This window comes from Canis lupus, chromosome 5 (genome assembly GCF_011100685.1).
Source record: "Canis lupus familiaris isolate Mischka breed German Shepherd chromosome 5, alternate assembly UU_Cfam_GSD_1.0, whole genome shotgun sequence".
NCBI lineage: Eukaryota > Metazoa > Chordata > Mammalia > Carnivora > Canidae > Canis > Canis lupus.
In genome coordinates, this window is record NC_049226.1 from 68,725,805 (window position 1) to 68,863,833 (window position 138,029).

At 53.7% G+C, this 138,029-nt stretch overlaps 4 protein-coding genes and 4 long non-coding RNA genes across 22 annotated transcripts in view; 5 read left to right on the forward strand and 3 right to left on the reverse strand.

Moving 5' to 3' along the window:
• Nucleotides 1–549: 549 nt before the first annotated feature.
• On the forward strand, nt 550–53,439 carry MBTPS1 (membrane bound transcription factor peptidase, site 1). 4 transcript variants are annotated; one of them, XM_038538161.1, is made up of 24 exons: nt 619–704; nt 8,455–8,611; nt 13,833–14,323; nt 15,011–15,268; nt 18,062–18,265; nt 19,880–19,990; nt 20,422–20,531; nt 22,033–22,149; nt 22,608–22,675; nt 25,426–25,528; nt 26,792–26,943; nt 29,426–29,587; nt 33,921–34,065; nt 37,677–37,859; nt 38,368–38,540; nt 39,838–39,953; nt 40,520–40,676; nt 41,370–41,494; nt 42,144–42,221; nt 44,862–45,002; nt 46,810–46,941; nt 48,002–48,128; nt 51,145–51,275; nt 52,583–53,439. In XM_038538161.1, exons 3-24 carry the CDS (start codon nt 14,161–14,163, stop codon nt 52,777–52,779), a joined length of 3,153 nt encoding a protein of 1,050 aa, XP_038394089.1. In that variant the 5' UTR covers nt 619–704; nt 8,455–8,611; nt 13,833–14,160; the 3' UTR covers nt 52,780–53,439. The 4 variants fall into 4 exon arrangements, with proteins under 4 accessions (XP_038394088.1, XP_038394090.1, XP_038394089.1 ...); XM_038538160.1 differs by lacking the exon at nt 8,455–8,611 and having other exon boundaries at nt 550–704; XM_038538162.1 differs by lacking the exon at nt 8,455–8,611 and having other exon boundaries at nt 558–704; nt 13,892–14,323.
• Nucleotides 40,217–53,770, reverse strand: LOC111096015. Of its 2 annotated transcripts, none has more exons than XR_005359998.1 (5): nt 53,748–53,770; nt 53,423–53,517; nt 49,987–50,048; nt 42,473–42,551; nt 40,217–40,939 (listed from the first exon to the last, which is right to left on the reverse strand). It is a non-coding gene; the product is annotated as an uncharacterized LOC111096015 (long non-coding RNA). The 2 variants fall into 2 exon arrangements; XR_005359997.1 differs by lacking the exon at nt 53,748–53,770 and adding an exon at nt 53,690–53,743.
• A 5,668-nt stretch (nt 53,771–59,438) lies between these two features.
• Nucleotides 59,439–80,609, forward strand: SLC38A8 (solute carrier family 38 member 8). Its single transcript, XM_038538823.1, has 11 exons — nt 59,439–59,556; nt 62,675–62,865; nt 66,233–66,431; nt 69,675–69,816; nt 70,683–70,784; nt 72,877–72,934; nt 75,554–75,668; nt 77,122–77,269; nt 77,640–77,848; nt 79,036–79,087; nt 80,463–80,609. The coding sequence occupies exons 1-11, from the start codon at nt 59,439–59,441 to the stop codon at nt 80,554–80,556; spliced, it is 1,428 nt and encodes a 475-aa protein (XP_038394751.1). The 3' UTR covers nt 80,557–80,609.
• Nucleotides 80,610–85,757: 5,148 nt separating this feature from the next.
• On the forward strand, nt 85,758–88,007 carry LOC119871932. Its single transcript, XR_005359999.1, has 2 exons — nt 85,758–86,072; nt 87,631–88,007. It is a non-coding gene; the product is annotated as an uncharacterized LOC119871932 (long non-coding RNA).
• NECAB2 (N-terminal EF-hand calcium binding protein 2) lies at nt 86,201–115,589 on the reverse strand. Of its 4 annotated transcripts, XM_038538164.1 has the most exons (13): nt 115,374–115,589; nt 113,104–113,128; nt 107,905–108,013; nt 105,800–105,825; nt 105,579–105,676; nt 96,311–96,447; nt 93,758–93,876; nt 93,528–93,607; nt 90,658–90,711; nt 89,979–90,091; nt 87,679–87,756; nt 87,039–87,130; nt 86,201–86,705 (listed from the first exon to the last, which is right to left on the reverse strand). In XM_038538164.1, the coding sequence occupies exons 1-13, from the start codon at nt 115,587–115,589 to the stop codon at nt 86,677–86,679; spliced, it is 1,176 nt and encodes a 391-aa protein (XP_038394092.1). In that variant the 3' UTR covers nt 86,201–86,676. The 4 variants fall into 4 exon arrangements, with proteins under 4 accessions (XP_038394092.1, XP_038394093.1, XP_038394094.1 ...); XM_038538165.1 differs by lacking the exons at nt 113,104–113,128; nt 115,374–115,589 and adding an exon at nt 111,112–111,271; XM_038538166.1 differs by lacking the exons at nt 89,979–90,091; nt 90,658–90,711.
• LOC111096016 lies at nt 92,021–99,141 on the forward strand. 5 transcript variants are annotated; one of them, XR_005360003.1, is made up of 4 exons: nt 92,022–93,002; nt 93,883–95,872; nt 96,285–97,896; nt 98,289–99,141. It is a non-coding gene; the product is annotated as an uncharacterized LOC111096016 (long non-coding RNA). The 5 variants fall into 5 exon arrangements; XR_005360001.1 differs by having other exon boundaries at nt 92,024–93,002; nt 93,883–94,203; nt 95,309–97,896; XR_005360002.1 differs by having other exon boundaries at nt 92,027–93,002; nt 93,883–94,203.
• A 1,179-nt stretch (nt 115,590–116,768) lies between the features above and the next one.
• OSGIN1 (oxidative stress induced growth inhibitor 1) overlaps nt 116,769–138,029 on the reverse strand; it is a 33,920-nt gene continuing 12,659 nt past the window's right edge. The window contains exons 2-8 of one of the 4 annotated variants that reach the window (XM_038538171.1): nt 130,530–130,632; nt 123,888–123,992; nt 121,715–121,851; nt 120,683–120,874; nt 120,459–120,550; nt 118,315–118,433; nt 117,860–118,060 (exon numbers count right to left, since the gene is read on the reverse strand). In XM_038538171.1, the coding sequence (XP_038394099.1) occupies nt 117,999–118,060; nt 118,315–118,433; nt 120,459–120,550; nt 120,683–120,874; nt 121,715–121,851; nt 123,888–123,992; nt 130,530–130,632 (810 nt within the window). In that variant the 3' untranslated portion in view covers nt 117,860–117,998. Of the gene's footprint in view, nt 118,061–118,314; nt 118,434–120,458; nt 120,551–120,682; nt 120,875–121,714; nt 121,852–123,887; nt 123,993–127,992; nt 128,117–130,529; nt 130,633–138,029 lie in introns of those variants that run through there. The other 3 variants (XM_038538168.1, XM_038538169.1, XM_038538170.1) reach the window with 3 other exon arrangements.
• LOC119871933 lies at nt 117,704–119,944 on the forward strand. The gene is made up of 3 exons (XR_005360006.1): nt 117,704–118,545; nt 118,889–119,050; nt 119,161–119,944. It is a non-coding gene; the product is annotated as an uncharacterized LOC119871933 (long non-coding RNA).

A 138,029-nucleotide genomic window follows, 5' to 3' on the forward strand; every position in this document is an offset into this window, starting at 1 on the left:
AGGTACAAACAGGTCTCACTGCGCTGCACATCATTTTTCAAAAGTATCGCCAAAAACATGCTTTCTGCCCCGGCTAGGGACCCAGCGCCCGGTGTGGGCCCGTTCACCGGGGGGCAGAGCGCAGCCCGCCATCCTAGTGTCCACGCCCCGCGGGCGCTTTGCGGGAGGCCGGCGTCCCTGCGCTGAGGGCACCGGGCCGCCTCCGGGCCGCCTCCCGGCCGCCCCGCCGCGGGCGTTCACGGGGCCTGCTGGCCGTTCCGCCAGGATCGCCCTCCCTGGGCCGCGAGGCCCAGCGTCCCAGGTGCCGCCGCCCTAGCAGGTCCAGCGCCCCCGGGGGTAGCCCCGCCCCGCCAGGTTGGCCACGCCCCCGCCCGCCCCGCCCCGCCCCGCCCCGGGCCGCAAGTGTCGCGAGATCTCCGTCCGCCCTCCCGGCCCCGGCCCCGGCCCCGGCTCCCGGCCCCGGCCCCGGCCCCCGCCCGCAGGCCCCCGCCCGGCGTCCGGAGCGCACGCAGGTCCGCGCGGGGCACGCAGGGGACGCACAGCGCCGGGTGGGGGGGGCGCTCGCGGCCGTCGGTCTCCCCGCCCCGGTCGCGTAGTCTCGCGAGAGTTGGGAGTAAACAGTCCCGAATGGAGACGCGAGGCGTGTTGGCCGCGGAGGCGCCGTTATCCCCGGGCCGCCGGCCCCGAGCCTGAGGCGGTCGCGGGTAGGTAAGGCGGCGGCTCGCTGCCCCGCGCGCCGCCTCCCCCCGACCTGTGCGGCCGGCCCCGCCAGGCTCCGAGGGCGGGGTGTGCGGCGGCGGGGCCGGGCCCGGGGCCTCCGCGCGCCTGGAGCCCGGGAGCCCGCAGCCCCGCAGCCCCGCAGCCGGCAGCCTCGCCGCCCCCCGCCCCCCGCGCGCCAGGGGTCCGGGGCGGCCGCCGCGGGCCGGGGGTCCCCGCGCGGCCGGGCTCTGAGCGGCCGTGGGCAGCTGCGCCGTCCCGTCCTGTGCCCGGCCGGGTCTGGGCCTGCTGTGCCGGCGGCGGCCAGGGCCGTGCGTGCCGAGGTGCCCGGTCCGGCGGGAGCCCGGGAGGGCCGTGGGCGGCCGGGGGGGGGGGGGGGGCCGTGGGCGGCCGTGGGCGGCCGTGGGCGCGCGCTCCGTGCTCCGTGCTCGGTGCTCGAGGTCCCGAGGTCCCGAGCGGCGTGCGGAGCCGATGCCCCTGCAGGGTCTCCCTGCGTTTGTGCACGAGCGGGCACCTCGGAGCGCCGATTCTCGCCGACTTTTCTTTTTTTTTAATCTGCAGAACACATTGTTTATATAAATTTTTATGTCGGAGCTTTGTTGACCTAAAATTTACATAGCATAAAATTCAGTCACTTTAAGTGTACTTCCTCCGCGGTGTGTGTGTGTTTGGCCGCCATGTGCGTTAGCCAGGCAGAGTTGTGCAGTCATCACCACAACCCACTTGTAGGACATGTCTGACACCCCAAAAAGGTCCCTGCCCCTGCCCAGGCGCAGTCACTCCCCATTTTCCACCCCAGCCCCAGGCAACCACTAACCTGCTCTCTGACTCCCTAGACTTGTGTCTTTTGAATACTTCATTGAGGTGGGTTTGTACGCGGTGTCCGAGAGCAGCCTTATGGGACTCCAGCCCGTTAGGTCGCCCCGTTGCACTCCCTGTGTGTGTCTCATATTCAAGGGTTGGTCGCATCCGTGAAAAAAGAGAAATTGTAAGTTAGTGGTGGCAGAGCCGTTGAAGTACCTGGGGCCCCATGGGACCAAGTTGGAGCTCCTCTAGCTAAGAACTTTTTAGCCTTGCCTTCAAATTCTTGTTGTTTGATCCCATCTTCCATCATCCTGGTGGGTGGTTACCGCTCTGCCCTTCCCACCGCCTCTTTTGTGTGGCAGGTAAGTGTCACAAACAGTAACAAAACCTAGGAAGTGTGAACACAGGTAAACTGCCCCAGGTTTTCATCAGTGTCTTATGTGGGGCTTTCAGGGGGAGATTTACACCTGCCTTTTTTTTTTTTTAATTAATTTATTTATGATAGTCACACACAGAGAGAGGCAGAGACATAGGCAGAAGGAGAAGCAGGCTCCATGCACCGGGAGCCCGACATGGGACTTGATCCCGGGTCTCCAGGATTGCGCCCTGGGCCTACGGCAGGCGCTAAACCGCTGCGCCACCCAGGGGTCCACTGCACCTGCCTTTTTGCACCAGGAGAGAGTTGAGATGTTGTTTGTGTTTTATTGGAAACATTTGACACCTCCCACCCTTGATGACCTGAACTATTAATCAGGGATGGGAGGTAGGGGCACCTGGGTGGCTCAGAGATTGAGCATCTGCCTTTGGCTCGGGTGGTGATGCTGGTGTCCGGGGATGGAGTCCAAACTGAGGCTCCCCCACAGGGGTCTGCTTCTCCCTCTCCCTATGTCTGTGCCTCTCTCTGTGTCTCTCATGAACAAATAAAATCTCAAAAAACAAAACAGAAAAGGATGGGAGGTTAGACCTTCCGTTTGGTATTTGGGTGGGGACCTTGGTCTCCATCAGCCTCTTGCCTGTGTCTAGACAGGCCAAGGAGCTGGTACAAACAGCCGTGTCGATGTTCCCTTCCCTGTGGCCTCATCAGTTTTGATGTACTGCAGAGATCTCTTACCTAGATATATTAATCTGATGTCTTTGCCTAAGGAAATGAGTTTCAGTAAAATGAGGCAAGTGCGGAGTGTGAGGTGCCTACCTGGTGCGGCTAGCCAGTACTGGACGGCTGAAGGATCAGGAGAGTAAGGAGACGGGCAGAGCACCTGCGAAAGGACAGTGTAACCCAGTACCTCCTCACTCTGACACTGTTGACTCTTTGGGCTGAATTATTTGTTTTGTCCCCTTACAAAACCTACTAATGGACAGAATGTGCCAGAAGGAATGGTTCAGTCAGGCGGAAGAATACACCTTTATATTTCAAGATAGTGCAGTCTGGCATTGGTTAAATGTTAGCGGATTAGACAATGGTAGTACAGCCAAGTATGCGATTAGTTACAAAAGTGGTACTTTTACAGACAATGTTTAATTGAAGTGAATGCTACCCTTCCATGACCTAAACACAATTCAGTTTTCTCTGGAGCTATTTCAGTAAAGGTTCATTTAAAAAAGCTGGCGTGTCTGCATAATTAGGTGACTATTGGTGATACAAGTAATTTTCTCTCCCCTGAAAAGTGTTCTTATTTGTAGAGAAAGGATTTCGGATATATCTTAGCTATGCCCAGAATTCGAATCTAAGTGATATGCTTTTATAATGCAAAGTAGAAAAACCTCAGAGCTGCAAGGAATGTTAGTCGTCAGACCAGTTGTTTGCCCAGGTTACACATTTCCTCTACTTGCTCTCCTTTTTACACATAGCTCAAAAAAATCTTCTTCCTGGTGTATATTGTTTGAACTGTTTATTTTCCATTTTGGATTTGATGTCAAATATTTTTTGGTTTTATTATACCTGTGTTAGAGGCATACAGAAAATCCATAATTGTACAAATACCATCTTTTAAGATGTACCTTTGTATGGAAAGATCACCAGGTCTTCTACATAAAAAAAATTATAAAAATTAAGTCCAGTAAACAGTGGATCTAGTAACAGCCCTGACTGGGCCCTGTAAGTAGATGATATGGTGCATGATAAGCCTGTTCAGACTGAATGAGCAAAAAACTTGCCCTGGAGCTCTAAGGTAGACACAGATTTTTTAACACAATTCCTAGGAAATAGATCCCTTTTAAGCTCTACTATATGTACAGATAAAAGCAAATCTTTGGGGTCCCTTGCTGTCTCTGTTGGTGCAGTGTGTGATTTGATCTCAGGGTCATGAGTTCGAACCCCATTTTAGGCATCTTAGAGATTACTTAAAAATAAGATTGTTTTTTAAAAAACAAAATCTTTAATACTTTGAATCTTTGTGTCACTATCTTACCAGAAAATTTGTTTTTCTATAAGATTTATTTTTTTGAAGATTCTATTTATTCATGAGAGACACAGAGAGAGGCAGAGACATAGACTGACGGAGAAGCAGGCTTCTCACAGGGAAACCTATGTGGGACTCCATCCCTAGACCTGGGATCCCGCCCTGAGCCACAGGCAGATGCTCAATCTCTGAGCCACCCAGGCGTCCCTATAAGATTTATTTTAAGGATATTTTATCTAATTATATTTCATCTAATTATGAAAGTGTAACATAGGCTTTTTGTAAAAATGTAAATGGCTAGAACTAAGAAAATAACTCCTTGTACCGATAGCATTGAGAGGTAGGACCACTGTTACCTTGAGGCAGAGATCTTTTCCTGTTCTTTTTCCTCTGTGCAAATAGATGCATGATTTAAAAATCGAAACTTGGATCCATGAACTGTTTTACTTAATATTGCACTAATATTTCCCCATATTCTTTGGGAAATATGTTCAAGACCTATGGCTGCTCTAACAAATTTCTACAAACTTCGTGGTTTAAAACAGTACCAATTTATTACCTTTCAGTTCTAGAGGTCAGTAGTCCAAAATCAATCTCACTGGGCTGACGTCAAGGTGTCGGCAGGACTTCATTCCTTATGAAGGCTACAGGAGAGATTGTTTCCTTCTCTTTTTCGGTTTCTAGGGGCACCTGTGTACTTAGGCTCCTGGCCTCTTTCTCTGATTACCTCAGTTTCTGGCTTCCATCATCTCCTCTCCTGCTGCCAGTGGAGTAGCTCGGTGGGCCTGCCTCCCTCTTGTAAAGACTTGTAATTACATTGGTCCCATCGGAATAGTCCAGACTACCCTCCCCATCTCAAGATCCTTAGTTTAATCATACCTGCAAAATTTCTTTGGCCATATAAAGTAACATTTACAGGTTTTGGGGATAAGGATGTGGATATCTTTGGGGGACCATTATTCATGCTCCCAGAGGACATAATTTGAAATTGCTACACAGCATTCTTCCATAGTATGGGTTAATTAGTTAATTAGCCAGTCTCCTGTTGTACATTTAGATGGTCTCTAATTTTTCCCAGTTATAATTTTGGGTGCAAATCATTGTATGCTTTCAGATTCACACTTTTATGGAATGAATTTCAAGGGAAGATTTTTTTTTTTTTTAAAGATTTATTTTAAAGCATGCATGTACTTGTGAGCTGGGGGGAGGGGCAGCGGGAGATGGGGCGAGAGAGTCTCAAGCCGACTCCAGGCTGAGTGTGGAGCCTGACTGGGGGCTCAGTCCCATGACCCTGAGAATATGACCTGAGCCAAAACCGAGAGTCAGATGCTTAAAAGACTGATCCACCCAGGTTCCTCTCTAGGAGAGATTTTAGAAAAGCAGGGTAACTTACCTCTTAAGAGTGTGGTCTCCATGCCAGACTGCTCAAGTTCCCAGTCCAGCTTTCTCACTCACTGCCACATGGCCCCAGGCATGGTGATGGGTACCCCCCCCACCGACCCCCAATCCTGGGCGCCTTCGTGTTTTCATCTGAAAGTGGGGTTTAGTCACAGATTGTGAAGATTCAGTGAGTTAATACGTGCAAATTGCTTGGAATAGTGTCTGTCACAGGATAAATGCTCCGTGTGCTAGTTTTTGTTATTGCTGGATTTATTAGGAAAGGGTTTTACTTCCATTTTTAAGGCTTTTATAATGCATGTTGGTAAATGACCCTTCTAAAAGGTAACAGGAGGGCAGCCCGAGTGGCTCAGCGGTTTGGCGCCACTGTCAGCCCAGGGCCTGATCCTGGGGACCTGGGATCAAGTCCCATGTCGGGTTCCCTGCATGGAGCCTGCTTGTGTCTCTGCCTCTTTCTGTGTGTGTGTGTGTGTGTGTGTGTCTCATGAATAAATAAATAAAATCTTAAAAATAAAAGGTAACGTGAGTTTTGTTTTTTTTTTTTTTTTTTTTTTTTTACAATCTTTAGCAACATATGAGATTCCTCGGTTTATTGGATTGGATTCTTTTTTTTTTTTTAACTTTTTTTTTTAAATTTTTATTTATTTATGATAGTCACAGAGAGAGAAAGAGAGAGAGGCAGAGACACAGGCAGAGGGAGAAGCAGGCTCCACGCACCAGGAGCCCGATGTGGGATTCGATCCCGGGTCTTCAGGATTGCGCCCTGGGCCAAAGGCAGGCGCCAAACCGCTGCACCACCCAGGGATCCCGGATTGGATTCTTAAACATAATTTGTGTTTCATGTTGGTGTCTCCATGTATGTCTCTCACACTATTACTTGATTTTGACTAACAAATAGAAGCAGTTGGATATAAGAAACTACTGATTGCCAGCGTGGGGAGGGGTTGAGGAGCAGGAGAAATAGCTGAAGGGGATTAAGGGGTCCAGACATCCAGTTATACGGAAGTCAGGGGGAGTCAGGCTCAGCCTGCACTGTAATAATGTCATCGTATAGTGATAGCTGGTAACCAGACTAGGGGGACCATTCCCAACCCATGACCGTATCAAAGCAGTATGATGTATGCCTGAAGCTAATAGGGTATTCTGTGTCAATTATACTTCAGTTTTCAAGAAGTTCCTTGATTGTTCTTATGTAAATTGTGGAAACACTTCAGCTTTTTTTTTTTTTTTAACACTTCAATTTTAATAGAAATTTACTTTACCATGAATCTCCTCAGGGGTCCTGTCAATTCATTAGAATGAGTTTGAATTTCACTGTGAGCAGCTCAGTCCCGTCAGTTGGGCTGTTGGGATGTCATTCTGTGTAACCGTTGACGTGTGTGTGTGAGTCTGTCTGACATGCTATTTAGTCTGGTCGTGCACACAGGGGGCCGCTCAGACTGATTATCAGGAAAGAGGCTAAAATTGTCCTCCCCACCAATTTTCAAAATTTAATTCTCCCCTCCTTCTCATTCATTCCCAGCCGCTGAGACTAAATACAAAACTTTTTTATTTTGTGCATATTTTGGAAATGATTTCAACCCACCAGAAAGGTTCCAAGAACAGCACAAAGCCTTTTTTCGTCCTCTGAACTTTTTGAAAGTACCTTGAAGACCTGATACCCATTATCCCTCAATACTTCACTGGGCATTTCCTGCAAGCAAAGTCCTCCTTACATAATCAGAGCACAGCCTTCAGATCAGGAAATTAGTCTTGATACACCCTTGCTCTCTCCTCCCAGGCAGTCCCCATTCAGGTTTGCCAGTGTTCCAGCAATGTCTTCACAGCAAAGGGATCTAGTGGAGAACCTCGAGTTCAGTTACCGGTCACGTCTCCTGCGTCTCCTTCCGTCTGGAGCTGTGTCTCAGCCATTCCTTGGCTTTCGTTACCTTGGTAATTTTGAAAATTCCAGACCAGTTTATTTTGAAGAATGTCCCTTGATTGGGTTCTGATGTTTCCTCATGATGTGATTACAGTTGTACATCTTTGGCAGGAACCTCACAACTGACACTGGCTGCTTCTTCAAACTTTCAGTTTATTTGTAAATGTTATTGTGGATTCTTGTTTTATATTTTCTTTGGTGGGTTAACATGTTACTTTCGTTATTTATGTTGGTGCTCAGTTTGTTCCACGCTGGCCTCTGTGTTCCTCAGACACACTCCCATTATTCTTTGAGTGCTTTCTCACTTTCTGGCACAAGATGCTCCAGACTTACCTGCCCACTCACCTGGAGCTAGCCGTGTCTCCAAGGAGCCTGATTTCTTGCAGTGAAGAATGGCATTTAGAAAACTAGTTCTGAGGAGGTTCCTGGGTGGTGCAGTCAGTTAAAGCCTTGGACTCTTGGTTTCAGCTCAAGTCTGACCTTTGGCTTGTCAAGCCCCACATTGGGTTCTGCACTCAGCACGGTGTCTGCTTGAGTTTTTCTCTCCCGCTCATGTGAGCCTGTCTCTCTCTCTCTCTCTCTCTCTCTCAAATGAATAAGTAAATCTTTAAAAAAAAATTTTAAAATCTTTAAAATCTTTAAAAATCTTTAAAGTAAATCTTTAAAAAAAAAAAAAAAAAAAGATGGGCAGCCCTGGTGGCGCAGCGGTTTAGCACCGCCTGCAGCCCAGGGCCTGATCCTGGAGACCCTGGGATCGAGTCCCACGTCGGGCTTTCTGCATGGTGCCTGCTTCTCCCTCTGCCTGTGTCTCTGCCTCTCTCTGTGTGTGTCTCTATGAATAAATAAATAAAATCTTAAAAAAAAAAACAACAACAAAGTTCTGGAAACAAGATGGGCTCCCTCCTGTTGGGCTGTCACTACTCCTGTGTCCTTGCAGTAGGCAGAGCTAGGAAATGTACGTGTGTTTGTGTGTGTATGTATGTACACATGCTTCCATTTGTTCGTTTTTTTACCTGTCTGTCCCATATATTGAGAACCTGGAGTTCACACCAGTATTTCCAAGTTCAGTCTGATCCTGCATAGATCTTTAAGGTTTTTTTCCTTTTTCATACCTGTGACTTCCTTTTCTGGCAGTGAGAAAGCTGCAGCCTGTTATCTGGAAATATTTGATTGATCAAATCAATTTCCTGTTTTCACTGCCGTCACCCCACTTAGGCTCCAACACTGTCACCGGGTACCTCTGCTCTGCACACCTTCCTCACCCTCTCAGGATGCCATCACCCCACCCCAGGCCACTGTGGGTCTCCACCAGCACCCAACCTTCTTGCCCTCAGCAGCTGAATTGTTCAGAAAGGGAGGAAGAAAAGGAAAGGTAGAGCTCTTGTTAAAAAGTGTTTCTTTTCCTGTTGGTATATGTCTGTGTCTGTATTTACCTGCTCTGTACTCATTGCTGCCTCCATGCTTCTCACTAGATGGTGAAGCTGTTTTGGGGGGAAATGCTCAGCAGGTTTGCCTTGTGTAGTGGGAGATGGGGCCGGAAGAAGGATATCCATTGTTGACATAGGTGAGTGGATGTTTTAGGCAAGGGTAGTTCCGTCACTTTAAAGCCCCCGGGCAGGGGCAGGGGTGGGGGGGAAGGGGGGGCAGCCCGGGTGGCTCAGTGGTTTAGCGCCGCCTTCAGTCCAGGGTGGTTCTGGAGACCTGGGATCAAGTCCTGTGTGGGGCTCCCTGCATGGAGCCTGCTTCTCCCTCTACCTGTGTCTCTGCCTCTCTCTCTCTCTCTCTCTCTCTCTCTCTCTCTCAATAAATAAATAAATGAATAAATAAAATAAAATAAAGCCCCAGGGGGAGTAGTCAGTGGGGCCTGGCTGTCTTTAAAATAGGCCAGTGGTATAGTGGTTGATCTGATCCCAGTGCCCATGGCATCATTCACCAGCCTTTGCACCCCTGGTGGCATTTTTGTTTTCTCCAAAGCAAATTTGTATTTTGAAGCCCTCTTATTCTGGGATTGGGAGAGCATAGAAACTTCAGTATCTTGTCAGAATTTTTTAGCAGCCTTGGGTCTTTAGGAGCCTGTCTTCTTAGAACCTAGATTTTAGTTCACCTTCAAAGAATGTGAGTAGGTCACCTGTATCCAAATAAAACTGAGAGGTATCTCCTTGTCCCATTATTTCCAACCTGACAGTTATCCCCATAGGATAACTATGGGGATTTTTCTACTTGGAAGTGCCTTCCAGCCACTGGTGGATTTGAAGGCTGGGGCAGGCTGCTATTTGCTCTTTTGTCTGAACCGTTTAATTACTAAACCAGCAATCTCTTTCAACTGACCTGTTTATTATGGAAATTATTTCTCCCCAGATTTTGGGGTCTTTTGACCTTACTATTCCTTTCTGCCCTGAACCATGCATTCCCAGCACTAATGCTTGCTCTAGTTTTCACATGGTCAGAGCACGGTACCTGCTGGTGTTCCCCAAACCAGCTCTTCCTGCACCTTCTCCATCTCAGATGGGCAGATGCCATCTGTGTTGAGGTGAAAGGCCTTGATGTCCTTGGCTCCTCACATATGCACCTCCCAAATCTGGCTGTCAGCAGATTGTCTCGCCACCCCCATCATCCCTCCTGCCTCAGCCTGGCTTGAGCCCCCATCATCACAGGGGCCTTCCAGTCGGTCTCCTGCATTGGCTGTACCCACCCCCCCCTTCCACCCAGAAGCCGGAGCAAGCTAGTTACTGTGGCCTGACCCCCTGGTTTGGGTCACCCCTCTGCTCAGATCCTGCTTTTCCTCCCATTTGGAGTAAAAGCTGAGGGTCCTTCCTCTGACCTGCCAGGCCCTCCCTGGCCTGTCTCCCCATCTGTCACTTCTCCCATTTGGCTTCTGATTTCTGCATCCTTCACCCTGCTCCAGCCTCACAAGCTTCTCTCCTTCCCTTACACGAAGCAGGGGCTCAGCTGCCCCAGTGCCCGCAGTACTCTGCCTGGTGGGCCTGGCTGGGGTGGGTTTGGTTTGCTGCTGTGTTTGTGCTGCCTGTCCAGTACCTGGCTCTCCGGCCTTGCACTGTAAAGGAGTCGGGCCAGTGAGTAGAGCTGCTCAGCAGCTCCACCCGGCTGTTTTATCTGCATACCCCATTCCCATTGCTTCCTGCATGGTCCGTGCAGTTTGCACCTGCTTGAGGAGCCTGCTTCCCACCATCTCTCCACCTCCAGATTGGTGTCCCGTGGCCTCCCTCCTCATGAGGATGGCTGGCAGATCCTTTACATACATCCTGGTTTTTTCTGGTCTCTGATGTAGCTTTGTTTAGGCTGCTCCACTTCTTCCTTATTTCCCTACTTCCGGTCCTACCAGCTCAGGGTCTGCCAGAGCTGGCTGCCATCCCTGTCATCAGCAGAAGCCTCCTGTTTGACCCAGAACAGCTCTCAGTGTAATGTCCTGGCCCTGCATGTGTGCCCCGCCTTTGGTGTTTTCCTGCACTTTGGTTAGCTGTTTGTGTTTATTGTCAGCTTCTTTGCTGGATCACATCTTAGAGACTTGGTAAATGTAATATAAAATGGTGTGATTTAATACATAAATTAAGAGAGACTGTCTTAGTGCTATTGCAGTGTCCTGTTTTCAAAAACCTAAAAAATTACATTTTTCTGTTTGGGAGAGAACTCCCAAAATTTTATTATCTTGACTATCTTAGGCATCTTTAAAGTTTAAAAACCCCCTAACCTTTTCTTCCTATTTCTCTGTCTTACGAAGTCTGTCTCCTGGCCCAGTTGTAGGACAATGTCATCCATCTCTTCTGCACAGGCCACAGTATGAGGTCGCTGTCTGTACCTGTGTGCGAATTATTTTGGAGCAAGTTTAATAAAATTGATCTGACACAGTAAGGTCTAAGATTTGCTTACTAGTATCACTTGCTAATATTTGTTACATGTAATGCAAATATGTAGTAGATTATTTAGCTCCAGGCAGAAGAACTTAAGAGATTTCTTCCATTTATTATTATTATTTTTTAACTTGCCTTGAGGGCAGCCTGGGTGGCTCAGCGGTTTAGCGCCGACTTCAGCCCAGAGCGTGATCCTGGAGACCCGGGATCAAGTCCCACATCAGGCTCCCTGCATGGAGCCTGCTTATCACTCTGCCTGTGTCTCTGCGCCTCTCTCTCTCTCTCTCTCTCTCTCTCATGAATAAATAAATTAAAAAAAAAAAAAACAACTTGCCTTGACTGAGAGACCTGTTTAAATCTTTTTTAGAGGGATGCCTTGCTGGCTCAGCAGTTTAGTACCTGCCTTCTGCCCAGGGCATGATCCTGGAGTCCCGGGATCAAGTCCCACGTCGGGCTTCCTGCATGGAGCCTGCTTCTCCCTCTGCCTGTGTCTGCCTCTCTCTCTGTGTCTCTTATGAATAAATAAAATCTTTAAATATAAATAAATATTTTTTAGATTTAAGTTCATTTAATATAACAGATCTCATCAGTGATGAGCTTTATCTCCTATGACCACTCATACTATAATTAAGGAAGGTATGTGCTTCATGTGATTGTATTCTGGGATACCCCATTCCTGCAAGTATCAAATATAAACAGAAAAAATTGGGACTCCCAAGTGGGTTGCTGTGAAATATGTTGGAGTGTCTTTTTCAGTGTACCCTGTTGTTGCTGTTCTTTGATCTTTCTGTTCCAATTTTTGGTTTTAATTTGTTTTCATGGTTAGTATTTTCAGTGTTGTTCTTTACGTTGGCATGGAAATAACTTTTAAAATTTCATTTCCATCCGACAAGCTCCATTCATTCCAATCTTAGTCTCCAGTGCCAGAGAAGCCGTGCTTTTCAGAATTGTGTGTTATTACACATTTTTATAAAGATTTTATTTATTAAAAAAAAAAAAAGATTTTATTTATTTATTTATGAGAGACACACAGAGAGAGGCAGAGACACAGGCAGAGGGAGAAGCAGACTCCATGCAGGGAGCCTGATGTGGGACTTGATCCTGGGACTCCAGGATCATGCCCCTCAACCACCTAGCCATCCAGGCATCCCCGATTGTGTGTTGTTATAGCAGTGAAGTCCTAAAAACTAACCTTTCAAACCTTTTTAGGTACTCTAACTTTATGGGTGTTTTCCTGTGTATAGACACACATATCAATAGTTACAGAAACCACAAAGTTTTTGTTACTCTAAAGCACCAGCTTCTGCCAGAAGAAAGGGTTTTGATAATTTGTTACCTCACGGACTCCTGGTCCTAAGTGTTTTCTTTTTATTTTTTTTAAGTGTTTTCTTTTTAGAAACAAGTTAGCAGTGTAAGGCCATCTTGTTTCATTGATTTGTGTTTCCCTTGCTGGATTATTTATGTTTCTGGTGGGATCAGTGCAACAGATTTTTCTGGACACTCTACAGTCAGCGTCTTTTTTTTTTTTTTTTTTTTTTAACTGCTCCTTTTTTCATTCCTTTTTTCATTGTGAAGAATGATCAGTTTTCATGCCATTCAGGTGCTTGAAAGGTATCTGTGCCCATGTGTAATTTAACACTCAGATAACACTTTTCTTTGGCAGCAGTGTATCTCGCAAACTGTTCTCTTATATTGCTTCCAGTAAAGAAGTAATCTGGTTTTATAACCTATTTAGTGGGTGAGATTTCTTTAAGGTGAGGCTTCATGTAAAATAAATTTGATGACCCTTCTATGTTCTCTTCGCAGGAACTATTTCAAAATCTGAAAGGTGTAGTTTGAATAGTTTTAAAGTATAGTTTCTCTAAAAGAAAGTGGCAAGGATTTGACCTGTATGGAAATTAGTTTGTTCTTAGGTATTATTTTATGGTAGAAAGTGAGGATGTTTACCAAGCTTTTGCCTGAAGATTTGGTAAAATTTATGGCGAATTACACTGCTGTTGGAGGGATGCTTGGGTGGCTCAGTCGGTTAAGCTGTCCCGACTCTTGGTCTCAGCTCAGATCTTGATCTCAGGGTCATGGGTTAAAGATCTCAGGGCTGGAATGCTTGGGTGGCTCCGTGGTTGAGTGTCTGCCTTCAGCTCAGCACGTGATCCCAGTGTGGGGATCGAGTCCCGCATCAGGTTTCCTGCGAGGAGCCTGCTTCTCTCTCTGCCTGTGTCTCTGCCTCTCTTTCTGTGTGTCTCATGAATAAATACATAAAATCTAAAAAAAAGAAAAAGAAAAAGATCTCAGGGCTATGGGTTAAAGCCCCACGATGGGCTTCACGCTGGGTATGGTGCCTACTTAAAAAATAATTAAAGTGCTATTGGAGAAGAGCCCTGGAGACAACGGTTTACAAATGATGAGAATAGAGAATCTGAGGTAGAAGCAGAGGAGGGGAAGTGCAGGACCAGGATCCCTCCTTCTCTCTGGCTGCTCGGGGGCTCAGTATTCCTGGCATCGTTGGTTATGCTCAGCTTTTCTATTTATTGTATCCTTTCTTATTTTTGAAGCTGTCTTAAAATGCTTTCTCCCCGGAGAGAAGTGAGGAGTAACGAGATAGAGAAATAATAAGGTGTTTCATGCCTGAGCTGCAGCAGTCTGTCTCATCGTCTAAATGGGCATCTTTGTGGCCCTCTGGCCTATGGTAGCACTGACTCCTGCCTGGCTCGCTTTGTTTTGTAGACCACTCACAGCTCCCAGAGTGACTGCTCGCCCCGCTGCACTGTGTTTCTGTGCTGCAGATGGAGTGTAGGACTCAGTTGTCTGGGCCAGAGTGAGAGGAGCCCGAGGCCCAAGATGGAGAAGAAACGAAGAAAGAAATGAAAGCCTCTTTCCAGGCCAAACCACAAAAGGCCATGAAATTTAACTTTTATTTACGTTGGACAAGACTGTAAAATGGCTAATCAATGATGTTTCAGCTTTTTGCTGAAACAAAAATTAACTTATAATCAAGGAAGAAAAAAGTGTGATTTGAATTTATGCGATTTTATGACCATATTTACTTACGACCATGAAGCTTGTCAACATCTGGCTGCTCCTGCTAGTAGTTTTGCTCTGTGGGAAGAAACATCTGGGTGACAGATTGGAGAAGACATCTTTCGAAAAGGCCCCGTGCCCTGGCTGTTCCCACCTGACATTGAAGGTGGAATTCTCCTCAACGGTTGTGGAATATGGTAATGATATTATTTTAGTCCCCCTCCCCATTTTTTTTTTAAACTTTAGTAGCTTTTGCCAAAAAAGAGATTTCCCTCTTTTCTACATAAATTTCAAATGAGGCAAGCACACAGCGCTTGGATGTTTACTCTGCTGAAGTTTGCTCTCCTGGTATAGGTAGCTTCTGTGAGGCAAGGACATCGGCATTCTGAATTACTTCCTAAAACCTGATTCTATGGAACAGGTGCCATTGTAGTTGCTGAGAGTGAGGAGTGGGGAGGTGCTGAAGCTGAGGTGACCAGATGTGAATAAACCCATAGTCTTCTCTGATCCACTCTAAATTTTCTTACTATTTCAGTAAAATAAAACTAAGCCTTCTGAATCTCTCTTTTCTGTTTGAAAAAGTTACATGCATTTATTTGCCATATATTCAGCATTCTATTAATCTTTGCTTTTTGAAAAATAACACAGGTATCTGATTTTAAGTTGTGTCCTGTGATCAGGCATTCATACAGATCATTTTAACTCAGAGCTCCAGAAACTGCTGTGTAGGACATTTAAACCAGTCTTTTGGTGTACTGCTCCTTCTGCTATAGGCTTTAAGATCTGTAAGTTTTCTTTTACCAGGGAAATTTTAGAGTAGATAATTCTTAGGTTACAATACACGGACTTAAATTCTTATTTTTATTTGTGGTCATTGATTTCAGAATACATCGTGGCTTTCAATGGATACTTTACAGCCAAAGCTAGAAATTCTTTTATTTCAAGTGCGCTGAAGAGCAGTGAAATAGACAATTGGAGAATCATTCCTCGAAACAACCCATCCAGTGACTACCCTAGTGATTTTGAGGTGATTCAGATAAAAGAAAAACAGAAAGCGGGGCTGCTGACGCTTGAAGATCATCCCAACATCAAACGGGTGACACCCCAGCGGAAAGTCTTCCGTTCGCTCAAGTACGCGGAGTGTGAGTACTGTGACCTCGGGCTCATCTGTCAGTTTCTGCTTCTGTAGGGTTCAGGGAGAGAATGTGCCCCACCCCCTCCTTGTGAGAAACTTCAAACTGGCAGGCTGGCAGGGAAAGGCTTGGGTAAACCTGAGTCCCTTCATCTAGTTTCACGAATTGTGAACGCTTTCTTGCCAGGAATTTAAAAAACGAAAGACAAAAAATAAACTTCGTGCTCTTGTGGTGTGAACATATCTGCAGATTTGCAGTGGAGAGCAATGGATCTTTGTCTCTCCTGGACGTAGTTTTCACCTGGGCTCCTCTTGGAGCCTGGAGTCCCCAGCACCCCTCACATTCTAAAGAGAAAGGCAGGGTCTTTGTCTCCTGTTTGGTTGCCCTGTGCTTCTGTGAGCATGTGTTCTTATTTTTAAGGCAGCTTGTAAAACATCCTTTCTGTAGGTTTAATTTTGTTTTTCTGAGAGCCTCCCGACCATGCCCAAGCATGCCTTCGCTGGGCCTGACGTGGTCTCAGGCTGTACAGGTGTGAGGAACACCTCTCCTTCTCTGCAACTTGGGCTTGTTAGAGTAGTTAATCCTTAAATAATAAATTGCATATTTAGCACTTAACATTTTCTGAAGTATACTTATTACCAAAGAAAAGGTTTTCTTCTCTTTGTGATAAACTAGGGTAACAAAGTACTAGTTTTATTGTTATTCACTGTCATTTTTTTCACTGGAAGGAGAGAGAAATAAAAGCTTGCTTTTCTCCCTCTGTCCATCAGGAACTAGCCCTGACAGCCTGTAAGGGCATATGGGAAAGCCAGGCTAATTTGGATAGTGTGACAAGCCAGCTCTTGAGGCACCGCAAAGGTCAGGTGTCTGGCTTCCTCAGAGCTCTCTTTGTCAGTCCAGATGTTTTGTGATGCTATTTCTCTTTAAAGAGCAATAGCCTCCAAACAATCTAGGAAGATAAAAGCAAACCAAACCTTGTGCACTTAGCCAGATAAATGTCTTGCGCTTTTTTATTTTACTTTGTTTTGTTATCATAAAGAGCCCCAGAACATTTTAAGAAACATGGAAATGCCTAATTTTAGCACAGCAGTCCTGGAATCTCGAGGTTAGGTTCCTTTCTGTACACTCTTCACCATGGTTGTCAGACGTGGTGCTTGACACCCCCTAAGGATGTGGTGCACGGCTGACAGGCCCAGTCTGTCTTGTCGCCATCTGCTACCTCGTGTGGTGAGTGGCTTTCCTGTAAGCTTCCATTTTTCCCATCCAAAAATGGAGATAATGCTACCCTACCTCATAGGGTTCTCACAAAGATGAAATAAAATAGTGCAAGTGTAAGAGCTTAGCAGAGTTTTTTGGATGTAAGTAGATGTTAAATATTGCTTATTTCTCTGGCTCTCATGAGAAGGCTCTGCTTTATTTTGGCTGGAACCTGTCCCACTCTGGCTCCCATCCCTGGCTCTGTCCCTGAGCTGGAAGAGAGAGCCAACCTGTTTGCCACGAGACAGTGTGTAAAGATATTTCAAAGATATCCATGGTGTCCCCCTTGCTTGATGGATTCCTCTCCAGATCCTTGGACTGTCCCTCACATGGCCCGGGTTCAAGCCCTCTCACCATAGTTATAGTGCTTTCCTTCCAGGACTCTCTAGTTGTCCGAATTGCTCTTATGGATGAGATCCAGAGCCGAGCTCATTACTTAGGTGTAGTCTGGTCTGCTGCAGGCTGACGGAGCAGACCCGCACGTGCTGTCAACACCATTCTTTGTCAGCACCTCCGGTATTGTCCCACGCTATTGACTTAACAGAGTCAACATGGCAAGTTCAGTACAGAATAAAGCAGTTTGTCTGTGCAAATAATTACTTATGGGAGTTGACCCGACTATATGTTTTTCCAGTTCCCTGTGCTTTCATGGGGGAGCCTGGTTAGCCTGGAATAAAAGTGATAGTCGTTTATGTTAAAGACAGAATGTCAGTAGTAGGAGTATAGGTGTGTTCTTCTGAAAACCGATTTGAGATGCAGTTTTTCTTCATGATAGCATGGTCCTGAAAGGTAAGGACAACTCTTGCGGTGTTTTTTTGACTATTTTTCTTCCATTTTTCACAAAGCAAGGTGCGTGTAGAGAGCAAAATTCCTGGTTTCCAGGGCAGTTTGGCAGGTGCTGATGTGCATGCAGCCAGCCATCCACCCACAAAATCAAGAGAAGACACAGTTCAGCGCCCTCAGAAACTCCCTGACTGCTTCCTAGTCCTGCTCTTGGAAAGGGGACCCTCTAGTCGGTACATTGAGGGTAGCGAGCAGTGTACAGTTGGGAAGAGGTCCTGCTGATGCTTCACTGGGATGAGCGGGATGGCATAATGTACCTTTTTCTGTCCCAGAGACCCAGCGCTATGAAACTTGACCATCATCCCATGGCCACTCTCTTCCTTGTGGTTTGTTGTTGCTGCTTTTCGTTCAGTGAGGACAAGTTGCCATTGCCCATGAAAAATCAGATGTTTCTCATATCTTCAGTTTTAGTCACGAGTTTATTGAGTTTATTTTTTTAAAAGTGGTCATTTTATCAGTCCGCTGCTTTCCGTAGGTTGTAAAATGTTCAGTAGAGGTCACCTTGGGAGTAATAATGATGGCTGAGTGATACCCATAGATGTAAGTGCACAGAGAAAATCCTTTGGCAGAGGGAGAGAACCCCACCTTCTGTCACATAGAGTCTCGGAGTCATTGTAGCTCTTTTCGGGATGAGTGCTTTCCCTGGCCAGTATTGGGTTGGTGCCACTCCGCTTCTCATATCTCTTCTCTCCTCGGCTCTAGCTGACCCCGTGGTGCCCTGTAACGAAACCCGTTGGAGCCAGAAGTGGCAGTCTTCCCGCCCCCTGCGAAGGGCCAGTCTCTCCCTGGGCTCTGGATTCTGGCACGCCACAGGAAGACATTCAAGCAGACGGTTGCTGAGAGCCATCCCGCGCCAGGTCGCCCAGACCCTGCAGGCAGATGTGCTGTGGCAGATGGGCTATACAGGTGCGTGCCGTTTGCCTGGGAGCAGTGAGGGGCCAGGGGTCCAGCAGCAGCCACAGGCCTGAGGCACCTGCCTTCCCGCCGTGCATGAAGCTGGTCATGTCTGACTGCCTCTCATCTTTGACTTCTGTTGTGCTGGGCATTTGCTTCTGTGCCTTTTTTAAGTTGTTTAAAACCAACAAAGAACCAAAGAACCTTTGGTTCTTTTCTGCATTTCTGAGGTTAGCGGGTAGATTGTGGAGCATTTCTTTCCTGTCAACCTGTAGCTGAACAAAGAGCAGTTTCTCAGGTAATGAGATCAAGTGCAAAGATGGTTATTTGGATGTGATAATGTGAAAATGAGTTCATTCCTTGAGGGTGGAGCTCTCTCTGCAGAACGGCTAAGTTACAGACTATGCACCTGTTGATCATTAGTTTCAGCGCAGGAGACAGAGGTAATGACCATATCCTAGGAAATAAAACAACCAGTGTGGTATTTTTCCTAACTGATTCATCATGGCAGAAAATTGTTGCCATAACTACTGTGAAGGTTTGTACCCCAACTCAAATGGAAGCCAGTTTCTCTACTCCGCCACTCCAACCCCATCCATCTCAGCTGGTCTCAAGGGCCTTATCCGCATCCCCTAGCCTTGGAGATCATAACTTCTCCCTTAATTCCCCCGACCCTCACCCTGCAGAATGTCCAAGGCACTGAAGCTCTTCATGCCTGATTGACTGACCTTTCTTTAAAATAATAATTGTCACCTTGTGGTTTTATCTTTCCGGGGTGAGAACTCTTTACAAAGCAAATTCTCTAAACAGAAAAGCATTTTTTGTCCCCCGCATCCCCGGGCCAAGTGGTTTTTGAGATTGTGTCATTATTTAAATGTAAGCAATATGTTTTGGTAGTTACTTCAGTGTAATTGATTATTTAACATAGTATTGACACATAAACACGACTTTCACACCAGAAAGACACCTACCTTTGTGACACCTGTTAGCTATTAAATAATATGAGTGTCTTAGATATTTCACATGTTTTCTAGAATTTCTTGATCTGGTAACATCAGTCTTAACATTGGTACACGTAGCTTTTGGCCCGTATCTGAAATAGGCTCATTATCTAGCAAGGTGTACACTGGAGTGGTGTTCCTCATGGTGCCGTTATCCCCACAGATTGCCAGCAGCCCCTGGTTGTCAAGGTTACTCATGAGCAGAGGCTACTCATGAACAGCGGCTGAGCTCTGAGCAAAGGGGTGGGAATAGTCTCCCCTCCTGCAAGGGTGTGTTCTTTGTTCATGAGATGAGGGGAGGCAGACCCAGTGGAAGTCCCCAGAAGCGGGGAAGTCACAGTCACTCCTGTGTGGAGGACTGAGCTCTGGTGACAGTTGAAGGGTGTCCCAGGAGATTGCCCCTGTGGCCTCAAGTCTTATTAAATAGCAAGTGATGGCATCTCCCTCGGTCTCCACTTTTCCTCGTCATAGCTCAGCCAGGGCCCCTGAGGTTCCTGACCTAACTCGTATGCGTTGGGCAGGCTTTGGGCCTCCGTGACAGGTCCCAAGGAGGAAAGTATTTTGTAGACAAAATCCAAAAAGATGATTTCTCCAAACATGATTGTTGCTTATTTTTCGGAATAAGGTGCTAACGTAAGGGTTGCTGTTTTTGACACTGGGCTAAGTGAGAAACATCCCCACTTCAAAAACGTGAAGGAGAGAACCAACTGGACCAATGAGCGGACACTGGACGACGGTGAGTGATGATGCTGTGGTGTGATTCTGTCTTTGTACCTTGTTCCTGTCCCCAGTTTTATGGGTTAAGAGTACAATTCTCTGTATGCGAATGATTACATGATCGTGTACAGCTATTATTGAGACAAACCCATGTTGTTCATGTGCCTTTGGGAGGAAGCTTGTCTCACTGTCTTGGGATGTCAGGAAGTAGCATTTGAGGAGAGAGGGCTGCCTGGTGGAGGAGTGCTGACTTCCCTGTTTGAGAGGGGGTGGGGGTGCCAGGCCCAGAATTGGGGCTGCCATAGTGTGGGTTCTGAGTGGGACACCATGTGGGGGCAGTGCAGCTTCTTTGTCCAGGGAGCGAGTCTGTTGGAATCGGTGGTTTGAAATGTTGCATCTTGGTGCACGTTATCAGCTGTATCTTACAACTTTTCTCCTTGTGGTTGGCAGGGTTGGGCCATGGCACATTTGTGGCAGGTGTGATAGCTAGCATGCGGGAATGCCAAGGGTTTGCTCCAGATGCGGAACTTCATATTTTCAGGGTCTTTACCAATAACCAGGTAGGTGTTTTGAGGACCCCTGAAGCTTAAAGAGTGGACATCAAAATATAAAAAGTAAAACTTGGGAGAACACATACTCCTTGGGACACCTGGGAGGCTCAGAGGTTGAGCCTTCCACTCAGGTCATGATCCTGGGGTCCTGGGATCAAGTCCCACATCAGGCTTCCTGCAGGGAGCCTGTTTCTCTTTCTGCTTGTGTGTCTGCTTCTCTCTGTGTGTTTATCATGAATAAATAAATATAATCTTTGAAAAAAAACACATACTCTTTTAAAAGCAGCACACCTCCTTGATGCAGATGGAGCTGCATCTGGCATCTCACATGTGCCATGTTGTTCCTCTGCTGCCACTTCTTTGTGGCTCTGCCCCTTTGCCATCCATCCCTTTGTCAGCCTCCTTGGACCATGAAGACCTCACTCCTGGGGCACTGCAGCAGTGACTCATCCGCCTCTCATTCCATCCTGTCCTCTGAGCATGCCCTGGGCTTCTGTGTCCCCCGTGCCCCCATGTCACAGGCACATTTCTCATGCTTTCTGTGTGAGAGAAGAATCCAAGTGACTGTGTTTGCCACCCCTATTGACCAGCTCAAGGGCCATCTCTGTACCGTGGTGCCCAGTGGCACATTGGGCAGTGTGGGTTCCCAACCCTATTCCCTTGCTTTTTATAACAATTTATAGAAAGGAGGGGGGTTCCTATTTCTTTTTTTAATTTTTATACAAATAGTGCACAGTTCAAAAATCTCTACAGGCACACAGGGAAGATTCCCCCAATGCTGTCCCCGTCCAGCAGGGATAACCTTACTTCCTCGTGTCCCGTGTGAGGGTTTCTCAGTTTCTTGTACCCGCCCCCCTCCCCCCCGGTATTTTTTTTGCCTATACAAAAAAATGTAAATGGGTCTTATTTGTAAAAGCCTTTAAGAAACATAATTCTGAAATATTGCACTGATTCTACTTCTACTGTAAGTTTAATTGTACATGTATTTTATAAAAAACGTCTGAGTGGTGATACACAAGGCAATTCAGCTCTGTCAGGAGACTGGGGGAATTGAACATCAGAGAAATAATTCAGAAATAATTCAGAGAAATAACTTTTATCGATGCCATTTACCCTTCAATCTGTTTAGGAATGAAGGATATTAGACAAATATGTTAACTCTGTAGAACGCTCAACTGAAAGGGAAGTGTCTTGTGATAAATTCTTTCTGGGAGAGGCAGTGAGCGGTGTGGGGGTCCACCTCACCCTGGAAGGTGTACTTGAGGGTGAGGCCCTGGGGAGAGCAGCCACCCCCAGAGCACAGCTCTCCCTCAAGTCTAGCTTCAGGGACCTAGAATTTCCGAGTGTCTACATTTCGGAGCATTATTTGTTCATGGTTTTCATTTCTGAAATTTAAGTTAATATGTTGTGCTGCTTAAGAGATTATACTTTACCTTTAGAAACAGAAACTCTGTTGTAGCCCTTTTAGACTTTCACTGAAATCCCTAAAGTCATGTCTGGCATTAACTAGGTATCCTACACCTCCTGGTTCCTGGATGCCTTCAACTATGCCATCTTAAAGAAGATGGATGTGCTGAACCTCAGCATCGGTGGCCCTGACTTCATGGACCATCCCTTTGTTGACAAGGTTGGTCATGTCCCCGCACAAAAGATAGTGGTACTCCTGGTGACAACGTCTGTTCTGAGCATTCATCTCTGGTGCGCTGGTAGCCTGTCATGGACAAGGCCACTGCCTCGTGAGGACGATGGATGATGTCGCGAGCTTTGAGAACTAGCGTTGGGAGCAGGACAATCTGTTGTGTTGGTACCTTTTCCAAACAGCACATTTCTGAACCTGCCCAGAAAGCGGGCTTTGCTTTGTGCACTGCAAGACCCCATATTCCTGTTTTTATCAGTGCTACTGAACACACTGGTTGGCAAACATCCATCCCATAAGGGGCTACTGTTACATTTTGAAGGGCACCCTTTTTTTGTACTGTTTTTAGAAGTTGTAGTTATTTTTGGACAGTTGTACATTAATTGTTTGAGAGTGCCATAGTTGCAGAAGGCCATAGTTGCAGAAATAAATGTTTGTTAATCCTTTAGGTGTGGGAATTAACAGCTAACAACGTAATCATGGTTTCTGCTATTGGCAATGACGGACCTCTTTATGGGTAAGTATTCCCCATAGGGATGACTTAGAGGTGTTTTCTCACCTTGAAGTAACTGCAGATCTGTTGTCCATCTGTCTCTGTGTCTACCTGTGCCTGTTTGTATCTGTCAAAAACTTTGTGTCATGGGAATATTCTGCATATAACGAGCCAGACTGTGTAATGAGTCTCACTGGTCAGCTTAGGCTGGTCTTTTTTCTGCTTAATTTTTTATTTATAATTTTTAGTTTTCTGTAAATAGCAGTTTGGAGGCCTACAGCTTTTATTGTACTTTTTTTTTCCTTCCTGAAATCAATCAAGAAAGTAAACCTGTAGAAATAAATGGATTCCGCAGTATTTAGTGATACCCGCTGTGTGCGAGGCCGAGGTGTGAGGAGGTAAATGGGACGAGGTGCCTGTCTTAGGAAGGATGAGGCGCAGACGCAGCAGAGTTGGCAGAGAGGGACAGTACAGGCAGTGTAATAGACCTGGCGACCTCTGTCGGTTGATGAGCAGGGTCAGACGGAATGAAGAGAGGAATGGTGTCCCAGAAATGCTCTTCTGTGCTGGGTTGTCACGGTGGACTAAAGCAGCGTGAGATGTGAAACGCCATTCACTGTGATACAGGTCTTGAGCTCTCACCTGGTTAGAGATCCCGATCTCCTTTCACCTATGGCTCCAATTTGCATTCTGTAGGTGATGCGTATAAATAGTCTCTTGTGCTGAAATGCTTTTGCAGCAGGATGTGTGTCATCTTCCCATGTTGGCTACCAAGGACTTGAGCGGTTCGGTGCTGTAATGGGGAGGGTGTGAGTTAACCACAGAGGAGGAGGAGAAAACGCAGGAGAAACGAGCGTGTGCATAAGCTGCTGTGGTGTGCACAGTGGGCACGTGTGCCTAGGCCTTCAGAGTTGCTCATTGCATTGTGCTGTGACACCCCTAGGCATGCATGCCATGGTTTAAGGATTGATGGACTTAAACATGAGGGGCTCAGGGCACAAGATTAGATATACATTGGACAGGTGGTAGGCCCAGGAAGGCCTGTGGCCAGAGGTGGGTAACTGCAGCCCACCGGTGCTGGCTCAGCTGTGTTTCCCGCAGCCCCCCTGCACACTCCACAAACCCAGTCCTCTCCTGGTCCTCCCTGCAGTAAACCCTGTTTATCTCCATCCCATCACTTGTTCTTGCTACTGACCCCCATCGCTTGCCTTTCTGTCTCTTCACACCCCTCTCACCAGCTCTTCCATGTGCTTCTCTGACCGCTCTGCCACACACTGGTCCCTCCTCTGAAATCCTGTGACGTCTGTGGGCCATCACACTCCTCTTCTGTGTTAGAGGAGCACCCTGAGAGGGCCCCATGTCCATCTCTCACATCTGTTTGTGAAACTGCACAGAGCCCTGGCCTCTGCTGGCAACTCCTATCGTGCTGGGAACTGCCCTGTCTTTGAGTCCATCATGGGGTCCTATGTCCTTTGTGTACTTGAACTTCATTTTTAGCATAAGCCAATAAGAAAAAAAATCACTGTAGGTGCCTCTGAACAATTACCTGGTAACATGTTGGTGGCCAGTGAGCTAAGGAGGCAGTGCCAGGATTGACTCAACGCTGGTTTAAAATAGTTGGTTAAAAGCAGGTGCCCTAGAGTCTTTACTAAGGTCATTTAAGTCTCTGGGAATCAGTTGTGGTTATTGAATTGTCAGGGTTCTGAATTTGGTGGTAGAGCTATGGTAGGTAAAGTTCAGAGATGCAATTTCATGAATTGAAGTTGTTTGATATTTTCAGGCCATTTGGTTTTATCTTGACTTAGCTCTTTAGAGTTTAAAACTTTTGTTGTGATTTGTTTCACTGTGATTTCTTTACATATCAGGTACACTCAAAGTATTGAGAATTGTATGGTTTTCCTTTGCATCTGTCTGCCCTTTGAGGAGCTCACAGTGAGGGTGGAGGGATCACTCCTCGGTTCCCTGTGAAGCAGGGGAGCAACCTGCAGGTGATCAGTTGAGAACTTTGACTTCCTGACGGTGGCAGGTGCCAGTTTGTGGCTATCACTGCTTCCCAGAAAAGTGTGGGATCTGGTGGGGGACAGGATGCACTCCCTGGGAGTGGAGTGAGAATGATGTGAGAGCATGGGAGTGGGCAGCCATCATGAGCCCATGGATTCTTGGCCGCTCAGAGAGAGGACTCCCTCAGGTCCAGAAGTGCATCTTGGGAAAGTGCATCTTGCTGCACGTACAAGATAGTGGCCTCAGCCCAGTGTGTGAGTAGCAGAGAACGTGGCCTTTGTTCAGCCAGGGAAGCTACACGAGAACCTAAGACCATCTTGGATTTTTCTGGGAATATTAGCTGTTATCTGAATTACTCATTTTTTAATAAAGATTTTATTTATTTATGAGAGACTCAGAGAGAGAGAGAGAGAGAGAGAGAGAGAGGCAGAGACACAGGCAGAGTTCTGGAGAAACAGGCTCCGTGGAGGGAGCCTGATGTATGACTCGATCCCAGGACTCCAGTATTAAAACCCTGGGCCGAAGGCAGGCGCTAAACTGCTGAACAACCCAGGGGTCCCCTGAATTACTCATTTTTTAAAAAAATATTTTATTTATTTATGAGAGAGAGGGAGCAGGGTGAGGAGCAGAGGGAGAGGGACAAGCTGACTTTATGCTGACCTGAGCCGAAATCCAGTGTCGGATAGTTAAGCGACTGAACCACCCAGGTGCCCCCCCAAAAGTACTCATTTAAAATGACTTCTTTTCCTTTGTGTTTTTGTGCGTCAATCTAGCACCCTGAATAACCCTGCTGACCAGATGGACGTGATCGGAGTAGGTGGCATTGACTTTGAGGACAACATCGCCCGCTTTTCCTCAAGGGGAATGACTACTTGGGTAGGCTTTACTAGTGGGATGTACCACACAGAAGTGTGTGTGTACAACCTGTGGGTGTATTTATAGGTGCACATGTGGAAAAGCAGCTGGGGAGGTAGCCAGGGCTGTGGGTGCTCCCCTGGCCACAACAGTGAGTCATCTGGCCCCTTGGATGTCTGCTGTTTCATGGTGGTGCATTGGGTAGGGGCTGGTTCTGAGTGGTGCTTCCTGCTTCCCACTTTGTAACTGACTTCTGAGCAATGCACCTTTTAGGGTGGTTGGATTTATGCCCGCTTGTTCTGACTGGTTGGAAGGGGAGCAGTCCTTTCTCATTGCTAGGTCAGATGATTTTTCTAGCCTTAGGAAGCTGGAGAGGCCAGTGAGAACAACTTACTATCAGCTCTGCTGCCCTGGAAATAACTCTGTTTAGCTGGGCAAAATTGAAATAATTTTAGCAAGTTAATCAGTTCAGCTCCTTGGGGTTTAATTGTGCCTCTGGAGATCCTCCTTTACTCCCAGAGCAGAGTTGGATGTACAGGTGGCTGCTCCCATGGGCAGGGCTGGGTACTCCTACCTGCCTCTCCTGATGCTGTCACTGGTTGTGTCCTTGGCCTGCACCAAGGCCTTGTGTCATACCAGCATTTTGAGAAATGTTCCTGACTGGTCTGCAGAGCTGCCTCAGAAGGCACCTTCAGTCAGTGCCCCACGTGAATCTGGATCCAACGTCTAGTTATGTTTGAGTGCCAGAAAAGGTTTTGTTCACTTCATGTTGGTGGTTGCTGCACTTTTTTACAGCATATAAGATCTCGTGATTCTCATTTTGCCTCAATTTCCAGGAAATTTAAGAGAGTATTCAGTTAAAATTTTGTTACTCGTGCAGTTATTATCATTTGAGTGCTTTCTTTCCCTTCTAGTAGTTTCATGCTGTCATGTACTCCTTTCGTTTTAAACATGTTTATTTAATTTTTAATTGTAACTTTCTGTTATTTTTAACATATTTCTAATTTTTAGATTAATTTCTATTTCTAGTCTTGCAGAATTTAAAATATTCACTTTCAGTTGCTTTGTGGCATTACTATTATACTAGTAACTATAAAGCACATCTAAAACAATTTCACTTTCTCCATTGCCGATTAAGATTGTGTTGTATCACAGTGAATTTAAGATAAAACCAGTATGTTCCTAAGCTTATATTACATGGAACTAACCATATTCACTCCTAACTGCATGTAGCTGTGTGCCGGTGGTGTGCTGTGGTAGAAACCAAGCTACTTTCATTTGTAGGAACTACCAGGAGGTTATGGCCGTGTGAAACCCGATATCGTCACCTATGGTGCTGGAGTGAGAGGCTCTGGTGTGAAAGGGGGCTGCCGGGCCTTGTCGGGGACCAGTGTGGCTTCTCCTGTGGTTGCTGGCGCTGTCACCTTGTTGGTAAGGTGAGTGCTGCTCAGCAGAGTGGCTGTGGTCCAGCAGACCAGGAGCTGAGTCTGGCTTGTCACCAAGCAGGTTTGTGAGTTTAGGAGCATGCCATGAACATTGCTCCCTCTATCTCTCCGTCTCCATGCTGTTCTGTGTAGGGGATTCATGTGAGGTGATGGCTGCCTGAACACACTGTAAAGTTTGACTTGTAGGGACGCCTGGGTGGCTAAGCAGTTGAGCATCTGCCTTTGGCTCAGAGCGTGATCCTGGGGTCCGGGATCGAGTCCCACATCGAGCTCCTTGCAGGGAGCCTGCTTCTTCCTCTGCCTGTGTCTCTGTCTACGACTCTCTCATGAATAAGTAAATAAAAATTAAAAAAAAAAAAAAAAGTCTGACTGTAAAGCACTGTGTGAGGACACAGTCTGCCCTGTGTTTGTTTTTGTTCTGGTTTGTTTTTATTACTTTTTAAAAAATATATATCTATTTATTTGAGAGAGTTGGGGGAGAGGCAGAGGAAGAGGGAGATTCCTAAGCAGGCTTCACATTCAGGCAGAACCCGATGCAGGGCTCCATCTCACAACCCTGAGATCATGATCTGAGCCAAAATTAAGAGGTAGATGCCTAACCGACTGAGCCACCAAGGCACCTCTTAAAGACTTATCTTTAAGAATGGTTTTAGGTTCATAGTAATACTGAGGAAGGTACAGGGTTCCCCATGGACCCTGTGCCTCCATTTTCTTGTTTTTAACATACCAATTTTGTGCTATAGTTGCACTTGTGATGTCTAAACAAGTGTGTGTATCAAGCAGGGCACAAAAAGTCAGTTATTTCCCTGCCATAGTCTTCATTTCCTTGGAGAGTCACCTTTCAGTGTGCTCTGTTACCTGAGGAGCTATCCAGCTAGGCAGCAGGACTGGCAGTTTCTCTGTATGACTTATTTATTCTCTTTTGTCTCATTGAATCCCTCATAGAGTTGGAACGGAGCTTAGTGATTGGCCCTTAAGTTTATTTTGATTTTAGCTTTGAATGCCTGGGATATATTGTTTTTAATTAGCATTCTTTGATAAAGGTAAATATCTATCTCTGTCCTCCTTTTCCCATCCTCTTAGAGTTCAGAGCAGTTTCTTGAAAATGTTGACACTGGCTAGGGTGATCTCTGGAGACAAACCCTGTCTTTTTTTTCCTCACCGCATCTTCCATGCAGAGAGGAGAAGGGGAGGGAAGGCATGTGGATTTACCTGGCTGCATTCAGGCTTTTCACACTGGGTGGAGGAGCGCATTCCACTAGGGGCTCCTGCTGGCCACCTTGTTTATGGGAATAGAGACCCTGACTCATTCACCACCAGCCATGACTGTGGGCAGGGTTGAGGCCTCAGCTGCAATCCTGATCTGGGCATACCTCTCCGTGTCAGGTGAGTGGGGAGTTGAGGAGGATTTCCTTTCCAGCAGCTGTCCGGGAAACCTTTCACTTTCCTTATCTTCCTGCAGCTGATGAAATGTGCCTATGGCAAGTCATCTCCCTGTAGCCTGGCAGCACTCCTAAGGATGCAGGACCTGGCCTTTGATCTGGCCTGTCCATGCAGCGGTTGGGGCTTGTGGCTGCCACTGAACTTTTATTGGCTCCCACTTTACCCCCTCTTAACTCTCCTTACACCAGATTTCTCATCTAGACCTAGTAGAAATCCCACCCACACTTCCAAGACCAGCCACCATCATAGATATTTGGGAACTGTGGAGAGTCCATTTTTCTTTTTTGCTTTCTGGATTTTGTCCCCTGCATTTGAAGGGTTAAAATTTACTTGTATTTATGATAAGTAGACCTACAGAAATGTGCGTGCTAGGGCTGGTGTTCTCGAGCACTGATGGTGCCTGTGTCACTAAGTTCCTGGCCAGATCGAGCGAGCTGTGTGTTTGTCCAGGTGCGTTCTGATGATGCAGTGCTCAGGCTGGCCTCAGGTGCACTCTGTTCTGTCAGGCCATCCCCACCTGGGAGGTCGCACACCCTGGACTCCAGAACAGCAAAGGCAGGCAGAGGTGGGAGTCTTTACTTGGGTGCTGTGGTTCCTGCCGGCCCTCTGGGGAGGTCCTCTCCATGCTTTCTGCCACCAAGTGTTCTCACAGGTCCTCTGCTTCCTGTGGCCATCAGGCTTCCTTTCCCCTCAGGAGTCTGTCACTCTTAACCTGCTCTTGTCTCCTGCAACCTCGGAGGTCATTTTAGTTGTTTAATTGGAAAAATACATGTTTCTGATAAACCTAGTATAAACAGGCAAAAGCTTCCTGAATCACTTGACACAAGCCAGTGGAAGGTTAAATAGTAGTCCCAAGACAGGGGCAGAAATGCCACATTATTCTCATCCTGCACGGGCTTCACCTGAGAAGCTCCCATTAGTTGCAACACCAGATGGAAGGTCCCAGGTCTGCACGGCCACAGGTTAAGGATGGTCTGATTTTCCTCTTCCTACTGAGAGAGAATGAGCAAATACATGGTTTTCTCTCCAGCACAGTCCAGAAGCGAGAACTGGTGAACCCAGCCAGCATGAAGCAGGCCCTCATTGCATCCGCCCGGAGGCTTCCTGGGGTCAATATGTTTGAGCAAGGCCATGGCAAGCTGGACCTTCTCAGGGCCTATCAGATTCTCAACAGCTACAAACCGCAGGCAAGGTTGGTATGCTTCTTTTGAATTGGCCTTTCTCTGTCCCTGGGCTCTGAGGGTATTCAGCCCTCTGTGCAAAATACTGGCCTCGGGGCAGGAACTGATCACTGATCCACACCACAGCAGACCCTCAGGGAAGGCTTCGTGCTGCTGCTTCGGTGAGGGCAAGGGCACCACCTGGCAGCACTTGAACTGCTTTCTACTTCCTGATGTTCTGTTATTTGTAGTACAAGTAGCTTAAAATACTGATTTGGTTTCTTTGCACTTTTTTTTAAAGGGACGTTTTAATTTTTTCATTTTTGTCTTTATTTATTTTTTGAGGAAGAGAGCATGTGCAGTGCAAGCTGAGAGGGAGGTGCAGAATGGGAGGGAGAGGGACAAGCAGACTCCGTGCTGAGCAGAGAGCCAAGCCCTACATGGGGCTCTGTCCCAGGCCCCTGAGATCATGACCTGAGCTGAAATCTAGAGTCAGTCACTTAACCAGTTGAACCACCCAGGCGCCCCAGAACTTTTTAAATAATCTTAGGTTTGCAGAAGTGGTACTGTAGCAGTTGTCACATACCCTTTACCCAGCTTACCCTGATGCTGGCACCTTCGCTAACAACGCGTCAACTCTTAAAACCAACAAAGGAGCACTGACGCTGTACTGTGATGAATCCACAGACTTCGCTCACAGGCATCCAGTCCCTGGGATGCTGTGTCCATCCAGCCAGGATCAGGCCTGTGCTTGTTGCTCTCCCTTCCTGGTCCCTCCAGCATTTGGCGGCTCATCTGTCTTTTGCTGTCACTAATAACTCTGACTCCTTTGGGAGTACCGGTTATTAGTAAGTAGACTGTCCATGTGAGTTTATCTGCTGCTTTCTCATGATTAGTTTGAGATTATGTATTTTTGGTTAGAGCTTGTTTGCTTTCTAATCTGAAATTTTTATTGGAAATTACTAGATTTACAGCAAAGTCGTAAATATTATGTAAGGACTGCATCTTAGGTAACGTGGTGCAAGCCTCAAAGCCTGGAAATTAATTAGTTAATTAATTAATCCGTTACCATGGACTAATAATCTCTCAACTATACTCAGATTTCACCCACTGTGTGTCCCATCCTTTTCTGGGGCCAGGATGCAATCAGCATCCTGCGATACTTGGGGTAGGCCTTTCTGCATGGTTTCCTCCCATGGGGACACTCCTTGGTTCCTGTTCCTCTCACTGTTGGTGGTGTCCGTTGGTATTGTGTGATTGAGGTGGTGCGTCAGTCAGCGCTCTCTGGGTGGCAGACACCAAGGTGGGAAGGATGTCCAGGAGATCAGCTGTGAGGAGAGGACCCAGGAAGGAGGATGGGATGGAGATAGGAGGAGTCCAAGGGCTACCACAGCCTAGGTCTGAGAGAGTGTCTGCTCTCGGGGAGCTCTTGAACCAGAGTGGCCTGTTCGAGGAGCCTGTGCCTCCAGGGGTCAGCCTGCCCTGGCTCCCCCCTGCACTCAGTCCTTGGCTGGGAGCAGCAGCGGGAAGCCTACCCTGGCAGGAGCAGACACAGCAGAGGGTCCAGTCCATTGGCTGTGCTCCTGCGGCAAATCCGAGCAGCCGCACTCCTGCTTCCATAGGTGGTATTTGCTGTGTCCTCTGCTGTCCCTTGTGATTGCTGAGTGTTTCATGATCGTCTTGGAGATGATCCTGTTGCTCTTCTTTCTTTTCTTTTTCTTTTTTTAAGTAAAGGTTTTATTTGAGATAACGAGAGAGAGCAACAGGCGGCAGGGAGGAGCAGAGGGAGAGGGAGGAGCAGGGAGCCTGACACAGGGCTTCATCCCAGGGCCCCAGGATCACAGCCTGAGCCTAAAGCAGATGCTTAACTGACTGAGCCACTGAGGCACCCCAAGATGCCTCATAGGTGGGGTGAGGCACCCCAAGATGATCCTGTTTCTGACATCCTTTGCCTCATAGGTTCCAGCATCCATTGTTGGTTCTTACCTGAAACGATACTACTGTAGTGACTGCCTTGTGGTGATTGATTAGTTGGAATTCTGCTCCAAGGAAGAGCTATCCCTTTTTTCTCTCCTGTGTTTACTTATCCGTTTGTTTATATCAGTGTGGGCACATGGCTATTTATTTTACTCTGTAAATTGTAGCCCATTGATATCATTGTTGATTTTGTGGCTCAGATTGTCCCAGATTTGGCCCTCAGAGTCTCCTACTGGTTGGCTGCTATGTTATTTGCATCATGCCTCCCTTGTTTTTTTGAGCACTTCCTTGCTGTTTGTTTGGCAGCAGAGGATGATCACACATTTCCAGCCCCAGCCCTGGTCTTCATTCTTTCTCCATGCAGCCCCGGCTCTTCCATGTGTTTGGAACCCAGACTCACGGCGATGTGCTCCCTGCTGCTGTGCCCATGGCTTTGTAGACCCTTTCGGCAGTTGGCTGGGCAGTGTCTGTGTAGGCACGCCGTCTGCACCTGTGTGTGTCTGTTGCTGTGGATGGGAGCGCATGAGTCTATCCCTCTGCTACTCCTTCCCGAGCTGCTGTTCTCTGCCCTGTCTTCCTTCCCTTTACGTGGAATGCACTTCTCCACCATGACATGCACAGAACATTTACCTGTTTGCTCAGTCCACGTCCCCTCGGAAAAAACATGCTGATTGGAGTGTAGGATCTGTGTATAATTCGTATCTTTGGCTTTAGAGCACATGGCCCTGCTGTGCCCCAGCTTTCCTCAGCTTACTCCCTTTCTTCCTTCCTTCTGCCTCCATCTCTTTCATCTCTTTCACTGCTCATTTTTGGTACAGCCAAGTTAGTTTATATTTCTTTGTGGATCCCCCCCAACACATGGTGGTTGATTTCCACTGGCTATGTGTTTGGTATGTGACACATTACCCTGGCTTTGCAGTCAGAAGTGCACAGGGGAGGCCCCCCATCCCTTCTGGCCCTGCTCCCTCTCCCTCAGTTTCTCCACCCCTGGTGGGTATCACAGTTTATCCTTCTTGTATTTCTTTTTGCACAAATGAGCAGATATACATGTATGTTCTTACATCCTTTTTCTTACATTAAGAATAGCATCACTGAAAATATTTTATTGCATTTTGCTCTTTTCACTTAATAGCATCCTGGAAATCACTCCCTATCAGTTCATGCAAATCTCTCTTCCTTCTCTTCATAGCAGCAGAGGGTGGATATGCGTTGTCTGTTCAACTACTTATTTGTATGTAGGCATTTAAATTCCTTACAACATATTGTTAATTATAAACTATTGCAGTGCCAGTGTAATTTAGTTTCTTTGGAGGTGTGTCTTTAGGGGAGGTTCCTAGAGGTGATATTGCTGGGTCAAAATTACCAGCGTGGGAGGCTTTGTTAAGTCCCACCCTGCTCCCTTGCTCCCAGGCAGAAGGGTTGTGCCTGGCAGCGTACCTCAGCCCCACGCAAGTACGAGCCTGCTTCCCAGAGCCCCCGCCACAGGATGGCCTCCATACTTGTGACTGCACTGGCGGCCAGTCCGATGGGGGACACAGGGTATCTCACTGTTGCTTTTATTTGCATTTGTCTTGTTATGAGTAAAGTGGCGACACTTTGTGGTGAAGGGCTGTTTTTATACCTTTCTTGTGAAGCATCTGCTTACTACTTCTCATTTCTCTGTGGGGTTTTGTTCCTCAGTTTTTAAGAATTCTTTACAAATTAGGGTTACTGACCCTTTGTCAGCGACCCATTCTGCGGCTCTTTCTCTCCGTCTGTCAGTTGCCTTTTGGCTTTGTGTAATATGTTCGTTGTTGTTCAGTGTGTTTATTCAGTAGCCACTTTTGTTGGGCTCTTGTCATTGCCAGTCCTGGACTTTGAGTCACAGAAAGCTTTTCTCTGCTGGAAAGTACGGGAACTCACCTATTTCCTTCTAATATGTGCTTGCTTTCTTTTATATACATGAGCCTCTCTGATCCATATGGAGTTTATTTTGGCCTATAGGTGGAAACATGAAATAACTATCTTTGCCACCAGAATGTGAGCTCCCTTTATAAAATGTTCATCTTTGCCCCAGCAATTTGAGGTGCTGTCTTGTGAGATTCTGGGTCCAGGGTAATTAGTAGGGGGTGGTCATGTACTCATTCTCTACCAGTTGGGGCCTCCAGAGTTTGAGAATCATGGAAGCAAAGAGGCGTTTCATCGTGGCATGTACAAGCAGTCTAGGCAGGCCAGCCCGGTGCCCTCTGGGTGCAGGGAGCGTTGCAAAGCAAGTCCCCGGGTACCAGCCCAGGGTGGCCCTGCAAGCAGCCCTTCCCGGCTTAGGTCCCCTGCTGACGTGCTGCTGCAGCTATAGCACCTCATCCTCCTCTGATGTGCTGTGTTCTGACCCTGTGTTCTTTGTTTCAGTCTGAGTCCCAGCTACATAGATCTGACCGAGTGTCCCTACATGTGGCCATACTGCTCCCAGCCCATCTACTATGGAGGGATGCCGACAATTGTCAACGTCACGATCCTCAACGGCATGGGCGTCACGGGAAGAATTGTAGACAAGGTGACCCTGCTCTCTGGCTTGTGGTGAACATAGACATGGCCCACCCTTTGTGCCTTGTCTCTCTCTCCTGATGTTAGAGCAGAAGTTTTCTCCTCCTGTCTGAGGTGCCAGGGTATTGGAAGCAGTGATTTGTTTTCTGCTGCGTCCTTTATGGATAAGCTCAGGAGAAATTAATGGAACCAATTTGCTACTCTCTGACTTTGACATCTTGAGTTGGGCTCCTAAATGGACTAATTAATTTTGATTTTTCATTTTGTAATTTCTCACCCATAATTAAAGGCTTACATGTAATTATTGTATTCTTGAGTGAGTATGAATGGGCCTTCCAGTTGAAAAGGTATGTTTCTGTTTTGAGGTTTTTAAAAATAATTTTAATTATTATAATTTCATATTTTATTATTATTTTATATTTTTTAAATAATACTTACTGTATAAGCATTATCATGATAGTAAAGGACAGAAAAAGAAAGCAGAAAAATGTATACTAATGCATACTGATGTAGCCACTGTATGTCGAGCCCTTATCTCCAGCCCGTAGTTATCATTAATCCCTTTGTGCTGGGCCCAACATCAGGCTTTGTCTTTCTCGGTTCATGTCATGTTCACTGTTACTCTCTGCACAGTCCCAGTGTACTTGCTGACAACTATGGAATATCACATTGGATTGTTAAATCATAATATGCTTACCTTTTTCTTTTTTTTTTAACCCCAAACCACTTATTTTAGCCTTCAAGGAACAAAATGTTCTTTTCCAAGATAATTGTGATGAGCTTACAAAAACAGTACAGTTTTATATAACAAAACATTCACAAGTTAAAAGAGATTTCTAGTTTGTTGGCTTCATAAGGCAAAACAGAATCTAGTGCAAGTATAAGAAATCCATTCATAGTCAGGGCCCTATTCTCAGCAGTGTTAGAGTATTTCTGTTGAGCCAACTCTTATCTAATTGAGTGACTCTTCCTTCTGGTATGATTTGAAACAAAGTCATCGATCTCAGAAACTTGACAACAATTTCCTTATCACTCTTCTTCATAGTATGAATTCTGGATGTTCTATCTGTCTGCAGGCACAGAGGCAGCAGCTGTGACCGGTCAGTGTAGTGTGAGCTGCCAGGGCTACATGGGAAGTGGCCCACATCCCCAAGGTTTGACAGCAGGGGTTTCCAACTGTAAACATTTAACTGAGTATCTTTGCATATGTGGTTTCCTTTTCTTCTAAATTAGGTTTTTTTGTTTTTGTTTTTTTAGATTTTATTTATTCATGACAGGCACAAACACACACACACAGAGAGAGAGAGAGAGAGAGAGAGAGTCAGAGGGAGAAGCAGGCTCCATGCAGGGAGTCCCATGTGGTACTCGATCCTGGGACTCTGGGATCACGCCCTGGGCCAAAGGCGGCGCTAAACCACTGAGCCACCCGGGCTGCCCCTGAATTAGGTTTTTAACAAACTTCCTGGATTGGAATCCCGAGTCAGTGTGCGTGGACATTATTATGGCCTCAGGTACATGCTACTGAATTCTCTCCGAGAGGTAGTCCGCGCAGACTGTTGCTGTAGTTACTGCAAGCAGTATATGAGGGTGCTGGCTCCATTGCCTGCACAGGGTCGGACAGCCCTTTTTTTTTTTTTTTTTTTTAATTCTGTGAAGTTTTTAAAAATTGAAATAAACTTCACATACCATAAAATGCAGCCTTTTAAATCAAGTGATTCAGGGACTCCTGGGTGGCTCAGCAGTTGAGCGTCTGCCTTAAGCTCAGGAAGGGATCCTGGGATCCGAGATTGAGTCCCACATTGGGCTCCTTGCAGGGAGCCTGCTTCTCCCTCTGCCTGTGTCTCTGCCTCTCTCTCTCTGTGTCTCTCATGAATAAATAAAATCTTTAAAATATCAATCAAGTGATTCAGTAGTTCCTACTATATTTATAAGTAGTGATTGTAGCTGTCACTGTTCTATAATTCCAGAATATTCTCCTCACCCCAAAAGGAAATCTTGTTAGCTGCCACACTCCATTCTCCCTCTTCATAGCCCCGGGCAGCTCCTGTCTCTGCATTTGCTTGTTGTGGACAGTCCATATACTTGGAGTCATAGACAGTATGGCCCTTCGAGACTGGCCTGTCATGCAGTGTGTCTTTACAGTTCATCTGTGTCAGAGCGCATCAGTGCTTAAGTTCTCCTTCAGGCTGAGTAATATTGCATTGTGTGGATGGGCCATGTCTGTGTATTCGTCAGTTGGTGGACATTTTGTTTGTAGGTGGTTCATGTTTTAACCCAAACTTTAGAGGAGATGAAATGCGAGTCTTGCTTCATGAGCACTTCTCCAGTTATTTGGGAGGTGGCGCTCTCTGTCCCCTGATTATATCACCTCTTATGGTAGTAGCTCTTCATTCCTGTGACCCATTCTTCTGGAACTCAGGTTTTTCTCTGTCGACTTGAACATCTTTTTGTCCTAGAGAAGTTGACTGCTGTGTTTATGCAACAGTTTCTCCCAGATTAGTGTCTTTCTCTTTAATACTAGTGGTGGTGTAATTACCTGGTTATTTTTGGTTTTGTATAAGTTCCACACTATCCTCTGGTTGAGTTTTCATCTTTTGTAATTTCTATTTCAAAAACTAGAAACTTTCCTCTCCAGAGATAGGATAAAATCTGGACTTTATTTTCTAATGTTTCTTTTATGTTTGTAAGATACTTAATTTTCTCATCAGCGTTGAGTTCATTTGACACATGTCATAAGAGATAGATAAAAATTAGCTTTTTTGCTAACTGGTGGTCCCTGGAGCATTGATCACAAATCCCTTTCCTTCCTCACTGTTTATGATGCCATAGCCTACAAATGTTTGTCTTCTTTTTCAGAGTTTTTTTTTTAACATGCTGACTCACTTGGGGAGTAATTTGGTTTGAAATACTGATTCATTTTGTAGGAGCGAGTCTGTGTTTCTCCCAGATGCCTCCTCACATGCTCCCCTCTTCCTCTGGGTGTCTTCCGGAGACCTGCCTGCCTGGCCACTAGCTGCACAGTCTGAGTTTGAACAGTTAATCCGCACCATTTTAGTATTTTATTCCTTTGCATTACTGTGATTCTTGAAGCATACAAATAGATTTTGTTCTCAAATTGGAGAGTTTTCATTTCTTAATGCTATCAGATGAAAGCTCTTTGCTAAACCATGTGTCTTTTGTTTTTTGTTTTAAAAGGCTTCGGGAAAATTCTCTTTAAAATTGGAGGCTGTCTGGGAGATCCCTGGGTGGCTCAGCAGTTTAGCACCTGCCTTCGGCCTAAGGCGTGATCCTGGAGTTCTGGGATCTAGTCCCACACCGAGCTCCCTGCATGGAGCCTGCTTTTCCCTCTGCTTATGTCTCTGCCTCTCTCTTTCTCTGTCTCATAAATTAAATAAATAAAATCTTGAAAAAAAAAATGGAGGCTGTCCGAATTAGTGGTTTCTAGACTATTCTAGTGGATGATGTTCCAGACTTTACCTAGTCTGCTTTGGTTATAGGTTGCTTAGGATCTGAATATAAATTTCATTTTATGCTGTCTAATAGAGGAGTGGTCTAAAACCAAGGCAGGTAAGGTAGCAAGTGAGCCTCTCACCAGAGCCTTTGTTTGTTTTTCTCCTGCAGCCTGACTGGCAGCCCTACTTACCACAGAATGGAGACAACATCGAAGTTGCTTTCTCTTACTCCTCCGTATTATGGCCTTGGTCAGGCTACCTGGCCATCTCCATCTCTGTCACCAAAAAGGCGGCTTCGTGGGAAGGTGTCGCACAGGGACACGTCACTGTCACTGTAGCTTCCCCAGCAGAGGTGGGAGTCAGTGCACACCAAGAAGTGGGGGGGTGGGTGCAGGCTGAGTGCCTGGGGTCTAGGATTTGAAGCCAGTTGATGGGTGTGGTGAGGCTTGCAGGCCTTGGTCAGTGCTTCCCGGGCCTGTGGAGCAGCTGGAGTGTCAGAGCCCACTCATCCCCATTCTGTTGCTGAGCAACAGCAGTTAGACTGTTTTGTGCCAGAGTTCAAGTTCAAAATGATTGCAGCAATATGGATTCTTTACTAGGGACTGTGCAGTTAAACCTGTGTGGCCTAGTAGCTTTTAGGAATAAGATGCCTTAAATTTTACAGCTTGAACAATTAAAGGAAGAACTTTAACAGAATGAATTGTGACATGTGAATATTTCTTCTTACATTTGTTTTAGGAATGCTTGTATTCAAATTATTTGTGTTAAATTGATATAGAAGTGATTTTTTTTAAAACCCAAAAGTCTGAAAGTTTCTTCTGAGCAATAGGGGCAGTTTAGATGTCTTTTATTTATTTCAGTCAAAAAACGGTGCAGAACAGACTTCAACCGTGAAGCTCCCAATTAAGGTGAAGATAATTCCTGCTCCTCCACGGAGCAAGAGAGTTCTCTGGGACCAGTACCACAACCTCCGCTACCCACCTGGTTACTTCCCCAGGGATAACCTGAGAATGAAGAATGACCCTTTGGACTGGTAAGCAGCCACCAGCCACCACGCTTGTCCCGCTGGTCCTCCCACAGCAGAACTGAGTGTCCCTGTCCCCTCAGGGAGCCCTATTTCTGCCACCGCTGAGCTCATCCTTGATTGCTCTCTTTCCTTATTTTTGTTGAGCCAGCAGACTTTTATCAGTCCTACCTTTACAACATGTCCCGAGTCCTGCACCAGTTGGCTGTAGCTGCCCCTGCTCCCTCCCCCTCCCCACGCAGCCCACTGTCCATGCTTGCCTGGATGGTGTCGCAGCCTCCTAGCCAGTCTAGCTGTTTCCCTAGAGTCCATTGTCCATGCAGCAGCCCTGGTAATCTGAAAGGGCAGGAACTTGAGCACACTTGGCCTAAAGCTCTCCAGTGGCTGTCTCTCCAGACTTAGTGACACGCCAGACTCCCTGGTATGCCCTGCTCCACCCTCCAGACCCTGCCCTATGCCCTCCTGGCTTGCCCTCCAGGGCAGTTGGCTTGGCTTCCTCTTGGCCCGTATGCCTAGCTCATTGCCACCCTCTGTAAGTACTGGGAGTTTGGACTTAAAGTTCAAAGTGGGGGAGAAAGGAGCCTTGAAAGATGCAGGCAGGACACTTAAAGGTGTGATGAGCTTTTCATGAAGATGTCTTTTCATGAAGGCTCAGACCAGTGGCAGGGGGAGAGGAGTGAGAAGAGGGTAGGCTGAGGTAAGGGCCACATCCTGGAGAAATGCCCGGCCTCAGCCCTGTGGAGGAGCTAGCTCTGGAGGGCTGCAGGGAGGGGGTAGGCAGATAAAATGAGCCTTTTGGGCCCCTGGTGCTTCCATGGGGTGGTTGGGAAGGGGTTTATGTAGAGGTTACGTTGGGAAAATGAGTACATGCAGGGGGAAAAGGGATAGAAGGGTGATGCATGTCTGTGATGCATGGTTAATGTATTCACCAGCCAGTGTGGTGCTCCAGCACCTCTGTGTTCCCATGCTGAGTCCTGGTGGTTGTTCTGCTCTGGGTGTATGCCATCACTAACATGACACTTCAGTGCACTCTACAGAGCTGCTCTCTGTCCATCCTCATCGTCCTGTTTCCTTCGAGCCCGTGCCATATGCATCATTTGTGTTATCACCCATTTTACATGTGAGCCCAGAGAATCCTGGTCTGGAAGGGCTGACTTCTGCATGGTGGGCCAGACCCCCCAGGCCTCTTCTGTGGTGAGCCACGCTCCTTTGAGGAAACCGGTTCCAGAAATCAGCTGTGTGTGGCTAGCTAAGCCTTCAACATGAGTAGATTGGTCATCCTAGTGTAAAGCCTACTGTTTTTCAGGAATGGTGACCATATCCACACCAACTTCAGGGACATGTACCAACACTTGAGAAGCATGGGCTACTTTGTTGAAGTCCTCGGCTCCCCCTTCACGTGCTTCGATGCCAGTCAGTATGGTGAGTAGCCACAAGGTGCCTCCCTGCCCGCCCCCCCTGCCCCCTGGTTGTGTGTGTGTGTGTGTGTCTGTATCTGTGTATGGGGACAGTTTGAAAGATGAATCCCTATGTAAACAAGAGGCAGTGAGGGAGCAGGTGCAAGGCCTCCCAGTCCTTGCAGAGGCTGCAGTGAGGCTCTGAAGCAGAGTGACACATGTTCTTGTCTGGTGGTGATAGTAGTAACCTTCAGGTAAGATGGAACACTGGCAAACTAGGGACAAGGATATTTGTACATTTTTATTTATTTACTTTAAAGAAAAGAAACTAGTGCTGCATTTTGCTTTTTCTCCAGTGAGTGACATCTGTGTACCTGGGTGTCACTCACGAAAGAGGCTGGTGTCATTAGCAGGGGTCTGTGTTTTGGACCCTGGTCCTTTCTTTTTCACCCCCTTCCTGAAGGGTACGGGGGGCCACACAAAACACTAGAAGCTGGAGCTTGAGACATGGATACCAGCGAAATAGTGTTTTTCTGACCTGAGTCCTATGGTTCAGAGGCGCAGACTCACTGCCAGCATTCTGTCCCTCAGGAACTTTGCTCATGGTAGACAGCGAGGAAGAGTACTTCCCTGAGGAGGTCGCCAAGCTGCGGAGGGATGTGCACAATGGCCTTTCACTCATTGTCTTCAGTGATTGGTACAATACGTCTGTCATGAGAAAAGTCAAGTTTTACGATGAAAACACGAGGTACTGATGGGAGCTGGTATTTTATAAGAAATTTGGCTTTTTGGGAATTAAATTCTGTCTAGCAAGTACTTAAGAGGACTAGGGGTCCTTCAGTTGCCAGAAGCCAGTTCAGACGCTGGGCTGGTGCAGGCCCCTCTACCCCAGCAGTGATGTGGCTGAGTCGCTTGTAGAGTAAGCCAGGTGCTCCTTGATCCAGGTCCTGTCTTCCCTGTTGATCTTAGATACTTGAGTTTTAAATTTCTCCCATCTCTCTGTTGTTGAGTCTATACAGATTAAATGGATGAAAGGAACTGTTATTTAAAGGAACCTTCTGGTAGGTTGGTTATCAATCAAGAATTCCCAGTGTTTTATGAATATCATTATCATAATATATTTTGAGGTTTTTTTTCTTCAGACTCTGTGATTTCAACTTTAAAGACTTCTCATTTATTTTCACGTACCCTCTCGAGGTCTAAGCTGTGTGTTTATGTACACATGGTGTGTTGTGTGAAGTTAATGGAGCTTTGATTTATTCTGTACGCTGACTGAAGCATGTAGTTGTATTATCACTCAAACCCAAGTAGGTGTTTCAGCTGAAACCTTAGTGTGCACAGGCTGCATTCTGTCAGGAGACATTTAATTTCGTCATGAAGCCTGAGTGTGGGGGTGCTGTTTCAGCCCCTCACAACCCCGCACCCCTTGTTTCTCCCACAGGCAGTGGTGGATGCCGGACACCGGAGGGGCCAACGTCCCTGCCCTGAATGAGCTTCTGTCTGTCTGGAACATGGGGTTCAGCGATGGCCTGTATGAAGGGGATTTTACCTTAGCAAACCATGACAGTAAGGTTTTGTTTGTTCTTTATTAGGGCATGTTATATCAAGAGCAGAAGCTGTGTGTGTTTAAAGTCAGGATTTCAGAGAAATGGGGCCTGTACGCAGAAGCAGTCATGTCTTCAAAAAGCACACCTGTAGTAAAGCTGTTGTTTTATCCAGATTCTTAAAATGAGAATCTTTTCTGCAGGCATTCCTAATCTTCATGCCACCTGTCAGGTTCTTTATGTTCCTCCTCTGTGACCCTACAGAGCAAACCCCTTACGGATCCCTGATTTATAAAATTCTGTTTATGAAGTCACTTTGTGTGCCTCATTTAAGATGTTTCCTCACAGATGAGTTTTTGGTAACTCCTCTCTAGGATAATGTCTTGAGCATTATTGTTACCAACTGTGCTCATCCTCACTGGAAACTCTGACTTTGGAAGGCTGTTCAGAAACCTTACGTTAGTAGCACTTGTTAGCTTGAATTCTGAGGTGATTACTTGTTATTCAAGTGTGAACAGGAAGTAACAGCAACCTGTGTCTTAGAATTAAAAACAGTGTTGGAATTAAAAACTATCATGTATAAAAGACTGCATTTTAGGTGAATGAGTAGCTGTTGATAAAGTGCTGAGTGTCTCTGCGTTCTCGTAACTCTAAACAACTACTTTCTCTAGTGTATTATGCATCAGGGTGCAGCATTGCTAAATTTCCAGAAGATGGCATAGTGATAACACAGACTTTTAAAGACCAAGGTAAGGAATGCTATTTTGGTTTCTTTCCTTTTTTTATAAGCATTTCATTTGCATATAATTCACATCTATTTGAAAAAAAAATTGGGGGGGGGGACTCTTTGACTCTCTTAAGGTGTACAGTTCTATAATCCTTCATGTTCACTGAGTCTTGCAGGCATCACTGTTAACTGCGTTCAGAATATTTTCATCACCCCATGCCCTTTAGCAGCTTTGTTTTTCAAAAACTTACTGTAATATTATTTGTATGGTACCTGATTTAGGCAGAAGTTCTGGATGGTGGATCCGGGGACTGCAGAGATAGATAATTTGAGTATTTGTAGATATTGATCACTGCAAAATAGAATTCTTTCAGGAGAGCAGCTGTTGAATATTTCTAGATCTTTTTTTAAAGATTTTATTTACTTATTGAGAAAGAAAACGAGTAGTGGAAGGGACGGAGGGAGAGAGAGAAGCAGACTTCCTGCTGAGCAGGAATCCCTATTGTAGGACTTGATCCCAGGACCTGGGATCATGACCTGAGCCAAAGGCAGATGCTTAACTGACTGAGTTGCCCAGGTGCCCCCAATATTTGTATAGTTTTGTTTTGTTTTTTTACTACCTTCAACGTTGCTTGAAATTTGTTACTATTTATGAATTGTTCTGCTTCTGTGGTTGCCAGATCACTAAAATCTTAGAAAAATGTTGACCACGTTTTAAAGTTCCTAACTGTGTAAAGAATATTAATTATAGAGTCATCTCTTAAAATTCTCTTAAGAATATGAAGGAAAGTGGGGGTACTTGACTGGCTTAATTGGTAGAGCCATCTGACTCTTGATCTTGGGGTTGTGAGTTCGAGCTCCACATTGGGTGTAGAGATTACTTAAAATCCTTAAAAAAAAGAGAAAGCATTTGAAGGAAAGAAAGGTCCTCCCTTGCAGTTTTGCTTCTAATGAAGATTGCTGTTTTCTGTAATTGGAAGTTAGGGATAGTTTCTTTGGTTAAAAATAACAAAAAGACAGAATTTCTCTCACATCTGTTTGCATTTATAAAGTAGAATTTATTTTATTAAAATGAGTTTTTTCTCTTCATCAAGGCAAGGTCAGTCAATAAATAGATCTGTATTCATAAGGTTGTATTGTAACTTCAGGCACATCAGTGATTCAGTGTTCCAGTCACTAGGCACAGTTACCCATGGGCTAGTGATTCTTTCTGGAATCCGTTTGTACCAGGGCATCATGGTTTCTGATGCTTGTGTGCACAGTGGGTGAGAGTAGATGTCTCATCATCAGCTTGTCACTGCCTGGTTTTGAGGGGGAGAGGAATCACTGTAGATTTCAGGGATGCCTGTTTTGCTCTTCTGGTGAAAATAAAAAGTAGTTACCTTGAAATCCTTTCTAAGGGGCTTTTTATTTCCAAATAGCCTTTACGTTGAATAATCTTTTGGGTACAAAATAGGAATTTGAAAATCTGGGTTATGCTGGATCAGAAGGGACCCTATTTGTCAGACACAAATCTCTAACAAAGCATGAGGCCACGTGGCAGCACCGTGCGTGCTTGCCCCGTTTCATCTGTTATTGCTCTCTGTCTTTCCCTCCAACAAAGAGAATCTTGTTTTCTTTCTTTCTTTTCTTTTCTTTTCTTTCTTTTTTTTTTTTTTTTTTTTTGAGAATCTTGTTTTCTTTTCCACTTTGTTCCTAGTGGGATTATCCAGAGTGAGCAGGAAAGGCCATGTGTTTATAGCCACGGACATTTTAGATATTTTAGATGTTACCAATACAGTAAACACCATGCTGAAAATGTGCGTCATCTCCAGCATAGAGGATGGCTTTTGCTTCAGGGCTAGACTCTTAGATTATATGGTGATATTATTGGCAGTTGCTGTCCCTGGTATTTATGCATTTTTGACCTCTTGATTCATTTAACATTGTAAACTGTATCCTCCGGGCAGATAAGAACGCTCTGCCACTGGGACATTTGTAATTGTGAGACAAATGTAACAAGTGTTTTAAATCTAAACTTAAAGTATGTGGGCATATGTTTTAAAAATTAGTTATATTTTTCCTTTTATTAAATTTTTAAAAAAATATTTTATTTGAGAAAGAAAACAAGTGGTGGGGAGGACAGAGGTAGAGGGAGAAGCAGACTCCCTGCTGAGCAGCATGATCCCCAGAGTCATGACCTGAGCCAAAGGCAGATGCTTATTAACCAACTGGGCCACCTGGGAGTCCCTTGTCCTGGCTTTTAAAACCTAGTATATGTAACGAGCCCACAAAGATACCTGTGTGTACTGAGAGCTGCCTGGCTGGCTGCTCTTTGTGAATGCAGCCCCAAGACCAAAGCCTTTCAGCAGAATCAGAAAGAACATGCATGTGTGTTTTTAGGATTAAAAATACTTTGTGAAAATGTAAAGAGGATGGTATGGGAATGTGTATAGACAGGTGAGTTTTGCTAAAACCCAAATTAATGGCGTTTTCCTATTGTAAAAGTTTGCACTGTTGTGATTGAATATTAGATTTTGCTGTGATTCCCCCCCCCCCCCCCCCGCCCCGCCCCGGTCATGTGGACTAAATGTCAAGTAGCAATTGGAAAATCATTTCATTCCTCAACAAAAAAAGTAACTCATCCTTCGACATTTTTGTTTTTGTTGTGATGTTATTTCAGGATTGGAGGTTTTAAAGCAGGAAACTGCAGTTGTTGAAAACGTGCCCATTTTGGGACTGTATCAGATTCCAGTTGAGGGCGGAGGCCGGATTGTGCTATACGGAGACTCCAATTGTTTGGACGACAGTCACCGACAGAAGGGTGAGGATTGGTGGCGTGGCTGAAAAGCAGCTGGGCTTCCTGACTGCGATGTACAAATCCTTGATCCCCCTTGTCCCTGAAAAGGCACTGGTAAGGTGCTGGATGGTAAAGGCACATGCCAGTGAGCTCCAGGTGCTATCTGGCAAGTGTCAGCTGCTTTGGTCGCACGGCACGTTGACTAGGTATGTAAGTCTAGACACACTGAATAAGCCAAACAAAACTGGGCACATAGGCTGTGCTGCCTTCCCTCTGAGCCATCGTCCTCAGGCGGGCAGATGCCAGGACTGTTGCCTTTGGTGGACAGGCTCCCCGCCTGGCTCTGTCCACCTCCGCTTCCCCCTCTGGAGTCTATACATCCCAGGCGCTGCTGTGGTCAAGGGCCCGTCTTCTAGATTGGACCCACTCTTCCTGGAGGACCAGCACCTGGCTTTTCTCCCAGACTTGGGGATTTGGCTGTTGTGAGCCTTCATTAGTGGGGGCGTTTGATATTGTCGGGTGTGGGAGAACTAGCGAAGGTTTGGGGGATTGGTCCTTGGCATTCCTCCACTGTTTTAGTATCTCAGTGTCAGATTCAGGGTTTTGAGCCTGTTTATTTCTCTCATTTTGTGAAGGAGGAAATGGGATGTGGAAGTGTTGCATATTTAGGTCTAGTGAGGTGATGACACAGCCAAGTCTAAAGTTTTGTGGGCTCCCTGGAGGATGGGACTGGGGAGGGGGGCAGAAGCCTCACGTTAGCCACTGGAGTGTGAGCTGGGAGCTATGTGCCTCTCTCTGAGTGAAGTTGAGCTTGACTGAATTCCTAGTGTTTTGTGTAATATGATTGGTCTTTTTTAAAAGGTTAAAGTCACAGTTGAAAGAAGATTAATGTTTTATTTCCATAGAGATTTTCTTTTAAGACTGGAGATCTCCTGGTAAGAGTCTTTATTAAAATTTTAAATGCCTGAGAGGACTGTCCTGGTTCTGAATTTTCCAGTGGTAGTGATGCACATGCACTTAGCTTCATGCACATAGCTGGAGTGCCCTTGAGAGAGCGAAGTGCTTGCTGCTGTCTTATGTTGGGGGGGCCTGTCCAGTCCCACTGGTGACAGTGGGGCTGTGGTGGCAGACACAGGCAGATCCCTGCGCGGGTGGTGGGCCCGGATTTACAGACACAGCAGCGTCTCGGTCTCCTGACAAGAGAACCTCCTGTGTGGGTCTGCGATGAGGGCTGTCAGCCATAGCCCAGCGCTTAGGCTCCCTGCCATGTCCCTCAGAATGACTGACCGTTTCCTGTTGCCGTATGTTGTATGGGGGGCCCACTGGCCCAAATTACTAGACTCTGCACTTGTGTGGAACTCGAACTCCCCTCCCAGTGGCGTGCACACTGGGGTCCTGGCTCTGCCCTTGAAGTATAGATCCAGATCCTTCCCCTAGGACAGTCTCTGGGAATTAGCAGAAGCTTTGGTGCCCATTCTCTGAGCGATTCTTTGCTCAGTGGGTGTCATGTGGTCTGGCCACCCCTGAGTGGTCTCTGTTCTGGCCTCCTCGTGAGGGGCCCCAGAGCCAGATGGTGCTCAGGCAGCCCGTCCACCCCAGTGCTCGGTGGCACTGACCCACCTGAGCCCTGGGGCTGGGAGTGAAGCCCCAGTCAGGTCTTGTCGATCAAGCTGGTCTTTGTGGGCTGGGGTTGACCCCAGAGGATGTGTGCTTCTCAAGAATAGGTGATCTTTTCACCTCCCATTTCCCCTCATTGGGGGGCTTTTATTTTCCTATAAGGATTCCTTAAAATCACACTGATCCCTAAACAGCATACCCATTGAACCCACAGACTGCTTTTGGCTCTTGGATGCACTTCTTCAGTACACGTCATATGGAGTGACCCCTCCCAGCCTCAGTCACTCCGGGAACCGCCAGCGCCCTCCCAGCGGAGCTGGCTCGGCCACTCCAGAGAGGATGGAAGGTGAGTGAGCATGGCAGGTGGGCGGCTGGCTGCTTCAGGAGGCCGTCATGCTTGTTGGTCAAGCTCCAGACTGTTTGCTCACAGGCAGGCTGTCCTGGGGAATAGAGAGGAGGCATACTCTGAGGTCCTCACCCTGCCCTGGGTTAGCATGTATTGTCCTCTCTCACAGATGGAGCCCTGGCCCGTGTGGGTCTGGGAAGAAGGGCCAGTGTTTCTGAGCACTCACCAGGTGCCAAGCACATGGATCACCTCCTCAGGGCCTCTTAGAACTCGGGAACATAGATACTGTTCTTTCCAGTTCACAGGCGAAGAGACAGGAATTGAGAGGTGTAACTGGTCAAGGTCACCGGGTGGTGACCCCTGCGGCCTTGCCCTCAGTGTGTCAGACAGTGTTCAGGTCCTCACCACCAGGCCCACCAGAGGCCTAGTGTGAGCCGTACGTACAATTCTGAATACACAAACAATTCTAAGTTTTCCCGTGGCCACGTTAAAAAAATAAAGTGAAACAGGTAAAATTCATTTTTAGTAAAATTCTTGGGCCCAGTACACCAAATTATTGTTTAAAGATGAGACACTCAACCCATTTCAGTCGCTCAGTAGCCAGCCACAATGGCTACAGTACTAGACAGCACCGGTCTGAGAAATTAAAGGAATTTTGAAATTTGAAAATGTACATTTTGTTTTGTTTTGTTTTGTTTTGTTTTGTTTTGTTTTGTTTTGGCTGAGAGTAAATATACCAAAAGAGAAAGATTTTCTTTATGAAGCACATCTACAGCTTAGATTCCTTGAGCATAGCCTTGTGTGTGGAAATGTGGTCAGTAAAGGTCACCTGGCCCCTGCCATGTGTATGGCGTGACCACTTTAAAGGCAGTGGCCCTTCTGCTCTGTTCCCTCGCTGTGAGCAGTGAGCACGCATCACCTGGGGCACCAGGGAGCCAGGGTAACAGGGCGCCGGGCTGGCCTCTTGACAGGAAAGCAGACAGGCTAGGGCACCTGGGCTATCTCCTCGCATCTTCCTAACAACCGTGGTTTTGTGTCACCCATGCTGCTGCCGCCCCAGGAAACCACCTGCACCGGTACTCCAAGGTCCTGGAGGCGCGTTTGGGAGGCCCAGAGCCACGGGCTCTGCCGGCCTGTCCGCACCTGTCGTGGGCCAAGCCACAGCCTTTAAACGAGACGGCTCCCAGGTTAGTGCCTTACTGTGCTTTTCCACTCCTTCTGCAGGGCTTGTGATTCATTACTCTTTTTTTTATAAGAGAGAATGGAATTTTACTGACATCATTAGTAAATCCTCAGATCTTTCGGCTTGTCATTTTGTGATGTTATTTAAATTGGTGAGCCCCCATATCGACCTTTAGAATTACGCTCCCTGGCGGTGTCCTGCCTGAAGAAGTGCTTTGGGGAGTGAGCACTTTGTTAGGTTTGGTTGATTCTTGCTTCAGAAGCTGAGATCTCTGACTCCTCTGGTTTGGAGTTCAAGAGTCGAGTGTGCCCTGTTTGTGATGTGGATTTTGAAACGCTGACAGGTTCTTCTGTCAGCCCAGGGGGCTGGGACTGCTCAGAGCAGGTGTGTGTTCCCGCTCGTGGCCTGGCCACACTGGTTCCTGTGTTTCTTTTCCCCCTCATTCCTTCTCCCTGTTTCTGGCAGGAAGAATGGGGGTTGGTCCCGATTTGGGGTCCTGGCATAGTGAGGCAGGGGCCTGTGTCCCGGGCCAGTTTGGGGGCTGCTCCCCGCCTTTCCTTTGGGCGGTGGTGCAGGAAGCTGCGCCGCTCACTGGCAGCACACCTCACACCCTGGCCAGTGGGGCTCCCCACCAGGCTGCCCACTTAGCTTGGGTCCAGGTGTGTCCAGGCACAGGGGGTGGCAGGGGACAGAGGGCCACTGTCTGTGCTGTGAGCCACCGAGAGGAGGATGCCTACCTGTCATGGATAGAGCACTCCACACACCACTCCACTCAGACAGGTCTGTCCTCTTCAGAACATGCTTGGCAGAAGACAGTGGGATTGTAAAGTCCTCACGTTGTCTTCTCATCAACTGTTTATTCTTGCTACTTTAATTACAGAGTATTTTTCCATTCTAGTTAGCATCCCATCATTTAAAAATTTCTGTTAAGATGCCATTTTTACATCCCATTTATTCGTAACCTGCCATTATCATCACATTAGACCAGCCTCTAGTTCCAGCTGTGGTCAGCAGTTCCTGGTGGGTGGCAGTCAGTGTCGTCCTCTCCCCCCACCCCCCCACCCCCCAGTGCTGTTCGGGACTCAGAAGCAGAGAAGGCCGTCCTTGGTCTGTACTCGAGTCCACATTCATAATCCGACACTAGCCAGCTGTCAGGGACGGCGTGCAACGCCTGAGGTCTGGTGTCTGCCAGCACTCTGGGGGATTGCTTCTTTTTTTTTTTTTTAATTTTTTATTTATTTATGATAGGCACACAGTGAGAGAGAGAGAGGCAGAGACACAGGCAGAGGGAGAAGCAGGCTCCATGCACCGGGAGCCTGACGTGGGATTCGATCCCGGGTCTCCAGGATCGCGCCCTGGGCCAAAGGCAGGCGCCAAACCGCTGCGCCACCCAGGGATCCCTGGGGGATTGCTTCTTAACATGCCTGCCAGGCTCCCCCTTACCTCACACTGAAAATTACTTTCAGTACCCGGGACCTACACCTGGATCTCGATTCTGCGGCCCCAGACGGCCCCTGTAAGGCCCAGTGTCCCACCGTCCAGTGCTGAGCTCCATTTCTGTCCATCTCTGAAATGATCCTTCTCCATTTTGTTGTTGAGCATCAGGTGACCTTACTTATGACAGTGGCAGGAATGTCACACCCGAGAGGAACCTCAGGGGCAAGGTGACCCCTCTGTCCTTCCACTGGAGCATCATGAACTTCTCAGACTACTGCGCTATGTGCTGTTTGCACGATTGTTCAATTAGAAAGTGCCATCGCCAGATAATTAAATTCTGGAGTATGATCTCCCCGTCAGAGTGAGAGCACAGCCCGCCCCCCCCCCCCCCGCCCCTCTGCTGAGCTGCAGGGTCATAAGCTTACCTTGGCATTTAGCATCGATTCCATAACATACCCTTGTCAGTTTAATTTTCAGATGATGAAACCTGAAACGTAAAGTTAGACCCTGTGAGGCAGGACCAGTGGTCGTGCTCACCAGCATTTTCCATGTAGCTCCCAAGCTGCAAGAAGGGAGAGTAGTTTCTGTCCTGCATAGGAAGCCCTTTCCCAGACCCTGTGTCGCCCGGTGCCCTTTTCCCCAGGTGCCCAGAGAACAAAGTGTCTTTGCCTTCATTTGGCCGAAGTACAAGACAAGCCAGCTGCTTCCAGAAGAATAAGATGCAGAAAAATGGGGAGTTCATGATCAGCAGACACACTTTATTCCCTTGCCCTGCGTTGGCCATAGCAGTCTTCAGACTCCTCTTTGTGTTCTGCTCTAATCCAGGTGCCCCCCAGGCTGTCTGCTGCTCTGTGCAGTGTGTCAGCCTCTCTGTCCTTCAGGTGTGATCCTGAAAAGTTGTTCAGATCTCAGAATCAGGAACAAGAGCAGTGCTACTACCATAGGAGTCCAGCATGATTACCCAGCGAGCAGCCAGGTTTCCTTTCTTCTCTCTCTGGCCCGTGGTTTGCTTCTCTCCACAGCTCCACTATTATGTGTCTGCCTCTTGGCCTTTTGTGGTGGTGTCCTTGAGGACAGAGAGGGTGTCTGGTTCCTGGCACACGCAGAGCCTCCTGTGCCACACTGGCCGCCATTCATCAGAGAGCAAGCCCCACCAGCCGTGGTGCCTCATGGCGGAGACGTCCACACACCTTCCCATCAGCCCCAGGTTCCCTGAGCCCTGGCTTCGGCTACTGTCCTCAAGCTCTTTTCAGAGGTTCATGTGTGGTTTCCTCTCCCACAGCTTGGTGGTGTCCAGCTTAAGCAGAAGCAGGACACCTCTTTGGGGCCTGTTAGGAACCCAGCAGAATTGACCCCTACTCAGAATACTAAAATCTCCTGCAAATGGACTTGATTTAACATTTCTGTCTTGGGACCCAGAAGTTGTCACAAGCATTGCTAAGCAGTTGAGCTTAGGTGTGGGTGTCAGTGGGATATCATTTCACCTTTCTCTTTAAATCACATTTTATTTCTTAGGTATTGCCTAAGCATCACAGGCGGTATAATTACTTATTTTTATTTTGTTCTAATCCATTTTCATGAAGTAATCTTTGGAAACACCAGAAGCTGCTCTCCATCGACCTGGACAAAGTGGTATTACCCAATTTCCGATCGAACCGCCCTCAAGTGAGACCGTTGTCTCCCGGAGAGAGCAGTGCCTGGGACATTCCTGGAGGTCAGTTCTTAGGTGCTTCATGGTGCTAGATCCGGCTCTGGTTTGTTTGTACCTCCCCAACCCCCACAGCATGGGCCAGAGGCGCCTATGTCCACCTTCCTGGGAGCATCTGATCCAGGCTTTCTTTGTGGTACAGATCAACCAGGCCAGAAGTGGACCTAAAAGATTAACACACCATGCTCCCTTCAGAACATTCTACCTTGATTTTCAAATTTGAATTTCTGTCATGATAGCTAGGTGTTAAAATTCTTTGAGTAGAGTAATTTGTAACTTGCACACTTCTGTCCTAAGTTCTGCAAGCAAATGTGTATTCATCCTAGGGAACATCTGTCATCTGCGGTTTGGGTCCCAGTCAGTGGTTGAGCTGCCCGGGCCCCTAAACCTTCAGCCCAGAGGTCCCCACTGATTCCTTGTTCTGGCCCACCTGGGATGGGACTTCCCTAGGCTGGGATGTGGGTTTATGCTCCTCCACTGATCTGATTGTGTCCACTCCATGGGCAGTGGCTTTCGGCCTGACTAGACCATTAGCACAGGTTCTCCTGTACCTGGAGTGACTGGTATCCAGGTTAGGTGTTCAACAGGGCATGGGCAGTACTTTCTGGGGATCCTTGTGCTCTTCCAAGAGGTTATAGCCTCCTGGGATTGCTGGTTCCAGGAACTGGTGCCATGGCCCGTGTGCTCCAGCCCTGGGAACTTTTTAACTGTGGTGCCAAACTCCTAAGGGCCTTGCCTGCAGTCATGGGGCATACCGATGATGGTTATTTCTGGAACCCCAGCATGGCTCAATTGCAGAGTCATACTGACAAACCAGGGTCTTCCAGTCATCACTCTTGACTTCTGACCACATGTCCCATTTGCGGAAGGCTTTCCCAGAAGGGGCAGGGGCATGGCCAGCCGTCCTTACTCCCAGCCTGGCCTGCCTCCCTCATCCTCCCACTCAGCTCCTCTGACACCAGCACCTCTTCTCCTTCCCGGTGTCCAGGCTCATCCATGCACCCCCATTGTGGGTTGTCTGTGACAGAAGAAAGGCCAGTCACAGGCTCAGTCCGAGTTGGGTATAGGGAGTAGTAGAAGGAGCAAAAACCTCACCTCCAGACACCCTGCCCATCCCACCCCGGAAGCTGCTAATCTGAGAATCTCTCTTTTGCTAATGGCCTGGGTCACTTCACCTGAAGTTTTGAAATTGTTTGCCCTGTGAGCCCAGCTGAAATTACTTAACATTTTGTTTCTGACAAGTCTGCCTCCGAGGCAGAGGCTGTGGCCCAACAGCTCTGGTGCCACTGACCATTTATGCTGTGCTCTTGCAGGGATCATGCCTGGCCGCTACAACCAGGAGGTGGGCCAGACCATCCCTGTGTTTGCCTTCCTGGGAGCCATGGTGGTCCTGGCCTTCTTTGTGGTACAAATCAACAAGGCCAGAAGCAGGCCGAAGCGCAGGAAGCCCAGGGTGAAGCGCCCCCAGCTCATGCAGCAGATTCACCCACCAAAGACCCCTTCTGTGTGACACCAGACCAGCTGACCTTGAGAGCCAAAGAGAGCCTTCGAGGACCTAAACCAGCAGGCAGCACTTGCGGTTTCCAGGGGCAGCCCGTCAGAAAGCGATCATGGCTCCAGCTGCAGTGTCCTAGCGTCTGTCCGTGGGCGTCCTGGGTGCCACACACAAGGGCATCATCCGGCAGTGGGGGCCTGTGGGAGGGGCTCGCGGGGCAGCCTCCAGGGTCACCTCTGTAGCCACTGCACGCACCAACTAAGGTCTGTGGCAGGCTGGCTGGGGGCTCCCGACCCGAGGGGCGGGTGCTTTACACATGCTGAAGTTCTGACCAAGCTGAACTGTGCTTGTCAAAGGCTATTTTCTATATTTATTGTTGGGAAAAGTCACTTTAAAGACTTGTGCTATTTGGAAGCAAAGCTATTTTTTTTGTCAGTGGAATGCGGTTTTTTACTATGACATCATAAGGAACAACACAGATTCCGTGGTCTCCTTTTTGGTAAAAGGACAGACTGAGATTTGAAGGAAACTTGCACAGATCTGTGAAACATAGACCTTCGCTTTATTTTTATAAGTATCAACTGCCATCATGTTTTGTAATTTGGGGTCTTGATTTCACCATTGTCGGTGAAGAAAATTTTCAATAAATATGCATTACCTGTATGAAGCTGAAAAGAAGGATATAACAGGCTCTTCTTCCACCTGCCCCACTTCTCCCTGAGGACCGCCTGGAACGGGTTCCCAGTCAGCCTGCTGGGGTGAGGGTGCAGGGATAGTTTGAGCTATAATTCACATACTGTGAGATTCTCTGACGTGTCCAATTCACTGATTTTTAGTACATTCACAGGGTTGTGTAGCCATCACCCCTGTGAATCCAGGACATTTCATCACCCCCACAAGAAATTGTTCTCATTAAGAAATCAACCTCTATTTCTTCCGTCCCAGCCACGGCAACCCCTCCTGTGCTGTCTCTCCAGACGTACCTGTCCCGAGCATTCCATGCGTGTGTTATCACATGATACATGGTCCATTGTTTCCCCTTAGCACGTTTCCAAGACGTACTCATGTGCTAGCATGACCAGGATATTGTGCCTTCTCACAGCCCGGGCACCAGTGCAGCGTGCAACTGGGCCCACTAGTGTATCCATTCCTCAGTTGGTGGACATTGGGGATGTTCTATTTTTTGGCTTTTAGGAATGCTGATACTAAGAATATTTGTGTATGAGTTTAGTTTTTGTATGGGTATCCGTTTTCATCTCTGTTGGGTATAAATACCCAGGAGTAAGATCTTACAGTGTCACGTTTAAGTTTCCGAGGAATTGCCAAGCTTTCTTGTCCAAAGCAAGTATGCCATTTTATATTCCCAGCAGCGGTGCATGAGGATACTGGCTCTCCGCGTCCTCATCCAGGCCTGTGATCATCCTTCTGGCACAGCCTGGGTGTCAAGTGGCGTGTTCCTTGTGGTTGGGATTTGCATTTTCTTAAAGACAAATGATATTGAACATCTTGTGTGTTTGTAGGGCCATCTGTACATCTTCTTTGGATAAGTGTTCAGATTCAGTTTGTAATTTGGTTTTCTTTATCATGGAGTTGTAAGAGCTCTTTCTGTATTTTGGGTCCAGGTCCCTTATCAGGTATTGACTTGCAAATGTTTTCTCATTCTGTTGGTTGTCTTCACTTTCCTGAGTGTCTCTTCTGAAGCATGAAAGTGTCTAATTTTGACGAAGGCTATTTTATCTGCCAGGTGCCATTCATAGGAAACTGGCCTAATCCAGGGAGCCCATTGATTTTTAACCCTTGCCCGTCCAGTCTTTCCATATGCCAGCTGGCTGATCTCAGCCTCCTCGTCACAGGTGAGGAACGGACTGACCGGAGGGGTAGAGTCCATATGGGATCGGATGCTGCTGAGGACCTGAGAGGAAAAAGGCCCAGGCCAAGGGATGAGGGAGAAGTCGCCCAGGCCCACCTCTCCCTGTGACAGGCCATCCTTGGAGGTCACATTGGTGACCTTGCAGCTTGTACTGTACTCTGTGGCTGCTATTCCTTCAAGGCTTTGGAGGCATCTCTTGGGTCCCCACAGAGCTCTTTCCATCCCAAGCAGCTCTGAGGATGTAAGCATTTAGCATACAGTAGCCTTGTGGTCCTCAGATGAGCCGTGGATCCAAGGCTAGCTTCAGTGTGTCACATCTAGGGGCCTGTGCACTGTTATGGGGCCTTCTGCGCCTGCTGCCTGGCCTCTGCAGCTGTGAACAGCTCACCACCTGCTCCTTAACACTTAACAGGGGTCACAGCCTGTCCCCCATCCACAGGCCCAGGCAGGTCCTAGAAATAAGACCTCAGCAAAAGAGAGTAGGTCGTCGGAGCTGGGACTGGCTGGAGTACCCAGGCCTTGTCTCAGGGACACCACATCTTTAGATTTTTCCAGAGAAGCCTGAAATTTGTAGTTTGTTGGCAAGTGGTTGAAATAGAGACACTTTTTGTGACTTAGACTGTTTCTCCATAGCGCTATAGTCCACGTGGTTGTGAAGTCAAGTTCCAGACCCGAGTCTCTGTGCTGGCTGAGGACCTTGGGTGCACCTGTCTCTCTGGGGACTTGGCCATCTCCCCCCACCCCCAAAAGGTGGAACTTGGACCTGGGGGTGTCTTTTGTTCTGCCTGCTGGGAGGGTCCCTCGCTTGGCCTTCAAGGTCGGCATCTATGTGTGTCTCTTCCCTTTGGGACTGGCTATCCTGTTCAGACAGGGTGGACTGTGCCAGCCCGGATGGAGCACTCTGACGACAGTCTCAGGACACACACGTGGATGGTTTAGGTTTGGGCATAGGGTCATGTAGTTGTTAGTGTACCAGATTTTTAGGGACCCGTGGTTACTGCAGCTCCACAAAGGGAACCTGCATGGGGGATGATGTTGCAAGGTGAAGGTCAGTAGTGACTGTGTGAAGACTGAATACGGGGTGGCTTCATCGCCATCCTGGAGCCCTGGGCCTAGTTGGGGGTGTGCCTGTGAACTGGCAAGCCTATTCTGTGATATACTTGCCAAAAAGTGCTGTGTTAATAGACATAAAAAAGAAGGTGAATCCTTCCCTGTCTGCAGGCAAGAGGGTTAGTATCAGGAGCTCTGTGCCAGGCTCACCACACTAGGTAGATTATGTGCATTGATTACATCCCGGTACACGGCTGGGGACTTGGCATCGCAGGCCCTACCTCACAGAGGAAGTGGCAGCCCAGAGAGATGGGCTCAGGACCTTGCCCAGAACCACACCTCTGGTGCAGGCAGGATTGGAACTGCGCCTGAGTGCCTCATTCTGGGGACAGTGACACATGAGGAGGGTGACAGGATGCAGAGGTCTTGGACAGAACCATGAGAACATGGGAGGGGACGGAGTGAGTGAGGCTGAGCTGAGAAGGGTCTTCAATGGGGAGTGCTCACCCACAAAGGGGACCAGCTCTCTGGAAAAAACCAGTTCGTGGGGTCCGGGAAACAGATGCCCTCTCCTAGAAGAAAGCCCTTGTCGGATGCTTTCACCAAGTTGCCCAGGGTCTGCCTGAAAGGCATGCTCTGGAGAGAATGTCACCATCTGGGCACAGGTGTTGAACTGCAGCCATGGCTTGAGCCTCAGGCTGCCTGGAGTCCAGTTCCAGCCCAGCCGCGTCCTGCTCGTGGGCCCTCACAGAGCCGTGCTTGGTTATGTCAACTGTTGTCAATGATAGGTTGTTCCACGGTGACAGATGTGTGTGGTGGCCTGGGGCCAGGCTGAGCCAACTCTGCTTTTAGGGGATCCTTTGTTGCCCTGGCGTGAAATCTCATTGTCCCAGAGAAAGCCTACATCTTTAAAAAACAAAAAAGGGCAGTCAACCCAACACAACCACAGATACATCTGGGAGTCTGCAGGGCCCCTGAGGTCCCTGCAGGGGGTAGGGTGCACATGGAGGCTGGGTCCCAGGGCTCATCCCTAACGGGCGCTGTCTTTCTTGGAAGCCAGGCTGAGGTCCTGTCAGCAGGAGCAGGAACCTTGAAGGTGAGCTGTAGATGTGGACAGCTGGGCCCCCGGACACCACCCTCAACCCCACCTATGTTAGGTGTTTTTGTCCAAGTCCGTATCTGTCCTGTGTTCCCACAGGACGGGGCCCCGAGAGCACCTGTCCCCAGCAACATGCACACGAACGCTTTGGAGTGCTCACCACCCGCCTGGCCTTGGCCCATGTCTTACGTGCATGATGCCACCTGGGCATCGTAGCCACCTGTGATGCTCTCACTGCCATGTCACAGATGAGAAAACCATGGCGAGACCAGCATTCCAGCCCTGGACGCCAGGCTGCTTCCTATTTTCCCACGGCAGGAAAGATGCTCACTTACTGGTAACAATGGCAATGCTACCTAGATTTGGATTTGCTGGACACAAAATGGAGACCAGGATTTTATATATAGATTATATAGAAGTTTCCAGAGAAATAGTAAGAGTCTTGAAATTTTTTTTTTTTTTTTTTTTTGTAACAGTTGGTACTACCCACATAAGCAGATATTAACACACAGGATGTTGGTTTCAAGCTGGTGACCAGAGGGCACTGCAGATGAGTAGCTTAGAAATACACATTCCTGGGCCTTGCCCCAGACTTACTAAATTATAGGCTCCTTGGGAGGAGCTTAGAAATCTGTTTTAAAAGCTCCCCAAGGTAAACAACTACCATCCAACCCAGTGATCCCACGGCTGGGCGTAGACCCAAAAGAATTGAAAACAGGTGTTTGAGAAAATCTATACGTGACTATTCACAATAGCCAAAAGCTGAAAACAACCCAAATGTGTGCGTCAGCAGATGGTAGAAAGAGACCCGTCCGGACACCAGGTTGTTTTTTAGCCACTAAAGGGTAAAATACTGATCATGAACCTCGAGTTCATGATCACGTTGAATGGAAGAAGCCAGACACAAAAGGCCACAGATTGTGTCACGTGAAATGTCCAGGACAGGTGGCCGTAGGGACAGACAGTGGGCCAGTGTGCTAGTGGGTGGTGGGGGGAGTGTGATGCCCACTGATGGGTACAGGGCTTTCCTTGGGGGGATGCAGAGTTCTGGAACTAGGTGGCGGTGGGCACGGTTGCACAACACTGCGGATGTGCGGTATGTGGGCCTGGACTCTGCTTTTCATGGGTAAAATGGTAGATTTTATATGACTTAGCATCCAGACCTCTAAATCTCCCCTGGGGGGGTTCTTGCAGCAGGCAAGGTAGGAGCCCATGGCTTGGAGGCTGGGAGAGGCTGTGGGCCTAGTGGTCAGGACCTAGATGCCCACAACCCTGCGGTCCTCCTTTGGCTGCGAGGGTGCCTTCCCTTCTCCCACAGCTGGATTCTGGGTCATAACCTGGGGCACCAGCCCTTCCTTGGAGGGAGGGGACAGCAAGACCTGGCATGGCCCATGCCCATGGGGCCATGTGTCACCCAGAGGCCCAGCCTCTGCCCTGCAGAAGAGACCCCTGGTGGTGGGTGGGGGTCAGCAGACCTCCGGCCTCTCTGAGGGGCCCGACCATCAGAACTCAGGGTGCTGGGCAAGTCCCGTCTTCTGTTGCCACCGTAACACGTTTCTGTAAAGTTGTCTGGAGGTTGGAAAGCCAAAGTCAGCCTCGGGCTGAAGTCGGGTGTGGGCAGGGCTGGTTTCCTCTGGAGTCTCCCGGGGAGAATCCGCATCCTGGCCTTTCCATCTTTTAGAGGAGCCTGCCTCCCTGGGCTCCTGGCCCCCCTCCACCTTCAAAGCCCTCCACCCCGCCTTCTCCTTTCCTACCTTTGACCCATGCCAGACACTGGCACCATCTCGAGGTTCCTAACTTCCTGTCCTCTGTAGAGTCCCTTTTGCTGTGTCCATTCACGTACTCGCAGGTCCTGGGATCAGGATGAGGACATCTTCACGGGCCATCACTCAGCCGAGCATGCTGGGACTCCCTGTCCTGGAGCTGCAGTGCATTTGCGCCAGAGGACTCTGGGTCCGTGGTTAGCTGCTGCAGGTGGAGCTGCTCACAGCAGGCCCCGGGCTCCTGTCCTCTGAGGAGCCAAGACTTCACTCCTCCCAGGGGTAGGTTCACCCCAGCTGGATTCTGATGAGCTGCCCCCGGCCCGGGACACATGCTGTGGGATACCGGGGGACCACGGGCCCAGGAGCACAGGACACTGCCTGCCCAGAGCTGTGCTCCTCCATGGCGAGATCCTGATGCCAGCCTCACCCCAGAACGTCATCTGCAGCTCTGAGGGTGAGTCCAGTACCGCTTTCACCAGAAGAGTTTCTCCAGGATTCCTAGTGGCCAGGGTTCAGGATGCCATTCCAGAAGCTCAGAATCAGACTGAGGTGAAGACGCATAAATACCGATGATGGAATCTGACATGCACCCTTGGCAGATGACACCTGCTGCTCGCCCCTGTGCCGAAGGCTCGTTCTCATGAGTCTTCCCAGCAGCCTTGTAGGATAGGAACTATCGTGATTCCATTTCACAGACTCTGGCCCCTGGGACCTGTCCTCATCCATCTTCCAGAACTTTCTAACAGGTGAAAGCACAGAGGTCTGGAGAAACAAGAGAGGTGGTTTTCTCTCTGAAGTTCTGAACCTGCCACGTGACCCTTATTCTGTGGAGAAAGAAAGAAGCTCTGGACCCTGGAGAACAACCCTTGATGACCGGTGCTCCCCTGTTGGGATGACGCAGAAGGGAGATGCTCCTACACTGGACCGCGCGGCCACCTGCCTGGTCCGCCAAGGCGCCAGCACGCCCACACGGATGGGGCCCCCAGGGCGCCTCTGCACTGCCCGGAAAGGTCACATAGCCTTTGGGAGGCCTGCAGGGAGTGCATATCAAAGCCTCTCAGAACTAAGAGGTTTTCCTCACTGAGTGGAATTTCACAGCCCAGTGGCCAATTTCTAAGTCATGCACGTTAATGGGCAGCTAATGAGGTGTCCAGGCAGGGACCTGGAGGTGCCCCAGGCTCGCAGAGCCCAGATTAAGGAGTACAAAGCCAGCCGCCGAGGGTTCTTTATCTCCTCTCCCTGCCTCGGGTGGATGTGTGGGACAGGGTCAGAGCTGTGCAGATTTCAGAACATGGGCCTGGGCTTGGTCTGCGCCCTCTACCTTCCTGGGCTGCTGCCCGGCTCCACCTGATGCCCAGGTACCCAGAGCCCTCCTGGGGGGCCAGTGACCTCACTGTGTTCCTGGAAAACCTTCTGGAAGAGGGAGGCGGTTTCAACATGCAGTTGAGCAAGAAAGGCCTTTCCCAGGTGCCTGATCTGAGTCTCTGCCCTGGGGAACCCCCCCCCCCCATGTGTCCCCTCCTCCCTTCACCAAGGGTACACATTCTTACCTTCCTCCCTGAGCTCCTCCAGATGCCCCTGCTCCTGGAGTCTCACGGTCACTTTGGACCATAGCTACTTGTCTAGCCCCCATCTCCTCCCAGGTCACCCCTTCCTCCGGAGTGGGGAGCTCTTTCCCCTCTGACTTGCTTCCAGTCAGTGTTTGTTGAATGACTGTCCGACAGAATGACCGAGAACATACTCAGATTCCAGGTACGTGGGAACAGGGTACTGAATAGCATGCCCTGGAGCCCATAGAGTGACATTACACAGAGAAGGGGCCTTGGCAGGTGCAGTGAAGGTCAGGAGCTAGAGATGAGGTCATGCTGGGGGGTGGCATGTGAAGATGGAGCCTGGAGCATCCAGGAGCTGCATGAGGCAGGAGGGATGACCTGCCTGGAGCCTTGGAGGGAGGGTGGCCCTGCCGACACCTTGGTGCAGGCTTCCAACGCCCAGAACCATGAGAAAATAAACTTCTGTTTTAAGCCCCCCAAGTTTGTGGCCGTTGGTTACAGCAGCCTCGGGAGACTCCCATGTGGAGGAAGCCACGACCTTTCTCTCTTCTGGAGTCTGTGTCCATCCTGCTATCGTGCGTTCACTCATTTCTTCACTCAGTACCTCCTATCCTGGGCAGACTGCAGGGGGATGCAGGTTTGGGGATGACACACCCAGGCCAGACAGGTGCTCCCCTGTGGAGCACGATGGTGACACCCTCTTGGGATTCGATGTAAGGACTCAGATACACGCCTGGCCCCAGCTGCAGGGCCAGGCTCCCGGCACTGCTCACTTGGTGGGAACGTAAATGCCACCCAAGTCGTGGTCCAGCTGCGTGCTCCTGGGCCACAATCCCAGGTCCCTTTTCCTGTCTGTGCCAATAGGCTGGCCATCTAGCAGGCCTAGCGCTTACTGAGCACGCTCCATGCGAAGCCTGCAAAGGCATAAACAATCCTCTGGTGACACAGGGGATTGAGACCGTTGGAAACCACACGGAGAAAAGGCCCTCAGCGCTGATATGGTGTCTGCCAGATAAGGACTGATGGGGTGAGGCCCTGGCACTGCAGATGTTTAATTAGAGCCTCAGTCCTCAAGAGGAGGTCCCTGGACGAGCTCTGTCGGCATCACCAGGGACCTGGTCAGAAATGCAGATTCTCAGACCCAGGGAGTCAGAAATGCTGCGTTGTGACGCGCCTTCAAGGGGACTCGAAGCTGGGTGCCGGGCATAAGCAGGTTCCCATTTGAATACAAGGTGTGACGTTCACGGACGGGCCTGCATTTTCAGAATGCAGTTTCCTGTACTCCACCATCACAGCCCACAGATCAGGTCGGAGGAAAGTTTGGTCCCAACCAGCAACACCTGCCTCTCCGGAGCTCTAGCTTGTGAGTAACGTGCAATCTGGGCTAAGACTGTACACCCCAAGTACAATGAATTAGAATCTGCCTTTTAGGGACGCCTGGGTGGCTCAGCGGTTTAGCGCTGCCTTCAGCCCAGGGTGTGATCCCGGGGTCCCGGGATGGAGTCCCACATCAGGTTCCCTGCATGGAGCCTGCTTCTCCCTCTGCCTGTGTCTCTGTCTCTCATGAATAAATAGATAAAATCTTACAAAAAAAAAAAAAAAGAATCTGCCTTTTAACAAGACCCCAGGTGTTTCGTGTATACATTCGTTTCAGAGGCTTCTTGACGCAGCACCTGCCAACTGCCCAGGACTTTGCACAGAGTCTACAGTGGCCCCGCAGCCCACTGCGAGCTGCAGGGTGGGGGCATGGACCCCTTTGCAGATGCGGAACTAGGCTCAGAGAGATCACACACTGTGAGCAAGTGCAGACGCTGAGCTCTAAGCTCTCTTCCTCGACTGGGGGCCTGGAAGGGGACCCCCCGCGCCCAGGCCAGTGGGTGAGATGAGGTGCAGGCCTGCCCCTTGAGCTCTCCCAGCTGGGCTCCCTCTGACCCTCAGGCGGCCAGGCAAGCCCCGCCTCCTGGGAGGGGCCTTCACCAGGGCGGGGGAGGGGAGGGAGTCTTAAGACCCCTCCTCAGGCTGGGAGTCTCAGAAGCTCCAAGTTCTTGGGACGGATGGTTTCAGCCTTTTGTCCTTGTCCCCCTAGGTGTGGGGACGTGACCCCAGCCCATGCTTTCTAAGGCTCTCTTAATTCCTGATTCGTTTCCCACCCGCTGGCAGAGCTAGAATCTTCCTTCTTCCACTGGTGGGACCCAAGAAATGCAGCTGCACCACCTCGAGTGAGCCTGAGCCCTGTCCCTGATGGCTGAGGACAGTCTCACCCTGGAGTCTGGGTTTGGGGGTAAGGGTGATGTGCTGGGATGGGCAGGGGGAGTGGAGGCTGGGAGAGCAGTTGGGGGGGGCAGGGGCGGCCTCAGGCTTTCGTGGGAGGGCCCAAGTGAGGATGACTGGTGGGAGGTTGAGGGCAGAAGGGGTAAGACCCAAGGCGGGGAGGGGGGCCCAGCCCAGGAACAGGTAACCTAAGGGGGCAACGCGAGGTCGACCGTGGCGTAGGGACATTCGGGGAGCAAGACACGTCACAGCCTGGAAGGCAGGGCGAAGACTGCCCCTCTTGCCACCCCGCTGCTGCTTCTAGCCCCGGAGGGACCCGCGCGCGGCCGCCCAGGCCTCCGGGAGAAGCCAGTCCCTGCGGCCGCCAGCCCCACTCTGTCCTCACTGGGCGCCGTCTTCATCCTCCTGAAATCTGCACTGGGGGCTGGCCTCCTCAACTTCCCCTGGGCCTTCTACAAGGCGGGTGGGGTGGTCCCCGCCTTCCTGGTCGAGCTGGTAAGCCCCTGTGGAGTATCTGGGGGGGGGGTGTCTCTCGGGGTGGGATCTCTGGCATCGCTTCTGTGGAGCTGCCTGTTGTGGAAACTGACACCTTTGAGACTTGCTTTGGGGCCCCCTCGACTGCTCTGGGGAGAGGATCATCCCGCCGCGGCCCTGGGCAGAGAGCCCCCCCCCCAGCTGCTGAGGGCGGGGAGGTCGAGGCTGAGCGGAAGCCCTGTACTCACAGGCACCTGCATCAGGTGAATCTGCCCGTTGGCCGGGAAGGCGCCACCCCGGAGCTGCCCACCTGGCCAGTTGACTTCTTTCACCAGCTGGTTGCAGCCCCATGATGAAAGTCGAACCCTGTGTACAGTCAGATCAGGTGTAAGCCGCTGTGACACCCTCACACCCACACTCAGCAGGCTCAGCCCTCTGGCGCGGCCCCGACGTCCTGCCTGAAGTCCAGGCCTGAGCGCCCGTCAGGGAGGCGCAGCTGCATCTTACTTGAAATCCTTTCCCCCAAGCTGATGGCGACTGCTGAGTTTGGTGGTCAGCCCTTCCACAGCCGGCTGCTAAGGGCCATGGGGCCTTCCTGTCCTCCTGGAAACGGCTCCCTCCAACCCCGTGTAGTGTCCGGTGTAACCGTGCCACCCGCCCCCAGGGTTGGCCGAGCGCCTGTTCTGATGTTGGGTGGCTACGACCACGCAGCCTCTGTCCTCCAGGAAGCTTGTTCTAATGAGGAAATCAGATAAGATACAAGAAGTCAAATAAGATAGTCTCAGGGAGTGGCGGTGCTGAAAGGGTCATGTCATGGAGGGGTGGGATGTCTCGGCACACGGAGCGGTCAGAGAAGGCTTCCCTGCGGAGGTGGCCTTGAGCTGAGCCCCGGCAGAAATGAAGAACTTGTCCAGGTGCGTGTGAAGGGAAAGGTAGCTGTGTTGGCATGTGGGGAGCCAAAAGGCCCCCCCTTCAGAACAACAAGAAAGAAGCCTGATCTCCAGTCACAGTTAATGAGGAAGCAGGTGGTCAGGCACAGGTGTGGCCATTGCCAGGGCAGTGGGGAGGGCTGTGAGGCCGGGACGTGGGGTCCCACCCTTTATGCTACGTGCAGTCTCCTTGGGCACCTTGCTGAAATGTGGTTGTTGATTGAGCAGGTCTGGGTGGGCCTGAGGTCATGCATTTCTGAGGAGCTCCCAGGTGATGGGGCTGCTGCCTGCGTGGCTTGCAGGTTGGTCTAAAGGTTCCTGCCCTGAGCAGATGGAAGGCCAAACATGAATAAACTTACACTGCCAACAAGGAAAGGAATGAGGCTGGGGACCGACACCCCATTCCCTGCCCCCCAGACAACAACCTCCCCCACTTCTCTTGGCCAGTGAGCCCACCTAGCCCTTTATTAGCATTTAAACACCACACCGCTGGGAGGTCATGGTGTGAGGTTGTGAGTCTCTCTGATGATCCCACTAGTGCTGGCGCTTTCATGAAATTTCAATGCACTTTGACCCTCTCTGGAGCCTCAGATGCAGGCCTGGGTAGGCCTGGGCTCAGGGTAAGGGCTCTGCTGTCCTGCCGCTCGGGGTCATTCCTGTGGGCTGCCCTGTCCTACATGGATGGATCGTGGCGTTGGCAGACAGGTATTCATGGGCAGAGGCTTTGTCTGACCCCACCACCCCCTCCTTTCGTCCACAATTCCTCCTGAGTGCCTGCCATGTACTGGGCGTCTTCCTGGGGCTAAAAGATAATGCAGGACAGACACCATCCCAGCCCTCATGGAGCTTGGAGTCTGGGGGTAGAGAGGCCTGAGAACCTCATGATACGTAGACACTTGTAAGTACCTGTGTCCTCAGGCCACTGGACCACAGGACCACAAACAGAGCATTTAAAACCACTGAAGTCCCTTCTCAGGGTCCCAGAGACCAGAAGTCTTGACCTGGCATGGGCAGAGCCATGCTCTGTCTGGAGGCTCGAGGGGAGGATCCTTCCTGCCTCTTCCAGCTCCAGGTGGGCCCAGGTGTCCCTTGGCATGTGGTCACATCTCTCCAATCTCTGCCCCACTGTCCTACGACCTTCTCTTCGAAGAGACACTCGGCAGTGGATTTCAGGCCCACTTGGCCTATCCAGAAGGACCTTGTCTCAAGATGCTTAATTACACCTGCAAAGACTCCTTTTTTATTAAATTACATCCACATTATTTACATCTGCAGAGACTGTAGCCGCCAAGTCACAACTGGTTATGGACAGAAGTGTGCCCAAGAAAGGCATGGCTCTGTGGGAGCCCGAAGCGGAGGGCTTAGCTCATCTCGGGGGCCGTGCATCAGGAGACCTTGTGAAGCAGGTGTCCTCGGAGAGGAGGGGGAAGGGTGGGAGTGGCCCAGGTGAGGGGGGAGTTGCTGGAGGCAGAGAGGGGCCCAGGCACAGGGACGGCCTGGATGAAGATGTTCCTTCTGATTCTGGCACTTCAAGTTCCTCTTGGGGGTAATACTGCTCGTCCAGTGGCATAAACTGTGTCTGAAGACAGACATTCCAGCTTCCTCAGGCCTCTTGGCCGTGTCCCCCAACTCCTGCATGGCTCTGCTTCATGGGAATGTGGAGACCGATTCCAGCTTAGGGACAACATCGCCAGGGGAGGGTGTTGTGGTCCGACCGCTGTGAGAAGCGGCCGGGTGAACTCTTAGAGGTAGACCTGCACCTACTCTCTGATCCAGCAATTCTCCTCCTAGGTGTGTGTCCAGGAGGATGAAACATACATCTTCCGTGTGACTTGTTCTAGAAAGTTCACTTCCTTCCCAAGATGTGTGTCATCAGGGGACTGGATAAACCAAGTGTGGTTCTCTCCAGGTGATGGGCTAGCACTCCGCGAAAATAGGGATAAAATCCTGGTGCCCCCAGTATGGTTGGGCCTCACAAACGTTACTGTGGGTGGAAGCAGCCAGGTGTGAAGATCAGTCAATGGTTTCTTCTGGGGTCAGGACAGGAGCAGAATGATAGTGGGAAGGGGCAGAAAAAGGCTTCAGCATATGGCAGTGTGTGCTGTCTCGATGGGTGTGGGTTGTGCGCACGCATTTGTCGTACCCCTCCCGGTGATATGTATTCTTAACCCGAAACCCATGGGATTTCAGGAGAGGAATTTAGACTCTGGGTTTCTGATGCCTCATTTGCCGAGTGGGGCAGGGTGGTATGAATGAGCCCCAGATGCACAGCCATACAGCCCTAGAGGCCTGGATGGTTGCTTGCTCTGTAGCTCTGGTCTCAGGGCAGAGGAAGGCCTGGTGGCCCATTGGGGAGAGGCCCCTGGGCTGCAGGCAGAAGTGGTATCAAAGGTGTAAGGGGCAGCTGGCGCGGGTGCTGAGTGCGGGGTGTGCCCTGGCCCCACGGTCCCGCTCCCCAGGTCTCCTTGGTCTTCCTCATCAGCGGGCTGGTCATCCTAGGCTACGCCGCCTCCATCAGCGGCCAGGCCACCTACCAGGGTGTGGTTGGAGGGCTGTGCGGCCCCACCGTCGGGAAGCTGTGTGAGGCCTGCTTCATCGTCAACCTGCTGATGATCTCCGTGGCCTTCCTCAGGGTGATTGGCGACCAGCTGGAGAAGCGTACGTACTGGTGCTGGGGTGGGGCTAGGGGAAATAGGGGAAATCCCCAGGGGCTTCTGGTTAACCAGCGGGGTGTGGGTACTGGGCAGGGCCCTGGGGGGGAGCCACCCCAAGCTCCTCATGTTGTGGCAGAGGGAGATCCGGAGTAGTAATTATGGGCACCCCGAGGGTCACAAAGGGAGCAGGGCTGTGCTGGGCGTCTAGTGGCAACGACCCAGTGTACAGGCGGGGAAGCCAAGCCAGCTGCAAAGAAGCCTGATGGAGAGAGAGCCAGTAACAGCTTGAATCTGTGGGCCTCCAGGACTGAGCCCAGGCCCCCCTGGCTTCTTGGCCCACATCGAGCTCCGCGTTAGCTGCATGCCACCCTCCCTCCCGAATACTTTGATACACTCTGTTTTCCTTTTTTATTCCACTCAACATCTGTGCTAATTTTTGCTGCAATTCCTTCCTTGGCTCCTGTGATGTTTGGACTTGTGTGGTTCAGTTTCCAGATCCTTGGGAGTTTTCTGGATCCCCTTTGGTCTCTGCCTTTGTTGTGCCACAGTCAGAGAAGACCCTGCACGTGGTTTCAGACTTGGGCTGGGCCCCAATGTGGTCCGTCCTGGTGGGCGCGCCGTGCACTCTTACGGCACGTGCATTCTGCAGTTGGGTGGTATGTTCGAGAGCTCTGCTCCAGCTCCAGGTGGTCCTCCATAGCCTTGCTGGGGGTTTTTTTGTTGTTGTTGTTTTCAAATCAAGTTATTCAGGGCACGTGGGTGGCTCAGGTTGGATGAGCGTTATGATCCTGGAGTCATGGGATCAAGCCCCACATCCAGCTCCCTCCTCGGTAGGAAGCCTGCTCCTCCCTCTGCTCCTCCCACTTGCTCATGTTCTCTCTCTCTCTCTCTCTCTAATTGGAATAACTAGATCTGTCTCTATCAGTTCCTGAAAGAGGGGTGTTAAAATCAGCTGTGATTGTAGATTTGTCTATTTGCCCATTTAAAGATTTTATTTATTATTTAGAGGGAGTGTGAGCAGGGGGAGAGGCAGAGAGAGAACGAGAGAGAGAATCTCAAGCTCAGATGCGGGGCTCCATCTCATGATCCTGAGACTGTGACCCGAGCCAAAATCAAGACTCAGACGTTTAGCAGACGGAGCCTCCCAGATGACACCCCCTATTAGCCCTTTTAATTCTGTCCATTTTTGCCTCTTAGTGTTTGAAGCTCAGTTATCAGGCTCATGCTCATGAGTTGTCCCTATATCATCATGAAATATCCCTTTTTGTCTCTGGTAGTACTTTGCTGTCAAATCGACCTTCTCAGCTATGAATTCTAGCCACCCCAGCCTCCTTAAGATGAGTATTTTCTGGCTTTTTCTCTCTTCCGGGCTCTTTCGCTGTTCCTGCAAACAGCATGTGATTGGGTCTTGGGTTTGTTTGTTTTTTCTATCATCTTGATGGTTTCTGGTTTTCATTGGAGTGTTTAGATTTTTAATTGGAAAGCAGTTATGTATATGCTTGGATTTCGGTCTCTCCACTTGGCTGTTCTGGTCTGCCACTTGAACCAAAAATGAGAAGGCCCCGGTGCTGGGATGTTGAAACGCAAGGCTTCCATGTCTTGGGCAGTACTCTTCCCCCAGAAAGCACAGAGGTTGGTAAATCTGAACCTCTCAGTGCGTAAATGGGCACAAAAGCACCCTGCCTGCCAGTGGCAAGTAGAGTCACGTCAGATTTTACCTCTGGTCGTCTGGGGTGGTGCTGGGTTGAAAAGGATTCAGAGGCTGCACTCAGGCTCAGGAGTAGGGCAGCTGGACAGATTAGAGCAATGATGAGGATACAAGCCATCCTGGCCCTGCGTAGATGGACTGGGGTGGACAGAGCATTGCTTGTGTGTTGGTGGTTAGGTCTTTGGGACTGTGTCTCTCTGTAGGCAAGCCCAGGCTTCTTGGGAGGAGGGCTGAATAGAGTTTGGGGTTGTCGCTGCATGCACTGAGCACAAATGATGATAAGTGACAGGTGCTGAAAGACCTCGAGGAATGCTCTAGAAAATGAGGGCTCAAGAGGAGCTGCTGGAGCCCAGGTGTCAGAGCTGGGTTCCTGACTGAGGAGTTCCAGATGCATGAGCGGAGCTTACACCCCTTCCCAGGCCATGTGGCTTCTGGGTGCCTGCGTTGCCTGGGCATCTGTGGCCCAGAACACCTGCTTCGCTGTCCTGCCCGGAACTGGGTGCCTGTTGGAGGGACCTCAAGCTAGGACTCTCCCCTTGCAGTGGTTCAGTAGAAAAAAAGCTGTTCTGAGAAGCCATTCATTTCTTTGCATCTTTGCATGGCTGGCTTTATTGAGCATCTGGTGAAGCTCAAAGAAGGGTTAGAGTCCCCCTGAGCGAGCAGCCCCACGTGGCCTTGAACCACCCCTAGCTCCCAGCCCCAGCAGCAGGGCTATAGGGAGCTCGGTGCCCCACCCAGCGTCAGCCCATTTTGCCATCCACACCCTCCTCCCCCACTACTGCTCTTCCCACCCCGCCCCAAACGGCAGGATGAAGAAATGGTCTCAGGTTCGTGGGTATCGCCTCCACTGAGAGGTGGGTGGAAGCCGGGGGTGAGGTGGGGGGAGTCTGTGTCCCCTCTGCCTTGAATCAGGGGGGGCTCCAAGACCCCTCGGCCCAGTAGAGTCTGGCCCATGTGATGCGGTGCCAGGTTCAGGCCTCGCCTTTAAGAGGACACGCAGTTTGTACCGGGATTTTCAGGAGCTTCCCCTGCCACAGCCCAGCCTGCTGGGTGCAGAGTCCCCGAGATTGCAGGGAGGGCACAGTGGATCCCAGGCGGCCCCACCAGGCACCCAGTGTGGAGCCATCGAGGATCCTCCAGCCGAGGCATCTGGTCAGCCAAGTACCCCCAGGTGACCCCTAGCCGACACTTTGCGGAGCAGACCTGGGCAGCTCGTCCCTGCCCTCCTCCTCCAGTCCAGGGCATGTGAACACGTGGTTGCTCAGTGTCCCACCACCGGCACCGAAAGGCCTCTCCAGGCCCCCACCCCACACGCCCATCCGGCTCTGGAGCAAACCAGAGGCATCTCCTACGAAAACACCAGGGCCTCTTATTTGTCTTTCATTTGTTGCTGACTTGCCCCCTTGGCTGACTTGGTGCCCACGGCCAACCCGGCACGGGCCCAGAGCAGGGAACCCGGGGCTGAGCCCGAGCGCAGGCGGGGGCGTGCAGGGCCCTCAGCGGGTGCTGCCCTCCCGCCCTCCCGCCCTCCACCGCCAGTGAGTGACTTCCTGCTGCCCAGCGCCCCGCCGGCCCCGCCGCCCTGGTACGCCGACCAGCGCTTCACCCTGACCCTGCTCTCCGCGCTGGTCATCCTGCCCCTGTCGGCCCCGCGGGAGATCGGGGTCCAGAAATACACGAGGTACGTCGGGCTCTGCAGCTGCTCCGGGGCAGGGTGCTGGCTCCGGCCGGGTCCCCCTCGGCCGGTCTTCTCTCCGCCTGGGATCAGGGAAGCTGCCGGCATCGGTCCTCCCACTTGGACAAGAGAAAAAAAGTTGGAAAATGATACAAGTAACATGTAGACGTGATGGAAAACAGATAAACCCTCCCCGTATTGACGTGACCTGCTGCTGGCGCTTTGTTCTTTAATTATTACAGGCTTCTTACGCACACTCGGGCACAGACACCAAACACACATGCACTTTTTTTCATTTTACGATCTGAGGCTCCATGTGTACTTTTGAAAAGATAAAGTCTGGGACAAGTATCCGTCAGGGTTTGCCACCTGCCTTTCCTGTTGTGTGTGACCATAGACCTTTCACTTGGGAGCCAGAACAGAGGAGCAGCACGCAGGAGACCCGAGTCCCCTCGGCGTGTCCAGCCCTCGCCCGGCTCCCCTGTCCTATCAGCTGGGTGGGGGCGCTCCCCGCTGGGGCCTGGCCAAGCCCAAGGCATCCTGACTGCGATGCCAAATCTGAGCAGGCTTTTGTTGGCAAAACGGGGGTACCTGGAGCCATCACACCTCACAGGTGTTGGCCTGGTCAGGAATTTGGTTCATCTGACCTCTGGGCCAGAGGAGTGCCCTGCCTGAAGCTGTCTTCCCACTGTCCCCATTGCACAGACATGGAAATTGAGGCTCAGCAGTGAGAATGCTGCCCAACAGCTGGGCACAGCTGGTACTCAGACCCCACTCTGGGTGGCGCCCTGGGCTCTACCTGGCAGGGCTGGTGTCCCCTTGCATTTGTGGCCACACCACGGAGGCCCCTAACGCTGCACACCGTCTGTTAGCATCCTAGGCACCCTGGCCGCCTGCTACCTGGCTCTGGTCATCGTGGTGCAGTACTACCTCGGGCCCCAGGGCCTCGTTCACGAGACCCGACCTGCACTGAGGTGAGTTGGAGGGGGTGGCTTTTCACAGCTCCCAGGGGCGCTGCAGGGGGATCCTTGGAGGAGGGACACTCGCCTCCCCGTGGTTTGCACAGAGTCCGGGCACCTCCCTGTGAAATCCTTCATGTCTCTGATGCCACAGAGCCCCATGGAGTCCCCTGTCCTTCTTCAGGATGGACTCAGCTGTTACTAGTAAGGGCCAGGGACAGACGAGGGACACACAGGCACTAAATGTCACAGCAGTCTGGAGCTCCTAGGCTGTTGCAGACCTGTCCCCGCACAGCATGGAGGCAGCAGAGCCGGCCAGCAAGGCATAGGTGCCTGGGCAGAGGAAGCAGGAATGTGTGGAGGCTGGTGTGGCCTGATCAGCCCAAGCGAGGCCAAGACTGGGGGTGGGTGGGGGTATCCTCTAGGGACGCCACACATGGTGAGGACTTCGGTTTGGCTGGGAAGCTGCTGCAGGATTTTGAGCAAAGTAGGGCTTGAAATCACATCTGCTCATGGCAGGGCCAGTGCCACAGGCCTGTGACCAGTATGGTCACTGGGGCCTTGTCCCCAGAAGGACCCTGTACTTGGTATAACGTTCTGCTGCTGCTATCCTGAAGTTCTCCGTTGAATAAGTGAGGGGATTGGGGGTGAAGTATGTCCATTTTGTACCAGGCTCCACAAATTATGTGACCCCTCCTGGCTAACTGATCAGAAGTAGAACATCAGAAAGAGAAGAGACCAGGGTAACTGAGCTTTGGGCTTGAACACTGGGAAGGGTGGCCGTGCTCTTCTTGGGATGAAGACAGGAGCAGGTGGCTGGGGGAGGAAGTCACGTGGGGACGTGGTAGGCTGGAGGCAGCTCCGAGGCCTCTGGTGAAGACGTCAGGTGGCCAGTTGGACCTGTTGTCTGGAGGTCAGAGGGGGCTCCAGACTGGAGAGAGACATGTGGTTGGTGTCAGCCCAGAGGTGGCACCTCAGGCTGCCAGGCTGGGTAAGAACCGCCCCTGAGCCGGTGCCCAGCCCGGCCCCAGGAGGTCAGGGGCAGGGGGGCAGAGCCTGTGGAAGGAGAGCGTGAAGGTGAAGCAGGGGGCTGGGTGTGTCACAACAAATGACCCCAAACTGGGTGGCTGAGAAGAGCAGAAGTTGCTCCCCAGTTGAGTCTGGAAGCCCAGAGACAGGGTGTGGTGGGGCCATGCTCCCTCTAGCTCCTAGGGGAGGCTCCTTCCTGCCGCTTCCAGCTTCTGGTGACCCCACCATCTATGGCGCCCCTTGGCACATGGGCGCATCCCTCCAGTCTCTGCCTCTGTCCTTATAGAGACTTCTTCCCTTGTCGTTTCTTCTCTCTGTAGGGATACCAGTCGTTGGATTAGCACGCACCCCACTCCAGTGTGATCTCACCTTAACCAATTAAATCTACAAAGACTACTTCCAAATAAGCCTTTTTTTTTTTTAAAGGTTCTATTTATTTGAGAGAGAGAAAGAGAGCCCATGAGTAGTGGCGAGAGGGAGAGGCAGACTTCCCGATGAGCCAAGAGCCCAATGCGGGGTCGATCCCAGGACCCCAGGATCATGACCTAAGCTGAAAGCAGACACTTCACTGACTGAGCCACTCAGGAGCCCCCTCTAAAAGAAGTCTTTGTCCCAAGGTTCCCAGGGGATATAAGTTTGGGGGGATATTATTCAACCCAGGATAGAAGAGGATAGAAGGTAGGAATCAGAAGTCAGTGAACAAAATTTCAAGAAGGCTGGCTGCAGTGATTGCTGCCAAATGCTGCTGCTGGGGTCACGTGGGGCTGAGCCCCAGCCTTAGGTTTAGCTATGGAGGCTGCTGCTGATGTGACAACCTCATCAGGGCAGGACAAGGAGATGAGGGCCCAGGAGGATGGGGCCCAAGGCAGAGGGAGGGAGGAAGGGAAGAGAAGAATGGGCCAGAGCTGACCAGGGATCAAGGCACAGCATTTAACATGTGTCCTCCTTCTGGTAATGAAGAACCGGTCTCGTGGTCGGGCTGTTGCACTTTCCTGGTATTGCTGAAAACTCCTCTTTAAGTTGAGACTGTTTTGAGTTGCACTCGTTGTGATAAACATCCATTCTTGTCTTTTTGCAGACCCTCCTCCTGGACCTCTGTATTTAGTGTCTTCCCCACCATCTGCTTTGGGTTCCAGGTAATCTCAGCAGGGGCCTGTGGAGGAGGAGATGCGGCACGCTGTGGTGGTGATGCCCCGCTCCCTGGGGAGAGTGTGGCCCCCTGTCAGGGAGGAAGCTTAAAGACTTGCCGTAGGACGAAATGGGCCGTCTCCTGGGGACGGTGCATGTGGGTTGGCATCTGGGCTTGGTGAGGAGTGAGCTGCCATTGAACCCAGGAACCCAGCACCAACAGCACATTTGTTGGGTGTGGGGTACAGGGTGGGGATCCAGAGTTTGTTCTGTCCTCTGCAAAATTCTCAGAGGACTGTCGCATGACCAGAGACCTAGAACACCTTTATGCAGGTGGGTCCTGCCCCAGGCGCCTTGCGGGGGAGAGATACTGCCTCAGGAGGCCTGCAGGCCAGGAGGGCTGGCAGGCGTCCGGGTGGCTGTGTGGCGGGCCCCACGGGGCACAACATCCAGGGTCTCTGAGCGAGCGTCACGGAGTGAGGATGGGCTGTGTGTGTGGAGTCCAGCGGGGGGCCTTCTGAGGTAGCCCTGCAGGGGGCAGATTCAGAGGTGGCCTTTCCCCAAACACCGATGCCAAAGAAGAACTTTGAGGAGCCTGGGGGAGGTGGGCGGGTGAAGGGGGGGCAGGCAGCTGGCAGGGAGAGGGTCCCGGGCGGAGGGAGAGCGACATGGGGCAAGCCAGGCACCCACATGGTGCAGGAGGGGTGCGGTGGCGGGCTGGGGCCCTGCTCCCTGCCTCTGGTCCTGGTTGGGGTCTTCCAGTCTTTTCGCAGCTGGCAGCTGACTCCATTCATTGTTTATTTTAGGAAAGCTTTGCCTCCCTCCTAAAAACAGCCACCTCCCCAGCACACCACCACCACCAAAACCATCCCAAAGTAAAATCTAGTTTGCAGGGGCATGTGGTCCAGGCCCGACAGCAGGGCCTCCTGGCCTGACATTTCTCTTCCCTTCTGTGCCAACCAGCTCCTGTTTCTCTTCTTCATCTTGCATTTTCTTTGAGAATCGTGTTTGGAAAAAAAAAAAAAAAAACATCCTGGAACATTTCCATTTATCTTCCTTATAAATCACTTGATAGATCGCTTCTGGGGCTTAGCAAGCCGCTTACAGGAGTTTCTCACATTTTTTCTAGCACACCCAATATTTTGAAAGATCTGAAGCGATGATTTTGCTGTCAGCGGTTTGTCTGGATGTGGTTTGCCTCCCTCCCTCCCGTGCCCCGGCACCATATGGTGTGGCAGGCTCGCGCTGCGGGGGCGGCTTTCCAGATGCTTACGAGGGGTGCCCCCCTCACCTTTGCCTCGGCTTCCTCAACCGCCTCTCCTAGCAACCGGGGCCTGGGCTGTGGTTTCCAGGGACACGGGAGGCAGCGATGGGAGCTGGGAGAGGATGTGACTTGCAGGCTGGGGGTGCGGGTGGAGATGGGGCTGGGGCCCAGGCAGGGCTGCCAGGATCCGATGCCGGGAGCTTCTGGAACCTGGGGGTGGGGGGTAGGGCAGCTGTAGGTGAGGGTGGTTAGGAGGTAGGTGAGGGGGCGGCGAGGCAGAGGGGCAGGGGGACGGGGGGAGGTCACCTGTTGTCCTCAGGAGCTCTGGCCTGGTCAGATGGCTCCCCTCCCCCTACGCTTAGCAGGGCTCCGCGTCCAGCCTGTGCGGGGTCCCGAGGGCCGGGGAGGTGCAAGGTGGGCTGCGGGCCCTGCGCCCAGCCTCCTGGCCACACTCGAGACTCCCCTGCTGCTGTGATTTCTAAACAGCTTGGTTGAGCTGTAACTCACGTAGCAGTTCACTCCTCTGCAGAGTACGCCTCAGAGGTCCTCAGTACGGTCACAGTTGTGTGGCCCTCCCCACAGTCCGTTCTCGGACACTTCCATCGCCCCAGGAGGACCCCTTGCCTGCTCCAGTCCGTCCCCGGGCCCCGGCCACCACACCTGTCTCTCTCCAGATCTGTCTGTCCTGGACATTTCATGTTAATGGAACCCTATAGCGTGCGGTCCCTCGTGACCGGCTTCTGTCCCTTGGCGTGTTTTTGAGGTTCATCCGTGTCGTAGCCTGTAGCCTGCTGTGGCTGCGGAATGCTCCGCTGCATGGATAGAGCACAGCCTGTGTATCCGTTCCTCGGTGGGTGGCTGTGTGGCCACTTTCCACCCAACCCCATCCCAGATGCTGTCCCAGGGGGCAGCCCCGCCCTCGGTAGTGTTCCTGGCATCCAGTGGGTGGACGAGGCCCACTGAATCGTAGGACTCCGCTCGATATCCTACAATAGTACTGGGGCAGGACTGGGGCAGGACTGGGGCAGGACTGCCCCAGACGTCGGTGGTGCTGCCGACGAGATCCCTGGTCCTGGCGCGCTTCGCTTGTAACTTGAACTTCCCGTCCACGGAAGTACGTTTTCTCGTCTTGCCCAGCGTTACAGCTGTGAGGCTCTCCCGTGTGCAGGCATGTGGTCGGGTCCGTCCTTCTTCGGTGCTGTGTAATATTCCACGTGTGACCCTCTGCCGATCTCCTTACACCTTCTACGGTTGGCGGATGTTTGGGTGGTCTTCTGAGCTTTGGGGCGCTGGACGTTTTAGGTTGCTACAGGTATTTCTCGCGCCAGCCCCAGTCCCACTGAGCTCCACCCCTGCCTTCCAGTGTCACGAAGCTGCCGTGTCCATCTACCGCAGCATGCGCAACCAGAGCCTCTCGCACTGGGCCCTGGTCTCCGTGCTGTCCCTGCTGGCCTGCTGCCTCATCTACTCGCTGACAGGTAAGGCCCCGCCGGGGCGCTGCGGAGCTGGGTAGGGAGTGCAGGGGACCCCGACTAACGTGTGCTCATAGGGTGCTTCCCGTGTGCTCAGCGGTGTGGGAGCTCTCACCCACTGAATCCTTACCCTGTAGGGAAGGTCCCCGTTTCCTAGATGAGGTGACTAAGCTCAGAGGGCTTCCACGGCTTCTCCAGGGTCTCCTGACTAGATGTGCAGAGCTGAGACCCAAACCCTGGCCCGGCTGGCCCCGATGGCCCTGCTCTTACACGGTGCCCCCTGTCCCCTGCTGTCAGCAGGGTGATGGTGGTCATCACGGCGTCACATCTGGGTCACTTCACAAAACGGTCTTGTGGATTTGACAAGTTTGGGTGCTTGCAAACCTCTACCAGAGGCAGAAGGGTCTTCAAAGGTGACCGAGCGTGTCTCCGAGACGGCTGTGACGTGCTCAAGATCACACAGCATGCCCCGGTCTCAGGCTGACTCTGGCTGGCCGCTTCCCTCCAGCCCAGGGGCCCTTTCTTCCACCCAGCTTTGGGAGCTGTGACCTGGGAAGCCCTTGGGCTGCCGCCAACGTCTCAGGCTCCTTGGACTCTCGTGATCACCTGAGAAACTAGCTGGATAACCTTTCCCCGGCAGGGGAGGTCAGGTCCATCTGTGGCCTCTGGGCGGGAGGGCCATGACCTGGTGATTGAGAGTCCCCTCCGGGGCCAGCAGGTTCATGGAAAGGGCCTGAAGAGAAACTGAAATGAGGCGCGGCTCTCGGCCAGGGATGAACAGTACCGTGACAGGGCAGGTGCCCAGGGTGCCGAGGGGCTTGGGTTGTGGAGCCAGGGCCTGGTGCCCTGATCCTGCCGTCACTCGCTGTGTGATTCCAGCAACCGTTGACACCCTTGGTCAGGAAAGTGGGTGCCTTGCCAGGTGTGGGGTGGACGGGGCACGGAAGCAGTCGTGATAATTGCCAGAGCGCCGGGTGCTTCCGTGAGCGGGCCTCTCACACCAGCACTGGGAGCAGAAAAAGGGATGAGCCGTGGTTCGGCCAGCAGGCGTTCTGAGTCCAAAGCGCAGAGTATCCGCTGGCCGAGGATAGGAAAGCCTCCGCAACTCGGAGAATCGTTCTAGAACCCCTGTTGGCTCCCAGGAGGGCCTTCAGGGTGCTAGGAGCTGGGTGCGGTCAGTGTGCCGTACCGGAGCAGGTGGGGATGTGACATTAAAAAAAAGAAGTACTTTTTGCACGTGGTGGACACACAATGTTACGTTAGCCTCAGGCGTACGACACAGCGCTGGGGCCCCTGTGCGAGGCAGTGCCCACGGCAGGTGTGGCTGCCGTCCGTGTCCGTGCCGCGCTAGCAGTGTCGCTGACCATGTGACCTGTGCCGTGCTCTCCGTCTCGTCTCTGCCACCCGCCTGGCGTCTTCCTAATCCTCTCTCTGGGCTTCCACCCTCTCGGCCCCCCAGGGGTTTATGGCTTCCTGACCTTCGGGACAGAAGTTTCTGCCGACATCCTGATGTCTTACCCAGGCAACGACGTGGTCGTCATCGTGGCCCGGGCTCTCTTCGGGGTCTCCATCGTGACCGTCTACCCCATTGCGCTCTTCCTGGGGAGGTGAGGCCCGGCCCTCTGGGGCTCCGCTTGCTGCCGGGCACAAGGCTCCACTGAGGCTCAGGGCCCGCCAGGCACCTCACAGGCTCGTGTGTTGGGGGGATCCCCGTAGAGGAGAATGCAGAGGGGGGACTGAGACGGTTTGCCCAGAGCGGCCCAGAGAGTGAGGGTCGGGACCGGAGCCCGGCTCCCCAGCTCTCCCAGAACCGCACCCCGCGTGGCCCTCTCTGTGACGGCCTGCTGCACACCGAGCCGCAGGAGGGTTGGTGTGGTCCTTGGGGGACCGGAGCCCTGCTGGGCGTACAGGGCAATCGGAGGGGCTGCGGGGCACCCAAGGCGGGGCTGGAGCTGCCTGCGCTGGTGTGGCCCCCAGGTCGGTGATGCAGGATTTCTGGAGGAGGAGCTGCTGCCGGGCACGTGGGCCCAGGACCCTGGTGGAGCCCTCGGGGCCGTGGGTGCGGGGGCTGCTGACCGTGCTGTGGGTCGCGGTGACGCTGGCCATGGCCCTGTTCCTGCCCGACCTCAGCGAGATCATCGGCATCATCGGGGGCATCAGCTCCTTCTTCATCTTCATCTTCCCAGGTGAGGCACCTGCTCCGCTCTGTGGGGCCCCCCTGTCCTGGAGCTCGGGGGCCTGGAGGCCGTGGGAGCCCCACAGAGGTAGGATGGCTCCCGGTCCCGGCCACTGCGCCAGACCCGGGCTGGGGACCGCACACACCCGAGGTTAAACATCGCGCTGGCCGTCCGGGGCCGTCCGGGGCCGTCCGGGGCCGAGCCTGCTGGGAGTGCTGTCGTCATCCCCTCCTGCCCGGGAGACGCCGAGGCCCGAGGCCCCGCCGCACGGCACGGCCGAGTCGGCTCCACACGCCCACTCTCGCCTTGCTGCCGCTCACCGTGGGATTTCCTCTTATTTTTTAAAAAAAATGTTGCCAGTTACACGGAGTTCACATGGTTCGAAGGTGCCCCGTGAGCATCTTTTTCTTACCTTGTTCCCTGACCTGGGAGGCAAACGTGGTTTCCACGACGGGTGGTTTCTGACAAACCTTCCCGGTGTGAGTGCAAGTTGAGTCCAGGTGGCCTGAGGGTTATCGAGGCCTGGGAAGCCCGGGAAGGGCCTCCCGGGGAAGCAGACGTGCGTGGCACCTGCTGGTGCTCAGGGCACGACCGCGGCTCCCTCTGCCCCCGGGAAGCGCGTTCCGATGCGAGGGCCGTGGACACGTGGCCGCCTCCCTTGGCCTCCGGTCGCTCCGGGTCTGCTGGCTTCGGCCCTGCTTATTTGGAGTCCGAGACTCCAGTCGGTGGGCTTCGGTGCCCCTGGCCTGGATGCTACCTTGCAGCCCTAGCTGCTGTCCATGCTGGGAAGGGCCGGCCAGGAAGGGTTCAAGGAGGAAGGTGCCATGGAAGCTTTAGGCGGAACTGTTTGGCTTCAAATCCCAGGAGAATTATTAGCCAGAAAGAAAAAACATCCGCAGCTGCCTGCTGCCGAAGGCATCCCAGGTGTCCAGCCCCAAGTCTGGCCCTTGAGGTGTCATCCCAGAGACCCTGGCATCTGAAGACCGGCTCAGAGGGGCCAAGATATGAGGGGGTTGCCGAGCCAGGACCCCACAGCTGGCTTGCTGTGCCTGGGGGGCCGCTTTGGGCAAAGGCCTGGCTGGCCTCCCGGGTCCCTGGGGATGGCTGGGTGCTGACTGGGTGCTCATGGGGCTCTCTGGAGTGCGTGGTTGCTCTGGTTTTGACCATGAAGAGCTGCCGTGGTGTCTCCTCTGCAGGGCTGTGCCTCATCTGTGCCGTCGGCGTCGAGCCCATAGCACCACGAGTCAAGTGAGTGTCCCCAGGCAAGGGTGGCAGCATGGGTGGGCACTTAATGGGCTCAGGGCACACAGAATGAGCACGTGGCAGGGACCATGGAGACCCCGTTGTCCTGCCGATGAGAAAACTGCTGACCATGGGACACGGCCTCATCCACGCGGTGAGAGGGAGTCCAGCAGGAATGGAACCCCGGCCTGTGACCTGGGGCCTGCGTGCTGTCCGTCTAAGCACGGCTCTCCCTGCTGCTCAGAGGGGAATAGTCCATGCTGGGAGCTGTATGTGGGTTTAGGGTCTTCCTGGGCCCTGGAGGTCCTCGGCCACACATCTTTCCCCATCCTGCACTCAGACCCAGGCAGGATGGGGCGCAGGCTGGTCCTGTTAATGGAACCCTGCGTTCTGGAGGCCACGTGGCCAGTAGGGTCACGCATCCCCTTTGCAAGGCAGCAGGTCCTGGCCAGTCACCTCCTCAGTGGCAGCCTTCACTCCCCTCCCTGCCATACAGGATGGCCATCCTGCAGGTGAGGGGACAGGGAGTTACCCACGGATAGGCTTCATCACCCTCTGGGTGGAGAAGGGCCTTCTGGATGTCTCTGAACCGGACAAGGGCTTTTGCCCACAACAATCTTTGAGGTCCTGCCGCTTCTGTTTTGTGCCTTGATCCAAGCTCACAACAGTTCTTACTGGTGGGCTTTGAAGATATTTTTAATGCTGGTGCCGCTGCAGGGCCTTGTGATCCCTCAGCGCTGCTCCAGGAGCCTGCAGGCCCCAGGCACACGGACCACCCTCTCCCTGCTTCCGACACGGGGGCGTTCACAACTCTGCTTCACTAGACAGTCTGTCCGTGACAGCGGGTCCCGTGGCCTTTGTTAATGGGGCCAGAAATGTCTCTGGCAGCCCTGCCATTTGTGGGAATCTCGTCTCCCATCTGTGCAGTGTGGGCTGGTATGTCATGAGGCTCACAGATGCCCATGTCCTCAGTGGCCGCCAGGGCCGACCGCCTCTGCCTCCCTTACCCCGGAGCCCCAAACACTGTCCCGATCGTGGGTGACTTTGGGTTTTCTCCTCCTTCCTCATTTTCAGCGGGGCTTCATTCCCCTCCCCTTGCTCCCAGAGGGAAAGGAGTGGAAAGGTGTCTCTCCCTGCCATTTCTTTGGCTTTAATGAAATGCTAGGGAGGAACGAAGTCCTCAATTAACAGTTGCAGTGTGAGGTTTTAATTATCCCAGTTGCCTTCGGAACCCATCCCTACAGGTGAGGGAGAATAATATGGGTTTTTCTCCAAATTGGTGACTCTGCTGGCTTCATGGGATACGCCTTCTGCACGTGCTTGGCTTGGCTGCGCAGGAGTCCCGAGAAGAGCGTGTTGATGTGTATATGTTAACTGGCAGGTGCTGCCTGGAGGTGTGGGGAGTGGTTTCCGTGCTCGTGGGCACCTTCATCTTCGGGCAGAGCACGGTGGCCGCGGCCCTGGAACTCTTCTGAGTGGGAGGGGGTCGGCCCGGCCTCCACGCTGTCCTGGTACGGCTGCCTGCGTCCCCCGGTGAGACCTGTGTCCCTTCCATCATAAAGATGCTGCAGAAACAGATACCTTCTGCCTTCTGAGGCTGCTCATTGGGGCGTCTTCGGGTTCAGAGGGTTTCGGGTGCAGTGCTCAGGAGGCTATGTTGGCGTCCTGGGGCTACCCTAACAAAAGGCCACACGCCGGGGGGCGGGGGGTGGTGGTGGCTTCAATCAGCAGAAATTGATCCTCCCACGGTCAGGAGGCCTGGGTCCCAGATTGAGGTGTGGGCAGGGCCTCGCTCCCTCGCTCCCTCTCCCTCGGAAGGCTCTCGGGGAGGGCCCTCCTGCCTCTTCCAGCCACCACTGTTGCTGGTGTTCTTGGCATTTCCTGGCCCCTGGATGCATCCCTCCTGCTTCTGCTTCCCTCCCCACGTGCCTGTGTGCCCTGTGCATCCGTCCAGATTTCCCTCTTCTCCTGAAGACACCAGTCATTGGATTAGGGCCACCTTGGTCCAGTGTGTGACATCCTCTTACCTTAGGGACCACAGAGATCCTGTTTCCTAATGAGTCACAACCACAGATTCTAGGTATTGGGACTTCACCTTAATATTTTCAGGGGATACAATTCATAACAGAAGTAGTGGCTGAGGCCCAGGGAGCCCTGTTTTGGCCCCCACTCTGCTGAGAGTACCCCAAGGAGACACCCCTCCCCCGACTTCCCTTCTGGCTGGACCTGCAGGGCCTGGGAGCCCAGTGGACCGTTGGCTCTGTTGTTCCCTCCTGACTGCACCCTAATCCTGGGGTGAGGAGTCTCACCTGCAGCCCAGGGCGAGGGGACCAGGGATCTGCCCAGGGGCCAGGGTGTAGGGAAAAGGAGCCTGGTGGGAGGAGGTGGGGGAGAGGCGGCCAGGGACCCTGCTGCTCCTGCATCACTGTGCGCATTGGCCACTGACCCTGCACTGGGACATCTCGGATGGTGCTGGATTCGGGCCACTCTTCCTCCGCCGTGGGACGTCTGCGGAAGCCGGTGGTGCCACAGCCAGGAGGGGCCCACGTGGGCGGACATGGTAGGCGGGGGGCCGGGCCCTGTGTTGTTGTGTAATGTGTGCCTGACCACTTGAGGCTAGTGGTGTTACGACTGGGTTTTATTGTTTTTTCCAGCCTGTCCACTTGTACTAATTTTTCTTTTTTTTTTTTTTTAATTTTTTAATTTTTATTTATTTATGATAGTCACAGAGAGAGAGAGAGAGAGAGAGAGAGAGAGGCAGAGACACAGGCAGAGGGAGAAGCAGGCTCCATGCACCGGGAGCCTGACGTGGGATTCGATCCCGGGTCTCCAGGATCGCGCCCTGGGCCAAAGGCAGGCGCTAAACCACGGCGCCACCCAGGGATCCCTGTACTAATTTTTCTTGAGCTATAATTCACCTACCGTAAAGTTCACCCTTGCAAACTGTGCAGTTCGTGGGTGTTAGTGCACGCACAGAATCATTCCACCGTTGCCAACATCTGACTGCGGTGTGTGTTTGTCATCCCCAGAGAGGCCCACTCCCATTCACAGTCACTGCCCGGCCCCGGGGACCACGAGTCTGCTGCCTCTATGGATCTGTCCCTTCCAGACGCTCCATGCAAAGCGACTCCTGCAACACACAGCCTTCGGGTCTGGCTCCTTTGACTTAGCCTGTTTTCCACTTGGTCCATTTTACAGGTGAGGCATGGAGGCTTGGAGATATCTGGGCTGCCCTTCCTGTGAGGTCCAGCTGGGGTCGGGATCGAGTTGGGCTTAAATTCCATTGTCTGTTTGCTTTCCTTCACATGCTCTGAGTGGCCAAGGGGGTGGGACCCGGTCTGCTGGACCCCAGAGATGGAATGGCCCCTCTGCCCTCCTCCACCCTGGCTGCGGGTGTAGACAACCACCCAGTGAGAGGGACACAGGAGTCTTCAAGTGCCCTCTGGCCAGCTCCACACCCTATGTCCAGGGGTCACAGCATCCCCTGGACGAGGGCCTCAGCGTTGGGATGTGACTGGGGCAGAACTGCCCCCGGGGCAGCAGTGGGAATGGAGTCATTCATCATTGACCCTGTGCACCTCCCGAGAGTGCCACAGCGCTGGCTAGGAAGGTTGGGGCCGTGGTGGGCCCATCCATGGAGTCTTAGGTAAGAACAAAGTGTGGTGGGGTAAGGGTAGGGCCCTCAAAGGGGGCACTGTGTGAACCAACCAGCTTTGGGGTCAGACTACTGCCTTTGAACACTGGCTCTGCCTTTTGCAAGATCTGGGGAGTTTATGAAACCTGTTTCCCCACCAGCAAAATTGTATATGATGCTAGGCAGGGTCACCATGAGAATCAAAGGTGATCACGCATCTACTGCAGCAGTGGTGAGGCCCAAGCAATGGTAGTTTTACTTCCCAAAAACCTGGGTTGAGATTAGGTGAACACCGAGCTTCCTGGTAGCCAAGGGAAAGAGGGAAATTGGATGCTAGGGCCCATCCAAAAGCAGGAAAGCACATCGGGGAGAAAGTGGACCGGGCCTTAGTGATGAGAAGACGATGAGGCTCTTTAAAGGGTGATGCATTTCACCAATGGGGACGAGAATTTTCATCTTGATTTGTGTCAGGGACAGGCTGTGATCCTCCTAGGACTGCGTGTCAGCTCAGCCGTCACAATACAAGGACATACCGCACAGAAATGCAGGCCAAGACATGACCTTCCACTGTCTCACTTGTGAAGCTATGAGCTGACTCAGGCTTGTCCTCATCTGATACTAGGTGACCCCTCAGGCTTCTGGCGGCAGCTGGAAGGAAGGGCTGCCGCCGTGTCCTCCAGGTCAGGGTGGCCTCATGCCCGGGCTCTGGGTTGGCCAGATCTGAGCTGGCTCTGCCTGCCAGCTAGCAGCTGTGCAACCTTGGCTAGTCCTTGGCCTCAGCATGTTGCCTTTGTGCTCTTCTCAGCCTCAGCGTCCTCCTTGGGCTAGGGCAGCAGCTCCCCGCTTCCCTCTTCCTTGGTCACAGCCCTCTATAACCAAGCAGCCTCCTCGTTCACCTCTAGAACCAAGCTCAGGACAGCCCCTGTCCCCACGGCAGCTTAGCTGTGAGGGGGAGTGGAGACCCACCTGCACCACCAGCAGCAGCACACAGCCAGGCCCGTCACGGGTCCCAGGCCTTGGTGATAGCTGAGGGTAGAGACCCACGTCTCAAGCAATACTGCAGGTGTGGCCAAGTGATATTGTGTTACAAGTGATGAGTTCTCCTGCTCTGAGTGGCGTGGGCTGCAGGGTGCTCTGGGCGGCAGCAGGGGGGCCTTCCCACTGGCTCGGGTGCTGTCCCGCAGCTGCCGGTCCCCTGAGCAGCTGCCCCCCCTTCCACCCAGGACTGGCTCCGCGTGCCCCCCGAAGGAGGTTGGCCACTGAATGCAGGTGGTGAACGTTACTGGAGCAGGTGAGCAGATTTGGACTATTGGGGGGGGGGGCAGTTAACTGAGGGGAGATTTACGTGACACGAAGTTAACCATTTTAAAGTATACGGTTCAGTGTACCTCGGTGTTGTCACCACCACCTCTGCCTCCTTCCAAAACATTTTATCACCGCAGAAAGCAGCCCCATCCCCATTGGCGCTGCCTCCCTGTGGCCTCGTGCCCCAGCCTGACAACCACGACTCTGCTTTCCGTTTCCACAGCTGTAACTCTCCTAGGCGTTGCGTGTGAACGGGATCCCTCCGTGACGCTGCTTTCACGTGGCATCATGTTTTCAAGGGTTTTAGTTGTCATGCGGCACGGATCAGCGCTTGTTCCTTCGTGGCTGTGTACTACTCCCTGGTGTGGACAGACCCCGCTTTGTCCTTCAGCCGCTGATGGATGCTGGCGTGGTTTCCACCCTTTCACTGCTCTGGACGTTTGTAACTCGTACGTGCTTACATGCGTCTTTTGGGTTCTGCTGGGCGTGGTATGTACCTAGGAATGCAAGGGCCAGCTCCTAGAACCATCCTGTCGTTAACTGAGGAGGCTGATGGAGGTCTTACCTATACCAGCCTGGAGCTGTTCCCCCGCATGTCTATGCTGTGTGGCTCAGGGGTTAGGGCACAGGATCGGGGGGCAGGTGGCTCTGGGTTTGGATACAAGTGGTGCCATTTGTTTGCTGGTGACCTCTGGCACGTTTCTTGCCCTCTCTGTGCCTCCGTTCCCCCGGGGGACCTGCCAATCACAGGATGGTACAGGCAGCGCTGAGGGAGATGGTGTCTGTGTGCCTGGCAGTGAAGTGTGAATTAAGCGGGAGCTCTGATACCTTTTAGGGTTGAAATGTGTTCTTGGAGCCCGTTCCCACCCACTCAGAAGCCACGGAGGCTGCAGGAGCTGAAGCTGCCATCAGCAGAGCTGGGACACCACGGGGGGAGAGCTCGGACCAGCAGGTGTGATGTGCAGCAGAAGTGTTAAGATGCTCAGCTCGGGGGGGGGGGTTCCTCGTTGCACCCCACAGAGCCTCAGCCCGAGAACGTTCTTGAAACAGCGGAGCCCATCAGAGCAGCACCGGCTGTGGGGTGCTTGCTGATGCTGTGGGCGGGACCCAGTTACGTGACACTCCCAGGAGCCAGGCAGTTTCTGGTCTTGAAGGGTCTCCTCCTGGCTTTGCAGATGAGGAAATAGGGGTGTGGAGAGGCCGGCTGTGGGGACGTGGACAGCGGGGGCTCGAACCTGCTTTGCAGGCGTCCTGCAAGCCCATGTTGGAAGGCACTGGTGTGGCCTCGGGGGTGGTGGGACCCGAGGTGGGGGGAGAGGCGGCTTCACGGCTGCCAGCAGCCCGAGTTGGTGGGACAGCAGTGACAGCCGTCCTCACATCCCCCGTTCACAGGCTGGCCACTCCGGGCACGTCTGTGGCCCCGGGGCTCCCACCAGGCCTCACCGACCCACTGTTGCCCTGGCCTAGGACCTCTCGGTCTCCGCCTGCATTCTGCCTTAGGACGGGAGCCATGGCTCTTTCCTTGTCCCTTGAGATTTTTGTGTCTGCCTGGCTGCTCAGACAGGGAGGTTAGGGATCCCAGAACAGGACTTGAGCTGATGTTTAGGAATAGCTCACTGACAGGTGTGTGCAGTAAAGGATCAGCTGTGCCCAGAGTGGTCTGGCCTTGTTATCAGCCTGGGTCTCAGCCCTGACCTCCAGAGGGGCTGGAGGCTAAGTCAGCGCTCTGCAGGGCTGTCCCCGCCCCCTCCCCAGGGGAACCTGATCTCCCAGGCTCTGCAGAGCTTCCTGGCTGGTAGTGCTGTATGGGCGGTCTCTCACTTGCATCCCTACTGGGAGCAAGAAGTGAGGGGCCTGGACTCTCCGAGACCCCTGCATGTCTTCCCTTCACAGATTTTAATCTGTACCCTTTTGTTGCCATAACTCATAGCTGAGCGAAATGGCTCTGCTGCATCCTGGGAGTCCTTGTGACATGAGCCAGAGGAGAACTGCTGGAGACTCCCCGAACTTTGTGACGGGCCTGACCTCAGATTTATCAGCTCCGTGGTGCAGGTAAGGAAACAGGCATTGGGGTGATTTGGTCAGGGTTTCATGGCCAACATGGGGCCCCGTGCACAGTGACGGCTTTACTCCTCCAGTCGCCCTCAACTGGAAAGTCCAAAAGAACAACACCGCACGCGGGCGTTCCCAACCAGAGTGTATTGGTGCCTGCCAAGCATGGCACTGGCTACGTGGGCTCTATTGCCATGTGCAGCTGGGCACAGGCCGAGGTTGGGCACTACAGGGTCTTGGCTCCTACCAGGTAGAGGAAAGTTGACCAGGCCTGTGACGCAGGGGCCAGCAAAGGGGCCGGTCCCGGTGAGGCCAGGGCAGGCTGCAGAGGAGGGGTGGTAAGGGGTAGGGGGAGAGGGTCATGCGTGGCCACTGGGCTGGGGGGCCGGGGGGTGGGGTGCTGTCCTCCGGCTCCAGCCGCTCAGACTGCTCTGCCACTAGGGGTGGGGGTCCGGGGAAGGCTGGGGGAAGGGGCTGCTCCTTCATTTCAAACAGGGAAAATACATTCTTATCTGGAAGTAGATTGAAAAGACCACTTGTGTACCAAAGTTTCTAGAAAAGGGGGCGGGGTTGGCAGGTGGCTCCAAAGGCCTCAGGAAGGCGGTCAGTCACGGCCCACGGTACACCAAACAGCTGGAAAGGGGGGAGAGAAGGTGTTGGAAGGTTGGCCCCTTCTCCTGTCCCATAGTGAGGGGCAGGTCGCACACCTCCCCTCTCCTGCTCCCCTGGAGCTCACTCTCCATCCAGCCCCTGCCCCCTGGGGGGGGCCCTCATGCACATGTTAGGGGAAGGGGTGCCCCCAGAGCCCTGTTGGCTGAGGCTCTGCCATTGCCCTGCAAGCTGCTCTGTTGGTTCAAGGTTGGAGGGCTGCCTGAGGTCTCCAGCCCTCTCCCCTCTCCAGGGTATCAGCCCTTGGCCCTTGCCCCCCCATCTCTAGGACCCTCTGCACCCCCAACTTCCATCTACCTGGCACCAAGATCCTGGAGAGGGCCTCAGGCTGACTCAGCGTGTCCACCTTGACATGCCGGAAGGCCTTGCACACGGGGCTCTGCAGATGCCTGCAACCCAAAATATGGAGGGGTATTTCCGGGGATTGGGGGACAGTGGGGGAGCCTCCAGCACTTGGGCTCAGGTAGGGTCCAAATCCTGTAACCCTGGCCCTACTGAACCCCATGCCAGCCACGCTTGGTACTGAGAGCCAAGGAAGCCAGGCCTCAGGCTGACTGCGGGGGCCTTGTTGCTGCAAGGGCAGGTTGGGGTGGGAGGAACAGCCTGGTTCTTGCCTCTCACCGAGTGCTCTTAATCAGAGACCTTTCTGGAGTTTTATCTTCCCGAGGCCTCAGTTTTCAAATAGGAACAGCCTTAGCCTCTACCTCCTGGGCTGGCCTGGAGCCTGGGTTCAGAGCCCAGCAGGTGCGATGGGGGGCGGGGGTCCATCCCTCCACCTGGAGAAACCTGTCTCCAGCTGCATTTAGGGCCCTGAGACCAGCATTCTGTGGGTGGATGCCCCAGGGATGGGGGCTCACTACTCCCCTGCCCTCCCCGTTCTCCTCTCCAGGGAAGGGGCCTGAGGGACGAGGACACCCGCATCCCCAGCCCTGCTCACCTCCTCCACTCCTCCTCCGTCTCCCAGAACTCGTAGACCACGAAGGTGAAGCCATCCGCCAGCCTCAGGGCCGCGATACTGTAAGAGGAGAGGCTCCAGCTGCAGGGGGCCTGGCTGCCCCCTCACGGCGGGTGCCCCCCATGCTCCACCCCACCAGCCTGGCAGGATGTGGGAGGGCCCCAGCACCGGTGCAGGAGTAACCCAGCCGCCTCCCCCAGGGCCAGGCTCCTCAAATGCTCACTGAATTAAAATATCATTTCATTGTAATTCAAACGTTTTACATTCATTAAAAAACCCTACCTGTAAAAATAAAAGCCTTTTTCCTGCTAGGCTCTCCTCCAGAATTATTTTATTTAATCCTTAAGGCACTCTTGTGAGTTGGAGTTGGCCCAACAGCAGCAGGGGGAGGGCCGTGCCCGGGTCAGTGGGTGGGCAGGCCAGGACCCCCTGTCCCCATCACTCCTGCAGGACCTGGGGAAGCACCCGGCTGCCCACCTCCTTGTAACAGGGCTGATCCCACCTGGGCCAGGGGCTGCCTCCCCGAGTGTGGCGGACCTGGCAGGGAGGCGCTAAGCTGCCACCATCTCTAACCCTGTCCTGATCTGGCCCCTGGCTGCTTTCTCACCGCTCTGCAGAGCAGCACCCCCAGCATCCTTCGAGGAGGAGGAGGAGGATCGCTGTCATGGGTGGCATTCCCCGTATAATTACGGGCGATTCCCGCCCTAACCGCCCAGGGTGGAAGCACAGAACCAGGCTACCAATCGTAGCATTAGCTTATTAGGTTCCAGCCTCAAATGACACGTGGGGCTGTGGGGTCGTCACCGAGAGGACAGGGCACACGTGTCACCCTCCGATCAGATGTAACCCTGCACCAGACATGGATGGCAAGGCTTTAGGTCACCGGAGCAATTTGGTTTGTTGGTACTTGGTTACTGGGAGATGAAAGCCACCACGGGGGCTGCATTTGTGTGGCTGGCGACACACTGATTGCTTTTGTGGGGGGAATGCCTCTGGGCAGGCAGGGAGACACGCAAGCGTGGGTTGTAGGGAGGACGCAGTCCTTCTACAAACAGGCAGGGAGCCCCGCTCCACCCGCCTGCGCCCCTCTGCTCCTGACAGCCTTGCCCACGGGGAACACCTCTCCTCCCAGGACTGCTGCACCTGTACGTCAGCACCTTGGCTGCTAGCCTGACTTTAACGTGGCCCAGGAGGCCTGTACAATGCCCCCACCAGCACACCTGGCCTCCTCCTGACCTTCCAGCTCAGTGCACGCACCACCCTCTACAGGGTTTCTGGAGACAAACACTCTCCCGCTCAGCCTTGCCTCCTCCCTCCACTGCAGCCACTGGAGAGGCCGGTCAGCTCTGCTCCAGAACCCACGGCACAGGAAGGCCACCCTGCTCAGTGACTGCGGGGCCTCCCCTGGCCCTGATGCACCCCGGTCCCCACTCAGCCCTCATCACACAGAGGAGAGACCAGGCCACGTCTGCCTTCTGCTCCAGCATCTCCCACACAGTCCCGACCAGCCCCAGTCCGCACCCCTGGTGTCGCCGTCGGGCCACAGCAGGTGCCACACAGGGCACCCCGGCTGCCACTCCAGGTCTCGGCACCAGCTGACCTAGCGGGGACGGCCTTTCCTCCGAGTCAGCAGGTCCAGCCACCCCTCACCCCGGAGCAAACCATCCCTGCAGCCCCTCCAGGACCCTGCTTCATGGCCTCCACAGCACCCCGTTCTCCATCTGCCCCTCTCCCACCTAGAACAGGTGCTCGGCCAGAGCAGCGGCCTGCTTCCCTTCCCAGCCGCATCCCCGGAAGCACACGTGCTTGCGAGCTGGGAGAGAGCAAGCTGGAGCCACAGCCGCTCTCCTGGGGGCGAGACACGGGATGGGCCAGAGCCGGGAGGCCTGGGCCAGCAGCCTTGATGACGGCCACCCGGCAAGTGTGAGGGACTGCTCAGATGTGGCCGTCAGCTCAGCTTTGCCGAGGACCCGGCAGGTGGCAGGGAGCTAAGGGTGGGGCCCCGGGGCGGCCACCCTGAGGGCACGCACTGTCCTACCCCCTGGCCTGAGGCCTTCACGTCCCCTAGGCCACGCTCACCTCCCACAGCCCCAGTGAGGGGGGTCCGGGCAGTGGCCCCACTTTACAGACGAGGATGCTAAAGCCAGGGAGCTGGAGTCATGGCCCTGGTTGCGCAGGGGGCAAAGCCCGGTCCATTGTGGGGTCCCTGGGGTGCGGTTTGCTCTCTGGGGGAGCCCCCCGCCCCTGGCAGAGCTGCGGCCGCTGCCCCTCGGCTCACTCACTGGAAGCAGTTCCTGGCCCCGGCGGTGGCCCGCAGGTACCGGCGCAGGGAGTCCACGAACTCGCCCAGCTGCTCGGGGCACACGGCCATCTCCTGCCGGACCAGCTGCAGGTGCTGTGGGGCCACGGGGTGAGTGAGCTTGGGCGCCCCGGGCCTGGCACCCGCCTCCCCGCCCCCGGGCACAGCCCCACACCCGGCCTCCCCAGGCCTGCCCTCCGAGACCATGGGACAGCTTGGTCAAAACAAAACCAACAACCCCTCACGTGTGCGACACGCCCTTCATCCTGCCACATGCAAGCCGGCTATAAAGAACTAGGGCTTAAGAGCTAAAAGCAGACGGGAGCCCCACCAGGGCCGGCACCCAGCAAGGGTGTTTAAAGAGGCCCTACGGGCATCAGGAGCGGCCGGGCCGTCTGGGCTGACACACAACAAAACCAGTGCCCGGCAAAATCCACTTCTGGGTGGATTTGGTGTCACTGCGCTGGTCACTTTGCTCTGAGCCAAGCTGTTTGTGATCAGAGGACAGCCCTGGGAGGGGCAGGTGGCCAGGTGCCGGGGCTGCATCTCCCCTTGTGGGGTACCCAGGGGAGGGGTGCCAAGGACATCGAGCTGCCTGCATCACGTCCTGGCTCAGGCAGGGATGGGGCCGCAGGGAGCGGCAGAAAGGGAGCAGGCCTCACCATGTTCGTGCCTTCTTCGTCCGCAAGGCGCTGCTGGAGGTCAAACCAAATGGTCTGAAACACCAAGCACAAAGACGTGTTGGGGACAGAGGCCACCTCCCTCAGAGAGGCCTCCAGGACCACCACGACGAGCCTGAAGCCATTAAAGAGCTCCAGCCTCTCCACCCCAAGGTTCCAGGGGCTCTGGGGTCCCCTGGCAGCTAGACAGGGCTCGGTCCACCCTCCACGCACAGTGCTGGCTCCGAGGGGAGCTGGGAAGCCAGGCTGGCAGCCAGACCAGAGGAAGCAGCAGAGATCCAGACCCACTCAGCGGGTGGCCTTGGGACAGGCAGCAATGGGGGCTTGAGTCTTTTTGCCACACTTGTTGGCAAAGGTCCCGAGATTCCCCGACTTACCACCACTCACCCCAAGTCATAACCCCTGGGGCCTTGGAGATCTAATGGTCTGAACAGGGTGGTCTGTATCACTGGCCTCCCACAGGCCTTGCTCCGAACGCTTTACAAGTACATCTTGCTGAACTCTCTAGACTCTCCGAGGTAGGGGCCACCCCACTGTAAGCTCCAAGGAGGCAGGAACCCCGTGTCTAGAACAGAGTACGTGCTGGACACGCTCAAGGTCCCACAGCCGAGGACCTGGGCTCCAAGGGCCACAGCAGCGGGGCTAGAGCTGGAGCCTGTCTTCGAAGCCAGGGCCTCTCCTCCTGACCCACAAATTCATTATTCCTTTTCGACATGGGTACCCCAATAAAGGCCACCTTTGTGTCATCCCTGTCCATCCCTCCACGAGGACAGCCTGTGTCTCTGGCACACAGACCTGAGTCTGTCCTCTCTCGTGTGGAGGCGGCACCCCGGCTGGTTAAGGGAAACAATGGTAACTGCGCATGAGACCCTGTGCAGCTGCCACCACCTGGAAATATCTTCATGTCTGAACACGGGGCCCTGCATGCTCCTTCTGCAGGTACCCATGCGGGCCCTCACGATCTCCACAGCTGCTCCTGCATTAAGTACTGACTTCTCAGAGACTCGGGCTGCAAAGAGCTCTACAGGTGGCCAAGGTGTGCCTGGCAGGGGCAAGTTCCATCCTTTTACAACCTTGGAGGGGGGTTGCCCCCAGAGGCGGGGGCTGCACTGGTTCCGCTGGCTTCTCCCGGCCTGCAGGGCCAAGGGAGGGCGAGGATTTGGGGGCGTGTGGGGGCCCCGTGCAGAGGCACCCAGCCCTGCGCCCATCAGCCCCACCCACCCAGGCACAGCCCCCAGGTGCACGCAGGTGGCACGCGGAGGGCGGGGCCCCTGCCGGCCCCAGATTGGCTCCCGCGGGTGGCCTGGACCAATCAGAGTCTCCAGGACACCCAGGTGCTCTGGGTCTCCAGCCAGCGGTTGTTAAGGCGACGGGAGGCTAAAAATAAGCTTCAAAGAACCTCCCTCCCGAGGCGCTCCACGTTGTTATGACAACCGGGCCTCGGGTCCCAGGCTCCCACGCAGCGGCCGGCTTGCGGAGGGGGGATCCCACCCCGGGCCTACGCCTGCAGGTGACTCACCGCCTCCTGCCTCAGCCTCCCTCTGCACGGGGAGCCCCGCCCCCACGAATCCTCGGAACCCCCCAAGCCCAACCAAAGTACTTTTTGGCCCTTTTGCCAAAGATGTAAAAAACGCAGAGAAGTAGGAGAACCGTAGAGTGGCTGCAACGGCACAGCTCGGAGGTAGCGGCGACCTGGGTCGCGCAGGCTGACAAGTGTATCCGGGAAGCGTCGCTAACAATTGCTCAGGGCAGATGCTCACTGCGCGGCGGGCGCCGGCTGGGCCATGGACACTTGGCTTTCTGGAATCCTCGCAACAACGCCGGGAGGAGAGCTATCCTGAACGTTCCTCGCGGCTAGAGCAGGACTCCGAGGCTCAGAGAGGGGACGTGACTGGCCCAGGGGCACACAGCTAAGTGGCACGGACAGGACAGGATTCAAACAGGCGCGCAGATACCTGCGCCCCTTGGGAAACCTCGAGGCCACCTGTTATCCTGCCCACCAGCGGCCACTGTCACGGGCTGAACTGTTTCCTCTCCAAAGTCCTATGTCGAACCCTATTCCCCGGCACCTGAGAACGTGACTATGTTGGGAAACAGGGCCCCTGAAGAGGTAATTAAGGTGAGGTCACATGGGTGGGCCCTGGTCCAGCATGACCTTTGTCCTCAGGAGGAGAGGAGGACACGGAGGGAGGGCGCAGCAGCGGGAGAAGCCAGCCCCGGGGAAGCGGCCCCGCCCGCAGCCTCACGCAGACTTCCAGGCTCAGCCCCACAGAAGACTCGGCCCCACCTGCCCTACGGGTTCTGGCCCCCAGGGGAGACCAACCAAGGTACCCGGGACCTACTGAGCCCAAACCATCTCTGAAGGTGGGATTCCGTACCACGTTCTGACCCGTGGACGTGCCAAATCAGGAAAGCCACTGGTCACCGGGATGTCTCTACGCTCCCCCAGGACGTTGCCGTCCTTCACCCACCGCCTTTTGGCATCACCTGCCCAGGCCAGACCCACCTTAGAGCAAAGCTGCAGGAAGCCTGGTCCCCCAGTCCCCCTCCCCCTGCTGACTCCTTCCTGCTCCTAGAGATACCCCTCCCAGCTGCCCCCAGCCCAGTGACTGCTCCCCTGCTCCCCCACACCCCTCCCCGGGCAGGTATGAGCGAGGATCGTGTTCCCCCAGTCTTGTTCTGCTTTCCCACATGCCCCCTGGGTGATGTCCTTTCCAGGGCTCCCTGGCCCCTGCCTGGACTCCAGGCCTGACCCTGCACTACCCTGCACTCACCTGGGGCAGGGCGGAGGGGCGGAGGGGCGGAGGGGCGGAGGGGCGGAGGGGCGGAGGGGCGAGGGCCTGCAGGCTTACCTTACTCTCCAGCCGTCCTATCAGCTCTGCCAAGCGGCTGATCTGGGCCTCCAGGCCCTCCTCCTTAGGGTCCAGGATGACTGGGAAAAAGGAACAGAGATGCTGCTGATGGGCAGGGTGAGGCCGGGGCAGGGGAGGGGAGCCCTCAGCCCACCCAGTCCAACCATCAGAGTCCCTGGAAGACCACTGCCCACCACCAGTGCTCCCCACCCCAGGCCACATGCTCTCACCAGATGGAGGACTCTTCCCTGGTTCCACGGCTCCCAGCTTGGGGTTGGGGGGGTGTGGGGAGGCAGCGCTTCCATACCGGGTCTCCACTGTACTGGAGCTGGGTTTGCTGTGGTTCTGTCTGCAGTGTGATGGAGGAAACACACACACATGAGGGAGGCCGCAGGACCTGGCCTCTCTCAACTTTGGCAAACATGACACACTGGCCGTGAGCCGATCTGGCCTCAGTTTACCCGGTGGATCCCCATTCCTGGAAGTGGGCGCAACGGCCTTGGTTTCCTGGAGGAGTAAATGAAGCTCACAGGCAGGTGACCTCACCAAGACCACACAGCTCGCAGGACGGTCGGGATCCGAATTTACTGGCATCTAGGACCGCACAGCCCAGGCTCTGTTTCCCCAGGAGGCCCCATTCCAGGGCTGACACTGAGCCGGGCTCCCGTCCTACCGTGTAAGCGATGCTTCCCCTCCCTGCCTCCCTGGGAGCCATCCGTGTTGGCAGCCCTGTGGGTTGGGGGGAGCCTGGGTCTGTACCCCCTCAAAGGGAGCCCGAAAACACAGTCCAGAGAAGGCATGTAAGAGCACAGAACAATCTGCTCCTGACCGCAGGCAGGCTCTAGAGAGAGGGGCCTAGACTCAGTTCCTGTCCCCATGCACTTGACGCACACACAGGTGCACAGCCCGCACACTCCCGACAAGCACACACAGCTCTCCAAGCACTGTGCCTGGCACAGCAGTGGGGACTCCACCAGTGCTCAGTGAAGGGCCAAATGCCCATGTGCAAAGAGATGTTGGAAAACTCACCACAGACACACAAATACACCCACACACTTCTGTGCACACAGCCATTGCACCCCGTTCCTGGCTCCCCTTCTGCCCTGGTGCATTCTGGGCTTTGTCTCCTATGATCCTGAAAGCTCAGCAAGCCTCTCCTGGGTGCAGCAGGGCCACCCCAAGTCTTTGGGAGGGGGAGGCTGGCGGAGTCTTTGAGGGGTCAATCCTGACGCTCCACGAATTCAGCGTGGCCCTCAGACATGTGTGCAGCAGGAGTCCCACAGGGGCTGCAGGCTTTGGACCAGTGGCTTGTGCCCAGACAGAGTAGCCGGAGGAGGCTGGCAGCCCAGAGACACACGAGCTGAGATTTGGGGCGCTTTGAGGTAGGAGTGCATGTGGAGATGTGGCTCCTCCCCATCGAGGAAGCGCCACTCCCACTGCCAAAGTCCCAAAGGAAAGTCCCAACACGGGATGCGCAGGTGTACGTGCTGACACGGGGTGGAGCCGGCACAGGGCAGGAGACTCGCCACCATCAGGCAGCAGCCTATCTATTCTACAGCAGGAGGAACACATGAACTTTTTAATCAAGATAGTGACCAAAAAACGCAGGAAATCTCTGTGTCAGCCTCCAGAGCGGTGGCTGTTCACCTTGGGGACCCTCAGAATCACAAGGCTGAGCGCGAATGTGGAGTTCTGGGCTCGGCTCCCAGGGACTCCCAACCTGCAGGCATGGCCGAGGCCAGGGATCTGCATTTCCCATTTCCCACATGATTTGCCCACAGATGCTCCAAACAAATCTTGGGAACAGCATCACTGAACAGCCTTTGCAATCCTATCTGGTTGGGACCAGCCCTCAGCAGCCAAGAATCACCTGCTCAAACCCCGACACATCAACCACCCTCACCCTGGCCCCACCGAGCCCCCATCTGGGAATGGCACACCGGGCCCAGCAGTGTAGACGCCTGGCTCTTGTTCCTGTCTATCTCTACCTCTTTGTGTCCCCTCTGCACCAGATGCACTGGCTGTTCTGGAAAGAAGGGCAGAGAGGGGTTTGTCTCAACTTGGGACAGAGCAAAAGTGAGGGGGACCAGGGGCTGGCCTGGAGGGAGAACTGCTCCTCTCTGGACCCCAGGCTGGCCTTCCCAACACACATGCTTTTCCTTGGCTTTGACACACAAACAAGGCCCTCGGTCACTTAATTCACTTTGCTTCTCTTCAATCCTGCAGAGAGAGTCAGGATTTGGTGCTACTCTTTCTTCCAGGCCTCTCTTGGCTTCCCCAGTCTCTCCTCCTAACAGATGGAGGGAGGCCAGGCCCCGGGCTTCTGCGACTGTCTGCAACCACAGGTGCTTGGTTTTATAGCTACTTCATTTATGGCACATGGAAACCTCTCCACTTGTGGTAACCACGTAGCTTCCTAAACTGATTTCCAGCTTTCAAAAATAAGGCAAATAATAGAATAGTCTTAGGCAAACAATAACGTGAGTGGTACAATTGATGAGTCTAGGGAACAGTCTTAACTCGACGTGTGTACACGGTGCACGCAGGTTATGCACACACACCCGGCATCATTCTGCACATATGCCGTCTCATTCAACCCACAGTCACTGAAGAGGTAGGTGTATAATGGTCCCCACTTCAGAGCTGGGGACAAAGAGGCACAGAGAGGTGTAGCCCCTTGCCCAAGGTCCCCAGCCCCCAAGCACACAAATGGTCCCTGGAAGCAGGCTGCTGTGTGCATATGTGACATGTCCCCAGGTGACACTGTGGTCCCAGTGACGCACCGGATCTGGCTGGTCTGCTCTTCAATGGCCTCCACTGCACTCTCCACAGAGCTCAGCAGCGACTGGATCTGATTGGCCGTCTCCTTCAGAAGAAAGCGTGTCACAAACTGGTCCACGTGGCTCCCGCCCTCGTACACCTGTGGAGGGGAGGGAAGGGAAGGGCCCAGTTGGGAAAGGGGTCAGAGAAAGGATTTAGGTGTGGGGTCTGGCATAGAGCTGGGTGTGCACTTGGGGTCGGTGTCTCTGCCTCACAGGATGAAACAGGGACCCCGGCACCTCTTGCATCTTGGACACTGTAGGGCTCCTGCACCAGGGTGGGGGCTATGGATTAAGAGATGGAGGCTGGAGCCCTGGCTTCACCACATACTAGCTCCTGACCTCTGCGACCATGAGAGGAGTCACTCTAGTGTCTATCTTACAAGGTCACACAGATGACTGGATGACAAAACGTAGAGAAAATGCTCAATGTGGGGTACCTAGGGGGCTCAGTCAGTGAAGCATCTGCCTTTGGCTCAGGTCATGATCTGAGATCATGTGTCCTGAGATCAAGTCCCGCCTCGGGCTGTTTAGTGGGGAGTCTGCTTCTCCCTCTCCCCTTGCTCCTCCCTGTTGCTCATGCTGTGTCAAATAAATAAATAAATCTTAAAAAAATAAAATGCCCAACGTAGTACCTGTCATAGCAAATAATGAATTGTAACTGCTATGATAAAGATGACGACAATGATGATGATATGGATGATGTCACCATCCATGTTGATACTAGTGATGATGATGATGACGATTGATGGTGATGAGGAGGATGGTGGGGATGAACATGACAACAGCAGATGATGATAATGGTTGTGGTGGTTATGAAGGTGATGACAATGACTATGATGGTGACAATGAAGACAATGACACCGATAATTATGGTGATGGTGGTGATGGCAGTGGTGATGATGATAGTGGCAGTGATGGTGATGAAGTTGTGGTCGTGATGAAGATGATGGCAGTGACGATGATGGTGATGATAGTGGCAGTGATAGTAAGGATAGTGATGGTGATGAAGATGACAACAGTGATGATGGCAGTGATGAGGACAGTGATGTGGTGGTGAAGACGATGCTGGTGGGGGTGGTGGTGATAAGCAAGCTCATTGGTGGTGATGTTCCTGATGTTCTTGTTGACAGGGATGAAGTATGACACAACCCTGTTCCCCTCCTTCCTCCAAGAAGGATCCCTTGGGCTCCTGACCCTTCATGATGCAACTCAGAGAAATGAAAGACTCAAAAGCAACCAGAGAGGTTCAACTGGCTCCTCTCCAGAGAATGCCGGAGACTTGGTCTCAGAAGGAGGGAGTCAGTGGAGAACCTGGGATGGACTGAGAGAGGAGATTCAGAGGCCACGAGGAGAGAAACTGTGGGGGAAAGAAGGAGGAAGAGAGTTTCCACAGACCTCGCTCTGTGTTGTGAGAATCTCCCCTTCTGTCAAGAGTCTGCGACAAAGACATTTCTCAAGGCTTTAGGATCCAGCTGAGATTCCCTTGGCTTCGGAAGGCTTTCAGGGGCACTGAGAAGGTTCTGACTTGGCCAGGCCACACAAGGACGGTAAGGATCCAATGGCACTGTGTTGGGGATGCTGGACCCCAAAACCCTGTGCAGCTCTCCCACCTCCTCTGCCAAGACCCCACCCTCCCGAGCCAGCTGCCCAGGCTCTGGCAAGGCCAGGGAAAACCGGGCTTTCAAGGAAAGCAAATTAAGCCATCCATCACTCTGACTGGGAATTAATTAGCAATGAGTGTACAAAGGAACCACCACCAGAGACAGAGAGGGAAACAGAGGTAGGGGTGGGAGAAGCAGGCACACACACAGGGAGATGTGTGAGGGGGATGTCCCATGCCAACGCTGGAGACAGGCCCCAACACACAGTGAATCTGTGGCAGAAGGTAGATGAGGTTCTGGTCACCTAATGCATTTCAATTACTGATTATCCTCCCTAGCAAACGGCTGAAACCGTAGTCAATCCAGGGATCAATGGGCCCTGGACAAATGAATGGCCAACAAGAACAAGAAGCTATGGTCTGGTAAGAAATTTAAATGCAAAGAGAAAGCCTGCTAAAAGCCAGCGGGCAGAAAAATGAGTTGAAGTAAGTGTATTAGAAGCAGCCAGACCAGTGGCTGAGGTTGCAAAGATCCACGAGTGTAACTGCTTAGCTGAATTCCAAAAAGACAAGTTATTTTCAAAGGAATGAACACGCAGCTTTCACAGATTTCTCCTCCACCATGATCGATGCCTAAGCCAAGAGACAAACTCCACAGACTCCAGAGGGAAAGGATCCGATCTGGGAATTCTGTACCCAGCGGACACACGGCTCATCTGCATGAGGACAGGGACACACTCAGAAATCTGCAAACCTCGGGGCACCTGGGTGGCTCACTCAGTTAAGTGTCTGCCTTTGGCTTGGGTCATGATCCCAGGCTCCTGCTCAGTGGGGAGCCTGCTTCTCCCTCTCCAATAAATAAAATCTTAAAAAAGGAAAGAAATCTGCAATTCTTTGAAATGCTCCCAGATGAGCACCTTTTCAGCAAACAAAGCCGAGAATTCCCCTAAAAATCTAGGGTGGAGTCAAAGGACTCTTGGGACGCCCAGGTGGCTCAGCGGTTGAGTGTCTGCCTTTGGCTCAGGGCGTGATCCTGGAGTCCCGGGATCAGGTCCCAAATCAGGCTCTCTGCGTGGAGCCTGCTTTTCCCTCTGCCTGTGTCTCTCATAAGTAAATAGATTAAATCTTAAAAAAAGAAAAAAAAAACAATAAAACTCTTGATTAGGGAAGTTGTGAAAAGAAGTAGCAGTGATCACTCAAATTAAATTTCACATTATAGGGCAGCTCTGGTGGCTCAGTGGTTTAGCGCCGCCTTCAGCCCAGGGCGTGATCCTGGAGACCTGGGATCGAGTCCCACGTCGGGCTCCCTGCATGGAGCCTGCTTCTCCCTCTGCCTGTGTCTCTGCCTCTCTCTCTCTGTGTGTGTCTCTCTCATGAATAAATAAAATCTTTTAAAAAAATTTCACGTTATAGAGATTAGGAAATGAAAACATTAATCAATAATAGGTTAATTTTAATCACATTGGATTATGTTAATAAAGAGGGTAAAAGTATGGAAAAAACATCTGGAAATCTCTTATTTCCTTTAATTGCACAAAAGGAAGTGTTTTTTACTAGCTAGGTATAAAAGCAGGATTCAGAGCACTCCTGCCCGTCTTAGAAGTCGCCAGTGAAACGAAAGCTACAATATTTACCATAGAAATCACAATCAATACTATTAAGAAAGCTGACCTTCCAAAGGTAAAACATCAAGGGGACAAAGGAAGCACACAAGATGGGAAGCCTAGAGGATAACAGCTGTCCTGCCGGAGCAGACAGACAGATGACAACAATAAAGACAAGCAGACAGCAGCCTGAGTCCCTCCTGGAAACACACACTCCCAGATCTGACGCAACCAGATCCAAACGGAGGCGCCTCGAAACCAAAACAGCACCAGAAGATTCACAAAGAAAGGTTTGTGCAAAAATCCTGCCACCACATTTGGTCAAATGAATGGGACAAGCTGCAATATTGCTCAAAGACGGGATTTAGAGGCCACAATATCGCACAAGATAAGAAGGGTCAGAACAGGATGGGGAAATCTTGCAGAGCAAGGGCAGGATGTTACCGAACTCTCATGGGATGAGAGACAGCAAAGTGCTATAAACACGGCGATGGGGATTCGGATGGACACAGCCACTTCACACAGCACTTTCGCTTCAGATCAAGAGCCTTGCACGGCTCACATTCTCTGACCCAGTAATTCCACTTTTGATCATCTATCCTGAAGGAATCACGCACATGTGCATAAAGGCTTATGTCCCCAGGTTAGTGTAGTATTCCTAGCAGCCGAAACCTGGTAATAATCTATTATGCCCCAAACAGAAGAAGAGCAAATACATTTAAATATGAATATTTTAAAAGATGCTTCTGGACAGCTTTAATAACCCAGGGAAAGTGTTAAAATATTAGGTGGGAGAAAAGCAAAAAAATAAGTTTTTGTACAGGAATGATATTAAGCATATTAAACACACTTGGGAACAAAAGGCTCAGAGGCAATGAAAACATAAGGTAGCATGTTATCAGTGGTGAGGACCAGTGGAAGTTAGAAATGATTCAAAACTCTTCATACTTTTCTCTATTTCCTAAATTTTGCAAATTGACCATTTATATATTAAAAACACAGCAAAAGTCCATATGTATCAAACAACATGACCAAAAAAATTAGTAAAGGAAAACATTAAAAATAGAGAGATTAAATACTTTAGTGTGACAAAATAGCTCATTGCTGTGCCCTAATAAATTAATAATCAACAGGGATGGAAAGCACATTGTCAGGAAAGTGTGAAAGTGTTTAAAATGGCCAAGAAAGATTACTGGGTCTCCTGTCTGGTACACCCTCTGGGCTCACAGAATCTTCCTTGTTTTGGAGCTACTTTTAAAACTCTGCAAAATGTAGAATAATGATGATATTGCAAATAATTCTCATCCACAGAAGCACACATGAATTTTGACTGGCAGCACGCAAGTGACTGTCACTGTCACTGGGCACAGTGGCTAGTTCTGTATTTATTCACAAATTCATTCCAGAATTCCTGGTTGCTTCTAAAAGATGGTGTGTTCTTTGAATTTCCCTTTTGAGTTGGCTGTGACATCTTACCCGTTCTCACACTAATTCGGGAGTCCTTTAAAATATTCGTATTCCCTCTACAGAGAGTAGAAAGGTAAGACGAATAACAAAAATAACTCTTAACTTTATTTTGATTATTCAGTCATTGAAATAGGATCGTAAATTAGGTCATGAATACCTTTTTAAATTAGTAGAGACAATATAGTACATGATATAAAGATTTTGTGCGAAAAATTGTACACCCAACCCAAGTAGATATAAATGAGTGATGTGAACTCTGTATTTCTGGGATTAAAATTATTGGAGAAAATTCTTATCTTGGAGACAAAAAAAAAAAAAAAAAAAAAAAGCCTTGTGATTTCCTGAATTTGGAAACCAAAACTTAAGGAATGACTGGTGATGTTATTCACACGTGTAACATAAGCAAAAATGCTGGGGCTGACAAAAAAGAGAGAACACGTGCATTTGACATTTGTCTGAGAGACATGGTGTCCCTTCTTTACAATCATGTCTTTACAATGCATCTTTTAGTCATACACACGTCCTAATCCAGAAGGGATGACATTTTCAGATTTCATTCTGGAGAGTACAATGCACATTTCCAGCATCCATGAGGTCATAATCCAAACCGCTCAAGTCTCGCTTCGGGATTCCTGCAGGGAGCCTGCTTCTCCCTCTGCCTCTCTGTGTTTTAAATAAATAAATAAATAAATAAATAAATAAATAAATAAATAAATAAATAAATAAATAAATAAATAAATTCTCTTTTTAAAAAATAAATTCTTAAAAAAAAAAAGAATTATGGCTGCAGGGAGACCATCAAAGGTTTAAAACGTCAAACTTAGTTATCAAAAGAATGGAAGCATTGCATGTCACATGCAGAAAAGAAGAGCAGGGGGCGCCTGGGTGGCTGAGTGGTTGAGCGCTTGCCCTCAGCTCAGGGTGTGATCCTGGCGTCCTGGGATCGAGTCCCACATCGGGCTCCCTGCATGGAGCCTACTTCTCCCTTTGCCTGTGTCTCTGCCTCTCTCTCTGTGTCTCTCATGAATAAATAAAATCTTAAGAAAAAAAAAAAGAAGGTGCAGCAACCACCAGCGTGAGGATGTAGGAAGAAGGCAAAAAGGCTGAAAACTAGACACAGTAGAAAATATGGGGAAATTTAAAGAAACGTGTCAAGGAGCTGATTACTAGAAACTAAAAGAGGCAAAACCAAGGCGCCTGGAGGGCTCTGCTGGTGAAGCATCTGACTCTTGATTTCGGCTCAGCTCATGATCTCAGGGTCCTGGACCGAGTCCCTTGTTGTACTTGGCACTCAGTGAGAAGTCTCCTGGAGATTTTCTCCCTGTCCCCCTCTGCCCCTCCTCCCACTCTCTTTCTAAAATAAATAATACAATTTTTTATTTTTTAAAAGATATTGAGAGTAAGTACAAGTGGGGGGCAGAGGAAAGAGCAGGCTGAGCAGAGAACCCAGAACCCTGAGATCATGACCTGAGCTGAAGGCAGACGCTCCACCGTCTGAGCCACCCAGATGCTTCAGTAATAAAATCTTTAAAAAAAAAAAAGGAAAAACTGTCTAATATAAGATTTTTAAATGTAGCAAAACAGGACAAAAATTAAAACGAGGCTTGAGCTATAAACGCAGATGTTTCGTTGAACTTAATCTTCATGAAGTACCTGTTCTGCCTCAAATAAGGTTTTAGAATTAAAAAAATTCAACAACATACTATGCATGACTGATCACGAAGCTGAACGCGTCCACGCCAGTCTTGTTTAACACTACACTGAAATGGACACAAAAAAGTAAAATGCTTCACTGAAACTAGGATTGACCTTGAAACATCTCTGAAAATATTCCCCTCCCCTGCTTAGGACCTTGACCCTGGCCTCAGGGATACCTTCTCTCTCTTTTTGAACAGATAAAGGATTCTGTGATAGAGAAGCTGATTCCCTCCCAGCAGATACTCAAAACCACCTACAATTCACTCCCAAATGAAGGTCCAGCCTCAATTTCCAAGAGCAAGCGCTCGGCTGGCGGGAGGGCTCGGGCGCCAGTTGGGGTTCATCACAGGAAGGGCAGGATCCTTCAACAGGAGAGACTCTAAGAATAGAATCCACCCCATCAATCGCTGAGGAAAAATCACGTCATCAGAGACGCAATTTAAAAAATTCACTACCACCTCCTAAGACGAAATTCAACGAAGGGAAGGCAAAAATACATATATTTTTTAACAGGCTGAAGAGGATTCTAAAAATAAGATGTGGTATTAATATTGTCATTAGTGGAGAAATACAGGAGAGAAGCACTTGAAAATCACGAGCCAAACAAGGATGCGTGACGCAGGAGCAGCAGCACGGGGCTTCGGAATGTGGGGGGGCACGGCGGGGCAGGAGAGAGAGGGGAGAGGACCACAGGCCAGGAGCCCACCTCAGGCCAGCACTGCCTACTGACAAAGCCAACGAGGGCGCCTATGGGGCTCTGGCGGTGAAGTGTCTGCCTTCGGCTCCGATCATGATCCTGAGGTCCTGGGATCGAGTCCCGCATCGCGCTCCCCGCTGCTCAGCGGAGAGTCTGCTGCTTTCTCCACCCCTTCCCACCTGTGACCTCTCTCATTATCTCTCAAATTAATAAATCTTAAAAAAAAAAAAGTGCAAACGTGTCAACACAGATCGATGGTATCAGTGAAGCATTGGAAATAATCAAGTTGCATTTCTACAACCAAAACTCTGCAAACAAAAGGAATGCCCACCGCTGCTGCAGAAACCATCACGGCCAGAAACACCCCAAGGCTGCACTGAACACGGCGTGCACACTCTTTCCGAGATTGGAAACTCCCAAACTGGCCCGAGTGGGGTTGGTAGGTGCCAAAATCCTCTCCCCGATGGAGAATTAGGTGGCCCCTCTGAAGAGTTGTGACCACAGACCAAGAAGTAACTGTGCACAGCAATAACGCCTCGAGATGACATCGCAGGGAAGTGCCTCTGCCTCGAGGAGCCCCAGGGGACACAGGCCATCGGGAGCGGAGCTGGGCTCATACTCTGGTCCCCGCAGGGATTCCAGAGTCTGGGGTCTCTCCACGCTCCCTTGCCACCCACCGCCCACCTGATACGTTCAGAACGTCCAACAGAAAGTCCAGGCAGATGAACAATGACAGGCAACTGGTCTTACACAGTCTTTAAAATATGTTCTGAAAATCCAAGACTTGTGCTAGCAGGATGCAAGGACAGGAATGGGAACGTGGGTTCGGGGAGGCTTGGGATCAGGCCTCGCTTTCCTGAGACCTATAGGAGGAAGGGGATTCTCTGATCCGTGCAGAGCAGTAACTGCTACCATTTGACAAAAAACGTCGTCTTGCTTCTGTCTGGGCTAATGATGAAAGAGTCACCTCTGCTCCGTGCCAAGTGCTGTGCTAAGCAGCTCAGAGACCTTAATGAATTCATTCCCCACTGAGGACCCTAAGGTAAACACTGGCTGGATTCTGCAGATGGAGAAACTGAGGTTCGCAGCGGGAAGGGGCTGGCTCAGGGTCCTTCAGCCAGGTCTGCATCCTGCTCCCCACTCTCTCCCTGCATGCCTCGCTCAGTTGCTGTCCCCCTCCCAGCTGAACGGCCCTCCTGTTGCCCCTGGGCAGGTGCAGAGTCCACAGCCGTGCCCCAGACCACCCGCCAGGTCCCTGCCTCAGCATCTCCTCTCATTTCAGCCAGCAATGGTTCGTTCAGCCAACGGCCATCCAGCTACAACTCTGCAGGGTCCCTCTTCCGAGCCTGTTTCCATAGCTATGAAATGGGGCTGGTGACAGTGGCAGTGACGGAGTGGCAGTGACTACCCCCAGGGCCAGCCATTGTGGGTCTCAGCAAGCTCTGTGTGCACCTCTTCCCCAGATGCCTGCCTTTTCAGCAGCCGCCGGCCCAGTGGGGTGCAGACCGAGGCTCGGAACAGGGAACGGGCTGCCTCTGCCAGTGAACTTCAACAGAGACGGCACAACACCCAGCCCCCACCTCGGGCCTGGCTCCCTGCCTTCCGTCCTCCTCCAGGGCCCACGTGCCCACAGCGGTGACGGGACAGTGGGCAGAGCCGCTGGGCCACCTCCAAGACCTCTCTCCGGAACACACGGGGGACCCTGCCCTGGGCCTGCTCCCCACATTCCTAATGGCCCTGCTGCCTGGACACAGTTCTCACGCCAGAGGCTGAGTCAGATGCAGATGCAGGACCCTATCCTGTAACTCTGCTACAGAAGGTGCCAGACTGCCGGGTCCCCCACCCACCCCAGGATGCCGGAGGGCTCAGCGAGGCCGCCGCCCCCTCTCTAGGACTGCGCACCTAGACTCTGCCCAGTTCCACGCAAGGGCCTCTTGCTCCCAACCAGACACCACAGGACTAGGCCATTCACCAAGCCATTCCATCCACTTCACAGTGTCTATCAGCCCCCTCTGGGTGCCCCGAGCAAAGCCTACCCCAGAGCCAGACCCACGCAAACCCTCGGCATCACACATCCAGGGCCCCTTTGGGTGAGGACATCCTGGAAGAAACCAAACCAGCACTGAGGCCTTGGAGCCCCAGGGGCCACCCACACCCTCTCACCTTCTTGGTGTAACCCATGGCCTTCAGGACGGAGTGATTCAAGGTCTCCAGGGAGGCCAAGACGTCCTCATAATCCCCCATGTGCTCCACAAAGTAATCTGACGGAAGGCAAAGCAAAGGTCAGGGGCAGAGGATGAGGAGGATCCCACCTGTGCCCCCGTCACTCCCCCAAGTCCCATCCCACCACCCGGGTCCTGGTCCCTATAGAGGTGGGCACCTACCACACAGCTCCTTGGTGTCCACGTGGCTGCAGAGAGAAGAAGGGAGACTTGGGTCAGGCCTGTCCCGTCCCACCCGCCCTCCCCCTCCGCAGCATGCACGGCCGGGCTGGTGAAGTGCCTGCTGCTCAAGTGTGTGCATGTGTGCACAATCTCTCTCTCTCTCTTTCTCTCTCTCTTGTCCACCCCACGTGCTGGGCTGGCCCTGTGAACCCTGCTCTGCAGGTGAGGCTGCAGCAGGTCAAGGATGACGCCCCTCCCAAGGACAGAGCAGGGACCCACACCTGTGTATTCTCTGGCCCCACCACCTTCCTCTCTGTGCCCCTCCCCACCCCCTGTGTCACGAGCTGTTCGGGGACCCGAAACATGGCTAGGCCGGGGCTGGGAAACGAGAGGGAACGGGACAGAAGGTGGGGGGCCCAAGACCAGTGTAGGCTGCCCCGGGGCCTCCCTACCTTTGGGTCCTGGGACAGCCCTCCTCATCCCCATTCCTACAACGCAAGAGGATAATGTCCTTCCTCGGAGGAGACTGGGCACCAGAATGCCACCCATGCTGGAGAAGCTGCGTGTAGCAGCCTCAGAACAGAGACATAGTAGTGCAGGGTGCTAGCATCAGATGCCGGGGACCTGAGTGTCTGTGCAGGTTCTGATAACCTGGCCCTTTCTGGGCCACAGTTCCCTGAGAGAGGAGGGGCTGCCCTGGGTTAGAGAGCTCCTGGAACCCCGAGTTCAGTAAGATGCTTCTACATTCAGAGGCTTTGGAAGCTCTGTCTTGGAGCTTCCTCCAATTCACATCACATATTAGATATTCTGATAAGTCCTGCAGAAAGGAAGCTTGTTTAATTGTGCTTAAACTAGGATTTTACTAGTACTTTCTGATCCATATGAACTGTTCTGGGCAAAAAGCCTGTTCAGCATCCCAAAGAATGAATGGGGATGCTGGAGAGGATAATACTAAAGTCTTTAGAATTCTGACCTTCTGTGAGGTCACACACTCATTGGTTAAACTCTCCAACCAAAGCCTCCTTTCCCACCTGCCCAGCTGGCTCAACACAAAAGGCACCATGAAAATGAGTAAACCAAGAGGCTTGTGCTTAGCCCTTTCAGAGCTCCCTGGGGGCGCTGCAGGAACCACTCAGAAACCTCCATCTGTTTGCAGAAGCAAAGCCCTTCACTGGGTCTACGGCAGGAAGGGCAGGAAGCAGTTTCAAGTGGCCTTCCCCGGACAGGGACACCTGCCCACCCTGGTCCCCAGCCTGTGCCTCCCAGGACACTCTCGGTCCCAACCTCTGGTCCAGGCCATCACTGATTGTGCTGTGTCCCTTGCAAGCAGGTCTGGAGGCAGCATCTTGTCCAGACCACCTCCAGCCTGTCTCAGGGGACCCCAACTCATCAAATCTGCTCCAAGCAGCACCCTCGGAACTCTGGTTCCCAGTGGGCCTGTGTGGGCCCGAGGAAGGTGACCCACTGAGGGGCAGAGAAGGGGGCTGGGCCTCATCCTGCTTTGGGAATCCTGTGGGGGTGGGGGGCAGGGGGTGAGGTCGTGGGGTCGCATACCTGTGAGTAGAACAATAGAATGAGCACTTTGCGTGACTTAGGGATGGCTTAGGCCAGAGTTTTTAGCTCTGAGATGCAAGTTCCAGGGGTTACAGTGGGGTTTAGCTAGATACAGAGGAGTGAGGTTAAAGTCAGAGCTAGGATTGTATCTGGTCAGTCTGGTTTAAGACAGGAGCCGTGAGGTCAAGGTCACGGAGTTCAGGTCGGACTGCGGAGGAGCACCAGGTGCCGGGGTCAGAGCTAGGCTGAGTCGGCAGAAGGTGGAGGCCAACTTTCCCTGTGTTCGTGCTGCAGGATCGAGGGTCTGTCCCTTCTTAGCCACGTGTGCTCAGGAAGGACAAACTGCCAAAGCAATGCCAACTGCCCACTTCCCAGGTCACCCCGGCCAGTGGGGGCCAAACAGATCCGACTTTCGGATCAGTGAGTGTGGGGATGTTCTGGATCTCCTGTTCCTCCAGGGAAGTGGGAAGGAGAGACTGATGCCCTAGCTGAGGGGAAAGACGGTCCTCCCCAGACCCCCTGGACGCCCCAGCGACCAGGGCTTCGCTCACTTGGTGTTGTCAGAGTCGATGGTGTGAAAGAGATCCTCCAGTTCCTTCTCATTGAGGACGCCATCTGCGAAAAAGAGCTGGAATTCCTCCAAGGACAACTTCCCATCGTCTGCAAAGTAGGGAGGAAGAAGGTAGAGCAGCTGGTGTCTAAGAGATAAGACGTCCCCCAAATCCAGACAATTTCCAAATCAACAGATAAACTCCGGCCAGATCATCTCCGTCCGCCCAGCGAATGCCCAACTAAATGAGGAAACTCTAGTTCACAGAATATCGCCGACTTATCTGGCTAATTCCCAGACCCACACCTCAACACCCACTTACAGATAATCCCCAAACCGGCAACCACCACAAGCAGCAGCGAGTTTGCTGGGGCGCTCGTCCCTGATGCGCTCAACTACGGGAGAGCACCTGTTCCGGCAGGTGCGCCTCTCTCCTCACCTGCCGACCACCTGCAGCTGGGTGCGGTTTAAGGCAGCACTGCACGGAGGCCACGGGGTGTGATGGCCATTCTCCCTTGCTTCCAAGTGCCCACCCACCCCCATACTTGCATGCTCTCCAACTCCAGCACCCAGGTCCTGACTTGGGGGAGGGACACCCCCTTCCCCTCTGCCCCTTCCTCAGGACAAACTTTCGAGCCCAGACCTTCATGCGGCAGCAACAGCTGCCGACACTTGGCAGGGAGTTCCCACCCCGCCAGAGACCCAACCGTGAAGACGCCAAACTGCAAGGGAGGGAGGCATCCAGGCTGCCCAGGGCCCAGCACGGTCCCATCCTCTGTTGCACCTCTTCTCCGTCCACACGCAGGACCCCTGGGCACCAGCATTTGTGTGTGTGGGGCAGTCTCCTGGGCTGGGGGCGGGTGGTCACTGAGGGAGGGGCTCACAGCGGAAGGGCAGTGACTCTGGGAGAGGCAGACCCCACACTTCCACCCTCAGCCTCAGCAACTTCCTTCCACCTGGGCACACCTGCCGAGCTCCTGCAAGGACCTCCACCACCCCCTCCTCAACCATCTCAGCCCAGCTCCCGCTGCTCCTTAAAGGAGCCACACCTGTGGGGTGGGGGCCGTGGGAGTCAGAGGGAAGGAAGCCCCCAGCCCCTCAGCACAGACCCCCTTCTATTCCAGCCACTCTGCAATCAAAGTCCCTACAAGCCCACGTGGCACCCCTGTGTGGATTAGAAAGAGATGCCCCTTCCTGGTCAGGAGGGAGGAGGGATTGGGCAGAGGGAGAGAATCTCCAGCAGACTCCTTATTGCACGAACCTTGATCCCAGGACCCCGAGATCACGACCTGAGCTGAAATCAAGAGTCGACGCTCAACCAACGGAGCCAGCCAGGCGCCCCCATTCTTGTATTTTAAAGGCTCGGGATGATCTAGCTCTGCTCCCACAAGCTCTGCAGGGGCTCCCAGTAGAGCGGAAGTAGAAGCTCAGCGGAGGGACAGCCTTGCACCTTGCCTCGGTTTCCCGCCCCGTCTCCCCTCTGGCCCAGCAGGCACACGGTGTCAGGGGCGGGGAGGGGGAGATATGAATGTGCAAACTCCCCGCTGCCTCACATCCGGGCTCCACTTTCAGAGTCACAGAGGGAAATGGGTTTGTAAGTCTCAAATACAAGAGTCCCCTGTCCCCAGACACAGCCGCCCCGCCCCGCCCCTGCACACCCAGAAAAGACCACGTGGAAAGGACTTCCCGGTACCAGCTGCGTAGTACGCAAGTTCTCCGCTGGCTCTTTCTAGTCTGTGAAAAAGAGGACGCTTCCCTGGTTTCCTCTGACAAGACTGCTGAGAAAAACAAGGAAGCACCACGGAGAATCACGGACGACACGTGGGCCTCTTTCTACGCAATTTTCACAAGACTCCCATTTCACGGAGCGGTAAACCGAGGCACAGAACCGCTAAAGGTATCACAACTGGTGTTAGAACCTCAGCCAACGGGCCCCCAAGCCCATGCTCTCACGCCAACCCGGGGCAGAGTCTTCTGGCCAGAAGACCCCCACCGCGCCCCCTAACCCCCCCCCCCCCCCCCCCCCCCCCCCCCCGCCCAGGGCTGTGTGCAAGAGCTGAGGCCATGCCTGCACTCAGTGGAAGCGGCGGTGATTGATTGGTCACGGCGGCCACGGGCACAGCGCGGGGGGGGGGGGGGGGGGGGGCAGGGGATCTCTCTGCTTCCAGCTCCTCCGGCCTCCAGGTTCCTCCATCCCCTCTGCCCTCCGGAGAGCAGGCGTTGGGACGCCCACCCGGCCTCCCGAGCACAGTCCTCTCGGCTGACATTTACCTTGAATGTCCTACCACAGCCCTAATGAACCCAGATCCGCTAATGAGGGAAGTAACATCTCCTACCCAGGCCTCTGTAGCATCAGAGGAGCAGGCCTGGCGCCCCTCCCTCCCAGCAAGGACCTGAGGAGCGTTTGCAGGTGTCTTCGCTAATTAGCATGAGCTCAGCCTCTGTCACGGTGACCTTTCAAATGCCAGGAGTCTGCATGTCCATGTCCCTGGAGAGACATGCACTCTGGCGCTCAGCCTTCCGCTGGACGCCACATGCCACCGTCTGGGCTTCATGCCCCAGGCGTGGGCAGACCCTGACCCCCAGCCTCCCATAGGAGTGACGACGGGGCTATCTCAATGAAGAAACCCGAGCCCTGGGAGCTGCCAGCACAGGCCAGACCCGAGTGCCTGGCCCTGGGATCCCAGAAGCTTGTCCAGGAGGCCACACCCCACCTTGCACCCCCGGGTCGCTCCTGTGGGTGCCTGGGGCAGGGCGGGCACCCATCTGTGTTAAACTGCTCAGTGTGTGCGCGCTGTGTGCAGCTTTGGCTGCACCTGCGTCCACACCTACTTCCTAACCCCCAACCCACACGCGTTCTCAAATGGGGCCGGGCGGCATCAGAACTGCCTGTGTGGCTCCCCAGCCAAGGATCTGCAGTCCTGCACCTGCGAGCTCTGGGCCTGGCTTTTGTCATCTCTAGAAAGAGGGTGATGCTTCTGATCCCAGCAGTAGCACCGTAAAGCCCCAATGAGGTCGATGAGTGGGTGCTCGGTGGCCGCTGGCAGCCCCCCCAGACACAGCAACTCCCCAGGGAGCACAGGTGGGAACCCAAAACCTGTTGGCAAACCATGGTGTCCGAGCCCACAGGTGGCACGAGTGCCTGGACTCCGTGCTAGCTCCACCAGGGCCCTCTGAGAGAGGTCCCGGCGTCATCATGCCCACTTACAGATGGGGAGACTGAGGCCTGAGGTCACAGAGCTGGCAAGTGTCAGTGCCAGGACTCGAACGCGGCAGTCCCTGTGACAGAGAAGGGATTCCACCTGCTTACAGGCCCCGGAAGCTCCCCTGGAACCCACATCACATGCCCACATCAACCCTGGTGACAGCCTCCCAGGGGTCCTCGCGGTGGCTGGGAAGGCCTGAAGTCCAGGAGGACGGGCCCAGCCTCTGTGGGGGCTGCAGAGCCACGTCGAGGGACCTCCACAGCTGTGCTCAGGGGGTAGAAACACGGCCTCTGACAGGGCAACAGGTGACGAGGAGGAGTCCCCATCTGTGCCTGAAGGGAGGCCAGTGCGCCACCCACACCTCCCACAACAAGCAGGTGCATGAGGCACCCAGGTCCACACGTGCCGTATGTCCAGCAGTACCACAGAGACACGGCCGTGTGGACAGCCACCGTGGGGGGGCCCCCGGCCAGACTCACGCTGCACCCCGTGGCCGTGCACAGCCGCGCTCAGCGAGGAACAGACCTGGTACCTGGAAGCCTACAGACGCTGGCTGAGGACCCACTGGGTGCCGGGCATCAGGCCCATGACAGTGACAAGCTCCGATTCCTACTGGCCAGGGGCTCACGATCTGCCCAGGGGGCCTGGCCAGCAGGTGAAGGTGACCACACAGCCCCTGGTGGCTGCGCTCTGAAGATGCCACAGAGACGCCCGTGTCAGGGATGAAGCCCCTCGGCCCCCTGCTTGAAGCTCAGAGGCTGTTTGGGCCTAGAGGCCACAACTGCTTCTCGAGGTCACTGAAGGCCCCCCACATCCCTCTCCCTCCTTCCTGCTCCAAATGGAACTGCTGCTGAGAGTCCCGTGTCCCAAGAGACCTGGGAGGCAAGGGGGCAAGGGATAGAGACCCTGAGGCCCTGATTCCAGGCCAGGCTTATGTACCCCCAGCCCCCAAGGCCTCATGTTCTAGCTCTCAACACCGGGGTGGGGGAAGGGTCAGCAGTAACCCCCAGGGTCAGAGGGACAGGGTGCTGGGGACCCAGGTTAGCGCTGCCACCATCACCTCCAGCCATGCAGGAGAGGTGCTGGGCCCCAGGGCCATCTGCTCCCCACCTGCTCACATCTCCTCCCTACATTTTCCCAAGAGCCAAGAAAACAGGCAGGTTAAGCGTTAGCACCCCACTTAGAGATGAGAAGCCTGAGGCCTGCAGAGGGACTGTCTTGGCTAAAGCCCACGGAGAGCTGCTCTGGCCCCAGGAATAAGGACCACGGTGTTTACATGAATTTGTGCTGCTCCTTGTTGCAACTGTCAGGCTTGGGGGGCGTTGGGAAACGTGGTCATTCTCAGGTCTCCACCTTCCTTGTACGGGGGAGATTGTTGAAGTCAGGAGAGGTGCCGTGTCATGAACTTAGTGGCCATGACCATGTGCCGCTCACATGATTGGGGAGGATGCCTGACGTGGGGAAAGGTCCAGGCGTCTGCAGCACAAGCTCCACAGCCTTCAGGCAGTTGGGTGACCCTGAGCAAGTCACTGACACCCTCTGGGCCACTACGGAATCATCAGGACAGGAGCAACAGCACCGAGTATATTAGGTGGTGGTGAGGAAGACCTGTGCCAGGGACTGGGCAGGGCCTGGAGTGAGGCTGAGGGCTTCCTTCAAGGGTGCTCCCTAGGCACCCCCTACCCGGGCTGCTCCAGCCCAGCGGCATGAGGGCTGAAGTACACCAAGCACCTACTATGTGCAAGACATCCTGGCATCACAGACACCAACTCCTTGAATCCCTGTGGCATCCCTACCAAGCAGGAACTATGTGTAATTCCACTGTGAGACAGGGAAACTGAGGCACAGGGCAGAGCCAGGATTCGGCTTTCTTGACTTCAGAAACCATCACGTACAAGGCGGTCCATGTCCCAAGCCCGGGTCCCTGCCCCCGAAGCGTGAGGATAGAAAGAGCCAGGACCTTGTTCAGGGGACAGCCTGGGAGGGAAACTCACCATTTTTGTCCGCCCGGCGGAAAATCTGCAGAGAAGAGAAGTGGAGTCAGCCTGGGCCCCAGAGGGGCAGGCGCCCTCCAGTGACTCCCAACTCATCTTGAGATCCCACGCCTGGGGGTGGTGCAGGGGGACCTGGGAAGCTGAGCAGCCCCTCCCCCAGGAGGCCCCCGCTGGGATCCAGGGCAGGAGGGATGCTTCAGGCACAGCCTTCCCAGGCGCCTGCGAGGAAGCAGCACCCACTCTTCTTCTGTGCCGACATGCGCACACACACGTGGACACACACGCTCACACCGATCCACATGCTTGCGGGTGTGCTTGCAGAGCCAGCAGTCCACGCGGCCTCACCCACTGTGCTACGCTCAGTCACACAATGGGAATCTGTGTCCCACGGACACAACCACACGCCTCATACCGCTGCACCCCTCTCGGAAGCCCGTGGGAGCCCCGATTTCCCCCCACGGAGGTTGGTTTAGTGTCAACAGAGAGGTCTGCTAAGGGAACCTCCAGGCCTGGCAACTGGGCCAGCCAGGGGCAGCACTGGATTATTTTTCAGGTGGGGGAGTGGGTGGAAGCAGGCCGTGAAGAGCTCAGAAAGCCAGCTGCAGGTGCCAGGTTCTGGCTGCATGGGGAGGGGGTGGGGGAGGGATGGGGGAGTGACAGCCACCCCCCCCAAACCTGAGCTGAGACCAGATAAGTCCTCCTGGTATTTTTAGAAGAAGGTGAGCCACAGGTGAACAGAAGGAGCAGGGGGAGGCACTAACCCCTCTGACCATCTGACCTTTGGTGCTTGCCCTGGGGCCAAGGACAGATGTCCCCCCCATCCCTTCAAGTACTCGAGACTGTGACAAACTGAAGCAGCAGCTCAGAAAGGGCTTCCTACACATCACCCCCCTCTTCCCTCAGCTGAAACCCTAGCTGGGGGTGCTCGAGCAGGAGCTGCCGTGGCTGGGGCAGAAGGGAGACTAGCAGAGCACCCATTGCCCGCCTGGGCACTCCACACCCCAGCTCCCCACTGCAAAGTTCTCTGGGGCTGGGGTCCCCCCCGCAGGTGCCCACACTGGCCACGCCAAGCAAGTGAATGGTGCAGACCACCTAAGGTGGCTCCAGGAGTCCGCTCCCCACCCCCACTCATCGCTCCATCTCCTAGATAGAGGAGTCTCGGAGCGCACCCGCACCCGCACCAGGAGGACCCCGAGCCTCCTGCCCGCACTGCTGGGAACGGGAAGGGTCTGGACAGGGCTTCCCTGCAAGGGTGGCCCCGGTTTTCCCCGCACGAACTCTGTGGGGGACCTGAGAGAGGATCTGGCTGTGCAAGAGTGTGTGTGCGTGTGCGCGTGCCTGCATGTCTCTGGGGGCAGCCTCCAGCACCCCACCGCCCAGCTCCCCCTTCCCTGCCCAGCCCTCTCTGCCCAGGGCCAACTGTGGGTTCCAGGAGAGAGGAAGGAAGGGGGAGAGGAGATCCACGCTCCCCCTAACAATCAGACCTGCAGACACAACTGTCCCAGAAGCCCCAGGAGCCCAGGACCCTCCCCGGGACAAGCACGTCCTGTGGCCGCGGCCAGGCTGTCGGGAGGTGGGGTGGTGCCCGGGGCAGGGCCCCCACCGCCTCGCCCTCCCCGACGCCCCCTCCCCCAGCGGTCCGCCCTGCAGAAGCTTCCTCCCACTCCTGGGGAGAGGGCGGGGGAGCGGGGGGAGGTGGGCTTCCCAGAGGGGGGTGGCTCGGCTCCCGGGCGGATGGGTGGGGGTTGAGCCACCCCGGGCGTGAAGGGCTGAAGGGCTGACGCGGCTCAGGCTGGAGGGTCCAGGCTCCGCAGACGGGGGTGGCCCCGATCCGCTGAGAGGGGGGACAGGAGGGGGCTTCGCTTTCCAAGAGCTGCTGGCTGCGGGGAGGGGGCTTTGGGGCGGGAACACGCGGGCTCCGGGTCCGCGGCCAGGATGGGTCGGGGCACCGGAGCCTGGGGCCGGGCGGGAGGGGGTCTCGGAGAAGTAGTGACTGGGGCGGGGTGGAGAGGAGGGGGCGGGAGGCGGCAGGGGCGGGAGGGGGAGGGTGGGGCGAGGGCGCAGCCGGGACCGAGGGAGGGGGGCGGTGGCCGGGTCGAAGGGTCGCGGCTCGGAGCAGGCAGGTGGGGATCCCGAGCCGGGGCGGGAGGGGCGTGGGGGCAGGGGAGGGGCGTGCGGGCGCGGGGTCGCGGGTCGGGGGCGCGGGGCGGGGGCGCGGGGCGGGGGCGCGGGGCGGGCGCGGGGTCCGGGGGCCGCCGGCGCGTACTCACGTCCAGGATGACCGCGGTGCCCCCGCGCGGGGAGCCGGGGCCGGGGGCGGCGGGGCCGGGGGCGGCGGGGGCGGCGGGGGCGAGCGGCGCCCGGGGCTCGCCCATCCTGGCGCCCACCCAGCGCAGCAGCCCGCCCAGCGCCCGGCCCTGCGGCGGCGGCTCCCGGAGCAGCCTGTGCGCGCCGGCCCTGCACAGGCGCGCCGCCCGCTCGCACATCGCGCCCGCCCGCCCGCCCGCCCGCGCCGCCCGGAAGCCCGCCGACCCCCGCCCGGCCCGCGGCCCGCCCCCGCGCGCCCCCTCCCCGCCCCGCCGCCCCGCCCCGCCTCCCTCGGCCCCGCGGCCGCGGCCACCGCGGGGGGGGCGCTCGCCCGGACCCCGGCCACGTGCCCGCGTCCCCCGCCCCGCCCCGCCCCGCCCCGCCCCGGCGCCGCGGCAGGGGCCAACCGCGGGGGGCGCTGCGGGCCCGGACCCAGCCCGCGCACGGAAGGGGCGCCCGGGAGGCCTGGGGTCGGGGCGTCGGGCTGCGCGGGCGGGCCTCGCCCGGGGCCGCCCCCTCCCGGAGCCCCCGAGGCCCCCCCGCGGCGCCGACGCAGGGGCCGGAGCGCAGGTGTCCGGCGAGCCCGGGGCGCCCCCTGCTGGCGGCAGCTCCAGGAACCGGCGCCCCCGCGCTCGGCCTCCCCCGCCCGCCCGCCCGCCCGCCCGGGGCCTGCGAGCCCCCCAACCCTGCCGCAGCCGAGCGCCCGGCCGGCGCCCCAGCACCCTCTTCCCCTCACGCCCCACCCACCACCATCCACCTGTCCAAAGGATGAGTGAGGGCCCGTGCCAGGTGCTGGGTTCCACTAATGGGACTGCGGGGGGGCGGGGGTGGCTGTCCTCGGCCTCCTGGAACCTACGTCCAAGTGGGCAGAGTCGGCTGCGGGAGCGATTCCGTAGACAAACGAACTATTACTTCTGAACGCCCGGGAACCTTGGGCCACCAACGGGACTGCCCTGGTGACGGAGGAGGCTGCCTGGAGGAAGTGGCCCTTAGGTGACCGCAATGGAAGAGGAGTTAGAGAGAAGAGTAAAGTGTCCTGGGTGGGAGACCCGCCCCTGCAAAGGCCCTGTGGCCGGCGCGAGCTGAGGGAGCATGAAGGACTGAAGAGACAGTGAGACCAGGAGGGAGCGTGGGAGACAGTCAGGGGCCAGGCTGGAGGGGTGGGCAGGGCTGTGAAGGCCCCCCCAGCATACCCTTCCCCCCACACACCCTCCCCTCACGTCCCTAACACAGCTGTACCCAGACTTGGACACCATCCCTTATCACAAAACTCCCCATCCCAAGGACCTCCCACATGGCCCTGTGCTTCCCGGGGCACCCAGCCCCCTCCCCACACACAGAATCCTCAGACACGGGAGTGGAGGCAGGTACTGGGTTTAATTGGAACCTGATTCTGGAAGCAGTAGAGCCTGGAGTCCTCTTGGCTCAGCTGGCCCTGGTGACCCCAGCTCTTACCAGCAGCTTTCACCCTAAATCACTGCCCCCCCTGGCCTGCAGCATCTGTTCCCACCCTGGTACTAGTCTGAGTCCCGGCAGCCTGGGCTCCCCACTCCTCTTCATCCAAGAGGCCCGTCGCCTGGGCTCACGGCCCCTCCTGTCTCCTGCCAGGAGAGGCCCCCTTCCCTCACTGGGGCGTCCAGCAGGGCCGTGGTCATCTCCCTTCCTCTTTAGGGCCTGGGTACGAGGATGCCAGGCCAGGTGCTAGGGCGGCTTCCTGGCCTCCTTCCTCAGCAGGGAGCTGGCCACTGCCAGGGCCCCACCCTGCACAAACCGCACAAAGTTGTCCCCAGCCAGGGGCCCCACGGCGTACAGGCCCTCCTGCTGGGTGCTCTGGTAAGTAAAAGGGTCCACGTCGATGGGGTTCCTTTTGGCGCTCAGTGGTAGGTCGGGGTCCACGGCCAGGTTGGCGCCGGCCCCGGGGAGGAAGGACAGGTCCGGGTGGGAGCCGATGAGCACCAGCACCAGGGCAACGCCAAAGACCTTCTGGAGGCCCTGGGCGTCCCGGAACACGGCCTGGCGGTCCTCCTTGAGGAGCAGCAGCTGGTGCTCGGGGAGGCTGCGGTAGCCCTCGTAGGGGCTGGGCGACAGGATGGACTGCTCCCGCATCATCTGATGCACCTTGTGGTACTCGGGGTACAGCATCTTGGGCAGCTGGTTGAAGACCAGGCCGGGGTCATCCACGGAGCGGCGGAAGGCGTGGATCACGGGGATGTTGTAGTGGCGGGCGTAGAGGACCGCGTCGGCGGCCGACAGCCCAGCGCCGACGATGAGGACAGGGTCCGAGGCCGGGGTCACCGTTCCGGCCCTTGTGGCCGCCTCCAGGGCCGAAAGCTCGTAGTGGACGAAGGGCAGGGCCTCCCCGGGGATGCCCAGGCGCGCCGGGCTGTCGGACGTGCCCGTGGCCAGGACCACGTTGCGGGCACATAGGGAGAAGGGCTGCTGGCTCTGGTCCTCCGTGGTCAGGACGCCGCTCACCTGGAAGAGGGGGCTGGGGGCCGGAGCCCCGGAGCCACCAGACACAGGTGTCCCCCACTCCACGGCCGTGACCACGGCACCGGACACAAAGTTGTGACCCAGGCCCTTCTTGGTCACGTAGTCCCTGTAGTAGTGAGCGATGTCCCCAGCCGTGGCTCGGCTGTTACGAAGACCTCTGAAGGGAAGGATTCAGGGGGGCGGGTGTCAGAGAGCAGACCTGGGGTGGAGGGCCACAGTTGGGGGTGACCAGGCCGGCGGCTGGACTGTGGCTCTGCCTCCCCCGCTGTGGGACTTAGTTTACCCCCTCGGAGCCTGCAGCTCGTCATGTGTGAAACAGAACTAATGCAGGTTCCTCAGTAGGGTGGGGTTGAGACTGTGGTCTCTAAAGCCAGGTGGCCTGGGTTCAAATCCTGCTGGTGAGCTACGTGCCTGAAACACTCCATGCCTCAGTTTCCTCATTTGCACACGGGGATGATGGTGGTGACAGAGCGATTTCACGCGGCTGTTGAGGGTCGGCTGTGATGTGCACAGAAATCTTAGGATAGAAGCTGCCAGGTGGTGGGTGGCAGGGAAGAGTCAGCCACTGGTCCTACCTCCAAAGACTAATTACGCATCTACACGAAGGTGCTAGGCTTCCATCTCCCCCAAGCTCGGAAACAGGTAAGGCTGCTCTACGGAGTTGGCGGTAGAGAGTGGCTCCCCCGGGGTGGGAGGAAGGGGGCCGTGATGGGGACGGTAAGAGCAGGGCTGCGGGGGGCAGGGGGCCTAGTTCTTGCTTCTGGGCAGCTGCGGTGCAGGTGTGTGCACTTTGAGGCACTGCAACCACCTGTGTGCGCTGGAGTCATGCACTTTCCTCTAGGAAAGACTGTATTTCAACCAACAGGTTCACTTCAAAACAACCCGTGCAAAGCACTGGGCATAGTCCCCTGCACGCACAGCCGCAGCAGACTGTTATTATCGGGCTTGCTACTCTTGTTTTCACTTTTACTGCTGCTCCTCCCAGGGCAATGACCGCAGGGCCAGCGTCTCCAGGTGCCTGAGCTACGGGCTTCGGCATGATCTCAGCTCCTCCGTCTACCTGGGTGACCTGGGACGCGTTACCTACTCTAACCACGGACGTGTTGTTAAGGGCGATCCTACGTGGGGCGCCTGGGTGGCGCAGTCGGTGAGTGCCTGACTCTTGGGTTTCGAACCCTGCACTGGACTCTGCACTCAGTGTGGGGTCTGCTTGTCTCTCTCTCTCTCTCTCTCTCTCTCTCAATTTAAAAAACACAGAGAATCCTACATGACACCCAACAGGACCAACAGTAGCACCAACTCACATCGCATCCCCCAAGGCCACGCCACGCAGCCCAGCCCGCCGGTCTGCTCCTGAAACTGGAACTCTGCTTTCTGTGGGTTTGTCACTTTCCCCTCTCTGAGTAAAAACTGTTCCAGAGAACGGTCCTAAGGTGCGACATCTAGGGTTCTTTCTAAGAAGCAAAGCCGCAGGACTGGGGGTAGGGGGGCTTTGGAGTCCTGGCGGCACCAGGAGGGCAGGGAGTGTGGCTGCCGTGGGTGTGGCCCGGCGCACAGGAGCAGGAGCAGATGTGCTTGATGGGGAATATTATGTGGCCCCGTAAAAGACAGTTGCAAACGCTGTCTTCACCATGTGAAACCCTTATGCCTGAACGTTAAATTTGAAAGTGAAATATAAAAGTATGTCTACGATTAAAATTTCAGTTCCTGTCGCTCTGTTGACACATCCCCACACTAGCCTGGGTATCTTCCTGCCAAGTCTGCAGGGACACAAAGTCTTTGTGAAACTGAGTTGCTGGGTGGGGACGACCAGCCTGTGTCATGGCACCTGGGGTCGGAGGGAACAGGGTCACACAAGGTCAGCCACCACCCAAGTGGCAACCCTGCACCCACCCCCCCTGGAGCACCGGGGAACTTGCTGCTTTGCTCCCCAGGATGAGCAGGGGCTGGAATTCATTTGTTCAGTGATTGGGCTTTTTCCTCCAGGAAGGTCAGACGTGTGCAGTGTGGTCATGATGGAACAGGAAACAAGGTGGAGGAGGATGGGGGGAAGGACCCCCAAACGGGACAGTGATGGGTACAGGCATGGGGTTGGGGTGAGTTGTCTTCCTTTTCTATGTGTGGTTATGTTTTTATTGCAAAAGCATTTTTTTTTTTTTAAAGGAAGTGCAACCTCTTAGCTGATCTAGAAGTGGAAAGATTATTCCAGGCCAGGCTTGAGCAGGAGGAAGGGCAGCAGGGAGGCCAGAGGGCCAGGGAGCCTGGCCAGGGGCACAGAGCAGGGCCAGCCATTATGCCCTCCTTAGAGGCCGGGACGCTCCCAGGGACCACGCTGGGGAGTTACGCATCAGACTGGCAGGGTCCTGGGGTGAGTCCAGCCCCCCGTGGGCCCAGACAAGTCCTTTCCCCAGCGGAGCCTCCGTATCCCACCCTGGAGTAAGAAGAAGGGCAGGCTAGGGGAGCCTCACAGCCCCTATAGCTCTGGCTCCTGAGCTGCATGTGGGTGTGGGCCCCGCTCATCCCTGTCCACCCCGGGCTTTCCAGAGCCTCCTCACCTTCGCTTCCTGCACATCCACTCCTTGACCTGCAGGTCTGGGAGCCCCATCCACTGGCCTTGGCTAAGAGTCACCATGGAGCCTTCGATGGACTGAGAGCAAAAGAAGACCTTTGGTCCAGGCCTCTCCTAGCCCCAGCCCAACAAGGAGGCAGGGAGGCAGGGCATGGGAGGCCTTGACTTCAGGCCCAAAGGCCCCCTCATACTCCCCCAGCCCCCACTCACATGCCAGGCTCCCCCAGGCAGGTTCCGGCCTAGGACCATGTGGGGGATGGCTCGCTCCTTCTGGTGCTTCCAGGTGAGAACGGACTCCATGTTTCCCCCAAAGTCTGTGTCCGGGCGCAGGAGGGCATCAAAGAGCAGGGCCACAGGGCTTTGGGACCGGCCTTCAAGGCCTTCGGACAGGTAATCCAGGTCCTGGAGGTGGTGCATAGGTCAGAGGCGCTAATGGCACAAGGTTGCCCAGTCTCACACCCTCAGCCTAACATCAGGGAGGTCAGGCAAGCTTGGAAAATGCTGCCTCCCAGAAGGAGATAATGCCCATCAATGCGGTAAAGGCTCTGACAAGTCCTGCAGCTGACTTTATACATTGAGTTTTGCCAACACTTACTGGGGTAGGAGCATTTTGTCTGTGGAACTAAAGTCCCGTAGGAGGCATTTCGAAAATTGCTGATCTGGACCAGCTTACTTCCTCATCAGCCAATTTAAAGGTGGGAGGGGCTAGGAGGATGAATGATGTTGGAAGTAGAGGGAGTGGACGATGAGTGGCCTTCTGGAAGGCAAGGGGCATGGATGGAGGATTGGTGGGCCCTCTTGGGCAGGGGTGTAGCAAACCAAAGTATTTGGGCAAGATTTCTCAACTTAGGTACTACTGACGTTTGGGTAGACTCGTGCTTTGTGGTGGGCACGCTCCTGTGTACCATAGGGCGTTAAATGGTATCCCTGGGCCGGGACCCTGTGAGCCAGTGGGGCCACCACTCCAGTTGTGACAACCGACGTTGTCTCCCGATGTTGCCAAGTGTGCCCAGGAGAGCAGGTTAAGACCCACCCACCGGTCTAGGGGATGTGAGAGAAGCAGGTATGGAATTTGTTGGTCTCAAGAGATAGCCCTGGTTCCTCTTGCACAATTTCCCTGCCTGACTTTGCGGTCGTGCGTGTTCCCCATTTGGTCCTGTGTCTAACAAACGTGTGTCTTTATTTTTGCCCTGCCTGCCCCGGGTGGGCGTGTCCCGTCCCACCCCCAGAGCTCCGGCCCACCTGGTCTAGGATGGAGACCCCCGGAGCCTCCGCGAGCTTCCTCTGCAGCAGTGGGTGTGGGTGGACAGCATCCAGTCTCACATAGGGGGTGTAGCCAGACAGCAGGTAGGACAGGCAGATGCCCGAGGGGCCATTGCCTGCGGAGAGAGGTGGGGTCAGAGGGCAGTGCTTTCAGGTGCCAGAGACCACCAGCACTGAGGGCTTTGGTCTTGACCTGACTGGTTCATTGGTTTGCCCCTTATTCATAAAAATCAAACTAAAACAATAAGCCAGGGCAGCCTGGATGGCTCAGTGGTTTAGAGCCGCCTTCAGCCCAGGGTGTGATCCCGGGATTCCGGGATCAAGTCCCACGTTGGGCTCCCTGCATGGAGCCTGCTTCTCCCTCTGCCTGTGTCTCTGCCTCTCTTTCTGTTTCTCATGAATAAGTAAAATCTTAAAAAAACAAAAAACAACAACAACAAAAAACAATAAGCCAGTTGCATGTCCCTGCACTGTGCATAAGACAGTAACAAAGTAACCAACGACTGTTGAGTGCCTCCTGGGTAGTACTTTAGCAACAGTGAAGTAACAGATGCTAACCACTGATGTTTCTTCCCTTTTTTTTTTTTTTTTAAAGATTTTTATTTATTTATTCATGAGAGACACACAGAGAGAGAGGCAGAGACACAGGCAGAGGGAGAAGCAGGCTCCATGCAGGGAGCCCGATGTGGGACTCGATCCCGGGACTCCAGGGTCACACCCCGGGCTGAAGGCGGCGCTAAACCGCTGGGCCACCGGGGCTGCCCGCACTGATGTTTCTTGACGGCCTACTATGTGCCCAGAGATTTTATTATTTTTTAAAGATTTTATTTATTTATTCATGAGAGACACAGACAGAGACGTAGAGACACAGGCGGAGGGAGAAGCAGGCTCCTTGCAGGGAGTCCGATGAGGGACTCGATCCCGGGACCTGGAATCAGGACCTGAGCCGAAGGCAGATGCTCAACCATGAGCCACCCAGGCGTCCCGTGTCCAGAGATTTTAACAACAAAATAATAAGACACGAGAGAGATGCGGCTACTGGATCGGGCCCCACATGAAGTGCATTACCTCACTGTGCCCTCCCAGTGACATTAGTGAGGTGCAGGCTGCTCTTTCCCCCCTTTCATACTTGAGGAAGCTGGGGCTCAGAGAGGTTAAGTAACTTGCTTGTGGTCACACAACAAGGTGACAGAGATTCTAAGATCACTTAAGAACTCGTCCTGTCCTCCAAAGCTGACAGTCTGGCTGGTTAGACAAGTAAAAGATTACAGTATAGATTGCTATGTGGGGGCGGGGGGTGGGAGGCTACGGAGGGGTACAAAGCCCATGTGGGGCCCCCAGTCCCCAAGCTCGAATGAGTCACACTGCTCATCTGTGGCACTTCTTGGGCATTTACCCTCAGGACATGGCTTCTATTCTTATCTGTCTTTCCCCCTGCCCCGACTTCTTATCTGGTGCTGTGAGAATAATACCCGTCGTAGGGGGCCACTGGGACAAACCATATGCAATCACTGATGTTCAACTGCTTCTGATTTACAGAAATGGCCATTTCATATGGTTCAACCTGCTGCGTGCAGAGGGGAGGGGCCACCTATCCCCCATTTTGCAGACCTGAGCACAGGAACCACATGCTTCGGCTGCGTCCCCCTACCTGGGCACCTAGCACAGTGCCAGGCAGAGGGTGAGCATGGGGACCGTTGCAGGCTGAGGACCAGACCCCGTCACCCTTCCTGGGCAACCTCAGCGGATCATCCTGCCCTGGCTTCGTGGCTTCCTGGAGGGATTCCAGGGAATGATGTTTTGCAAATTGCTAGGCCTAGCACCAGGCACGGAGTGAATGCTCAATGGCCAATTTTAAAGACCGTTCTAGGGACACCTGGATGGCTCAGCGGTTGAGCGTCTGCCGTCTGCTCAGGGCATGATCCCAGAATCTGGGATCGAGTCCACATCGGGCTCCCTGCGAGGAGCCCGCTTCTCTCTCTGCCTGTCTCTCTCTCTCTCTCTCTCTCTCTCTCATGAATAAATAAATAAAATCTTTAAAAAAAAAAAAATACCGCTCTTGTAAAGAAAGGCCCGGCCTGGGCTTGCCTGGCTCCTGACCTTCCACCCTAGGGGCTCAGAGCAGCACCCTCTCTGCCCTGGGTGCACTCACCGATGATGAGGACAGGGAGGGGCTCCGAGGCGCTGGTGCCGAGGTGGTCCTTCCTCCAGTTGCTCATGGCTGTGGCTGGTGTGGAGCTCGGAGCTGGCAGCTGACCTGGGGGAAGGGGGGAGAAGAGCCACTGGGTGAGCCTGCGGTGTCATGCACTCACTTCCCATCTATAGGCTGCAGGGTGTTGGCCTGTGGTGCTCAGGGTCAAGTCCAAGGTCCTTGCTGAGGCATATCAGGCCACTCTTCTGTTCCTTCTCTCCTCCTTACACCTGTTCTATTCTAAACAAACTGCCTCCACGCCCCCCCAGCCCCGCTAGACGGGGTCCCCTCTTCCAGGCAGCCACCTCCATCTCTGGGCCTCACCCCACTCTCCCCATTTCATCAGCAGATGGTAACAGTACCCAAAGCTTATGGTGCATCTTCTGTAAGGCCTCCTGTGCCCCCCTGGGGGCAAGCCCTGCCTAGCACTTTTGTGACCACCACAGCACCCACCCCCCAATCTAGCCCTCAGGTCTCTGGTGTGGCCGGGGGACTCTGGAGCCATCACCTGGCAAGGTGCTTCCTAGCTGGTGACTACAGGCCCATTCCTGCACCTCTCCGGGTCTGGTTCCTCATCTATAAAATGGGAATAATGATGCTCTCTACCCCGTAGCGTTGTTGGGGGACACAGTGAGGTAATGGCCGTGATGCACTGGCTGGAGCAAATGTGCCCCTGAGAAAGGACCGGAGCTCACTGGCTGCTCAGCGGCTCAGTTGGAACAGGTGGACTTGAAACTTTGGAAGCCAGAGTCCCTTAAGGGAAGAGGCCTGTAAACTTGCTCGTCTCTGGGACACCCGCGCCCCCTGCTGGCCACAGGCCCACATCCCATCACTCATAGGGCCCTCAACCCAGTTCTTGGGGCTGCAGGCGGGGGCAGGGTCCAGACCCACCTGCACCACGTCCCCCAAACCAGCCTCCGGCCTCACCCACTGCCCCCATCCCGTGCTGTCCTGATGGCCACAAGGCAACATCCATACGGGCGTGTGAGGAATGTGTGGCTTTTTGCACTGACCTAGCTACTTCTCACGCCCTCCTCACCCTGACCCACGCAGAAAGTACAGTCAGTTACGACTCCCCCTGCACAGACGTGTCAGCTGAAGCCCAGAGAGGGCGCACAGATTGCTCAGCTGGCTTTGAAACCCAGGGCTAAGTGGTGCCGAGGCCACTGTGCGTGCCACTGGCCTGCCCCAGGGGGACCTGGGGCTCAGCCCAGGGTCTCTCTCTCTCTCTCTCTCTCTCTCATGCGCGCGCGCAGGAGGGAGTGGGCTGTCACATGGCCTGGACCACCCAGAGCAGCGAGGGATGGGGGCCCAGGGCCACTGCCTTCAGAATTCTTCCAGAGAAGGCAGAAAGCTGGATTTTTATGTGCATTCTCAGATTCAGAAAAGTGGGCAACTAATTCACATTATTTAAAAAAAAAAGAAAGAAAGCAATATTGAATGGTGACAAAACATGGTCACGGCCGGAATATGACATCTGATATGTGCAATGACCAGCATCTACCCCCAGGCAGGTCCCGAGCAGGTGGACAAGGAACAGCTCTCACAGTGACGACGGGCCTTTCTCCCCACACTTTACAGTTTCTAAGGGGCTCACACCTAAGTGACAGCACTGGGTCGGGCAACCCTGAGAGCTGAACCGTGTCACCTCCTCCGCTGGCAGGTGGACAGTGAGGCTCAGAGGTGAAGACACGCCGGCAAGTGGCACGGCGGGGGTGTGTGTCATGGACTCCCTCATCGGTGCTCTCAGGTGCCCTGAGCACTGCCCTCCTTGCCTCCGCTGGGGCCCGGGCCCAGGCCCATGGACGGCCTCCTCCTCCTCCTCCTCCTATCTGGGTGAGCCCCAGGTCCCCAGGAGATGAACAAGGTGGCATCAGGGACTGAGTGGCCTTCTCCACACCTGGTTCCCTGTAGGGGATGTGCTTGTCTGCCCCGGGGCGAGGGTTTCGGGGTGGCACCACCACCACTTACCAACACCACAAAGGGCCAGCATTTCTGCACGTCTGTGAAGAGCTGGCTAGGTGCCAAGCATGTTCTCAACGCTTTATACACATTAACTAACTAATCTTCATTTAACTGGGCTGTTATATGTACTCTTACACTCAGACCCATATTATAGATAGGGCAGTGAGGTCAGTGAGCCGGGCTCGGGAGGACAGGGTGACAGGGTGTGACAGCTTCTGCCAGAGGCTGAGCCCAGCCAGGCTGACAGCGCAGCCTACCCATCTGTCCTTGCTCACCCTTCTGCTCTGTCCCCTGTGCTGGCAAGGAGGCCACGGGCCCACGTTCAACAGTTTCTCACTACCTGCTGGGCACTGGGGGACCCTGGTGGTCCTGGGGACACTCTCTTCTGGAATTTCCCTCACAGCCCCAGGGCCCCACCTCAAGTCTCTACTGCCCTCTGGGGACCCACGTGATGGCCTTGCTGAGAGTTCCCTATGCCCTACAATTTTAATTCTCACGGCCACCCACTTCACTGATGTGAAGACTGAGGCTCAGGGAGGTGAGGCCATGCCCCCAAGGTCACAGAGCCAGTGGGTGACAGACCTAGAGTTTGACCCCCGAGGCTTGAATCCACCTGAACTCCCTAGAGCTTCCGCAAAAGGAGCATCCCCACTCTGGGCCACGCCCTCCACCTTTTCTGTCCCTTTGATGGTCCCCTCCCCCCTCTCCTGGGTGAGAGGGGCTGGCAGGAGCCCTTGGTGTCTTGTCGTGCTTCCCGGGAGCTGGAGGGTCCCATTTACCACCACGGCTTTGGGCTCCAAGTCCAGTGCTCCTTCCCGGAAGCCTCTAGATGCCATACACATGAGGTCACCACCCAGAGGTCACTTCCTGGGCAGCATCCTGAGGCCCCCCAGCAGCTGAGGGCTCTGGTTACCTTGGAAGACTGCGCACCCTCACCCCGCCAACTGACAGCCCACAGTCTGAGACCAGTTCCATTTTCATTTGTGCACTTTAGTTTTGTGGCCTGGGAACGGCCAACTCTAAATGCTAAGTTTTTGTTTGAGTCCCTCCGGGCTGAAGACGGCAAGTGCCAGCTGAAAACAGCTCAGAGGACAGACGGCCGTTCTCAGAAGCACAGAAGCACGGGGAGCTGGCAGCGCCGGCAGCTCTAAATGATGAGGTATTTCCCTGAGGCTCCAGCCTCCTCGACGCGGGCAGGGCTGCACTCACCGGCACCGCCGGGGCCCTCGGCTCGCCTGGCTCTGAAGGCGCCCCCAGCCCGCCCCTCCCTGGAGGGTGTTCCTAACCCGGCTGGGGGCGCAGACCGCGGTGGGGCCGGGCCTTGCCCCGGAATGCCCCCGACAGAGCCCACGAGCGCCGGTCCTGCCTGCAGCACCTGCTGGCGGGCGGGGGGCAGTGGGCGAGGCCCCGGGGCAGGAGCCGAGGTGAGGGAGGCCGCGGCAGGGGCGGGGGGCACCGCCCACGAGGGCCGCCTGCCGCAGCTCCCCTCCGGGGCCCTCTCCACGGAGCCCAGCCGGCGCTCGGCACCCCGGGCACCCCGCGCACCCGGAGCACCCCGCACACCCCGCGCACCCTGAGCACCCCGGACACCCTGAGCACCCCGCGCACCCCGAGCACCCCGCGCACCCAGAGCACCCCGGACACCCCGAGCACCCCGCGCACCCAGAGCACCCCGAGCACTCCGGACACCCCGAGCACCCCGCGCACCCCGCGCACCCCGGACACCCCGTGCACCCCGAGCACCCCGGACACCCTGAGCACCCCGCGCACCCCGAGCACCCCGGACACCCTGAGCACCCCGCGCACCCCGAGCACCCCGGACACCCCGAGCACCCCGCGCACCCCGCGCACCCCGGGCGGCCGCGCTGGGCTGCAGGGCAGGGACGGAGCAGCGCCCAGCCCGCGGGACCCAGGCCCGGGGCGGCCACGCCTCCCTTCCTGCCCGAGGCGCGTCACGTGGCGGGGCGGCGGGGCGGCTGCGGCCGCGGGGGCGGGCACCGGGCAGGCGCGGCGGGAGCGTCGGGCCGGGCCCCGCGGGGCGCCTCCGCCCCTCCCCCGCCCCGCGCCCCCCTCCCCCCGCAGGCCCGGCCCGGCCACTCACCTGGCGGCGCGGGGGGCGCTCCGGGAGCCTCCGCCGAGCCGGCCGCCGCCGCGGGGACCGAGGAGCCGGTGCGAGGCGAGAGGCCGGGGTATTTCACGGGCCGGGAGGAGGCGGGCGGGGGCGGGGCCAGAAAACCACTTTCATAAGCGTGAGTCAGCAGGGGCGCCTGGATGAATGAACTTGCACTAGACCCGGGCGGCCTTAAAGGGCCCCGCCGCGGGGGCGGGGGCGGGGGCGGGGGCCGGGGCTCGGTCAGCACACGGAGGACCCAGGGCCCCGACCCAGCCAGCCCAGCCTTCCCTCCTGGGGAGGTGGCCCTCAAGGTGAGAAAGACCCCCTGGATGCGCTTGGCGCCCCCCTGCCCCAACCTCGGTGACTCCCAATACTCGACACCCAATTCAAAGCTCTCTGGATCAGCCTGCCCAGGGTGACGGGGTAGAAGCCGGCCCTGCCACTTCCTGGGCAAGCTGCCTCAGTTTCCTCATCTGAGGAATGGGGCTAGCGAACAGCCCCCCCCCCCCCCCTGGGGTGGGTGCGGCTCTCGCCTCCCTGGTTCACGTCTTCCTAACTCAATTATTTTTTTTCTCTGCATCACCTCGCATTTTGCTGACCCTTACTTCTTATTTCCTTGTCTCACTCCCCAGCCCCGGATGTGGGTTCTGTGTGGACAGGGAAGTGTTCCGTGTCTGCTCTATGGGAGTCTAGGATGGTGTTGAGCACATAGTAGGTGCTCAGGAAGGAAGGGAGGAAGGGGCAGAGCTGGAACACTATGTGGCGGTAGACCTTGGTGCACATCAGTTGTGATTTTCATCATTGATAGGATTGCTCACCCCGTCATCCCTTACTGTCTGGGGACTAGCGTGTAGCCTGGGGAGGCTGTGGGAGGCCTGGAAGGCACTCGCCTTGCATGCAAAATTTAAGGGGTCACCTAAAACAGTGATGAAGAAAATAGTATTTTAGTGCAATTTTTAAAAAAAATCAAAATTAGGGGTGCCTGGCTGGTTCACAGGAGGAGCATGTGGCTCTTGGGATCATGAGTTTAGGCCCCAGGTTGGATGTACAGGTTACTTAAAAATAAATAAACAAACTTAAAAAAAAAATAAAAAGTGATGCCAAAAAGTGAAAGAGAAATGAAACATTAAAATTTCAGAACCAAACAGGATCTGTCACAGTGTCGTGCTGAGCCATATTGGAGCCTGATGCAAGAAGAAAAATCAGAATACTAATGCTGTCTTTATTTAAAACTTTGCTATTTTCTTCATCTTGGATTTTTGGCATTACTCTTGATTGTCAAAAAATATCACAGGAACGCAACACCGTGGGTCTCGGTTATGGGATGCTTTTGGTGCCCTGGAGAGTTTGTGCAATCTCTCTCCTAGTGTGGGGTCTGGGGCTGGGATATGCAGAGTGCAGAAAGTGGGAGGGAGGATGAGGAGGTCAGGGGCCAGGTTAGACTGTAGGGCTCTTTCAGGGACAGGGTTTGGCATCCCACCAATGAAAGATACCTCTGAGGATGCAGAGTCCTGCTGGGACCCTCAGAGACAGATAGACAGGAGGTGGGGAGCAGAGTCTGAAGGAGGGAGGGAGGGAGGTGACCTGGTGTAGGGAGGGAGGCGTTAGGGTGGGTGAACCCATGGATGGGTGGGCAGCATGAAAAGCCAGGCTGAGGAGGGAGACCCTGGGCTTAGGGAGGAGATTAGGGGACACAAGCTGGGAGGGTGACTGCACCAGGCCAGGTGGGCACCTGCACCTCTCTCCTGCCTCTGCTCTCCTCCTTGGAGACTCATAGGTATGTGCTCTGTGTCCACAACCCACTCTCAGAAGGGCCCTGCACTCGGTTTAATGCTCTGCTGTCCCCATTTTAAAATCCTTATTAAGGGGCACCTGGGTGGCTCAGTGGTTGAGCCTTTGACTCAGGTCGTGATCCCAGGGTCCTGGGATCGAGTCCCACATTGGGCTCCCCTCAAGGAGCCTGCTTCTCCCTCTGCCTGTGTCTCTCCCTCTCTCTGTGTCTCTCATGAATAAATAAATAAAATCTTTAAAAATAAAAGAAAACCCCTCCTTATTAATTGTTGGATGAAGTGTCCGCTTGTGTTCCGGTTGTACCGGTCTCCCACAAATCATGGGATGGGCCAGACTGGGCCACAGCCTGCCTGTGGTGTGCTGGGTGAGAGGGGTTCCGGGCTCAGCCCTATGGGCTGGGTGAGTTCCGGTCAGGCACTGGCCCCTTGCTGCCTCCTACCCAGGGGAAACTGGCATTCATCATCCTTTTCTCCTGGGGTCCTGGGAGCAGTGCCCTATGGGGGCATGTGACCCAGTGGGGAAGCCCACTGCTCTGGTTCCCAGCTCCCCAGCTGGCGTCTAGCCCCTTGGAGGCGTACTGTGTGACCTTGGCTGTGGCCTACCTCTTTGGCCCTCTGTCTATTCCAGCTGTGGCCTTGTTTCCAACATTCCCGACACTCTGAACATGCACCGCCCCCCTCCGCACGCCAGGAGCCCAGGGACAGCCTGGGGAGGGCAGCTTCCCTGTGACCTACCTCTTGTGCAGGCTGCATCTTTCCCCAGCAGCCGCTTGGCTGTGTCCACTTCCCCATCCCAGGGTTTTGGTCTGCAACTTCCCAGTGTGTTTGGATGTGTAAACTGAGGCAGAGAGAGACAACTCAGAATCAGAGACTCACACCTGGAGTGTCTCAGCCCACACTGAGGGTGAGGCTGAGGCTCGGAGTGCAGGGAGGAAAGCCCCAGAAGGAGGTGGGCTCCTGGGTCTCCCATCTCTGGGTCTGGCCTGTCCTCCCTCCAGACCTGCCCTGCCACTCCTGTTGGCCCTGGCCCCTTTTCTGGATCCTGAAAATTTGCTGATACAGAGAATCATGGGGCTGGAGATGTGGACTTTCTTCCCTGTCACCTGTTTTTCAGCCAGGAGATGGTGGGAAGTAGAATGTGTTGAGTTGCTTCCAAAAAGCTCGATCAAAACAAAGACAGATATGTCACAGGCAACAAAGGGATGGTGGCTGGGGGCCCTGGAGAAGGAAGGAACCAGGCAGGTGTTTGCAGGTTGACTTTGGGTGACTGGCTCTCTCGGACTCTCCTGGGTGCCTCGATCCTTCCATACCTGCCCTGTCCCCTTTTCCACCATGAGTTAAGGTGGCTGGTAAGCCTCCGGATGCAGAAGTGCTGAAACTAGGGTTGCAAGATGTATCAGATAAAATTACAGACACATACAGGCCCCTGAATTTCAGCTGAGAAAGAAGTTTGAGTGTAAATATGTCCCATGCAATACATAGGATATACTTATAGTAAAAGCAAAACAAAACCACACACTTTTTTTTTCATTGTTTATCTGAAATTCAGTTACCTGGGCAGCTGGTATTTGGCAAATCTAGCTGTAAGTGAAAAATACACTAGATTTTGAGGAGTTAGTGCCTAAAAAGGAAGGTAAGACATCTGAATAATGATGTTTATATGGATTACGTGTCAAACTGAAAATATTTTGGACGTCTTAGGTTAAATAAGGTATTAAAATTAATTTCTACTGGTTTTTTTTTATGTATTTAACGTGGCGGCTGGGAAATTTCCACATGTGGCTCTGGTTAAGCTTCCACTGGACGTGGACACCTGCTGCTCACTGCTCATGCCAATTCCCGGATCGGATCGGCAGCGGCAGTGAAAGCCCCGCCGTGTTCCAGGAACGCTCTCAGTCCCTGGGAAACGACACAGATAGGGCACCTGGAACATTGCAAGCAGCGGGGCAGGGTGCTTTGGGAGAGGTGTGTCCCTCCTGAGCCCAGTTTGGCCATCGGGGCACTGAACTTGCAAGGCGGTGACAGCTGAGGGAGGGGTCCCGCACTAAAGAGGAACTCGGATGCAGCAGCCTCCACCGGCCCCCCAGGCTCCCCTAAACTCCCTGCAGGTGCTTGGGAGCTGAGGAACCAGTGGAAGTGAGGCTATGGTGGCCTCAGGGTGCTTCCCTGGGGGTCCTGGAATTGAAAGGATCCTGTGTGCCTCCATATCAAAACAACCATTTTTCTCTCCCTACAAAAAATCCTAAGACGATTCCCAGGGGCTGCTCCTGGACCCCCTCTCTTCCTTCCTCCTTCGTGGTGGCTCCCATAGTATCGCCACTGGCTGAACACCTCCAGGCTGTAGACCAAATGGAGACGGAATGTTCTTTACACACAGCTAAGGCTCAGAGAGGCCAATCTTGAGCCTCAGCTCACACAACATGAGCTGCAGAACTGGGGCTTGAACCCAGGGCTGGGACTGCAGGGTCTGGGTGCTTCCAGGGAAAGGGCAGACAATGAACGAGCAAAGGAACAAAGTCTCATTCCTGCCTGGAGCACGGAGGCACGGCCTGGGGAACTCACTAGAACGGCCTAACTTCCCCCATGGCCACCTTCTTTCTGAGGTGCCCACACGTAAAGCTTTTTGGGGACTGGAGCATTTGATCTGTGCGCTGGCCCAGTGAGGAGAGTCTGCGCGGTGCTACTCTGCAGGTGAGGAAGCCGAGGTCCTGGTAAAATGCAGCCCCAGGTCACCACACACAGTACAGTGGGACTGTGACCAGGTGCCCTGGCACAAGGAGCCCGGGCCCTTCCGGCACGTGACACCAAAGCTAATATTTGCCTTCACCACTTACAAAGGGTTGTCACCACCTTATCTCACTGACTCCCCACAACCAGGGGGTAGGCAAATATTTTCAATAACAAGTTCAGTTTGCAGATGAAGAAAGTGGGGGGACTTGCCCAAGGCCACTCTTCCCAATCAGGTGGCGGAAGGGACTCACACTCTGGTGGCAGAGCCATGCTGGCTGCCCTAGGACAGTGGTGTGAGCTTCCAGGGACTGGCCCAGTGTGGGTTCATGACCCAGGGAGTCACCACAGATACAATTCAGGTCAAAGTTGGAGGAGGCCTGGTCCCCTCTTCCCATGGAGAGAAGCGGGGAGGTCAGGAGCCACGCGGGCACAGTGTGGAGTCGGCCCCCAGGGGCGAGTCTGCAAGGGGTGCTCAGCCCCATCCTGTAGCCACATTCTCTGCTTCCTGATTCACCCCTCCTCTCCTTAGAAACTAGGGGGTAAGTTATAGCCAGAGAGTGAACGTGCCTGCCCTACGTTTGGGGTGGAGTGGGTCCAGCCCAGCAGTCAGACAAATGGGGACTCTGGCTCCATCACTCTGAGCTGTGTGGCTTTGGGTAAGTGACTTAAGCCGTCTGAGCTTGACTTGCCTCGTGTGTGGGATGCAGACGGCCCAGCAGCTTCTCATCCCTGAGGCTCATGGGAATCGCCTGGTGCCAGAATCTGCAGTCCCAGAGATTCTGACCTCGCTGGGCTGGGGTGCAGCAGACCCCTGGGGAGCTTTAGCTGCAACTAGCATGTCCAGTGGGGCCAGAGGCCTCACTGCGGCCGCTGGAGGATGAGCTGAATCAACAGAGCCTGGAAACCACCTGGCCTGTGGAGGGGCCCAGCATGTTAGTGCCCCTCCCAGCCTGCGGCCTGACCTTTGGGGGCCACAGTCTTTGGGCAGTCGCATGGAAATACATCTTCAGAAAAGCCAGATCACCAGGACTGCAGGGGAGAGCTGGTGACCCCGGTGGCGGTCTCGCCAGGAGCCCCAAAGCACCACCGACTCAACCACTGGACGAACCTCACTGTCGCCTTGCTCATGTACCGTGACTCGGTTTCCCCAACTCGGTTCTATGCCACTGACTTTTGAACTCAGAGGAGGACCTGACATTTGTCCCCTTGGCATTTCGTCTCACGCATCTGCACAGCCACACCGCGAGTCATTCCAGTCCCGGGGTAACCCCCGCGTGGGGATCAGCTCTGCTAAACCGGGAGACCCCGCCACAGCACTGAGAGCCCCGGCAGAGGCTGCGCGCGACCTCTGTGCCCGCTGCGGACCGCGGGGCATCGAGGGGTGGCGAAAGCCCGGACAGAAATACTCTGTAGCCTTTGGAAAGAGCGGATTGGGAGTCAGAAGCGACGTGGAAGCTCGGTATGATGGGAGCAGGAGAAGCCGGCTGGAAATTGAGGTGGTGCCCACCCGCCCCGCGGCCCCGGGGGCAGGAACCCAACGGGGTGGGCAAGCAGACGCAGCGAGGCGGGGGGCCGAGGCCAAGGAATCTCAGACGGATTTCGTTTCCGTTACGTTTGTGTCACAAACAGCGGTAATCAGCATGAGGAAAACATTTGAGACAAGCGGTTGAGCATCTGCCTTTGGCTCAGGGCATGATCTTGGGATCCAGGATCGAGTCCCACATCGGGCTCCTTGCAGGGAGCCTGCTTCTCCCTCTGCCTGTGTCTCTGCCCCTCTCTGTGTGTCTCTCATGAATAAATAAATAAAAGCTTAAAAAAAAAAAAACATTTGAGACAAAGACTTTCTGTTTTGTTCACCGCTGTACTGCGGGGCAGGCGTCTAGCACGGCCTGGGACCCAGCGCTGGCTCAGATAATATTGACCGAATGAATTAAAGAGTCTTGTTGCTTTCAGACCGTCCTGATAGACTCTTAAAAACATTTCTGAGCGCGAATAGAGCCCTCTGTATATCATATGCTTCCTACCATATGGAAGGATTGGCAGGCCTTCTGGATATTTAAATCTTAGATGGTAGCTGTGAATTGGCCAAGGCTGAAGGCGGAGCTCTGTGCACCCCGGTAGGGACCTTCCCTCCCGTAGACACGGTTCCACGGCTGGCAGAGGGCTGAGTGAACAGGGCCTGTGGACTCAGAGACTCTGGGTGGCGCGTCAGCTCTGGAGCTTACAAGCTATGGGTCTTTGGGTCGGTTACTTGGCTTCTCTGAGCCCCAGTCTTTTTAACCATAGAATACCTGTCCCCTCAGGGAGCCCATTTGCCTGGCATGCTGTGGGGCCTCAAGGGGTGGTGGACACCCCTCACCTCTGTGTACCCCAGTTCAGCCACTCTCATTCTGGGCAGTCATGCACGTGGCTCTGGCCTGCTCCTTTTCCAGCCACCCAGCCCGTGTCCCTGTCCCCCACAAACTTCCCTGAGGGCGGGGGTTCTGAAAATGTGGTCCCCAGACCAGCAGCAGCAGCCCCTGGGAACTTATTAGAAATGCAGAAGCCCGGGCCACACTAGATTGGGGAACCTGCAACCTGCATTTTTATCATGCTTCCAGGGGGATTCCCTTGGGTTTTTGAACTTGTGAAGGAAAGGACGAGAATTCCAGCAAAGGCTCTCTCTATGCCCGCAGACGGAGCAAGGCAAAGCATGACAGCCATCTGCCGGGACTACTCTTGGTGAACCCAGGCTTGGGCCCCGGGGTCCTGCCCCTGTCTCTCTACTAGCTCGGAATCCATCAGTAACCTGTGGTCCGGGGTTGAGGCTTTAGCGTGCACCTCATTCCTCAGGACACCAGGGGCCCCCTGCTTGTCCCCACCTCTGAGGGTCCTGCCGAATCTGTGAGCCCCAGCTCCTCGGCACCCTGACAGGTGTGCTTGCAGTGTGGGGGATCCCTGTAGACTCCAGGCTGGCAGGGACGTCTAACCAGCCCCTCTGCCAAACTTCCAGGCCCTTCTAGCGGGTGCATGGCTCATCCTAGCCCCAGGGTATGGTCCTGGAGCCAGGGTTCAGAAGCGGGTCGGGGCTGCTGAGCTGCTTTCTCTCTGGCATCTGTGGCTGTTGCCCCTTGGCCCTGGGAGCAGGGGCACCACTGTCTTTGTTTCTTTTGGCCCACACGCTGCTAAAAAAAAAGCCATGTTTGCCCCTGTTATCAGGTTTTACAAACCCTGGGGGCCTTGCCTTCTCGGACAGGTGGGGTCAGGGCCTCAGGGATTTAACTTAGTGTCAGGTGACCAGATCTTCCCTGGGGACAGGACAGGATGAGAGAACAGCCCAAAAGCATTTTGCACGATTCTTCCCGGAACCCTGCTTGTGCACAGAAGCACAGAAGTCCTAAGAAGGGGACTTTGGGGCGCCAGGGCCCTGTCCTTTCCCTTCCGAGGTCCCACGTGGCTGCAAAACCTCTGAGAAGCTCACAAATTGCAAACAAGAGCCTGTACTCCCCTGCTGAACCACCTCCAGGGGCTCTCCACCGCCCTGGGGCCCACCCAGGTCTCAGACAGAGGCAGGCCCCTCTAGCTGACCTAGAAAGGCCTCCTCGCTCGGTCCCTGCCCCCCTTCCAGGCCCCCTACTCTGCTCGCCAGGCCCTGCATTGCTTTCCTCTGGTTCTGGGCAAAACTCTGTAGCTGTCCCCATTCCTGCTGCTCAGACTAAGGTGGGGGTACTGGAGCTTGCATTTCCCGGGCCCCCGAGCACTGGGCTCATACCTAGTGCTTTATGAACACGAGCTCTGTTCATCGACAGAGCCCACCTCGTGCGTGAACCAGACCAGACAACAGCCATCAAACGCTTCCATGCCCCAGTGTCTGGAGTGGGAAACAAGGGCTTTGGAGGGAATTCAGGGGCAGTGGGTGTTGCGGCACTCCATCTGGAGAAGTGGCACTTGGCCACTCAGAGAATCGGGGCAGGGAGGTGAGGGAGTGCAGGGCAAGGGTGCTCCCAGGAGAAGCCCCCGGAGTGGGAGCTGGGCTGCTGTATTTGAGGGGTTGAAGGTAGGGAGGGGGTGGGGAGCCCCCAGAGGCCCTGGGCAGAGTGGGGGCCTGTCCAGTGAGACCCGAAGGTGCCTCAGACCAAGGTACTGGCATGTGGGTGGAGGATGGATGGGGTGTTGACCCACTGCGGAGCCGGCACGGGCGGGCCTTGGTGACAGATCCGCGCTAGAAAATAAGCAGTGGTGTCCTGCTCAGCGTGGAAGCACCCACCCCTCAGGAAGCAGGGCCCTTATCTGCACGCAGGCCAGTCCCTAAGCTGTGAGTGCAAGGCTTCCCAGCCCCCTCCCCAGCAAGGCTGACTCAGGCTGCCAATGTGGTGTGCAGCGCCCCACGGCGGTGAGCAAGGGCAGAGCGGCGCCAAGAGTATTTTCCTGGTGGTGGGCCATTTGCTGGGCTGAGAAGCCTGAGAAGGAGAGAGGTTGGGAGCGGGTGGTTAGGCACCGTCATTCCATGTGAGGTGGACCTCTGTGGACCTCCCCAGCTGGCCACAGAAGGCTGGGGTGTGGGAGCTAAGGGGTCTTGGCTGGGGTGCAAGTGTGGGTGCTGTTGGCAAAGAGAAGACGTCAAAAGTCTGGGGATCAGAGGAGGTCATGGAAGAGAGAGGGGAGGCCAGGATGGAGCCATCCCCTGTTCCCATAAGCCTGTTGAGATGCTTGCACCCCGACTACCCCATGAGGAGGCTGTCCTGCTCTGAGGTGGAGCCCAGGGGTGCTCAGAGGACGCATCTTCACGGGACCGGTGACGTCCCCCTTTGGTTGCGGCTCTGGAGCCCCCTCAGACCTCAGGCAGATGCCATGAGGATCTGACAACGCAGCGTAGAGGCCTGCCTGCCTTGGGGCCAAGGTGACGGTGATGGGGACAGCGGGGGATGGCGGGGACAGAGGGACGGGGATGGGGACAGAAGTGGGGTGGGCTCACGGGTGGAGAGTAGAAGGCCGAGACCACTGTGAGGATGATGAAAGCATCACGCAGCCCACCGTAGCCGGACCCTGGGGCCAGGGCTCGGCGGGAACCCTCATTAGGCACATTCACAGACGAGCGGACGGAGGGGTGGTGAGGGGCCGAGCCCGGCAGCCTGTGACCCCAGCGCCTGGTTCCTCCCTGAGCTCAACACACAGCCCTCTTGGTGAGTGATTGGGGTCTGAGGAGTTTAGACCTATGTAGTCTCCTTCGATACCACCCCAAGACCAAGCAGAACCACAGCTGGCTTCGGGCTGGTGGTCCTCGTCACCGCCACGTCCATCACCATCACCATCACCATCGCCGCCACCGCCACCATCATGCTCACCACCCACAGACCAGCAGCCTGGGCAGGGCGACGGCAGGATCGGTCCTCACCCGCACATGGGATGGGTTGGTCCAACAGTGGGATGTGGGCACTGGCACCAGTGCTGGGGGGTGGGGGATGTGGCTGGGACGGAAGCACCTCTCCGAGTGAGTAGACGGGAGCCCCACCTTGCTGACAGGGC

What these genes read in the sequence shown, in the direction of transcription:
- MBTPS1 (XM_038538160.1), top strand. Translation starts at nt 14,161, where the DNA reads ATGAAGCTTGTCAACATCTGGCTGCTCCTGCTAGTAGTTTTGCTCTGT. An exon ending in CTCAACGGTTGTGGAATATG is followed by an intron (nt 14,324 to 15,010) that starts GTAATGATATTA and finishes CATTGATTTCAG; the next exon opens with AATACATCGTGGCTTTCAAT. An exon ending in CAAGGGGAATGACTACTTGG is followed by an intron (nt 25,529 to 26,791) that starts GTAGGCTTTACT and finishes TTTCATTTGTAG; the next exon opens with GAACTACCAGGAGGTTATGG.
- SLC38A8 (XM_038538823.1), top strand. Translation starts at nt 59,439, where the DNA reads ATGACGCAGAAGGGAGATGCTCCTACACTGGACCGCGCGGCCACCTGC. An exon ending in TGGCGACCAGCTGGAGAAGC is followed by an intron (nt 66,432 to 69,674) that starts GTACGTACTGGT and finishes CTCCACCGCCAG; the next exon opens with TGAGTGACTTCCTGCTGCCC. An exon ending in ATTGCGCTCTTCCTGGGGAG is followed by an intron (nt 77,270 to 77,639) that starts GTGAGGCCCGGC and finishes TGTGGCCCCCAG; the next exon opens with GTCGGTGATGCAGGATTTCT.
- NECAB2 (XM_038538164.1), bottom strand. Translation starts at nt 115,589, where the DNA reads ATGTGCGAGCGGGCGGCGCGCCTGTGCAGGGCCGGCGCGCACAGGCTG. An exon ending in CCATGGGTTACACCAAGAAG is followed by an intron (nt 96,448 to 105,578) that starts GTGAGAGGGTGT and finishes TCCCCTCCACAG; the next exon opens with GTGTACGAGGGCGGGAGCCA. An exon ending in CTCCAGGATCTTGGTGCCAG is followed by an intron (nt 86,706 to 87,038) that starts GTAGATGGAAGT and finishes CCCCCTTTCCAG; the next exon opens with CTGTTTGGTGTACCGTGGGC.